The sequence below is a fragment of the Canis lupus genome, chromosome X (genome assembly GCF_011100685.1).
Source record: "Canis lupus familiaris isolate Mischka breed German Shepherd chromosome X, alternate assembly UU_Cfam_GSD_1.0, whole genome shotgun sequence".
Lineage (NCBI taxonomy): Eukaryota > Metazoa > Chordata > Mammalia > Carnivora > Canidae > Canis > Canis lupus.
In genome coordinates this window covers 77,591,969-77,736,147 of record NC_049260.1, presented here as the reverse complement: position 1 = coordinate 77,736,147, position 144,179 = coordinate 77,591,969, and the positions used below count along the sequence as shown (strand labels likewise).

General features: G+C 42.1%; 3 protein-coding genes across 10 annotated transcripts; 2 read left to right on the top strand and 1 right to left on the bottom strand.

The window, feature by feature from the left end:
- The first annotated feature begins 43,525 nt into the window (after positions 1–43,525).
- On the top strand, positions 43,526–69,805 carry GLRA4 (glycine receptor alpha 4). Its single transcript, XM_038587971.1, has 9 exons — positions 43,526–43,912; positions 46,727–46,857; positions 47,136–47,203; positions 47,832–48,055; positions 48,187–48,269; positions 52,259–52,399; positions 55,349–55,563; positions 60,508–60,657; positions 66,842–69,805. Exons 1-9 carry the CDS (start codon positions 43,842–43,844, stop codon positions 67,130–67,132), a joined length of 1,374 nt encoding a protein of 457 aa, XP_038443899.1. The 5' UTR covers positions 43,526–43,841; the 3' UTR covers positions 67,133–69,805.
- An 18,568-nt stretch (positions 69,806–88,373) lies between these two features.
- On the top strand, positions 88,374–101,263 carry MORF4L2 (mortality factor 4 like 2). 2 transcript variants are annotated; one of them, XM_038587970.1, is made up of 4 exons: positions 88,374–88,439; positions 91,205–91,293; positions 98,129–98,233; positions 99,721–101,263. In XM_038587970.1, exon 4 carries the CDS (start codon positions 99,745–99,747, stop codon positions 100,609–100,611), a length of 867 nt encoding a protein of 288 aa, XP_038443898.1. In that variant the 5' UTR covers positions 88,374–88,439; positions 91,205–91,293; positions 98,129–98,233; positions 99,721–99,744; the 3' UTR covers positions 100,612–101,263. The 2 variants fall into 2 exon arrangements, with proteins under 2 accessions (XP_038443898.1, XP_038443897.1); XM_038587969.1 differs by lacking the exon at positions 88,374–88,439 and adding an exon at positions 89,626–89,836.
- A 28,581-nt stretch (positions 101,264–129,844) lies between these two features.
- On the bottom strand, positions 129,845–131,888 carry TCEAL1 (transcription elongation factor A like 1). Of its 7 annotated transcripts, none has more exons than XM_038587965.1 (3): positions 131,748–131,888; positions 131,243–131,317; positions 129,845–130,871 (listed from the first exon to the last, which is right to left on the bottom strand). In XM_038587965.1, exon 3 carries the CDS (start codon positions 130,852–130,854, stop codon positions 130,375–130,377), a length of 480 nt encoding a protein of 159 aa, XP_038443893.1. In that variant the 5' UTR covers positions 130,855–130,871; positions 131,243–131,317; positions 131,748–131,888; the 3' UTR covers positions 129,845–130,374. The 7 variants fall into 7 exon arrangements, with proteins under 7 accessions (XP_038443893.1, XP_038443891.1, XP_038443894.1 ...); XM_038587963.1 differs by having other exon boundaries at positions 131,721–131,877; XM_038587966.1 differs by having other exon boundaries at positions 131,243–131,309; positions 131,721–131,867.
- Between the last annotated feature and the right edge of the window lie 12,291 nt (positions 131,889–144,179).

Below are 144,179 nucleotides of genomic sequence, written 5' to 3'. Positions count from 1 at the left end.
GACTGCCTTTTTAGAGATATGATTCTACCCCCTCCAAAAACAAATAACTATTATTTTATATACACACAATATTTTTAAGTGTGCTGTCCCTTTCAGAGAAATCAGGCCAAGCCCTTCAGCTGTGACTGCTTGTTCAGGTAAAAGTCACTCTGGGCTATAGATGACACTTCCTATGGAGCAGATTGTCTACCCTCTGGGGCTGGGGTGCCTTCCTTGGGAAACTGTGCCAGCAGCCAAGATGGAGAAGAAAGGGAGCCTCAGCTTTCAAGCTGTGAGTGGGGCACTCCAGGTAAACACATGTTGCTACAAATCATGGTGCCAGAAATTAAAACAAATGACCCACACAGGGAGATAGCCCTGCCCTAGTCTGTTAGGATCCTGAGACTTGCTTTCCCCCTCTTTTCCCCTAACCCTGGCCAAGCCCAGGAGGGCTGGGCAGCTACTCTCCCACTAGTATGAGCTCCTCTTGCCATCTAGTAGTATGGGGCAGGCACCCCTACCCTCCAGCTATTCCTCCCCTGAGAACTCCATTTCTGTGGGACTTTCTCTATAACATCCAGGAGGACACGAGGGACACTGAGCCCCGGATCTGAGACTGTGGGCAGACTCTATGGAGCTGTGCCCACCTCCAGCCCCTAAAGCAAGGAGAGGTTAATGCACTCCTCCATCCTTGCCTGCCTCTTCCTAGGCAATAGACACCCTGGTCCCAAAGGAAACCTTGGTGTCAACGGATGAACTGGTGTCATCTAGCTTTAGGTAAGATTGAGGCAAGGCAAGATGGGATGAGGCCTGAGGCAGGCTGCATAATGTAACGGTCAGGAGTTTGGGTTTTGTAGCAAGCCAAACTAAGTTCATGTCCCACCCCAGTCTAGGGCATAGCACAATAAGTGGCAGTTGTCAATACTTAGAGCCTGACCTTCTCCCTGTTTATTTTCTCTCTTCCTTCTTATCCTGTATCCAGTACTTTGCCAGGCTTTGAGGGTAATACAAAAAAATGGGAGCCTTTCTAGACACACTCCTAGCCTGAAGAAGCCTACAATCATGTCTGGAAAGCATATTAAAGACATTAACTAAATGAAGATTCAGACACAACTAGTATGGAGTACCTACCTGTGCCTGCCCAGCGTTAAGTAAGCCAGATCCAGTAAGCAGAGGGTCAGCCTATCCTTTCACAGTCAGGTGAAAGGTTTCTAAGAATTCTGAGGGAGCTCAGAATCCTATGGCCAATGTGGTTCTGATTTTAGGCTCCTAATGAGCTTCTGATTCATCCCCAGTTCATCTTCCATGGCCACTTTATTCTTTCTGCTTTTCATTATACCAAATTGGGAATGCTGCTTTTCTTCCTGGATTTCTTTGAAAATCTCTCACGTGAAGCATTTATGCAAGTAACAGAATTTATCAAAGTTTGAGTAGATGAAGGGGCATATGTTACAGCAATACAAACAATTAAAAATTGATTACTAAACATTCCTTCATTTAAAAATCCTTGGCTACAGGGATCCCTGGGTGACGCAGCGGTTTGGCACCTGTCTTTGGCCCAGGGCGCGATCCTGGAGACCCAGGATCAAATCCCATGTCGGGCTCCCGGTGCATGGAGCCTGCTTCTCCCTCTGCCTCTCTCTCTCTCTGTCTCTCTCTCTCTCTCTCTCTCTCTCTCTGTGACTATCATAAATAAATAAAAATTTTTTAAAAAATAAAAAATAAAAATCCTTGGTTACATTACTACTTGGGACTTCTCTGTGCAAACCATTCTTCTGCCATGGATTCGTTCTTGCATCTTTCTCCCTTCTCCTATTCCTTTTTTTTTCTTCTTTGTCCCATCACAAATTCATGTTTGTTTCTTATGAGGGGCAGTTTAGCTACATACATGTTATCTTCCAGTCCTTTCCATCAGAGTTTCTCCTTCTTCCTTGCAATTGGCATATTGGAGTATTTTCCTTAAAAAGGAGTGTCCTCTTCTTAACATAAACCTTGGTGTCAACTGATGAAAGAATAATTTTATCACCTCACTCCTCTTACACAAACACAATCTCTGCTAATTGTACAACACAAGAAGTAGGGTTTTTATACCCATTTTACCCACGAGTACACTGAGACTTCTGAAGCCCACAGCTAGCACTGGAAGAGTTAGGATTGAAACCCAGCTTTTCTCACTCTGAGTCTAGTCTTCTTCCCACTACCCAGTACACTACAATTAGAGGACAAATATGTCCAAGATAGGGTTGGAGAAATTTCTCTCAAATGAACGGTTCCCTAACTGGGGGAGTAGGGCATACTGCAAGATACAAGCCTCACTCTAAGGCCAACTCCAGAGCCAATAGAGCAGTACTCACTGCTCACTCAGCAGCAAAACACAGGCACCCAGATTCACTAGGCCACTAGGTTCCTGAGCTACTTAGTCTAGGCACCAATTGAGACCCAACCTATCACTTTTGTTTTGTTTTGTTGTTATTTTTTATTTTTAAAGACTTTATTCATTTATTTGAGAGAGAGAGAGCGTGTGAGCAGTGGGGAGGGGCAGAGTAAGAGAAAGAAAGAGAGAGAGAAGCAGACTCCCTGTTGAGCCTGATGCAGGGCTTAATCCCAGGACCAGGAGATCATGACACAAGCCAAAGGCAGATGCTTTGGCCACCCAGGCACCCTTTTTTTTGTTTCTGTTTTTTAAACAAATTTTACTTTTAGGTCTTAGAATAGCCAAAAGAAGTAGATACTGGTACTATGTTATAATTTACAAATAAGCAAACTGAGTATCAGAGAACTTGTGATTTGCTTAAGGTCATACAGTAAGTAAGTGGCAGAAGCTGAAATGTAGACTACCTGATTTCATGCACTGTCAATGCCCTTCAGCCAAAGACCACCAGGACATGCCTGGGGTTGATCAAATTGGAATTATTGTTCATTTCAACAAAGAGAGACACCTCAGCATCCCCACTATCTCCCTTGTGTTTGTCTTCATGGCACAAAGCAAGAAGCCTAATTTGTTCAAACCCAGGTGCACTCCTTGTGGTCTTTGGCTGGAGGGCATTGACAGAAACCGAGGGTCACTGAAATTCACTTGAAACAATGCCTTGGACCCAGCTCTTCCACTTAGTAATAGTGACCACATCTTAGACTCCTCATGTCTACCTGTTTGAGGTACCAACCTGCCCATATCTGGGATGTAAATTCATGCTGAATTGAGCTCTGATATTTCATTGAAGTTCTTCAGCTTTGGGTTTATTTTGATTTTTTAGAAATGAGATCCCTTGGGAGTATTTTTGGCTATCTAATCAGAATTGGTATTGTTCCTTGATGAAACTGTTTTCTAGCCTTTTTACACATGCTCCTATAGTCTGTCTGCTTGTGTAGTGTCTTTAATGTTGCTTATAAGAGGAAAGGTCTATAGGGAAAGAGTGACATAGATTCAATAAGCTTTTCCTTGCACTGGCCCCAGGAACTGAGACATTCAGAAAGTCTCCTCAGACCAGTGTCTTTTAGACAAACTTTATCTCAGTTTATCATTTCAAAACCTTATAAAGACTTCTCAATCTTGTCTTTGTGTCCCCGAGACCTGCTTTCTTTAGCTTCATTTACCCAGACTCAGAGGGTTTTGCTTAGCCTTGGATTGGTGATGTTTGCCTTTGACCAAACTCTGAAGGCAAAGTTCATTACCACCATCTTTACAAATTGTTGAGTTCTCACAGGATTTTCTCAGTCTAAAAATGCACCCCTTCCTGGCTAAACATCTGCTTCCTTCATGTTTGCTCCCCATTATGCTAAATTGTATGCTTATCCCTCCAACTAGTACAGTTTCACGAGGAATATTTTAAAATTGCAGTGTCCCCTTTGAGGAGCTTTGGACAAGAATAAGAGGCACTTTAGAACAAAAAGCAAAAGAAACCCTCATGATTATCTTGTTTGTCTAAAAGGGAGATCGGGTTTTTTTGTTGTTGTTAAGTTAGGAGATATCATCTCCTTGGTCTCCACATTTAGGAGATTAATAAATGTTGCCTTTTTAATTATACAGCTTGAAAAACTTGTCAAGGATCCATGTTATATCAAAACCAGTTACATGCCACTCTTTTTGTGTGTGCATACCTCAAAATCTGTATTTCTACAGATTAGCTTTCTTTCTTCACCTTGCAGAGGAAACTTAACCAGCCCTTTATAGTGATAATTACATATTTGACTGTAGTTGGCTCTCTCTTTCCTTTTTACTTTATTCTGTCCCACTTTCTTTATCCTCTCTTATGAAACTTTAAATATTAATTTTCCACAAAATAATTTAGTTGTCTTGTATGTACCCTAGGAATATCTAGTTCAAATAAAGTCAAATTTGTCTAAAAGAAAATTTTAAAAATTACTAAACCATGTTACTTTTTGTGTGCACTGAAAAGTATATTTACATAATAGCCTTGTTCTATAGCTGTAATAAAATAAGAAGAGGCTTTAGTTTCAGGATAAAGGAAGAATTTGAGGGGAACCTAGGTGGCTCAGTTGGTTGAATATCTGATTCTTGATCTCAGGGTCCTGAGCTCAAGTCTGTGTTGGGCTCCATGCTGGGCTTGGAGCCTACTTAAGAAAAAAAAAAAGAATTTTGATGTGATTCGTTATCTTTAGTTCACTATTTTGGTTTATTCAAGACTAGATTTAAATTTTTTGTAATTCAAACTTCCTAAATAACTTATCACTGATAAGGGAGTAATACTTTGCTAGATGGAAAAACAACCTCAGCTGGACAACAGCAAGGTCTCCAGTATCCTGAGGCCCTTCTTTAGTGTATGAAAGTCCTTTTGGACACTTCCCTTTTTCCTTACCTTCCCCAATTCAGCCATTCCTCACTACCATAGTGTATTTGCTCTTTCTGCCCATGAGTCTCGTCCCCATGCTTTAATAAAATCACATTTTTTGCACCAGAGATGTCTCAAGAATTCTTTTTTGGCCATTGGCTCCAGACTTAACCAACGCTCCCAAACCTACATCACTATTGTGCCCAAGATTGCGAATCCAAGAAACCACCAAGGAGCTGACACCGATGCCAGCACTCGAGGGTTTATTTGCAAGCTCGATCTTGGGTCCAAGTGCACCCGACACAGTGGAGCAGGGACTTGGACCCCGAAGTGGGTTACAGCTGGGTTTTTTATAGGCTGGTCTAGGGGATTTTCAGAAGGGGTGGAGGAATTTCTCAAGTTCTGTTTACATTCTGATATGGTGCTTAAGGGCATTGAGCTCTGTTCTCATTCTAATATGGGACTTTCTACTACGGGGCATGGGCTCTGTTGTCTTTCTGATATGGGATTCCCTGCCAAGGACATTGAGGACATTCTTCAGTTTTTCCTGTAAAGTTCAGCTCTTATTCACAGGGGTCTAAGATGGCTATACTTGTGCTAATACTAAACTTTAGGTGGGATGGCCTTAATTTTTCTCAGCCTCCACAATCACCACTGTTTCCAAATGTGTTTAATTTGAAATTAGGAGTAGAAAATTGTATTCAACTAAATAGAATAGTAATAATGGATATCTTTTCAAAAGTTTAATAGTATGAAATTCTTAAAATGCTATAAATCATAAGAATTCAGTATGTTAGCTAAATTATAATTTCTAGATTCTTAGATAATTTTAAGATATTAGACCTAAGTTAATTACAAATAATCTTTGGATATCTGGATACTTTCAAAAAGAAAAAAAGCAAACCAGATACAAACATATTTATTCCTGCTTTTTTATGGCAATCAACTAACAAAATATGCAAATACTTTTGAATATTTTATATATATTTGGCTTCCTAAAACTGTTAAAATAAGAAATAATTACTCATGGAGTAAAAATAGCTAAATAATTCTTTACTTTCTGTTCTGTAGTTGTCCCTTATGTTTAAAGAAAGAAAAGTTAGTTCTTTTGATTGAAGATAAGAATTAATATAAATGGTTAGTTGTACTTGGTACAACAATTATAGGGAAACAGAAATATGCATTTAAGATAATGGATATTATTTTCATTTTACTCATTAAAAAAGTTGTCATAAAAATAAAATAAAGTTGTCATAGGTATTTAATATAACGTATATTTTCTTTAATATACCGATAAGTTGATTATATTTAAAACTATAATTAAAAGCTTGAGATTATTGCCCATTTCATATTTATGTATCTGTGTATGCATAAGTAAAGATACATGAATAAATCCTTTACTACAAATTATTACACGAATAACGTCGCAAAGGAGTAAAATTAGAATGTGGGTCTTTTTTATGTAGGATGACTAAGTCTATGATCAGATTAATAGAGGTTCCTTTTTGTCACCAAATTATTCTGTTAACCGTCAAAGCTTCGGGCCATATTCTAAAATTGTGTTTTAAACAATCCCTTACTTTTTGGGGGCACCTGAGTGGCTCAGTCTTTAAGCGTCTGCCTTTGGCTCAGGCCAAGATCACAGGATCCTGGGATCCAGCCATGTGTCAAGCTCCCTGCTCAAGCTCAAGTGGGGAGTCTGCTTCTCCCTCTCTTTCTGACCCTCCCCCCCAACTTGTGTGCTCTCTCTCTCTCTCTCAAATAAATATGTGTTTATTCCTGAGAGACAGAGGCAGAGACACAGGCAGAGGGAGAAGCAGGCTCCACGCAGTGAGCAACAATGTGGGACTTGATCCTGGGTCTCCAGGATCAGGCCCTGGGCTGAAGGCGGTGCTAAACCACTGAGCCACCAGGGCTGCTAAAATATTTTTTTAAAGCAATTCTTTTTTTTTTTTTTTAAAGATTTTATTTGAGAGAAAGCACATGAGCAGGGGGAGGAGCAGAGAGAGGGAGATATGCTGACTCCCCGTCAAGACCTGAGCCAAAGGCAGATGCTTAGCAGACAGAGCCACACAGGCGTCCCCTAGCCACACTTTAAATACTTCATTGTCAAGGGCCATTTCTATCACTGCAGAAAGTTCTATCAGACAGTGCTATGTGAGATCTGACAGGAGGGGGAATTCAGTACTTCACAAATCAGGACACAACAGCAGCTCAGCTGAAAGGTCTCACATTTATTACTGAACCAACCTACTGGTATAGAGGCATAGTAACAGAGAAAATCATTCCCTTGATAAGACATGTCTATTGGCCAGGTAGGAAGGATGTTTCCATATTGATAGGATAGGAACATGTGATCTTCATGCACCTTAAATATGTGTGCCAATTATGTTTGCTATTTCATGATGTGCGATGCTTCCTCATAGACACAACTTGGTTCTTCTCCAGTGTCTCCTCTTGGAGTTGTACCTGATTTTATTATCAGTTTTCATCCAAATCCACTGGGGAATAGGACGATTCTGCTTTTGTTTCTTGACCAGGAATCGCTTGATTCTGAAGGACTTGTGAGAAGACATGGCGATCACAGTAAACCACACGCAACCAGGATGGCGGCAGAAAGGCTAAAAAAGCAATTCTTAAACCACATCTTCTTTATCCATTCATCTTTCGATGGACACCAAGACTCCTTCCACAGTTTGGCTATTGTGGACATTGCTGCTGTAAACACAGGGGTGCAGGTTTATGTATACAATGGGATATTACTCAGCCATTAGAAATGACAAATACCCACCATTTGCTTCGACATGGATGGAACTGGAGGGTATTATGCTGAGTGAAATAAATCAATTGAAAAAAAAAATAAAAATAAAAATAAAAGAAGTCAATCGGAGAAGGACAAACATTATATGGTCTCATTCATTTGGGGAATATAAAAAATAGTGAAAGGGAATAAAGGGGAAAGGAGAAAAAATGAGTGGGAAATATCTGAAAGGGGGACAGAACATGAGAGACCCCTAACTGGGAAATGAACTAGGGGAGGTGGACAGGGGGTGGGCACTGAGGGGGGCATTTTATTGGATGAGCACTGGCTGTTATTCTATATGTTGGCAAATTGAACACCAATAAAAATAAATTTATTAAAAAAATAAAAAAGAAGTAAAAAAATGAAAAATAAAAAAGCAATTCTTGGGATGCCTGAGTGGCTCAGAGGTTGAGCATCTGCCTTTGGCTCAGCCCCGGAATTGAGTCCCACATCAGGCTCCCTGCATGGAGCCTGCCTCTCCTTTTTTTTTTTAATAATAAATTTATTTTTTATTGTTCTATTTGCCTACATACAGAATAACACTCAGGGCTCATCCCGTCAAGTGCCCCACTCAGTGCCCTTCACCCCTTCACCCCCCGCCCGCCCTCCTCCCCTTCCACCACCCCTAGTTCGTTTCCCAGAGTTAGGAGTCTTCATGTTCTGTCTCCCTTTCTGATATTTCCTACCCATTTCTTCTCCCTTCCCCTCTATTTCCTTTCACTATTATTTATATTCCCCAAATGAACGAGACCATATAATGTTTGTCCTTCTCCAATTATTTCACTCCGCATAATACCCTCCAGTTCCATCCACATTGAAGCAAATGGTGGGTATTTGTCGTTTCTAATGGCTGAGGAATATTCCATTGTATACATAAACCACATCTTCTTTATCCATTCATCTTCTTTATCCACCGAGGCTCCTTCCACAGTTTGGCTATTGTGGACATTGCTGCTAGAAACATCAGGGTGCAGGTGTCCCGGAGTTTCATTGCATCTGTATCTTTGGGGTAAATCCCCAACAGTGCAATTGCTGGGTCATAGGGCAGGTCTATTTTTAACTCTTTGAGGAACCTCCACACAGTTTTCCAGAGTGGCTGCACCATTTCATATTCCCACCAACAGTGCAGGAGGGTTCCCTTTTCTCCGCATCCTCTCCAACATTTGTGGTTTCCTGCTTTGTTAATTTTCCCCATTCTCACTGGTGTCAGGTAGTATCTCATTGTGGTTTTGATTTGTATTTCCCTGATGGCAAGTGATGCGGAGCATTTTCTCATGTGCATGTTGGCCACGTCTATGTCTTCCTCTGTGAGATGTCTGTTCATGTCTTTTGCCCATTTCATGATTGGATTGTTTGTTTCTTTGCTGTTGAGTTGAATAAGTTCTTTATAGATCTTGGAAACTAGCCCTTTATCAGATAGGTCATTTGCAAATATCTTCTCCCATTCTGTAGGTTGTCTTTTAGTTTTGTGGACTGTATCCTTTGCTGTGCAAAAGCTTTTTATCTTGATGAAGTCCCAAAAGTTCATTTTTGCTTTTGTTTCTTTTGCCTTCGTTGGATGTATCTTGCAAGAAGTTACTGTGGCCGAGTTCAAAAAGGGTGTTGCCTGTGTTCTTCTCTAGGATTTTGATGGAATCCTGTCTCACATTAGATCTTTCATCCATTTTGAGTTTATCTCTGTGTATGGTGAAAGAGAGTGGTCTAGTTTCATTCTTCTGCATGTGGATGTCCAATTTTCCCAGCACCATTTATTGAAGAGACTGTCTTTCTTCCAGTGGATAATCTTTCTTCCTTTATCGAATATTAGTTGACCATAAATTTGAGGCTCCTGCCTCTCCTTCTGCCTGTGTCTCTGCCTTTCTCTCTGTATCTCTCATGAATAAATAAATAAAATCTTTTTTTTAAAAAAAAAAAGCAATTCTTTACTTTAAAAAAAAAGTTAATTTCCTGATAGACGTTGTTTATTACTAGGTAATTTTATAATGTTAACAATAAATATTTCTTCCTTTAGTTATGATTTACATTGTCCTACTAACAACTATTCTCTATTTTTAAGATTCTTTATGTTTTTGAGAGAGAGTGCACATGCACGTGCTTGTGTGCCTGCGAGCACTAGTGGGCAGAGTAGAGGGAGAGCATCTTGAAGCCAAGTCCCTGACAAGCAAGAAACCTGACATGGGGCTCTATCCCAGGACCCATGAGATCATGACCTGAGCCAAAACCAAAAGTCAGATGCCCAACCAACTGAGCCACCCAGGTGCCTTTAACTATTCTTAATTTTGCCTTTCCCAAATGCAGAATAACAAAACTATTAAGATGACTTTTATGCCTAAACCATATTTGAATTTTCTAAAATGGACACTAAGTAACAAAAAGATATGCCTATTCACCTCATAAATGAAAGGACAATAAGAACAATTAAGTTTCTCTAAATTTCCCTAACTTTTGAGTCACACTATTATAAGAACTTTATCGGGCAGCCCAGGTGGCTCAGCGGTTTAGCGCTGCCTTCAGCCCAGGGTATGGTCCTGGAGACTGGGGATTGAGTCCCATGTCAGGCTCCTTGTATGGAATGGAGCCTGCTTGTGTCTCTGTCTCTGTCTCTCTCTCTCTCTCTCCTCTCTCTCTCCCCCTCATGAATAAATAAATTAATTTTTTTAAAAAAAGATCTTTATCTACCAAACTTAGTATTAAAGTAATCTGTATGAAAAATGGAGTTTATCTTTCAGATATAAGCAACTACTGATATCTTTCTGTGTTGAAAATTTTTCAAGTTAAATATATTTAAGCACAAAGACTGATAACAATACATCTCTACCAAAAGATTTTTCCAGGATTTTAGATTCACAACCTTGCTTTTTCTTTTTGTTATAAACTTTCTGGGTAGGCACAGAGGTACTAACTTAATTACATGGGAATGGTCAAAGGTATATTTCTTATTTCAGTCCTTCATTAGATCCAGTAGCTAAGACAAAACACCTTGTCTAAGAGCTATAACAAGCAAGAGCAAAACATAAAAACTTCAATTAGCTTAGTTCTAGATCTCCACTAAACCCAGTGGTTCCTTGTGCTGTACAAATTTTTATGGACAAAAAACATTCACCAATTTTCAGCTAGTGGCCTAACCCCCTAGGAAATATTGCTTTCCCCTTCACACTGTCAGTTGCTACAGCACTCAAAACCCAATTAGGTTTCTTCATTTACTTGAAGAAGGAACAACTTTCTGCTTATTTCTCTTAGGGAATTCTCTACATCCTACGCAGACCTTCAGAGATCCTTCAGCCTGCTCTACAAGAACCGTTCAACTTTACTCAAAAAACCCTGTTAATTTAGGGGATCCCTGGGTGGCGCAGCGGTTTGGCGCCTGCCTTTGGCCCAGGGCGCGATCCTGGAGATCCGGGATCGAATCCCACATCAGGCTCCCGGTACATGGAGCCTGCTTCTCCCTCTGCCTGTGTCTCTGCCTCTCTCTCTCTCTCTCTCTGTGACTATCGTGAGTAAATAAAAATTAAAAAAAAAAACCCTGTTAATTTAGAAGGACATAAAAACAAGCTCATTGCTATTGTCATAAATGATACTTTTGCTCCCGATATAGTCTATACCCCACTAGGGTACAGCTTCATTTGTGGATATCAGACATCACACTAATACTGTGTATTCAGGGTAATTCTTAGAGACTTTCAGATATTTAAATTACCACTCCTTCAGAGGATCATGTTTCTCTAGAAATCATTTTAAAATTACTCTCAAATTACCCAATTACCTCCCAAATGGGGCATACACAGCTACCCTGGAGAATTCCCCAGAAGGAATAACTGACTGCTTCTTCATGGATACTATTCAAGCTATGGTTCCCACATTAGAGATAACACAACTGAAAAAGATGGTTCAACATTTATTCTGACTCTAGAAAAAGTCATAAATAACATAGCCTCGGGACACCTGAGTGGCTCAGTAACCTTCGGCTCAAGGCATGATCCTGGCATCCTGGGATTGAGTCCCACATCAGGCTCCCCACAGGGAGCCTGCTTCTCCCTCTGCCTATGTCTCTGCCTCTGTGTGTGTGTGTCTCTCATGAATAAATAAGTAAAATCTTTAAAAATAAATAAGTAACATAACCTCTACTCAGAAAGCCCAAGAAACTAATCTAAATTCACTAGCCAGGGCTGTTATGGATATATAAATACATATATCAATATATCCCATTACCTTTTATTCCCTTTTAACTAGTCAAGGGGAATTTTACCCTATAGCACGTACTTCTTGCTATGCCTCTTTACATAAGATAAACAAAACAATCAGGGAGCAGGGGAAAGCCACTTGTTTCCTTGACTAATTATCATCTTGTTTCTGATAATTGTTAGTATTACAGTTGGTAGATTCAAATGCTACTGCAACCAGTATCACATTGCAGGACTAAACAACTCATCCTGCAGCATAAGGAGCAGAACAGATTAACACTAGGCTTACTACAGACTAGGTTCTCTAAACAACCTCCAGGTCAGCAAAATCTTGGCAATGGTGAAAATCTGGATATCACTGATTAGTGTCTTACAGCCAGATTTCATCTGCCCTTGGCTATAAAGGAGGCACTAAGAAAGAAACAAGCAGCCCCTGACAAGGACCTGGCTTAGTAGTATCATATGGGCCTTATTTTTCTCCTGCCAAACAATGTCATAGAACATTAATATCAAACAGGCCATTCTGTGACCATGATGGATCCAGACCAAAAAGGACCACTATGGGGGCTGAAACAGCTCAATTGGGAGAGGATTAAAGTGGAAAAAAACACTGTGTAATCAAATCTGAACACAGACAAAATATGAACAGTATTAAAGCCATAGATATGACCAAACTTCTCCCAATTCTGGCTAATCCAAGTGACTCCTACTTCTTAAATTACATCTTTATCTTAGCTCTAATCTTCCCTCTTTTTAGATAAGGTTTTTTGAGATATCCAATTATAGACATACTTCTGCTTCCTGACAGTATCTAATTCAGAGTGAAACCCTACTTCTTTAAACCCTCTCCCAAACCCCTTACATCCAAATCCTGAAACACCCCATGATTCCCTACCATGTGCATTCTCCCTTGATACAGAGTAATACACATATTATTTTACAAAGAAGAAATTATTAACATCACCATTTTTGTAGATAATGAAACTGAGACTCTGAGAATTTAAATAACTTTCCCAAGACTACCCAGTTAGTAAGCAGAGAAACCCACATAAGAACCCAGGGCTTGTTCCCTGCATTATGTCATGCTGCTTTTTTTAAAAAATATTTTTATTTATTTATTTGAGAGAGAGATTTGAGAGAGAGTGAGTGAGTGAGCGTGAGTGGGGGAGGAACAGAAGGAGAAGCAGACTCCCTGCTTAGCAGGGAGCCTGATTTTGGGGGGTGAGGGGCTTGATCCCAGGACAACCAGAATCATGACTTAAGCAGAAGGCAGACACTTAAATGACTGAGCCACCCAAGTGTCCCTGTCATGCTGCTTTTAAAAGAGTGTTTTAAGGGAGATTCTAGGTTCCTAGCAATCGTTCTTAAAAAAAAAAAATCCATTTTCGGGTAAGTTGCATCTTACTCTTTGTTGACATATTGATATATCATTCCCTCTAGGATTGTTCCCAGCCACTTCAAATACTTTCATTAAGCTTGCACACAGTGGTTGCTCATCAAATCGTGCATGTGTGAGTATGTGTGTGTTGTGGGTAGGTGGGTGATGATGTATTTTGATGTGTCCTGTGATACGTCCAAGCTCTGCACCTGATTACTTGAATCACCCAACCACATTTGCACAGAACAAAACCAGGCAAACCTCCTTCTTCAGGCCCCTTCCAGGCTGAGCACTGGGGAGCTGAGGAGCTCATGGGCCAGCAGAGCCAGTCTGGTGAGGCTGCTAGGTCAGCACTAGGGTTGTAAGGGAGCATGAAGGGAGGAGCCAGAGCTGCCACTGTGGAACTTCTATTTAGTGCTGACAGCAGAAAATTGGCTGTCAGTAACCCAGCAAGGATGAAGTGAATTCTTACTGCTGTCAGCCTCCTGCCCACCTTGTGTTGAAGTAGTGGTGGAGGAGGGGGTTCAGAAAGGGTATAAGATATGTCCTTCATACCAAAGAGCTTACTTTAGCCTCCCTGAAATGACATTACCTACTGCCTCCCCTTCTCTCCCTCCCATCTGGTACCATGTGTTGAGATGCTAAAGGAAACACTCTTAAGAGGAGGGGGCAGATGTGCTGGCTGATGTGGGCATGAGTCACAGCTGTGAGAGCCCTCAGATGAAGAAGTGTGAGTATTCACTGACCTAGGCTTGTCTGCTTTAGGATAATTACCAGTCAAGAAAGTCTCAAGGGTGGTGAAGAGATAAAAAAAAGGAGGCAGGCAAAGAAGAAAGTTCTAGCCATTTTTATGTAGCTGCGGTTTAAGGACAGCGATCTTCAAGTGTGTGTTAAGAGAACAGGGCAGTTTACCTGGAGACCGTCTCTGACTAATGGTACTTTATTTGGATTATACTTTCATTTAGTGTGGCTTGGTGAGCAGGTGGCAGCCTATAGCAGTAAGAGTAGAGCTAAAGCTGCTATCAGTCATCCCTGGTTTCAGGTGTGATAAGAAGGGCTCCTTTTCTGGGCCAGCAGGAAAGGAGGAAGCCAGAGAGACAGGACCAAGGAGGAGGGTCTAGAGTCTTCAGAAAGGGACAGTAGGGGCAAACTATTTCAAATACAGTGGATCCTTCCTGAGAATCGGCTAGTACAGTGGCTGCTTCTGAGCTGCCTAAGCTCATGTTCAGGGCCTTCCCACAGGGCACTGTGGCTAGCAAAGGCAGAGGGTATGCTACATATAGCCCATGTGTAAGAGTTCTAGGGACCAGCTCCAGCTATCCTCTCTCCACAAAGCCCTGGCCTAGTATGGTGCCTTATTCATGGATGGTCTTTATTAAATAATCAGAGAACATTTCCCCATCTCCACTCATAGATTTAAGAGGGGAATAGAATCATTGGAATAATCCATGATATTCTTGAGATGGGTATTCATGGAAGGGTAGAATGGAGAGCTGACTTTGTCCATCTGGACTTCCATTCTCTTGTTTATCCCACAGCCACCAGAGCCACTAGCTGAATTTCCACTCTTCCCCTTAGAAAGCCCCAGCCTCAACAAAGACACAATGCCTCTTTCCCTGTTTCCAGCAGCATAGCTGATACAGGCAGGCATTTTTTAAAAAAGAGCCTCCAACTATCCCCTCTCCAAAGAGGAGATAATGAATAGGAACGAAAGTATCAATAACATCAAATGGAAGCATCTCCAAAGCTCCAAAATATTTTATTGGAGTCTCAGCTGGAAGGAGAGTGGAGTTTCCCAAAGCAGGTTCCAGAGGATGTCAGTTAGTTCCACTGGATATTGAAAGGTATAATGTTAAAAAGAAGGTTCTGCAGGGCTCTGTTGAGAAAAGGCTGGCTTAACCAAAGTTGAAAATAATAAGTGTTTCTACTTCAAGACTTCTCAGAATCTCCAATATGGTTATGTGGATATAAGGTCTCTAAAAGATGAAAAGAATAAAGTTTCCAGCTAGAAGCCATTTATCAAGCATTTGTTATGCACTAGGCTCTGAGAGAAGTGCTTCACATGTATTAATCCTTATGCAATCTTCATTATATAATAGATACTACTATTCTCTGCATTCTGTGATTAAGGAAATTGAGATACAGAGAGGTTAAGTAACCCATCCAAAGTCACAAGCTAGTAATCAGCACAGCTGATACTTCAGGGGATTATACTAGAGTATCGGATCAGTGTGACAGAGACTGTACAGATCCCACCGAACCCATTTTCTCATCGTACAGCCCACCAGCAAGTTACATTTCCAGGATTCCTTGCAATGAGGTGGTCATCCTTATTTTGGAATGTGAGCAGAAGTGATGTGTGTCTCCTCCAGGCTGTGGCAATTAAGAATGGGTATGCCTCCTCTACCTTCTCTCTTTCCCCTCACTTGTTAGCACAATGCAGAGAATCCAGTAAAGGGCTTCAGGGACATAAAGGTGGCCAAGCCATACTATGAAATGAGCATGGGTCCCTGAATGACTATGTAGATCAGTGCTCACCAGTCCAACCCATCATTACTCTCTCCAAGCAGCATTGGACTGTGACATGGATAAAAAATATTTGGTGGTTGCATTAAACCATTGAGATTTGGAAGATATTCATTTATAATATTTATCCTATTCAGGCAGCCCAGGTAGCTCAGCAGTTTAGTGGTGCCTTCAGCCCAGGGCGTGATCCTGGAGACCTGAGATCGAGTCCTGCGTCAGGCTCCCTACATGGAGCCTGCTTCTCCCTCTGCCTGTGTCTCTGCCTCTCTCTCTTTCTCTGTGTCTCTCATGAATAAATAAATAAAATCTTTAAAAATATTTATCCTAACCTATCTTGACTAATACAATCAAGAAATTCTTTTTTCCTAGAGAATTTCCTAGGACAAAGATTCTGAGGGTTTTACACTGAGGAATGCCTAAGTAGTATGAGCACCAGCTTCAAAGTCAGTCAGAAGTAGAATCAATTCTCAGTTCTGTACAAGGCATGCAATTTTGGGCAAGTCACTTAATTTTTCTGAGCTTCTGATGCCTAACTGAAAAGTGGAGATAATAATGCCAAACTCAGAGAGTAGTTGTAAAGATTAAGTAAAATCATGTACAAGAAGTACGTGACACATAGTAGGTGCTCAATAAAAGTTAACTATTATCATTATAGGAAAGCCATGGCACTCTGCCTGACACATAATCATGGAGGCCTAATACATCGTAGTTCTCTTTCTTTAATTCCTTCCTACATCCCCATAGACTAAGGGCTGACTTGACTTGGCAAGCACCTTGTCTAGATTCTACACTCCCAACTTCCTCCTAGCCAGTGTCTTCTTGGCAGCACATTCTTACCTAACCCTCAGGAGTAGGACCATACTGCAGCCCTCATCCTATCCCAAACACCAAAGCCCCAAGTGAGATGACCCTCTACTAAGGATCGGCCTCTTTAAAGGACTTTGTGGTATGAATACTGTTTTTCTTCCAGACTCAAGCCTTCAGCTCCAACCTCCTCTGGAGTCCTCTAAGCTGACTTCATTGGCTGGGGGCAAGGGTCAGGGCTATGCTGCCACCCTCACTCACAATGTCCAATCTAAAGCTACCTTTAGTACATATGGAACAAATTTAAATCCAAGTGTCAGCCAACATCGTGCCACCGAATCCTGCAAAGGGGTATGCCCAGACCCTGGGAAAGCCAGAAGTAGCAGCAACTGTGTGCAGAGGGCTGGTAGGGAGGGTGGGAGGCCAAGGTGTTCCTGCTGCAAAGAGAATTGTAGCGCCAAGGGGATCCTTAATCTATAGTGATATGTGATCACTCCAGACATCGATGCAGAAAATTGAATTCACAAGCACTCATCTCTTCCAATAGCAAGCAGAACAAATGTTTCTTGCATCCTGTCCAGATTCAGCACCCTCCTAATTCCCCTGACCAAAAGAAAAAAATGAAAAGCTCAGCTATTTATAATTCTCTGCTTCTTCAAAGTTGGCCTGGATCTCTAAACTATTTTTCCTCTTCCCTCTGTGCTAGAATTTTCATTGATTTTGTTGTGCCCAAGATTGCGAATCTGAGAAACCACCAAAGGAGCTGACACCGATGCAAGCGCACGAAGGTTTATTTGCAAGCTCGAGCTTGGGTCCAAGTGCACCCGACACAGCGGAACAGGGACTTGGACCACGAAGTGGGTTACAGCTGGGTATTTTATAGGCTGGCCTAGGGGATTTTCAGAAGGGGTGGAGGAATTTCTCAAGTTCTGTTTACATTCTGATATGGGGCTTTCAAGGGCATTGAGCTCTGTTCTCATTATAATATGGGACTTTCTACTACGGGGCAGGCGTGGGCTCTCTTGTCTTTCTGATATGGGATTCCCTGCCAAGGACATTGAGGACATTCTGCAGTTTTTCCTGTAAAGTTCAGCACTTATTCACAGGGACCTAAGATGGCTGTACTTGTGCTAATGCTAAACTTTAGGTGGGATGGCCTTAATTTTTCTCAGCCTCCACAGATTTGAGACTCTCTTATACCCTTAGGCTGATCAAGTTCCTGAGGTAACTTCTTTGAGGGTTGTATTGGGTGGGTGTCAGTGAGGAGCATGCTCTTGCTAGGGGTATGGATGGCCTTCCCTTGGCTTCTGTAGGCCATGACCTGCTCCCCAGCTCCCTCTGGCATTTCCAGCTGTTCTTGATTAAGGAGGCTTGGGGCACCTATTGCCAATCCCAATCTAGACCATTCTGTTCTCGGTGTGAGGTAGATCCTTACACCCTCAAGGAATGAGACTGTTGGAACTCACATAGGCAGCACTTTAGAGGTCTTCAAGGCTTGAAAGCTGATTACACTGGGCTGAGGCTGAGCCAAGGATCCTTAGAAAGAAACCTTGAGAAGGTGCCATGGCACCTCATCAGTGCAATTATCTAATATGAATCCCTGGCAGCCTGGGAGTTGGGAACAAATCCTCCTGAGCCTATTCCCTACAAGGCAAACTAAAACAACATCAATAGCAATTGTATTGGAGTGGGGGGGATAACACGTTCTCAAAGGTCAGACAAGCTCCAGCCTTGGAAGAGCAAGACTGATCAAGGAAGAGTCCATGATCTACCTCATCCTGCCTTGACTATTGATGGAAGGTAGAGAAGGGAAAACAATTACAGTTAATAGTTACTGAGTGTTTAGTATGTGCCTAGCACTGTTCTAATTGCTTTATAGACCATAATGCATTGAACCCATAAAACATCCCTATAAGGAGGGTATTATTATTATTATTATTATTATTATTAATCCCCCTTTTAGAGGCCAGGAAACTGAGATACAGAGCTGTTACACAGCTGGTGGGATAAAAACCAAGGTTTGAATGTAAACAACGTACCTCCATATCCCATGCTCCTAACCCCTATGCACACTGCCTCGCTAGTGTGCTTATGTGTAGATGAGCCTGCTCCCGGACCCTCTACTCCCTGATTCAGTCCTTCTCCATTCAGAATCTGGTTCCCCGTGCCTGGGGGCAAAGAAAAAATCCTATGGTATTGCTTTAGTAAGGCCCTGGGTCAGTGTGGCCTTAGGGCACAGAGCAGGGAGCCCCTCCTAGGAATCTGAGAAGGGTCAAAAAAAAGAGAGGAGGAAGCTTAGCTCAATCAGATGTCTGGAGAAGGAGGTAGCTAGTAAAGTAACTGGAAAGTGGGAGAGAATCCCCTCTTCAGGCAATGCAGCTGTTCTGCCAGCTACCCTTACACACATACACACACACACACACACACACTCATATACACATACTTCTGTGCTCAATTATTCTAGCAGAAGGGCTAAGCAGGGCTGCCAGAGAAGAGATTGCTTGTTAGTTAAGGTACTTGGCAAATGTGCCCTCCAGCTCTGCCTTTGAAAGAAGCCATAGTACTGGGGGCTGGGGTACATGCAGAGCTCCTGGGGTTCAGAGAGCATTCCTAGTTAGGGCAGATGCTAAGACACTGGGCTGTCCTACAGTACTGGCTTATTAAAAGCTCCATGAACCAAATGTTGTGGATACCATCTTGGACTAAGGCTCCTATAAAAATCCTAAGGCTCCATTCTGGAACCTCCCTAAGGCAGATTCAACAGAAGATATCCAGACAAAGCTTTAGTCCCTTCTCTCTGCTTATCCTGCAGTACCCCTCCATCTTCTCAACCCGTGGAAGACCTAAGAACAGGGCTCAGGCCCCATGAATTCCCTAAGCTTTGACTCCTCTGTATAAAAAACAGTCCTGGTAACTGGCCCCCTCAATTCTCTGAGAATAAGCTTGCTAAACATAAAACAAGGCCTTCGCACAATGCTTCTCTCCCAGTGGCTCGCCACCTTGTGTCATCAGAATGTGTCCACCTTACATCATTGAACATCTCCGCAATTGCCACCTATTTTTCTATTCCTACTCTTCAAAGTTTACAGGCATCTGGTCTCACATGTGCTTGAATGACTCAGTTTGCTCATCTGTAAAATGAATATGATACTGACCTGCATATCTCCTGGAAGTTTTGAGAATCTAATGCAATTATATTCTGAGTGCTCTTGTAAATACACAAAGTGCTACATGTACTAGGAGACACATTTGGGAGTCCAAGTGGGAGGAGGCAGGCCGCTGATAACAAAATCCGAGAAAGTGAGCCTTGGAACACATGACCACCAGCCTATAAACTTCTCATATACCTGATTATTCCCTTCCTAGTGCTCAGCAGAGTATTTTGCACATAACAAATACCCAACAAATTGGTGCTTCGTGATATGACTGGAAGTGCAGCATTTTAGGACTTCAAATGACAGTCAAGCCTCTGTTATTGTGAGCCATTTCACAACTTAAGCCTGGGACTAGGTCTTCCCACATCTCCAATGGCAGCATCAGATGACACGAAGTGAAGCCAATGTCACTCATTTTTCTTCAGAGGGGTCCAGTGGGAGTAGGGCTGTGCTGGGCTATAAGAAGGTGGGGTCAAGGCACAGTCGTTTCTCCCATTAATGACAAAGAAGTAGCAGGGATGGTGACACCTGGGACCAACACCATTTGGTAGAGAGTGAAAGGGGGACAGCAGGAGACATAGACACTGTTTGGGTTCTCACTCTGTTTCCATTTCAAATCATTTCAGAGCCAGTCACTGTGAACACAGTGAAGGAAGAAGGCTGAATGGAACAATTTCACTCTAGCAGCAGGCAGACACTGGGCCTAAGACTTGAGAGAGAGGAAATGATCATAGCCATAGACCTGAATGGGGCCTTTGAGTTTACCTCCTTCATTTTACTGTTGAGACCCAAACCCAATGTAATTCACCCAAAGTCACAGTACCAGAGAGGGTCACAGCCATGACTGAAACCCCAGCAGCCCAACTCACAGACCAGCATTCATTTTGTTCCTCATTCTCCCACAAGGGGGTGTGGCTTTTTAATCTTTCATATCCCCTAGCCCATTTGATCTTCAGGGCAACCCCAGAGATTAGGCAGAACAAAGGCTGTCATTCTCATTTTTACCAAAGAAAATGGATGCCTAGGAAAGTTTTCACATTAACAGCCACAAATATTGGTGATACGGTCAGGAGCATAACCTAGGGCTCTTGACAGGGCAGCCATATGATTAAGGGCAATACAACTGGAGTCAAACACACCTGGCTTTGAGTCTCATCTCCACAGAGACCTTGGGGAAGTTATCTATCATCTCTGGGTCTCAGTTTTCTCGACTATAAACTGAGGAATGATAATAGTACTGACCTCGGAGGCACATGGTAAGTGTCCCATAACTCTTAGTAATTCTTCCTTTCTCTGCATCCTCCCCTCCAACCTCAGTGCCTATCTCTTTGAGAGTCCAAGTGGGAGGAGGCAGACCTTTTGCCGATAACAAAAGCCAAGAAAGTGAGCCTTGGAACACATGACCTGCAGTGTTCCCCAATCACCTGGCCCCAGCCCCTCCTCCCTCCCTCAATCTGCCAAAGATGCTCGACAAAGGAGTACTCCAAGTGGACTGGCACTCCCCATGCTGCTTGCATTCCTGGGCAGGAAGCCTGCAAAATCTTTAAATTCAAACTTATAAAAAAATAAATCAGCAAATCCCAATTGCCTGACCTTGAAAGCAAAGAGACAGAAAGATAGACAACAGATGTAGAGGAATGAGCCAGGAGGACTGAGGGCTCTACAGCTTGGAAGTGGAGGAGGAGGTGGAGGTAGAGATACAATGAAGGCAAGGATATAAGTGGGCATAAATATTGATGCTCAGCACATGGCCGAGTCCTTTTTTCCCCAGACAGACAGCAAAGCAGCTCTGTGGCCTGGTAGGACCAAGCCTCCTTCTTCCTTAGCAGAACCAAAGCTAAGGTCAATGTCAAGTCCTAACACTGGCCCAATAAGAATCCCAGCAAGCAGGAGCTTGGTTCAGAAGAGAAGGAGAGTAAATGATAAATAATTGCTCTTTCCAGAAGCCCTTCCTTTTTATGCCCCCATGTATACTTATCTATTCCTTTCTCACCTATACTGTAGGGGCCAATGTGTGGGGACTGCCTCAAAATGTGCCACTTTGGCATATTGGTTATTTTAAATAAAAGTTGCTTAAGAGACATCCTGTGCAAGAAGGATGCTCAGACTCTCCTCTATCCACCTGAAATCAGGAAATAAGTCTTCCATGTGAAAGGCCCCTTCCTTGTCCAAGGAGGTAAAGAGACATCCTTATCACCAGAGTTAGGATATTCAGGGCTGAGAAGGCTATAGAAACAACTCCTGTTATTTTTTTTACTAATTCACTACCCCAGCCCAAATTCTGTTTAGAATCCCTTACTAATATAAGCTCCCAAAGTTAAGTCCTCTTTGTACTATCAATTCCTCATACATTTATTGTCTCTTTGTCTAAAAAGTACAAAAGCCGCCGCCTTGTCATTTCTTTAGGTCTCGATTTCTTCATTGGGTTTCCATGTGCATGTAGACAAACTTTGTGGGTTTTTTTTTTTCTGTCAATCTGCCTCATGTTGATTTAATCCTTAATCAGCTGGGATATCTTGAAGGATAGAGGAAGAATTTTTCCTTTCCTACAATACCATTCTAGTGGTTCTTAGAACAATGGCCTGGTTCTGTCTTGGGACCTCTATGAGGGAATAATATCTCTCAGCTACAAACTAGTTCAAAGTCAGACTGGAGACTTGAGGCATTCCTGTCTGGTTGCTCCATTGTAACAACTCATGTCTCACAGATTGCTCTTCCTAAATCATGCCCTTGGAAGCAAAGCTTTTTCCACTTCCTTCCTTTACTTCTCTACTTTGGTGGTATGCTCCTGAAGGCTAGTATCTCCAGAACTGGCCCTATTCAGGCTGTGCCAGGCTGGGCTAACCTGATCACCCTCCAGCAGAGATGGAGGCTAAGGCAAATGAAAAGCAGGTTTTCTGAGCACCTTTCTGCTAGGGACTCTTTAGCTTAGTATGTGGGCTAAGCCTCTTTAACGGCATCACTTCTTTTAGTTTCACTTCCTGTGTCCCTATATGGGAAGGGCAGTTTCCTTGAACTAGCTGTCAGGTGTCTTGGCCATGGAGCCCATTTCTCAGAGCAGCCAGAAGTTCTCTGGGCAGGTGTAGTGTTGGCTCAGTCAGGAGAAAAGGAAAAGCTTCTCCCTACTATTGAGTGAACAGGATCCAGGACTGCTGGCCTGGCAACCCTACTGATTGGGGTCTTTGGATTAAGTTCTCAGTACAAAGATAGTAGGGCTGGGGACATAAGGGACAGAGATAGCTCACATCCCAATGAAAAACATTTAGGACGTGGAGGCCTCTTGTTGGTCTCTAACCACATGCCCTTGTTTCACATTTGGTGTCCTCCAGTAGGGACACCTCTTCCAGGTGGACCAATTGGCATCCATGGACAGATCCAAATGCCCAGGTGTTTGGCTCTTAGTACTCCCTACTCACCATCGCCTCCCTCTCAAAAGAAAAAAAAAAAAGATGAATCAGGAAAAAGGAAACTCACATTTGCTGAGCAAGTATTGGTTGCTAGACATGGCTTTGAGCACTTTCTTATACCTTCTCTTATTTCTTTCTATTTTATTTTCCTTTTTGGTGGGCAGGGAGTTTTGACTCACGTACAAAGAATGGCATTTCATTAGAATTCTGTCAGAGTTCCACTATCATTAGTTCATGCATGACCCACTTTGTTTTATTTTATTTTTATTTTTATTCATCTCACTTTCTTTCTTTCCCTTTTTATTGCCTTTCCCAATCCCATCTCTTTTCCAGATGGACACCCACTCTTGTGTGTTTGTTTTACATAAATGATATTATTTTGTACATCTTTTTCTTCTTCTTTATTTCATGCAGTTTCATAATTATAGAGAGCTTATTAGGTTTTCATCTATGGATCTAGTGTGTTCACTTTGCTGCATAGTATTCCATGATTTGTATATTTTACATTTTATGTATCCATTCCCCTATTGATGGGCATTTAGGTTATTTCCAATTCCTCTCTATTGCAATATTGTGATGAACATTTTCATACAAGCTACTTTGTGTACCTGTGAGAGTAGTTACTGGAGGATAACTACTCTCTCATGGGGCATGTAAAAGAAGTGGAATTGCTCTCTCATGGGTCATGAAAAATTTAAATTTTCTAAGCACGTCCAAATTCCTCCCCAAAATGGTTATATTAATTCACATAATTCCTAGCAATGCATGAGGATCCCTGTTTCCCTACATTGTTACCAACACTTGCTATTATCTTACTCTTTTTAAATGTTTTGCCAGTCTGATGGGTACAAAAGGGTATCTCCCTGCTCTTTTAATTTGCCTTTCCCAAATTATGAGGTTGGCCATTTCTTCAGATAATCATGATCCACTTATTTGAGCCTCCCCTTCTGTAAGTTGCCTATTTGTATGTTTGCTGTTTTCTTTATCAGATTTTCCACCTCTTTCTTACCCTACGTATTCTGGATATTAACCTTTTTTGTTCATATACTTTACAAATATTTTCTCGAAATCTGTCACCTATGATTTGCCCATTGTGTCCTCTGTAGAAAAGAATACTTTTAATGGATGTTAATCAAATCCATCTACTTTTGTCTTTATGATGTATGTGCTCTCCACATGGTAAGAAAACCTTTCTACCCCAATGCTGCAAAGATTTCTTTCTACATTTTTTACTTTGCCTAGTTTTGCCTGTCATATTTAAATCTTCAATACCTCTAAAGTTTATTTTTATATGACATGAGATGAGTATTTAATCTTATTTTTTACATAATAAGCAGATTTTCCTGCTATTGCTACATTATTCTGGTTTTACATAGCATGGACCTTTTGTGTGACCCTTGGTTCTTGAGCAGTAAGCCAAGACCCATTTACCAAGCTCCTCTGTGTTCCAAAGTCCTGAAGAGGGACCATAGTGGAGTTTTTGACATAAAACTAGTCTGCATGAAACATGCCATCTAGCTGGGAGAACAAAGACTTGAGAGTATTCACACAACACCACCTAGGTGAAGATAAATAAAGACCTTGGTGCTAAGAAAAAAGTTTGGAGAGTTAAAAAGGGAGCAGGGTCCTTATTCTCAAGTTAGTATGGATGAAGAGTCTGGTCTAGGAGTAAAGGGATGCCATTTGATACCTTCACCCTGAGATGATTATCCAATCAAGCTAGCTTTATGCAGTTGCCACAGGATGAAAGAGGACATAGGAGCCACTGAGACATCACCATTTGCCATGATCTGGCCTTGCTGGTGCACTCAGGGTTTCCTTCCTAGCTCTCCCTTCATATAGCTTCTCAGCCCCGGGGTGCCAATTAAGAAGGAAGCAAGGTCACTTTTGACTAGAGTCCAGGCACCCAGACCACAAAATCTCTCTGAATCAGCTGTCTTCCTTCTCAGAGCAATTAACTGAATTGGAGGGAACTATTTCTAGAACAACAACAATATAATACCTTCAAAGCCCTTTTGAAATCCACATTTTCTCCACAAATATGCTCTACATTGTTCACCAGTGGGAAGGGAGGGAGATGTGGACTGGATGCTTGGACTCCAGATAAAAAGGATCTTGGGGGTGTGAGAAACACTGGATAAAAGCTCCCTAATGCCAGAACTGAGCTGCTTCCCTGTTTCCAGAAGCCTCCCTCCACTCAAACTCCTGGCTTTGAGTTTATCTATGCCTTTCCTATTCTGTGGCCAGAAAGGAAAAACTCTGGAGGTTTCAGAGAGCTCCAGCAAACCCTCCTACCTCACCAGTTTTCCCCTCTGCCTCAGAATGCTGCACCACGCTACAAATGTGAAATATCTTGGGATCCAAACTTGGCCCTCCCAGGAGTCCTCATTGCAAAATATGCACTGATTTTTCTTAGCAGAGCCTGCATCAGGCTCTGATTTTGCTCCTAGTAATATCCTTCTGCTTTAGAGATTTGAGAGTTTGGAGGGGTTGGGGGGAGGGGAATGAAGGGGAAGCAGGGTTGGGAAAGAAAAGCAAACAGAACTCATCAAAACCAACAAACAAAAAAGCTCAAACTCCCAGCTCCTTAATCCTCTCAGGGCCTGTTCCTCACCATAGCAACCAGTAAACCTCCAGGCCTCCTCAATCCTCAATCCAGTTGTTAGTAAAGAGCAGAGGCTGACAGTTTTGCCTGGGATGATTTCAATACTAGGCAAATTAAACTGGTCCTAGGGAAATGTGGAAGTTGAAGGAGGGGGAAGCAGCAGAGGGAAGAAAGGGAACACTGAGGTAAGGGATGGCAGGTTTTCATTAGGTAATATCTTTCCAGAACTCTCTCTCAGGAAGGTGGTAAAGAAAAAAAAAAAAAAAAAAAGGAAGGTGGTAAAGGCTTCCAGTGCCAACTTGGATTAACCCTCAAAGGTCCTGGTGAAGGCCAGCCCTCCCCACTCTTTTCTCTAATCCCCTCAGACAAGCCTCTATAGTATGAGGGATCCTTTTGATATGTGGGGGTAGCAGTCAGCCCTTTGCAATCCAAAGTGATTTGCTCCTTCTTTGGCCAAAAGCAGAAGGAGAAAAAAAGTAAAAGTCAGTAGGGTATCCACTTTCACCTTGCCCAGGTGGTGGTGGGAGGTTATTGTAGCTGGTCATTGGTGAGCATATAACTCTCCCCAGAAACATGGAGTACACTCCTTAGGAAAAGTTCCTGGCAACTCAGCTCCTCTGACATCCAACTCTGCCATGTCAGGCTTCCCAAAGGTAACATTGTACTGCCTTTGTTTGGTTCAGTCTTTCCACAAAAGGGCATTGATCCCTGTGGACAGATAGCCAACTGCCAAAGTGAGCAGTCCTTCAAGTCGTATCAGAGGCTCGATAACTCTCACTGGTGACTACTCTGGCAACTACCTTTCCTAGGAAACTGAGGCTGAAGCTGGGTATGGAGCTAGGGTAGATTTACTGACTCCCATGATAAGCTGAGCCTTGCCTCAGAAATCAGACCTGAGGCTAGTCCTTAGGTAGTTCATACTGGTCCTACACCGCAGGAGTGTAACTGAATTCTGAGATCCTTTCCTAAATGCATGTTTTGACAAGGAAAGGGGAAACAGTAAGCTGGGGAGGAACTGCCTCAGGAGTTTTATTCAGGTCCACAGCTAGTGTTGTGTTACTCGTTCAATTCGTTCTTAGTAGGTTTGGTTGCCCCTATTGCAAAGGGAACTGGACACTTTCCTCCTTAAAAACATTATCTTTCTTCCTCTGTATGTCCTCCTGTGCCTGAAACCATCTGCACATACTTCCCATTCCTTTAGTGAGCAGCTGAGTCCCAGATTTTGGAAAAATGATCATTTCTCCTTTGGCTTCAACATCTAAGACCTTAATAACTTTGAATTATTAATTTCTGAGTCAGGGTGGAATCTTGCTTTCACTCACTCACTCATTCACCAAACATTATTAAAAGTCACTAAAATCCATGAGGACAGGCAGGTGTCACATCTGATTTTATTCACCATCATGTCTTCAATCCCTGCTTTGCACATAGTAGGTATTCAGTGAAGATTTCTTTGAATGATGCCTACTACGTGTATGATCTCAGAGTTTGTTAATCATTTAAAATAATAGCAGCAGCATCTGAAGCTTACCTTATTGAATGATTACTATGTACCAAGGCCTATGTTAAGTATTTCCTAGGCACACACTAATTTAAATCTTATGACAACACTAAGGGGTAGACACTATTATTAAATTTCATTACATAGGTGAGAATAATGAGGTTCAAGGACGTTAATTAACTATTCCAAATTCACATGGTTAATAAGAGGTGAAGTCTGGTACCTAACCCACATCAATTAGAATTCAAAGACTGCTTCTCTATACCTCTAGTGTTGGGGAAGTGCTATTGAGATTAAGGTCACTATTTGGCTTCCCCAAATGTCAGCTTTTCAGAGAGATAGTTCTTGGGCCACATACTTTATTCCCAACATTTGCAAATCAGTTTGTCAGAAGAGGCCCAGGTGAGAATATGGGTTGCTAAGTGTGCCTTTCTACTAATCAATATCCCTTACACAGATACAAAAATGTTATAATTCACAAAACACTTAAATCTCTCCTATAGTCCTCAAAGCAATCAAAAGAGGGTGTTCTATTACTATTATTTACTTTACAGATAAGGACACTAAGATTCAAGGAGGTAATACAAATTGCCTAAGATCCCACAACCAAGTAGTAGAGCTGGGCCTAAAATTCCCTACTTTCTGATTCTTTTTTAAAAAAATATTTTATTTATTTTAGAAAGAGAGAGAGTTTATGGGGGGAGGGGCAAAGGGAGAGGGAAAGAGAATTTCAAGCAAACTCTACACTGAGTGCAAAGCCCAAAGTGGCGCTCTTTCTCACAACCCTGAGATCATGACCTGAGCAGAAATCAAGAGTTGGACACTTAACAGGCTGAGCTACCCAGGAGCCCCAACTCTAAAACCCCAGAGTGTAAGCCACTGGGTCTCCTTAAAGCATTGGAAACTTTGTTTTGTGTGATGTGCTAATTCTCACTAAAGGACTGCAGCCTTCTATTCAAACAAGAATGATCTAGGGCCCTAGTGCTACATCCCAATTTGCTAACTGGGAGGAAGCTTGGCATCTTTCATGCGCTGCCAGAAGCACATCACCATGCAGGAAAATCTTTTGATGCCTTCTCCTCAAAGGTGCTATCTAAGAATTAGCCTTCCCTCTCCATGCTGCCACCCCCACACTAGGGAGGGATATGTGCTCATATTCAGTGCAAGCTGGCAACGGCATCTTTGAGTTTGTTTCTATTCCCTGGCACCTAAATGAGGACCAGAAATGCATGTCACTCATTCTACCCATCTGTTCTCTTTCCTTTCTGAACACTCTTAATCATTTTTAAAGTCCAATAAATAAAGAAAATAGGCCATCGCCCCTAGAGATTACAACCCTGCTCTCTGGAAGTAGGCACTGGTCTTAAAGAGATCACTGTTTAATGGGGCAAAAGGCAACAGATTACTAGGGATTTGCACCAGCCTCAGTAGGCTTAAAGTCTAAGTGGCAAAGTAGGGCAGCCTGGGTGGCTCAGTGGTTTAGCACCACCTTCAGCCCAGGGCCTGATCCTGGAGACCCAGGATAGAGTCCCACATCGGGCTCCCAGCATGGAGCCTGCTTCTCCCTCTGCCTGTGTCTCTACTTCTCTCTCTCTCTCTCTCTCTCTCATGAATAAACAAATAATATCTTAAAACATAAATGGCAGAGTGGCTTGGGTAAAGATCTTTAGGAATTCTGTTAGGGACTCCTGTGTAGCCTTTCTCCTCCTCTTCTTCCTTAGTACCACTGTCACCCCACCTCCATTCCTCCCATAATAAGATGCAGTCCTTCTTTGCCTCTTCCACTGTCAGGGGAATCTTCTCTTAAAGAATAACATTTCCTGGGATCCTTCACTGAATTATTCATCTTTGCTGCCTGGGCATGACAAAACTTCTCATTAAAAGCCTTGGGTGGGAGTGACCTGCCTGGCCCCAGCTCCCACAGCTAGCTGGAGACAGAGCCAAGCAGAGGAAGAGGTGCTGTGACAGGCGTAGGAGCTTTCTTTAGAGGGCCTGTGGCAGGGAGTCCCTGAGACCCATGGAGGCAGGAGGGTGAAGGGACACATGAAAGCTCTACACTGTGGGGTGACCACTGTGCTGGTCTGCTTATCCTCCTCAGGAGCTTTGGACAAACACAGAAGCCTGATTCCACCATGATTTCCAGCCTTAGAACCTTGCACTGATGAGGAGTCAAAGAAAATCTGGTCAAGGGATTGAAGAGAACTCAGTCTCTGTCTAGGCTCTTGCACTCTGCTTGGCTGGGTAAAGTAGGTCAAGTTATCTCTGTTGTACCTAGAGGGATGGGGCCATGTGGGGAAGAGAACCAGAGTGGAAGAGAAGAGGCCTAATTTCCAGTTTCAGCTCTGGCATTATCTGGCTGTGTGACCCTAGGCACATGGCTTGACTTCTCTATGTCTGAATCTTCACCTGTACAAAGAAGGAAGCATATACAGTTTAGTGATTCAGGGAATGGGCTCGGGAGCCAGACTGCCCCAATTCACACTCCAACTCTGCCTGTTCTGAGGTACATGACCATTAAAACCTGTTTAGCCTGAAAAAGCCTCAGTCTCCTCATCTGTCAAATAGGGACAACAATAGTGCCTGCCTTAAAAGATTGCTGCAAATGCATGTACAGGAGTCAGCACACAGCCTTAAGAAGCATTCAATAAATGGTAGCTATGTGTCTTCATCAGAGATCCTCATTCTCCAGAGTCTGATCTATTGAATGGTGACCTTTCAAGTCTTTCATTTGTCCAAGTGTTCAAGTCACTGAGCCTGGCTTTTTAATCTAGAGGGAGCATGACATTCTGGTGATGAGATGTGGTTTGCAGACTACCTGAGCCACCCCTTCAGAAAGTATGCAGATTGATACAAATTGCATGTGATTTCATGCAAACCCATGTGTGACCCTCTTCATTTTCCAGGCATCCTTGGAAATATTGCTGTAGAGAATGTTCCTAGGCTTCACAGCCACCTGCCCATGACTCGGCAGGGTAAGGGCTGTGGGAGAGGGAAAAATAATTTTCCCTCTACCCTTCTAGGTTCTTGGCTAAGACACCCCCCCAATAAAAATAGATTAACAAGAGAAAAATAGGGGATACCTGGGTGGCTCAGTGGTTGAGCATCTGCCTTTGGCTCAGGTCATGATCCCGAGGTCCCGAGATCAAATCTCACATCTGCTTCTCCCTCTGCCTATGCCTCTGCGTCTCTGTGTGTGTCTCTCATGAATAAATGAATAAAATCTTTAAAAAGAGAGAAAAATAAACAGACATTTAGTGACATGTATACCTCCTGCATACATGGGACAAAACCAGGAAAACTGAATGACTCCCCCAAATGGCCCAAGCCACCACCTTAATACCATCTTCAGCTAAAGACCAAGGGAGATGGTTTTTTTTTTTGGGGGGGGGGTCAGTTATGGTAGCTATCAGGCAAAGCACAGTTACCAAGGGTAAGGTTGTTGTTATGCAGATTGAGGTTGTTGTCTTCCCCATTGATAAGTTTCTAGAGATGTAGTCATCTTTCTCTTCCTGGTACAAGAGAGGGAGACACCCCTACAAATGGAGATTTCTCTTGTAAATGTCAATGTCTCTTACAAAAGGGTAACTTCTATTCAGTTTCAGAGCTTCTCGCGTCTGTTGTTTCTTAAAAATAATCAGCTAAAATAGTTCTCATGCCAAAGGGACATCTTTTGGGGTGGCAGATTCTCCTCCCCTTCAATGTCCACCCTCAGGAAGCCGGAGGCTAGGTAGGCAAAGGCCAGGGCTTGTCCTCCCCTGGCCTCCAGGTACCCAGCCCAGTAGCTGGAAATGTGGCACTTCCCCTGGCTTCTTGCTCCAGACCTGGCTGCCTGGGCTTCTCTGCTTTACATTTGGAGAGTGACCTAGGATTCTGCTAAGAGACTGAAACCTAGGAGGAAAGGGCCCAGGCCCTGCTTTGTCACCTTTCAAACCCATTAATGGTATGACAAGCAACCTTGCCAAGAGAGCAGTTAAGTCTGGCCCCAGGGAGGATTGCCACTCAGCAATGTCCTCTATGGTGGGGCTGTCACCAGTTGCCTCCCCATCTATACCTTCATTTATTCATCCATGCATTGAATTCCAACATATGCAGCTGCCGCTTACCCTGTGCCTGGCTCTGCACTAGGTATTGTGGGTACTCAGCAATGAGAAGAATAAGCATGGACCTGGACCTCATGGAGCTTACAGTTTAGTGAGGGGCCTGGGGAGGGTTTATGAAGAACCATACACATGGATGTGAGATTACAACTTGTCATGAGCAGAAGAAAATAAAGAGCAGGATGTTGTGTATGCCTATATGATCAAGTAGCAGGCCAGGAAAGGACTCCAAGGAGGTGGTGTGTAGGCCTGACCCTGAGAGAGAGAAGGCACCAGCCAGGCAAAGAGTGCAGGGGAGATGGGTGCAGGATGGTCGAGGTGTGTCTCTGCCCCAGGCCCAGGGCATTTCCAAACCCTTTTGCCTTGGAGGAGTCAGGCTCTCTGAGATCTAGATGCTTATTGGCTTTCACATGTTGAACAGACTCTCTGACAGCTGCCATTGAGTCTTTCCAACACCAACCTTCAGACCATGTGCATCAAAGCTGGCTAGAGAACCCAGTAAAATGTAGAGGCCTGGGCTGTACTGCCCTGCCAGAGACATGGATTTAATGGGTCAGATTCAGCCTGGGAATTTATATTTTTAACAAGGTCTCCAGGTGGTTTTGATGTTATTGGAACTTGAAAAACCTTACATAATATAGCATGGGGAAGATGGCTTGGTGGCCAAATACAAGCTATTAAATTATTGTCCATATTATGAGCCTAAGTTAAATAGTGACTTTCTCTCAGGAGCCTTCTGTGGTCCCTGCATGTGATTGTTTAATGTCAGGCTCTGAAAAATGTGGGTTCTCTTCATCTTGGACTTTCTGAATGGGTCTTTTCTTATGGTTACCAACTGTCCCTGTTTGTCTGAGGTTCTCCTCATTGTATAAATGATAATTCCATTCCCAGGAAACCCCTCAATGTTAGTAAAGCAGGATGACTGGTCACTTTAGTTTCTTAGAGAAATGTCCACCTAGATTACCTTGTAAAAGGAGGAATCACTACAAGTGCTCCCTACCTGCTAAACTCGCCTTCTCATCTATTTGGAAAAAGCTGCACAAAGTGCTTCTCCTCATAGCTTGCCAGTATGTGCCCTCTCCCCCTCCCCTTTTTTTCTGGACAGGTATCATATCAAGAAGAAACCATGACAACAAGCCAGCAGGTCCCACAGTCTGAGCAAGGTTCTAGAAATGGAAACACAAAGGCTTCACTGAGGACTAAGCCCTGGACTTAGAAAGCAGAGCCAAAAGGAAGTATCAGCTGCCAGATTCACAGGGTAATAGAAAAGAAGACATATAGCATCACCATGACAACCAGCCTCCAAAGGCCCTCAGCACCTGCTTCTTTCTACACAAGATTTCCCCAAACAGGGACATTTCTTACTTCCTTGTTTTCTTTTCAATAAAGATGTTAATTTTATTTCCCATTTGTGCTTAATGTTCCAGAGGCAATTTAGCCTCTCCTTACTCTCCATCCCTTGCCCATCTCTCCCAAACCTTTTCCCCCCTGTCTCCCCATCCCTCCTTCCCTCTCTTTTGTTGATTCTGCCTGTCCCCACAACTTCCTGTCCCCCTCCTCTTGAGCAATTTTTCTAAGCATCATCTCTCCCGAAGCTAAGCCCTCCCCCAGGATGTTTTATTGGTTGCAGTTCTAACAACCTAGTAAGCTTTGATCTTTGCTCTCTGGATGAGCATTATATGATACTCCCTCCAAAGTCCACATTTTCTGTTCTGCTATCCCCAAGCTGGGGTGGGGGGGGACACAAAGCAGTAAAACCACTTCAGTCCAAAGAGCAGATGAAAGGAAAAAAGGGCTCCAGAGTCAAGAATACTCAAGAATATCAAATGTGATAAACAGTCAGCATGTTTATCACATGCTGACTGTGCCAGGTTCTATTACCACATTTAATCTTCATGACAACCCTGATGGCACAAGTCTTATCTATTATCTCACTTAACAGACGGAGAAACTGAGGCTTAGACTGGTTAAGTGTCTTGTAAGAGGTTACACAACTAGTGAATGATAGAGCAAGGATTTAAACCCAGATAGTCTAGCACTGAAGCCTATTCCTTTTATGACTACTTTCAGAAGAGGTTTAGGGAGGAATTTCCTATCCTGACTCATTGAATGGGAATAGGGTCCAGGAAAACCCTATAATCAGAATTTTTAGAAGGTGTCTGGTAAAAAAAAAAAAAAAAGAAAGAAAGAAAGAAAGAAGGTCCTAGACAACAAACACATGCCTTTCTGCTTAGGGGCATGGGAACAGTGGAGGAGAAAAAGGAGCAAGGGAATTGAGGACCCCTCATCGTGAACCTCTTTTCTCTTCAGACACTCAGCTCATGCATTTACTTTCCTTTCTTCATCCAACACACATTCAGCAAGTATGTCTGCTCCTCCTAGCCATGGACACCTTGTTGTAGAAAGACTAGCTCTCCACTTGCCATATCTGAGCTTGTTCCTAAGGATAAAAATACTTGAGAGCTGATTAAAATCATGGTTATAGAAGTACCTGACATGGTGCCTGACACAAGAAGGGCCAACTTTGTAGAGGCCAAATCGCTGCTACACGGGAAAGTTCCACCTGAAACAACAGGGCGGGCATGGAATTCTAGAGATGGAAGGGGTCTGGGACTTCTGAGCCCCGTACCAACTCTCGTAGGAGTGTTCTTTCTCAAAACAAGAGAGACAGTGGGCTTTCATGACCTGTATTACTTGCCTTTTGTAGGATGCAGCTTCCTCTTTCCAAATTGCTTACTTCTTGTGGTTGAAGAAGAGACCCAGCCATCTGTAGAACACAGCATTTGGTTCTGACACCAATCTTCTATGCTGATGAAGTCTCTGGATAAATAAAGACACTGCTGAGGCAACATCATTTTTTGTCATTATCATTATTATAAGGGGACAACATGTGCCCAAAGGAAGTTGGCCTCACATAACAAGGATTAAAGAAATTGAGTAAAGAGGGGTGGGTAGCAAGATATTCTAAGGAAGTGCATTCATTTCTATTTCTCTTTCTTGCTCTCTCCTCTCTTCTTCTCTCATTTCTCTCCTTGGCTCTTTTTTGGAGGATGGTGGAGGAGAATGAGTTACTGAGTAAACAGTGGAGGAAGCAGTTTGTATGTGCATAACTTAACTGACTTGTGGGTTAATATAAAGGGACTCCCTTGGCCCAACTGCTGAACCCTTACTGCAAAGTAGCAACTCAGGAAGGCCAGATCACTCAGGCCTGTGCTTTGCTGAGAATTCATGGCTACCAGGTGCAGTGCATAATGTAGGTGTGCACATACTTGCCTTGTGGAGAGAGACATAGGGGAAATGTCACACAGCACAACACAAAGGACTGGTTTGAGCTTATGGTAGAAGGCAGTGATGTTATGGGGAACAGCGGCCTTGAGAGCCAAAGTTTCTGAGATCTACTCTCAGCTCTGCACCAAATAGCTAGATTATTTAAGCCTATTGTTTCATTCTTTTTGTCCTTTCTTTGGCTTTCAAAAAGAGGGTATTGGATTTTATCTCTAGTATACTAGCCATTTCTTTTTCTCTTCTTTTCTTTTCTTTCTTTGTCTCTTCTTTTTAGAGAAAGAGAGCATGTGAGTGGGGGTGCAGTGGGAGGCAAAGGGAGAGGGACAGAGAATCCCAAGCAGTCCCCACACCCAGTGCTGAGCCCTATGTGGGACTTGATCTCATGACCCCGAGATCATGACCTAAGCCAAAATCAAGAGCATCTGCTCAACTGACTGAGCTCCTCAGGCACCTCTATCCTAGCTACTTCTAATATTCAATGACTTGGTGGTTGTGCATGAGATTTTGAGGAGAATTCCAGCTTTTCTTCTTCATTTGCCGCATGCAAATCTCTCTTGTTGGATTTTAGCCACCCTTCCCCATTCTTCACCACACTAATACATTTCAAGCACCAAATGGAAGCCACAAGCACTTCAAACCACCTGAGAAGGTGGTCAAGGCTCCTACCATCTCTACTCATGGCAGGCTGGGCCAAGCTTCTGCATGAAAACATTAGAAGGAACTTGGGTATCAACTACATTTTCCTTCTACTCAATTCAGGCACAGAGCACGGTTAAAGAAGATAGGTGGCAGGAGGCAGTGGAGCATAGCAGAATCAAGCCCTTTGAGAAAAAAAATAACTGCTGTATTAATTTCATCCATGATTCTTCTGGTAGCTGAAAAGATCCCTTTACCACTTGGAGACTACTTCATCACTAACCACAGCAAAGTTTGATTTGGAAGGAAGTACACTGATTGTGGATTGATTATCCACTGTCCATTAATGTTTTAAGGATCCAGTTTGTTCTCACTTAACTAGAGCAACCACTCGAGGGATAGGCCTGCTAGGCTTTATCTCCTGGCTTTGTGGCAAATTTGTTTGGCCTTTGGGAAAAAGAGCCTATCCCATGGCCAAGCTCTGTGAAAGGCAAGCTGGAAAAAGTGCAGATTTTTTTCCTACAAAGGCATCCAGAGTGTCCTTTGATTCCTGGGAAACCGAGATGCTTGTCCTTCTCTACTCATCTCTAGAGACCAGGGGGTACTGCATGGCAAAATCAAGTCCCATGATGAATTAATCACTGTACTTCCTATTTCCTCCTTTCCCAAATGAAGAGAACTACCTTGATCTTCAGTGAGTATCAGTAAACTTCAGTTCATTTCTGGAAGATAACACTCTGAACGTGCAGGTGGGTAGACGTTTGAATAGATGCAGAGCATTAGAGAGGCCAGAGACTAAATATAGGATTAGATGTAAGATAGGCATCTAAACATTTCCTGGCTACTAACTGCAAAAACAATCCCAGTGTTATCTCTGCTTCAGGCTGTCTTATTGGTTGGCTTGATTTTCACCAACTTGTAAACATAATATAGTTATGTTGGGAAAGTAGAGGCAGAATGAGAGTATGGGTGCAGGATGTCAGGCAGAGAAGACAGAAATGAACAGTATTGTGGGTCTTCATTTTCCAGTCTGTAAAATGGATCTAGGAAAGATCAATAATAGATTAGATTGAAACTAACAGTTAAAGAAACTGCAATGTGCCTAATTATAGTTATGAATCCCATCAACTTGGAACAAAGAATCTTCTCTACCTCTGACAAGTTGAAAGCACTTGAATGCCAGAAACTTTTCTCCCATAGTAATGAGAACTTTTTTTCCAGTCTCCATGGGGACAAAAAAAACTCTCTCATAGTAAGGAGATGAGGAGGGTCCTTTGTGTCATTAGAGTTTATGATAGATTCAGTTCTATCCTAGGATTCAGTTGATGCAATTAACTTGAGCTAAGATTCCCCAAGCACTGGCTTTTTTTTCTGCACTGATTAACAGTACCTTCTCCAAGGTATAGTTTCTGGTCTGAGGTATATCTCTTTAGTTCAGCTTTCTCTAAGAATCTTCTGACTGCTGCTAGTTACTATCTGATCTTGAATAGAATCTCAGCAAACTTTTTTTGCAGGATCTGAGCCACCAAAAAAGAACCACTTCAAATTCTCTCCCTCTAGTAGCTCAGATAAGCTGAGTTCCCCTGTCCATGCTTCCAGTTTCCTCCTGGATGCTTCTCTAAGGCACAAAAATGTTCATCCTTATTCAGTGAACCTTCTAAATGGTTCTCTTCTACTCCATTTTACCATTTCATAGACCTGGTTCTGAACACGGAAAGTAATTCGGTCTCTCAAGTGCCTTTGCTTACAGTGATGCAACAGAGTTGACTTCCCTGGCGCTGTGCCACTGTTTGCCTGAAAATGTCAAGACCTCAGCATCCTATTGGTCTCTCCTGAAACTGGGCCATAATTGATGCTGGTTGAACTGGGTTTGCAGCTGTGAAACAGCACCTGCCTTTGACTCAGCAGTGGGCATACTGCTGTGGAAAGTGAGGGGATTATAGAACACATGGGATAAAGGCAATGTGAAGGTTACAGAAAGAAACTGACAATGGGCAGGAAAGTGAAGTCAGAGTTCTCAAAGCACTGCTCTCTCAGAGTTGGACGATGATGTTGCTGACAGTGCAGGAGTGGGTGTCAGCAAAAGCTGGTGTATGTGACCTGCTGAGGCTTAGAGTAGACTTTTGTCTGATTAGCATCTCTGGTGACTCTTTGGGAGTGACTGCCATTGATTAGAATCTGTTGTTTTGGGCCATATGCAGCATAAATATTGCAAAATTAATTAACTCACTCTGTACAAAGACACGTAGTTCAATTTGGCACCTTACCTAGGGATTCCAATTATTCTGCAAAAATGATTGTGTCTAAACAGGCTTCATTAGTACAGTACACATAGAAGCCATGGCCACAAAGCAATGGACAAGATTCATCTGCACTCAGGATGAAAAGGACTACTTATCACATCCCAATTTCATCATACCCCACAGTCACACTTTTGGATAATAACTGCTGGTTGCAAGGGCATCATCTTCAGATTTTCAAGAAGAGCTCTGTATGTATGTGTGTTCATCTGCATGCACACATGTGTACATATTCAGATAGGAGTGCAAGATTAAGCTAGTGCATTTTTCTTTTTTTTAAGATTTTATTCATTTATTCATGAGAGACACAGAGAGAGAAAGGCAGAGACACAAACCAAGGAGAAGCAGGCTCCATTCAGGAAGCCTGATGTGGGACTCAATCCTGGGACTCTAGGATCACACCCTGGGCCGAAGGCAGGTGCCAAATCACTGAACCACCCAGGGATCCCCAAGCTAGTGCATTTTTCTAATGTTAAATTTCGAAGTCTTGCCATATAAAATTTTCTAGTTTAACTATAACTATATAATTGGTATCATTAATGCAAATTAAGCTTTTTGCCTAATTCTATGTAGTCACCAACTAAACTTTTCCTTACTTCAGTATCCAGGGTCCTATTGCAGCAGACATTGAATTTATTCATGGTAAAACCAAAAAAAGGAAAGACAAAAAAAAAAAAGACAGGAAGGTGGACACAATAACAGGCTAAGGGAAAGAAAGGAAAGACAAAGGCAAAAGAGAGGCAGGGAAGAAAGAGAGAATCCTAAATAACTGGAGGCTACTTGGAGAAGCACCACAACAAGAGTCCTAAATGTGCTGTTAATTCCCCTATCTCTCCTAGCAAGGAGTACACTTATTAGCTAGCAGTCACGAACAAATATGTATGCACCATCAAAGATACTCATGGGGCTTGGACATGTGTATTCTGTTTAGGGTTGGATTATGGGAGGATAAGCTTCTTGGTGGTGGTGGGGGTGTCAAGCAGGTGATGACCTATGTGATGTTACTAGAAGACTGATTCTAGGATGGATGGAAATGAAATTCATTCCTGTCTGCTGAAAAGTAGTCTCTCTTTTTCCCAGGACATGGAATAAATGCCGAACTCAAATGCTATGAGAGGTACTCAGGCCCTGAGGCACTGCTGATGACCCATGCAGAACCATCTTTGGGAAGTAATTATATTACTACCCCATTAGGATGGAATCTACATAAGGGCATAGACTTCATCTGCTTTGTTCACTGCCGTATGTCCAGTACCTAGGACATCTGGTGTATGATTTGCACTCAATAAATATTTGTTGAGCACATGTATGAATTGGTGGGAATGTAATCTATCCCAAACAGTAAATATTTATTCATCTTTCCAAGTTCTGTTGCTTTTATGTTATGTAAAGGCTTTACAGCTTAAATGGCATGGGTGGTCACAATTTCCGAATATGTGAAGTAAAATATTCATGAACTTGATCACAAGCAAAAACCAATTTACTCTTGAGGAGAGGCATGACATGGTCCTGTTGTCCCTAAAAAAGAATGTTTCAGAGTTATGAGAGCCAAGAGACAAGGAGAGTCAATGCAAACTCTATGGAAACTTTAATGAAAATCTCCTGTATGCCTAGTGAATTGCTCTCAAGTGGCTGGTTGGGTGAGAAATGATTCTGAGGGTCCAGCAGGGGATAAATGGTGCCTACTTGGGTACCAGTCAATATACCTTCCCTGGCTGGAGCCCCACATCTCTGTTATCCCCTGGACACTAAACAGAAAGCCTAGCACAGAGGTGGTACCATTGCTCACTGGTGCTATCTTGGTGTTGATACCTGGTTTGTCTTTGAGAACTAGGAGGAGCTCAGTAAACCTCTCTACAGGCTCCCTCCAAGGTCAGATACCTCAGGCTTTGTCTGTAAAACTCATGTCTAAAATATTCCATAAAAAGAAGAAAGGCTAATCTTTGAAACATCAGACTTACACCCTCCAAAAGCCTTAAGAGAGCACACAACATGTCTAACACATCTGTATTTTGTTCTTCCTTCCTCCAGCTGAGTCAAGGACTGTGAAACTCCCAGGGCTACTACTACCCACATACACTATGCAAGTCTCCTTGAGTCTGAGGGTGAAAGGGCTTCCAACCTCGCCGACAGCGCTCCCTTAGCACCAGAAGGTGAGCCTCCACTTTTGAGTAAGCTGTCACATACTTGGAGGTTGAAAATGACCCTGAAAAGAAAAACTCACACACAGCAAAAAGATGCAGGCTTGCTCCTTGGAGATCCAACTGAAACACCCTGGTCCTTGTCAGCAGATTTTTAAAAAGGCATGTTTACCTTTTATTTCACACACACACACACACACACACACACACACACACACACAGAGCACTACCACCACCACCAAAAAAACTTCTTCCTTCAATGCTTCTGAGAAGTACCTAATGCTCTCTGTGAGTTTCACCAGACTGGAGACAGATCTTGCCTTTTGAGGTACCCTTCAAACCAGTTTCTACTTCAGTAAGTAGGACAGGCATTGTGAGGGAGTTGGGTCCAGAAAGGTATGACAAATGACTCTCCAACTTTGTGTCCAAAAGTAAGCCCTAGAAATCACTGAATTAACCAAATAATACACATCCCAACAGATATGCTGCCACTCAGACTGAGGTTTCAGGAAGCCTGCTTGTCAGGAAGGCACAATTGCAATTTTCCTTGCATAGGGCTGAAATGTGACAGACCTTCCCTGGAATGAAACATTTATGAAAATGTGCTTAATCTGTTTTTAGGAGCTCAGTAGTTTTTTCATGATGAAATAATATTTTTCATCCTGAGAAGCATTTTGCCTATTGTAGCTTCTACACAACCTCAACATGACAGTACAGCCAGTTCTCTGGGCCAATGTGGCTGTCAGTTGCAAAACAGAAAAAGGATGTAATACAGTTTGGAATGTGGAGAATCATATCCATCATAGTTTGATGATGAGAAGAGAAAAGGATTATGGAGTAAGGCTGAACACAACTTTGTACCCTTCCAAGGCCAGGAAATGCTGAGGTCATCTTCAGAGAGCATGGCTTCCTGTTAGTGCAAGAACTCTTAAGTGGGCATCTCCCCTGCCTCTTATCAATTCCTAGGAGAAATTACCCAATTCTTTGCCACCTCTTCCTCTCTTCTTCTCCCAAAAAGTTTGTTTCCAGAATCCTAGGAAAGCTGTGCCCCTTCATCATGCCAGTCAGACATTTGATCATCACTGCAGCCTCTCTTAAGAAAGGATCTTTCCTCCCAGCAAGCTGATCCTGCTATGCTCTCACCATTCAGGGATCCCATGGGGCACACAAGAGGTGAGACTGAGACAATGCACCAGTCCCAAGGGGCCTATGACTTCCATTAGCCAAGAATTTCAGACTGAAATTCAGACTGAGTATGAGGCCACAGGCTAAGGGGCAAGGGAATAAAAACTGCTTCCTTATTTCTCATTATTACCATTATCTCATGCTGGCCCTCTCTCAGAGTGTCAAACTTATCATTCTAGTTTGACAAAGATGCAGAGGCACTGGCTCAAGGAAGCATCTCTGAGTGCCCAGGATGCATCTTGTAAGAAACATACACTAATTGCCTATAATGTGCCATGGTATGGGGTGAGCCCCAGGGAGTTGGTGGATAATATGCCTCTGCCCTCAGGGAGCTCATGGTACAACAGGGGAGGGAGGTAAGTAAGCAGGCAACTGTAACTAAGTGTGCCGGGTGCTGTGAAGGGGGAAGGCCAAGGTCCTGTGGGAACACACTGGAAGGTCTCCTAACCCAGACTTGGGGGAGGGTGGGGCACTTCAAGAAGTCTTTCTTGAGAAAATAACAATAAAGCTTAGTTTACAGGAATTGGTAGGAGCAGCAGAAAAGTGCTTTGGTAGAGGGAACATGTGAAACTACCTGGAAGCTGGAGAAACAGGTGACTCTAGACACATTAGGACAAGCAGAGTCACCAGATCATGCAGCACCTTGAACTTCAGCCTGAGAGCAGTAGGAAACAGGTGAGGCAGGGGAAATGACATGACTAGGTTTAGCACAAAGAATGAATTACACAGAGGAGACAAGTGCCTCCCCACACCCCACCTGCCCTTAGCTGCCTAATCAGGAGCTCTGCCAGGATAGGTTCCATAAGGCTTGCTTCTGGCCTGCAGCCCTCCATTGGGCATTGTGATGCTTATTAGAAACAAGGAGGGGGATCCCTGGGTGGCGCAGTGGTTTGGCGCCTGCCTTTGGCCCAGGGCGCGATCCTGGAGACCCGGGATCGAATACCACGTTGGGCTCCCGGTGCATGGAGCCTGCTTCTCCCTCTGCCTGTGTCTCTGCCTCCCTCTCTCTCTCTCTCTCTCTGTGACTATCATAAAAAAAAAGAAACAAGGAGGGAGGATGAACAGGTGAAAGGGCTGCTAAAAATGTTTTTAGGAAAATTAGTATTTTGGTTTTTGCACTCACTGTTCATATAAACATAAGTTGAGGTTTATAATATCCCTAGTCCCAATTCCAAAAGCCCAGCATCCCTGTCAACATTTCAGTGTGTATTGTTTAAAATAATCTTTCCCTGTCATTTGTAATTTCAAAATTCCTCCTCTTGAAAATAATAAACGCAGCCAAAAGGAGATGCAGTGCAAGTTCTGCCCATTGCTACCATGTCATCATTACTCCCTCAAGCAACACAACAGGCCTCTAGAAGAGCTTGTGACCCCCACAAAACCCTATCTGGTGATGCTGGGGGGGATCATTGCAGTCAGCTCTGGAACTGATCCCTGTAAAGTGTCACCAACTCTTCCCCTGTACACACTCAGAACTCAGCAGAGCTGGTGTGAGAGCTTCTGTTGAATTAAAAAATGAAACCCCTTAGCTTCTCACTGTTGTGATTTAGAAGAGAGTTAGAGAATGGAGCTAACAGGGAGGTTGAGAGATAAACTGGGAATGGAGAGAAAGTGAGGGCCAAAGAAGAGGAGGAAACAGACTCAGAAGGTGAGACACAGGGAAGAAACAAGGAGGGAGGTAGAGATGGAGAAAGGCTAGATGGAGGAAAGTAACAGGGAGAGTGAGGAATAGAGTGGAGAAAAAGTGAGAGAGAGAGAGAGAGAGAGAGAGAGATTAGGGGAGGTCCCAGAGCAGTTGATCTGCTGCCTGGGCAAGTTTGGGGAAGGGTCTAGCAAGAGACCTGTTGCTGCTAAAGCATCTAGATGCTATAAGAAAATGAGCAGAGGCCAGGGAGGAGATATACTTACCATCCTGGGCTCTTTCCTCCATCCAGGGCTTGGTCACCAGGTCATTGCTCTTGGACCCCTTGACTCCTCTGAAGCTTGCAAAGCTTGTTGTGTGCCAGTCCTGCTCTGGCCCTGCCAGGGACACCTATCCCTTCCCACAGCCAAGCTGGGCTGGGGAAAGGGTATCAGGGAAAGGAAGTTTCCAAGAGCTACAGAGGGCTGGCCAAGCTCACCAGAGACAACCTGAGAGAGGAAAGCAGGCAGGGAAAAGGATGTGCAACTACAAGGATGAAGGAGATGGGGCAGGCAGACAGATGGACAGACAGACTGACAGGCCGGCAGACCGCATATGAGGAAGATTCTGGAGTTCCTCTGTTTCATCCATGTCCTGCGCCTCCATCCAGAGGGTTGAGGAAAAGCTGCCCCAGCTCTTGGCCTCCCTCTTGCCTCCTCTCAAACCTGAAGCTGTGGGCTTGAGAAAACCCAGTGGCTCTGCCTAAATCCTCTCAGGTCTTTTTCTCCCTCACAAAAATTATTAGGACATTATAGCTCTGGCCCCAGCTTAGCTCCAGGCTAAAAGAGATGCTGCTGGGGAGCTGAGAACAGCGCAGCCTGCATGCACTCCTCCAACTGGAGAGTTAGAAGCTGGACAGAACACCTCCAGCCTGCTCCAAGTGGCAGCCCAAGCTCCTCCACAGCACACACAGATCCCAACACGCTCTGAACCCCACTCCAGCTGTCTGCGACTGTGCCTTTAAATTGCTGCTTTCCAAGGGTGCATCTGGGGGGGAGGTGGGAGGGAGGGAAACTTCTTCCTACAAGTCTCCCTCCTCCCCTCCAAGACTCTCCAGGGTTTGGAGAGTGCTGCCCAAAGAGAATCTCCTTCAGCTCCCTAGGAGGCAGGCTGAGGCCCTCCAGAACCCCAGGCGAGCTAGAGCAAGAGCCGGTAGGGTAGGGTTATCTGTGTCAGGATCATTTCCAGGGGAATAGTTCTGGCCCCTGACTGGTGAAAAGAGCAGAAGAGGAGAGAGAGCGCACAACTCTTAGCCCAGCCCCACGGGCTCCTTGTGAGCAGACCAAGTTGGAGGAAGGCTCTGTATTTTCTGCAGCGTTCCCCTTTGCTGAGATATCCCTCTCACCTTGGCAGCCAGGCTAAGAAACTGCTCCAGAGTCCCTGCGGAATGACAACTCTCGTTCCTGTAACCCTCTCCTTCCTTCTCCTCTGGACCCTGCCAGGGCAGGTCCTCTTCAGGTGAGCTGAGTTGGGGTGAGAAGGAGTGCATGCAAACACTGGCTGGGGGCAGCAGGGGCTTCTGGTACAGTTTCCTCTAAGTTTACAAAAAGCCCACAATCTGGAGGGCTCCAGGTCAGGCACACCCTCCCCCAGTCAGGACCCAGGGAGCCTTTCATGAGGAATGCCAAAGCCCCAGAGCTGGTGGGAAGCCTTCTGCATGGGTGAGAGCTTCCTGGGCCTGGGTAGGGGCTAGGTAGCTGAGCCCCAGAACGGACGCCATCTGTCTTGCCATCCTTTCCTGTCTTCCCACCAGCATGGCCACACACTGCTCAGATTCCTAAAAATGACACCAACATCTGTCAGCTGCCCACCAAAGAGGCTTCGGGTAGCAGGGGTTTGCCCTAAACTGTATCAGAATGAACCTGGGCTGAGGAAACCTTGTCTCCTGTGCAGTCACCCTGCCTGTGCACGCCTGGCTGCTTTCTGTCCTCAAAGGGGCACTGAGTAGAAGTCATATTCTGGGTTTTTGAGGGCAAGATATGCTTTGGGCTCCCTGTAAATGTCCCCCTACCCATTCCCACTTTCTCATGAGACCAGGAGCCAGTCTGGGTGGATGGGGTGAGTTGAAGAGGAAAGGTGACTGTGGTTTGGGCTGAACTGGTCTTAAGAAGAGTGCTTCCCAAGGTTGGGCTAGGTGCCACTGCAATATCCTCTTCCTCCTCTTAATTCAAAAAAGCACACCAGGACTACTTGTCTCCAAGGCACCTCCTGCCTCACAGCTTGCGAACACATTGGCTGGCAATATGTGTGGGGCAGCGAACTTCCTAAGAGTGAAAAGTAGCCCAAAGTAGAATGGCAGCTCAGCTGGAGTCAATAGGAGGATGCAGGCAGAGGGGGGAATGCAGCTGGGGCTCATTGGCCCTCCTGGAGGAGAGACTACCTCAAGGCCCTAGCTTTGGTGGTAGAATTCCCACCTGAGCAATTAGAGCAAAACAGGACTTTAGAAAGTCTGGAGTCAAGGTCCATCATTGTAAATATGGAAACTGAGTCCTAGAGATGGGTAGTGACCTGTCCAAGGTCTGCACCCACTAGCAGAATCAGAATTCTCCCCTACCTCACCCCAGGGCCTTGCATGAGCAAGATTTTCAGCTCCAGAACCTCCTGGGTCCTGCCAGTATTTGGGACTTTCCAGGAATGAAAGGGAGGAAAAAGGGGCTGCATCCAGTGACTCTCTTCTCAGGTCCACAGACAAGGTAGCCCCAGAAAAGCTCTGTGACAGGAATTGGGGCCCAAGACAGCTAAGCCCACAGCCTGTTACAGGGTCCTGGGGCTGGGACTACTGGGACAGGTGACCTGAGAATGGGGCTGAAGATGGTGGCAAGAAGAGTCTGGCTGCCCCATGTACAGCGCCATGTGGTCTCCCAGCAGGCAGGTGGCAGGCAGCCAGGAGAAGCACCTGGCCAGCAAGGACACCCTGTGGTGAAGTCACAGACTTCTGCTTGCTCTAGCACCACTGCCAGCCTCCTCGGATTTTCAGAGCCTGCTTAAGCCACCTGCTCTGGCAGCCCCTGCTTGGGGCCACAGTGGCCTTTGTTCCCAGGGTAAGGGCTTCTTCCTGTTCAGAGGATTCAAGGAGGCAGGATACTAGGAGGTCAGAATGTGGTTTCCACTAACCTTCCAGACTCTGGTTCCCTGGCAGCCCATGCTGGGCTGCTTGCATCATAGCATTGTGATAGATGGACTTAGTATTGAAGTTAATAGCTCTGGGTTAGAATCTTGGCTTTACCATTTACTAGCTATGTGATCACAAATGTCACTTTACTTGCTGACCCTCATCTATATAAGAGGGATCATAATAAGCCTTATCTGAGAGGACCAACATGAGGACTAAACTAGATAAGGTAAATAAAGTGTATAGCATGGTGCCTTAGCTATTTTTATTATTTTATTGCTCCTAGTGCATATGATCTATATGGCATGGTATATAGATGCATTGTTAATCAGGGGCCCATTGGCTCAAAGAGCGCTAGACCCAGAAGGACAGCATTAACCCTGCCTCCCAGCCCCAGAGTGTGGCAACAGTAGTGGCAGTGGGGGAGCTAGCTCTAGTGACTAGCATAAAGATGATGGCAGGATGGAGCAGGAGGAGTGGACCCAGCCAGGAGTCTAGCCTGAGCTTAGCCCTGAGCCCTATCCCACCATTCAAGGCTGAGCTCCTGATGCCTAATCTGGCTATTGGCTGGTAAGCAGATAAGCATGTGGAAGGGACTTTGCTGCTCTTAGAAGGAAAATTGTCAGGGAAAAAGGGCCAGCCTCTAGGTTAGGCCAAAGCACACTGGCCTCTTCCTCAAAATCAAGCTGTTGGGGGGAAAAGATGGAATTTGACCTTCTCAGCATAACCATCCTATTGGAGTCTTTCTCATACTCCTAGAGCCCTGCTTCCTCATCTATTTTGTTGCCAAAGTGAGTTTACAAGCCTGCTGCTGCCCCAACCATGAACTAAGGTCTAGGCCAAAACATAGCTTCCTGCTAGAGCAAACACCAGAAGCCAAGCTTCCCTCTCTAGAAGCTGGATCCCTATTTGCTAGCAGTTCAGTATGAAGGCCAAGCAACTGAAACCAACTCTCAGAGATGCAAATTGTCCTTGAGTCCTTCCCATCTTTGGTTAAGCCAAAATATTACAGCAGCCACATGGAACCCAGAGTCCCATTTTCTCCTATCTTCCTGCCTGATGGGGAGACCAGCCAGAGGTGTGTGGGGACAGGAAATGAGAGGGTCTGTGATAAATGTAGAATACAATTGTCCTCAGACTTCCTTATCTCTCCTGTCTAGGGTGGCCTTGGCAAAAGAGGAAATGAAATCTGGGACCAAGGGACCCCAGCCCATGTCCCCCTCTGATTTCCTGGACAAGCTTATGGGGCGAACATCTGGATATGATGCTAGGATTCGACCCAATTTTAAAGGTAAGAAGCAGTCCTCCTACAAAAACGCTTTCTTCTCCACTTCTTTTGGGAACACACTGCCATGCCAGGCCCTATTGGCTACCCCAAGGACAGGAGGCTGGACATACAGGGATAACGCTAACAGTTCAGGAGCTTCCCTTCCCTATTGCTTATGGGCCTATATAGCTGGCACTGTCTTCTAGCAGTGCCCTGGCCTCAAGCTCAGGGAGGGAGTCCTGGAAACTGCTTGCGGCCTTTTGGAGTGCCCTGCTGATATGGCTGTGTTCTGCGACCCTTAGGCCCACCTGTGAATGTGACTTGCAACATCTTCATCAACAGTTTTGGCTCTGTCACCGAGACTACTATGGTAAGAAGTCTCCCTATTCCCTGTTTCCATTCTTGTGTGAATGGAAGAAACCCACCAGATATCAAGACTTTCCTCCCTCTACTGTCCTCTCCCTGCTTTGTGGTCATGAGATGTCTGAAGTTGGTCACTGGGAGATATCTTTCCCCAGCCTGGGGTTTCAGTGGCTAAAGGCAGACTAGCCTAATGAACAGATGGTCAAGCATAGGAAGTGGCTTGGTACAGAACACAGACTTCAGAATCAGACAACCCTGTGTTCAAATTCTGACAACCATCTAATAGTTGTGTAACAGGTTGTTTAAATCTCCCCTTGTTTCAGTTTCCTCATCTGTAAAATAGGGACCATAACAGTACCCTCCTCACAGTGTTGGTGTAATATTTAAATGAAATGATGCCTATAAAGAAAGCCTTAGCAAAGAACCCAGCTCATAGTAAGTGGTTAATAAATGCTTTCCCCCTTCCCATCTTTGCCATATCAGCACAAAAGCAGGCTCCTTCTCCAGTGAAAAATGCCTACTGCCTCTGAGATGCACTCCCAGCATTTCTTCCTCATGGTCCTCCTTCCCATGTAGGCTTGCTGGGCTCCTGGAATAGTATTGCCTTTGATGGGCCCATCTGTACACCCTCCCAGGACTATCGGGTGAATGTCTTCTTGCGGCAACAGTGGAATGATCCGCGCCTAGCCTACCAAGAATATCCTGATGACTCTTTGGACCTCGATCCCTCTATGCTGGATTCTATCTGGAAGCCAGACCTGTTCTTTGCCAATGAGAAAGGGGCCAACTTCCATGAGGTGACCACAGACAACAAGTTACTGCGCATCTTCAAGAATGGGAATGTGCTCTACAGCATCAGGTGCACCTGATGAGGAGAGTTTGGGTCAAGGGGAAGCAGCCAGATAGAGGCTGAGGGGTGGGAAAAGGATCCCCTGTACCATACCAGGTCCCAGTAAGTTGATGTCATTTCTTTTTTGCTGTCCTTGCCAGGCTGACCCTCATTTTATCCTGCCCAATGGACCTCAAGAACTTCCCCATGGACATCCAGACATGCACCATGCAGCTGGAGAGCTGTAAGTGTCTCTAGAGAGTCACAGAGCAAGGTCTGGAATATCAGGTAGTTAACCCCATCCCATGATGTTCCAAATGAGAAAAGGGCAACCCAGAATCAGGACTTATCCAAGCACACACAGTCAACTGTTGGCATAGATGAGACTAGGAGCCAGGACTCACTAACACCCAACCCAATATGTTTTTCCATCCTCACACTATTTACTGGTTTGGCTATTCTGCGGGCCTGGGGAATGGGACAGCACCAGCTTTACATACAAATGTGCTTGTGCTGGTTGTTAGGGGAGGGGCATTTGAAGGACACCTCCTCTGCCTAAAGATATCCCCTCTCACAGTGCCTGAGATAATTCTACCTTTACTCTCTGTGAGTTAAGACATTCAAAACTACCTATAAAAATGCCAGAGTTGGCAGAGGGGGTACTCTTGAACTCTGGTTCCACATGAACACAGATAACTTTTGTAGAGAAGTGGGAGAAGACAGTTCTACGTATACAACAGTGCCCAGGGTAGCAAAGTCAGCAAAGGGCTACTCTGTGGCAGGGCTGCCAGCTTATGGGGGCTGCCCCAATTGCAGAGAAGTCAAAGGACAACAAGGCTGGACCATCACCTATGTGTACTCTTACCCCATCTCCTGAGTAAGGTGAGACTGTGAAATCAATACACATCCACTTAATCCTCAGAGATTTGTCAGGCTGTTTCCAACATATAATAATAGTGATGGGTAGAATGTGTCCCATGTTGTCAGCTCTTTCGAGTGCATAAGCCACTTTCACATTCAGGTTCTTTTTTTTTTTAATTTATTTTTTATTGGTGTTCAATTTACTAACATACAGAATAACCCCCAGTGCCCGTCACCCATTCACTCCCACCCCCCGCCCTCCTCCCCTTCCACCACCCCTAGTTCGTTTCCCAGAGTTAGCAGTCTTTACGTTCTGTCTCCCTTTCTGATATTTCCCACACATTTCTTCCCCCTTCCCTTATATTCCCTTTCACTATTATTTATATTCCCCAAATGAATGAGAACATATAATGTTTGTCCTTCTCCGACTGGCTTACTTCACTCAGCATAATACCCTCCAGTTCCATCCACGTTGAAGCAAATGGTGGGTATTTGTCATTTCTAATAGCTGAGTAATATTCCATTGTATACATAAACCACATCTTCTTTATCCATTCATCTTCTTTATCCACCGAGGCTCCTTCCACAGTTTGGCTATCGTGGCCATTGCTGCTATAAACATCGGGGTGCAGGTGTCCCGGCGTTTCATTGCATTTGTATCTTTGGGGTAAATCCCCAACAGTGCAATTGTTGGGTCGTAGGGCAAGTATATTTTTAACTGATTGAGGAACCTCCACACAGTTTTCCAGAGTGGCTGCACCAGTTCACATTCCCACCAACAGTGTATGAGGGTTCCCTTTTCTCCGCATCCTCTCCAACATTTGTTGTTTCCTGCCTTGTTAATTTTCCCCATTCTCACTGGTGTGAGGTGGTATCTCATTGTGGTTTTGATTTGTATTTCCCTGATGGCAAGTGATGCAGAGCATTTTCTCATGTGCATGTTGGCCATGTCTATGTCTTCCTCTGTGAGATGTCTGTTCATGTCTTTTGCCCATTTCATGATTGGACTGTTTGTTTCTTTGGTGTTGAGTTTAAGAAGTTCTTTATAGATCTTGGAAACTAGCCCTTTATCTGATATGTCATTTGCAAATATCTTCTCCCATTCTGTAGGTTGTCTTTGAGTTTTGTTGACTGTATCCTTTGCTGTGCAAAAGCTTCTTATCTTGATGAAGTCCCAATAGTTCATTTTTGCTTTTGTTTCTTTTGCCTTCGTGGATGTATCTTGCAAGAAGTTACTATGGCCGAGTTCAAAAAGGGTGTTGCCTGTGTTCTTCTCTAGGATTTTGATGGAATCTTGTCTCACATTTAGATCTTTCATCCATTTTGAGTTTATCTTTGTGTATGGTGAAAGAGAGTGGTCTAGTTTCATTCTTCTGCATGTGGATGTCCAATTTTCCCAGCACCATTTATTGAAGAGACTGTCTTTCTTCCAATGGATATTCTTTCCTCCTTTATCGAATATTAGTTGCCAATAGGATCCAACAGTACATTAAAAAAATTATTCACCATGACCAAGTAGGATTTATCCCTGGGACACAAGGCTGGTTCAACACCCGTAAAACAATCAATGTGATTCATCATATCAGCAAGAGAAAAACCAAGAACCATATGATCCTCTCATTGGATGCAGAGAAAGCATTTGACAAAATACAGCATCCATTCCTGATCAAAACTCTTCAGAGTGTAGGGATAGAGGGAACATTCCTCGACATCTTAAAAGCCATCTATGAAAAGCCCACAGCAAATATCATTCTCAATGGGGAAGCACTGGGAGCCTTTCCCCTAAGATCAGGAACAAGACAGGGATGTCCACTCTCACCACTGCTGTTCAACATAGTACTGGAAGTCCTAGCCTCAGCAATCAGACAACAAAAAGACATTAAAGGCATTCAAATTGGCAAAGAAGTCAAACTCTCCCTCTTCGCCGATGACATGATACTCTACATAGAAAACCCAAAAGTCTCCACCCCAAGATTGCTAGAACTCATACAGCAATTCGGTAGCGTGGCAGGATACAAAATCAATGCCCAGAAGTCAGTGGCATTTCTATACACTAACAATGAGACTGAAGAAAGAGAAATTAAGGAGTCAATCCCATTTACAATTGCACCCAAAAGCATAAGATACCTAGGAATAAACCTAACCAAAGATGTAAAGGATCTATACCCTCAAAACTATAGAACACTTCTGAAAGAAATTGAGGAAGACACAAAGAGATGGAAAAATATTCCATGCTCATGGATTGGCAGAATTAATATTGTGAAAATGTCAATGTTACCCAGGGCAATATACACGTTTAATACAGTCCCTATCAAAATACCATGGACTTTCTTCAGAGAGTTAGAACAAATTATTTTAAGATTTGTGTGGAATCAGAAAAGACCCCGAATAGCCAGGGGAATTTTAAAAAAGAAAACCATATCTGGGGGCATCACAATGCCAGATTTCAGGTTGTACTACAAAGCTGTGGTCATCAAGACAGTGTGGTACTGGCACAAAAACAGACACATAGATCAGTGGAACAGAATAGAGAATCCAGAAGTGGACCCTGAACTTTATGGGCAACTAATATTCGATAAAGGAGGAAAGACTATCCATTGGAAGAAACACATTCAGGTTCTTATGGCTGCCTCAAAACAACTCTGAAAAGTAGGTGGAGCATTTTTCAGAAGGAAGAATGAGTTGCCCCGAGTCACATAGCTACTTTGAGTCAAGGCCCTACACTGGACATCTGTGAGCCTCAGTGTTTCTTCTCCCATTTCTACTTGACATGTGTGAATATGGTCATAAAATGGTAGGAGCTTTGACAAACTGCTAGCTATCTGTGAGCAACTTGGCATGTTCAGATGTTAACTCTCAATCTGCCCCAGTTCAGGGCCCTGGCTAGGAGTCTGTGGTGTGCACATTGTCCCATGCGTGACTGGCAGGGTATAAATAGCTCTTTCCTCCCTGGGGTGAGGTTGCAGAAGCCCTGACTCTGAGGCTGGCTCAGCTCAAGACATGTGGCCAGTACACATGCTTACTCCCCTGGATTTGAGATATGGCAGGAGGTTCCCAGCTGGGTTCCTTGACATCATTCCAACTCTTTCGACCTGCTTTCCTAGGTCTGCCAGAATAATTTCTCTCTGTGCCTTTTTAAAGCTTGAGAACTAGGTAGAAGAGGAGTCTGGAGTCTTTCTGATTTACCTACTTAGGATGGGTCCACTTGACCAAGTACCCTCTTCAGAAAGATTTCCCCTTCCAAGATGGGCATGAAGTTCCTAAAACCTAGGCCTTACCTCCTCATCTGTTCTTTTCTGCTAGTTCTAACCCTTTCCCTACCCCCACCCAGCACCACATTCTGCAGCCCTCTGCCATCTCTGTCACTTTTAGTTGGCTACACCATGAATGACCTCGTGTTTGAGTGGCTGGAAGATGCTCCCGCTGTCCAAGTGGCTGAGGGGCTGACTCTGCCCCAGTTTATCTTGCGAGATGAGAAGGACCTAGGCTACTGTACCAAGCACTACAACACAGGTAAAAACCAGGATCTTTACTGACTGTGAGCCACAGAAGGGCCTCCAGATGGGAGGGAAGGGGGCAAGACAGCCAGTTTTTATTGAAAGTGCCAGATGTGCTAAGTGCTTTATATGCCTTATCTCATCATGGTAGGAATTATCAGCCCTATTTTAAATCAATTGCCCAAGTCACACACCTAGAAAACGGCTGACTTAGAATTCAAATCCAGATCTAATTCCAAAGCCTGTATTTTAGTCCCTTTCACATGCTGCAGAGGAAATGGGCCTATCCCAATAAGTGGCAGGAGTGTCTCACCTGTCCTGGGCCCAGCCTGTGGAAGGTGGGGAATCTACATCTGGGAGTAGCCAATGGCTGAGCTAAATCACGAAGCATTAGACTTTAGGGCACTGGCAGGTTTACTATCCACATCTCAAACCACAACCACCATTGCCCAATTCTTGAACTGGCTGTTTTCCCAGGTGTGAAATGTGGGCCAGGAAGTGGAGAAAGGTTGCTTTTCCAGCCTAAACATCTGCTCCCTGTAGCTTCCTGAAGAGCTACTTGTTCCTCAGTTCCCCTGGCAACTTGGAAACAAAGTGCTATGACCCTGAGATAGAAGCCAGAGGCTCAAGAGGGGAGATCCTGGATACCTACTTCCTATGGCATGCTGACATGCTTTGGGTGCCACCCTCTCAATATGTGTGTTGGTGTATATAGTGTGTGCAAAGTAGGGAGAGGAACAGGCCATGAATTTAGAAATGCTGGTGGGAGTGGAAATTGGTAGAACCTTTATTGGGGAGAAAAATGGCAATTTGTATATAGGTCAGTGGTGTTCAAACTCTGCTGTGCATTACATTTTCCTGGGGACCCTGTTAAAATGTTGATTACTGGGCTCTGCCTCTCAGAGATTCTGATTATATGCACTTGGAGTGATGCCCAGAAATCTGCATTTGAACAAGCATCCTTAGGATTCTGATGCAGATGGTCCAGGGGGGCATACTTTGAAAAACTGTAAAAGCTAAAAATTTTTCCCCTACATGTTGATCTAGGAATGTTCATCCAGGAATCCCACTCCTTGGAACTTATTATAAGGAAGTATTCCAAAATACTAGATCACTGCTTATACTAGCAAAAACTTGGCACTGTTCTAAATATCCACTAACAGGATGGAGGTTAAATAAATGACACAGTGTGCTTGGTGGAATATTATCCAGATGTTAAAAAGGATACTTGCAAAATGCTTATATCAACATGGAAAGTACAAGTGGAAAAGGCTAAGATTCACACTTGTATACACAGAATCATTATATTGTGGTAAAAGAAAAAAAAAACAAAAATATGTGTTTAAAATCCTGGGAGGAAATAGCACTAAATGTTGCTAACTTTGAGTGATACAATGGATAAAACCAAGAACTTTGGAATTAGATAAAGCTGAATTTGAATTATAGCTCCACTATCTATAAGTTGGGTACCCTTGAGAAACATAAGTTAATCTCTTTGAGCCTCAGTATCCTTATATGTAAAATGGGAAATAATGATTTCACCTGCTCCAAATAGTTGCTATGGAATTTCAATAAGATAAACTATATAAAGTCAGGGCACTTAGTAGGGCTTGATAAATGTGAGCTTATAAATATCATTGAACTTATAAGCATTATTTTTCTCTAATTCTCACTTTTTTCTTATACTAAATAAGTTTTAATTTTGTAATTAAAATAAAACCACCATAGGGTAACTGTGTGACAGGCATTAAGGATGGCACACAATAAGATGAGCACTGGGTGTTATACTTTATGTTGGCAAGTTGAATTTAAATAAAATTTAAAAGATAAATAAAATAAAACCACCACTACCAAAAATAGATAGGTAGATAGATAGATGATAGATAGGTAAAATGAGGGAAGGAAGAAAGGAAGGAAAGAAAATATGGATACCTAGCAAAGATATGTCATAACAAGAAGCCTGGAGTGAGGTGGACTCAGGGAAGAGTAGGAGATCACAGCATCACACAGTATGTAAAAGCCATAATCAACCATTGATGAAATTACTAGCCTTGAGGAATCAGATCTGATAAGAGTAAGCCTAGCCCAGAATAAAATAGCAATATACACATTCTCTGCTTTTGGCTTTGGTTATCCTATACCCCTGCCATGGGGAGAAGCTCTGAGCTAGGTTTTCTTAGCCTCAGGGCATAGGAATCTAGGTAAAATGAAGATGGCTGGCAGAGGAGGCAGAGCACTGGTACATGTGCTTTGGACCAATGCACTTTTTGGTGGTGGAATAGAATGCTGCTGTCTCACATTCTCTGGGCACCCTCTGCCCACTGTTGAGATCTGGTCTCTGTTAGACACTCCAGATATTTCCTATCCAGCTTTTATCGCTTGCTTGAGACACAGGCCGTGTTTATTTCAGTGAATCATTGTTGCTAGAGCTTCTGGGGTAGCAGCAAGCTCAAGCAAGGCTGCTGAGATTTAGGCAGAGTCTAAATTCATTGCTTTATTAATAATGATAGTATCAACTACCTAAATGTTCAACATCCCAGATACATTATTTAATTCCTACAATGATGGAGTTGATATTGTTGTTGTTCTGTTTTACAGACAAGGAAACTGCAGCTCATATAGCCTGGGTGTTTGTCTGTCACACAGCTAGTGAGTGGAAGGTTTCAGGATTCAAACCCAGGCAGTCTGGCTCTGGAGCCCTTCTGTTCTTAATCCTCTTGCTGTATGGTCAAGTGGAAGGCACACTGCTGGAAACTAGTGTTTAGAGCAAGAGGTCAAGTCTGAGAGCTTCCTCAGAACGTACATCTGATGCTCCCTGGGGCCATTTTGAAAGGCCCTTTTTTTGCCCAGTTGAGGTACCCAGAGGCTAGCCCACAGAGATAGGGATGCCCTAGTCAGTCCTGCCCCTCGTGCTCAGCTCCAGGCTGGGGACCTGAGGCCTGATATCTCACCTCTTTCCTTGCAGGGAAATTCACCTGCATCGAGGTAAAGTTTCACCTGGAACGGCAGATGGGCTACTATCTGATTCAGATGTACATCCCCAGCCTACTCATCGTCATCCTGTCCTGGGTCTCCTTCTGGATCAACATGGATGCTGCCCCTGCCCGTGTGAGCCTAGGCATCACTACTGTGCTCACCATGACAACTCAGAGCTCTGGCTCTCGGGCCTCTTTGCCTAAGGTGAAGAGACATGCAAGGAACTTGCTTGCTATAGAGCTTCCCATTACCCATTCATCCTTTGTTCTCTTCTGCTATTTGCCTTAGATTTAAGGTAGAGGAGAGCCACTGAGCAAGAGAAGGTGGCCAGAGTTTTCTCTTCCCCTACAGTATACTGCTAATGATATTGCTAATGTTGTGGAAGCTGGGGTTGTGGGTATTGTCTGGCTAGGGAATGACGGAGACAGTGTCTGACTTACTTTGACTTTCATCAGGAAATGCTAGCATGTCCAAATCAAAAGACTCTTAGCAAGTAGAAATTCCCATTCTCTCATGGTATTGATGAGGTGAATACAGCCCAAAGGGCATGACCCATAGGAAACAAAAAAAAAATACATAAGGATTTTATTTTATTTTATTTTATTTTATTTAAGAGTTTATTTTTGCAAGAGAGAGAAAATGAGCACAAGCCAGGGGAAGGGGTAGAAGAAGAAGCAGAGTCCCTGATGCAGGACTTGATCGCAAGACTCTGCAATCATGACCTAAACCAAAAGCAGATGCTTAACTGACTGAGCCACCCAGGCACCCCAAAATATAAGGATTTTATTTTTTTAAAGATCGTTTATTCATGAGAGACACACAGAGAGAGGCAGAGACATAGACAGAGGGAGAAGCAGGCTCCAACACAGGGAGCCTGATGTGGGACTTCATCCTGGGACTCTGAGATCATGCCCTGAGCCAAAGGTAGACACTCAACCACTGAGCCACTCAGCGGGACTTATAAAGGCCCAAATATAAGGATTTTAAACCAACATCTGTCTCTTATTATGTCAGAAGCTGGACACTATTATGCTCTCTAGAGATCTAGAGATAATGCCCATTCTTTTGGAGTGAGGAAATGGCAGTTAAAGTCAATGGATTCTAAATGTCTGTGGCCTGGCGATGCTTTGATTACACAGAGAGATTTGTGCTTATGAGACTGGGCCCAGATTCTCCCTGCCTTGTGTCTTCATGTAGGGAATTTAGAGGCCACCTCAATGTCCTTACAGTCAGCAAGGCTCTGAAAAATTAGGAGTAAGCTGATTCACTCATTTAATAAATACTTATTGAGCATATACTATGTACCAGACACTGTTCTAGGCCATGGAGAAATAATGGGAAGCAAATGCAACATAGTTACTTGTGGATCTTACTGTGAACATATGCCCTCTCATTTTGATTTGATGGGAACTAGGCCCTGTGATCTCCCATCTCCCAGTGTTTATGCCTAAGAAGATATTTACAGGGGACTTAAACAGGAGGTAATGGAGCATCCATAGTGAATTTACAAATTTGCCATGCTGGTGATGTAGTGGTTAAGAGTAGGAGATAGGAGTCAGGCAGATTTTGGTTTAAGTCCCAGCCTCATCATTTACTGATGGCAATCTTAGGTAATTCCTTAACCTTTCAGTCTCTTTACCTGTGACATGGGAATAAGAATATTATATCTTCCATAGGGTTATTGCAAGAAAAAAGATAATGTATTAACATAGACAATTATAATTGTTAGGTATCTGGGTGAAAAGAATGGAACGGTGGACCTAGGGCTAAAACAGCCAGTGATGTTCCCAATTGTTTTTGAGTTGCTAGAAACCTTTTGAGGTAATCCAAAGGCCTTTAGTGATAAACGATAACAAAACTCTGATTAGAATCAGGTGTCTCAGGGGAAGTTGTCAGAAAGTATTTCCTATAAATGTGTTTCCTAAATGGACAGGCGTATTGGAGAGGCTGTGTAAGACAAATGGAGCAAAGGACCAGGGGGGCTGTGATGGCCATGTTGTGGTAGTAGCCTTGTAGGAAGACCAGAGGCAGGAAAGTAGTTCAGACCTTAGAAACCTGCCCTAGTTTATTGCAGCTACCATGCAAGGAGATTCTTCTCTAACCCAGGGAGGTTGCAATTAGTGCCTTATTCTTGCCAAGAGAACTTCCTTTTCCAATCCCCTCCTGTGAGCAAGTACAATCTGTCTGCTCCTAGGACTCACTTAGTGTCCTGATTTGGAAAAAAATGGACTTTGTTGGAGGGTTGTTTGTTTGCAGTATTTGATGTCTTCTCATCAGATTTTGATGACTTTTTGTGGCCTCACTGGCTAGTAAGCAAAATATGTAGGCATTTACCCCAAACTAGACTCATTGGCCAGCCCACAAAGCAATGGACTGAGAAAGCTCCCTTGAGTTTGTGCAATGTTAGATTTAGTGGGAGCCCTAAGGAAAGAGATGGGACAAATTCAGGGGCTTCTAAAAGGCACAGCAATTTCACTCCCAATACAACTCTAGTGTCCAGGATGAGAGAAGCAGAAGCTCACTTGTAATGGAACTCAGCAGGGATGGTCAGTCCTCATGCTCCCAGGTAAACCACTCCTTCCTTGCCTTTATGGGGGCTCCCAAAGGTATTGATGACTATCTCTTTGGCAGCTCTTAGTCTACACAACTCTGGGTAGCTCAAAACAGGATGGAAGGGCTCAATGGAAGTTTCTGCCAGAGACTGACATATTAGACCTAAAGTTGCAGCAGGGAGGAGGGACACAATTTTCTTGAGAACCTATGCCCTAAATGGCCCACTGCTTCAGGGGCAGGTCATAGTGAGGAGGGCCAAAAGAGCAAACTGAAGCCCACAGAGACAAATACATTGCTAAAGCATCCACTCATCCATCCATCCATTCAAAAAATATTTGCTATGTGCCGGCCACTCAACTAGGCCTGGGGATAGAAGAGTGAACACAGTAGAAACAGTCCCTGCCATCAAACAGCTCACAATCTAGTTAGGGAAATGGCCAAGTGTATTTGATGGATGCTAAGAAGGTGTAGGTAACTTGGGCAACCAACATATAGCAAGGGCAACCAGTCCATACTGGTATGATTAGGGAAGGATTCCCACAGGATGTGGTATCTAAAGTGAACATTTAAAAGTTATCAAGTTAAAAGAGACACACAGAGAGATTGTTTCCTTGGGAAATTACGGAAATAATTTGTCATGGCAGCATACAGACTGCAAGAGGCAAGATGAGGCTGAAGAAGTAGGCAGGGGCTAGAGGTCATGCTAAGGGGAGCATAGACTATATCCTAAAAATAATGGAGAGCCATGAAGGGTTGTAAACAGAGGAATGATATAATCAGATTTACATTTTGAAAACAAAACTCTGACTGCTGTCTGGAGAACAGATTGGAGGTGGCAAACATGGATGCAGGGAGACCATTTGGGAAAGTGTTTGAGTCATTCAAATGAGCTAGGATAGTGAGTGGACAGATTCCACAGATATTTAAAGTGCATTATTGACTCATTCCACAGATATTTAAGGTGCATTATTGACTCATTATTAATAAGGTTTTATTCTTGCAGCTCAAGGTGTCCTTTTCTTTTGATGGTCCAAAGCCTTTATGGACCTCCCTTGTCATTACCTCATTATAGATTTTCATAGCACTTACTCGAAATCCCTGGGGACACAGTGGGACTGGGAGATGGTGAATGAAATAGGATGCCCTCTTAATAGGTGGCAAAGTGGAAACACTAAGGGATACTTAATCAGGGATTCCTAGAAACCCACCACTACCACCTAACTGGAATTGCCTTAAAAGAGATAGATAGGGCAGGTTTTCTCAACCTTAGCACTATTGCCATTTTAGACCTTATAATTGTTGTGTGTATGTATGTATATATGTGTGCCGGGGGAATTACTGTGCATTGTAGGATGTTTAGCAGCGGATCTGCCCTCCATCCACTAGATGCCAGTAATAACCCTTGCCAAAATTGTGCAACCAAAAAATGTTTCTAAAAATTGCCAAATGCCACTTAGGTGAGGAGGTGAGGTGGAAGGGGGCATCACAGGTTAAGAACCACTAAGGTTATCCAGTGAGACCTGCTCCTTACCTGGAAACTGTAGTACCCTCACTGTTCAACAAAACTGGTGAAAGAGGTTGTCTGTCATGAATCCTACTCCTACTGGGGAGCCCTATGAGGTGGGCTCAGCAGCTCAAAACTATGTAAGGAATCCATCTGGCTGAGGTGGTGATAGGACTTCATAAACCTAAGTTCTATACTCCTCCCAGCCCCATCCAGCCAAAACCCCACTCTAGGGGAGGTAAGTGTTCAATCTTTATGAAGGAAATGGGAGGGGAAAGTACTTAAAGGCTTCCAAGGCAAGTAGTGGGAGAGCCCTAAGAACTGGATAGGTAGAGGCCAACAGTACCTTGAAAATTAAAGAAGTATCCATAGCCAGGGGTTGGATTGTACTTCCTTGGGCCACTGAGTTCAATTCTTCAGCAAGGCCTCTCATAAAGATCAACAGGAAAAACCATAGCCAAGAGAATTATGGAGGTGGAGGAAAAGGAAGGAATTCCTAGTTGGATATTGAGACTGCAGCCTCGATGAATGGTAGTGCCACAGAATTGAAAGCCCAGAACCTCCAAATCCTACTGCCACATTCTTACTGGGTAATCTTGGTTATGACTTTTCTTCTTTAGGTTTCAAGTGTCCTCACATGTTTCATGTGGGAATAACCAACCCTACCCAGTTTCCATCAGAACTGTGAGGACCCTAGGAGATAACAGAGGGCAAACAAATACACTGTTCATGTTCATTACTGTTTATTGAAGAAGAAAATTAGAAGAAAATAAGAATGAAAAGAATAATAAGCAGAATCAGGAACAGAAGTATGAAAAGAATAAAGAAAGAAAGGAAAAGAAGTATAGGGAGGAAAGGCAGATAGGAGTGGAGGGTGGAGAGTACAGAGAAGTGAATGATGATGGGTAGCCCTATCTCCTTGATATGGGCCTTCAGGCAATGGAACATATTGTGGAAATCTTCTTTAACAACCAGAAGAAATTCAGGATAAAACTGAAAAATAGCAGGCAGTTGATATGGGCTGGCAAACCACTGGATAGGCCATAGAAGGACTCCAAAAAGATTGATTGTTCTGTTGGTGGATGTTGCAGGTGTCCTATGTGAAGGCAATTGACATCTGGATGGCTGTGTGTTTGCTCTTCGTGTTCTCTGCCCTCCTGGAGTACGCTGCTGTCAATTTTGTCTCTTGTCAGCATAAGGAATTCATACGACTTCGAAGAAGGCAGAGACGCCAACGCATGGTAATTATAACTAGGGAGGGGCCCATTTCCTTTCTCCTTTGGACTCCTTCCTCCCTACTACTCCTCCCATAAACCAAGACTCCATATAGGGCTACAAGGACTAAACAATGATTGTCTAGGATTGTCTAGGATTGCCTAGTCCAGGCAATCAGGAACCCTGGATTCTAGTCCTAAACTGAACACAGATAGGCTAAGTACTTTACCCTCTTTGATTCCATTTCTTTATATGTCCAATGGGACATTAATCCCTGTAGAGCATTCTAGTAGAGTGATTAAGAGCATGGATACACAGGGCCCTGGCTGGCTCAGTCAGAAGTGTATGTGACTCTTGATCTTGGGGTCATGAGGTTGAGCCCCATGTTTGCTATAGAGATCACTTAAAAATAAATAAATAAACTTTAAAAGAGAGAACATGGGCACAGTGCCTGATACATAGTAACCACTGAAAAAAAGGTTAGCTCATATTAGAATAATATCAATTTAGTTAATATGAGATTATTTTGAGAATTAGTAATGGCTGCTCCTGGCTCTCCCCTCACCCAGGAGGAAGATAACCCAGATTGCCATATTTTGATTGGTGGTTAAGAATTCAAGAGTCAGGCATGGGGGCCTTTCTAGGGGACCATTATAAAAGGGTTCCTATAGCTAAGCTGGAATTGAAAAAAAAAAAAACAACACTACTTGCCTCTTCTGGCTGTTGGATTTCTTCACCTTGCTCTTCTTCTTCTTTTTTTTTTTTTTTTAAAGCGGGCTCCATGCAGGGAGCCCGATGTGGGACTCGACCCCGGGTCTCCAGGATCACGCCCTGGGCCGAAGGCGGCGCTAAACCGCTGAGCCACCCAGCTGCCCCTTCACCTTGCTCTTCAATGGGTGCATCAGAGTTGTTGGATGTATCAGAGTTGTTGGGTATAAGCTGTTGTTCTCCCTCACTCTTGTTAACCCCATTTCTTCTACAGTAGAATGATCACCTGGGGGAAATAGAGAGCTTGCGGCCCTGCACAACAGGTCATTTGCCCCTCCCCATTACCCAGACAATGGGTGCTAGATACATGGTCATGACAACAGGGGTGCTTAGGCTACTCTCAAAGAAGCAAGTGCCTAATTATGAGCAAAGTCAAAAGCCTTTGCTGAGCCACATACTGGCCCCTTAATCATCAGACACAGTTCTGGTCTACCTTGAGCTCTGACTCCTTGTTTTCTGCCCAATCTGGGGGATCTAAAGCCAGAGGAGATACACTATGACCTCTGAGGGGAGAGAAAATGATGATCTGACCCCAGTGGCTCCAGCCTACCTAGCACTAAGTCTTTTCTCTCTTTGTAATAACTATCCCACACCCCCGCTGCTCCTGGGATGCCCCGACTATATGTCCACACTAAAAATATCTTTAAAACTACCTCCGGGATCTCATATCCCTGGGAAGATCCCTTTCTGCTAAGAGCAGGGCTCCTGCCTTATCTATTGGTTTGTCGGAATGTATCAGTTCTTGCCTGAACTTTAGTCGGGCTCTGGGAAACACGCCCTCTAGTGGATTGATCCACAACTGCATCTCTTTGAGTAGGATTCCTTCAAGAGACTTAAAGCCTTTCCTATCCCATTACTGAGGATTAGAAAAAATATACACACTTGGCAGAAGGGAAAGAAAAGGAAATGCTCCCTTGGGGACCTGAGTGGCTCAGTGGTTGAGCATCTATCTGCCTTTGCCTCAGGTCACGGTCCTGGGGTCCTGGGATTGAGTCCCACATCAGGCTCTGCAGGGAGCCTGCTTCTCCCTCTGTCTATGTCTCTGCCTCTCTCTCTCTCTGTGTCTCTCATGAATAAATGGATAAAATCTTTTTTTAAAAAAAGAAAGAAAATGCTCCCTTTTCTAAGCAAACTCTCCACCTCACCCCCTTTAGCTGTGTTAAATCTGCCCGCAAGTACCAAAATCTTATTTTTGTAGGGACTTTGATTTTGATGCCTTCTGAATTCCTACCTTGCAAAAATATTAAGAGCAGGCTGCCAACCAGTTCCAGTGTCCTTTTGCTAACTAAATTGCCTGTGTGGATGTTTCAGCAACAGAAGACTGCTGTGTTTACTGTAGAGCTATTCCAGGTTGACCCTAGTCCCGTCCGCTTCCCTGCACCTCTCCAGCCCCCAACTGCACAGCCCGTCTCCTCCTGGTCATATATAAGTTGATCCTGATGTCATAATGGAGTCTGTCATAACCAGTGCTCAATTATTACAACGTTGTAGCAGCAGCCTAGGCCCTGCTTAGGCTCCTGGATCCTGCCAGAAAGTGGGTTGGGCTTAATATTAATGTAAATAAAACCTGAAAATCAAAACCTGTGCCTAAATTAGCCCATGTCCCTTTTTGAGTTCCATAAAGCCATTTCTATCCCAGCAAAACTGGTGCAAGAATCCTGGAGGTCACTGAGCAAGCTGAAAAAGTTGATGCAGTTTATATATTTCCAGAACCTCTCTCTGCGCCCTGCCATTGCAGGTAGAAAAGCAAAGGCCTTTGGTCTAAGAGGAGTCCTCTTAGGGAAGGGGAGAGCATCCATGATTTTCCGCGAGCCCTTAGCCAGGAGCAAGTTAGGAGTATTTTAGGAGCCAGCCAGCTCCTGGTTTAATCGTGCTCTTCTCTAATCTCTCCTCAACCACCCATCTCTACTGCATGGTGGTTTCCTTCCATGTCACTGTCTAAAGTAGTTTAATTTCTTTTCCATATATTTCTACTTTGTCTTCCAAGCTAGGCTTATACTTCACAGAGAAGAGCCTTTCTTTTTTATAACCTCAACAGGACCTAGTACCAGGCTCTGGACATAGCAGCCACATTGCCCATTCCACCAACATTTGCAGGCTGATTGGAGAGGGCTCTTTTTCAAGCTAGACAGAGAGGAAGCCTTGCCATTATCCACAGAATAACTTGAGAAATTGAAGAAATTTCAAAATACTGCCAAGTCCTCTCAGGGGTTTGGTCCTAGAACCCTACTTGCCTCTCTCCATCTCCCAGCACCCCCATTCTTCAGTCTCTTCTTTTTATTCACTCAATTATATCACTGAATACCTATCACTTTTTTCCCATCTACACACCTTACCTCCCACACTGTGTATTCCTTCCCCAATTTGGTTTTGGAATATCTTTACTGTCTAGTTCCCCAGCCCTCCTCCCCTATAGATAGCTGCAACAAAAATATTCTATTTCAACAGCCATGGAAGCCACAAAGTGATGTTTAAGTCTCTATTATCTCTCCCAACACACACACACACACACACACACACACACACACCACACACACACATACACACTCCTCATAATTTGGTTTAAATAGATAATATTCATATTTGGGACCCCCACCCTTGGATTTTAGGCCACTTGTCTTTGCTCCCCCAACTGCAAGTGGTACAATATGTTAAAATCAAAAAGAGCTAAGGGCAGCTTACTCTAGTAGTCATATTTTTTATCCCATGTGAGATGACTTTTTTTTCCAGCCTGGGAAATATATCCAAATAATTCTCTTTAGATTTACTATGATTGGAGAAAAGAAAAGGTAATTAAATCTATAGAAACAGAAATAGCTGTTGGATTCAACTTTCTCTTTCAGAACCTTTTGCAAACAAATATATTCTACCCTTTATCATCTAGCTTAGGGGCTGAGGAGAACAGAATGAGTAGTAGAAAACTGGGGGTGTGAGGGATCCTGAAATGGAAAACAAAAGAGCAAATAATTTTATTTACTCCCTCATTTTTCAATTACTTGGAAGATGTTTTGTTTACCTCTGGTTCTTCATTTCTAACATGGGTCCAGCATACACTATGCAGGAAAAGCGTGAAAATGAACTAGAAAATACAAGTTAGGTGAGCCAAGGCCTTTGGTGACAGGTTATGGAGGTAACTTTGAGCAGAAAGCTAAAGCTGCCCCACTATAACTCAGGGTCAAAACACAGCCACAGAAGTGAATTGCCTCTGGCTTATACACCTATAACTCTCTCCACAGAGACTGCAAAATTAAAAATTGAGTAGCAAAGCTCTCTGGTTGGCTGATTTAGAGAGATTCTTTCCTATGCCAAAAGTGCCACTTTTTCTAGACGCTGACGGGCATCAGGCCATTGTGCAGGGGTGGGGCAAGGAGTGATCATTTTTCCTGCCAAGCACTTTGTAACTGAGTAAGACTCTCTTCTGAGTAGACTCTTCAGTTTGAGACCCTGAAAGGATGCTGGCTTCATGAGAACAAAGCTATTTCCTGTCCTATATTCTGAAGCATGTGGCTCATCTGACCATTCATTCATTCAACTGATATCTACTGGGTGCCTACTAGATGCCAGGCACTGTGCTGGGGACATGGCAGTAAATAAGACCAATGCCCTTTCCGAGGTTTGTCCTATGAGCCCACAGGAAGCAGAGAAATATGGGATCTGTTGGTGAATCTGTGGCCTGAGGTTGCCTGCCCCTGATGCCCAGTGACAGGCTCAACTTTCTAGTGATGTAATAATCAAGGGCTACTGGGACCCACCACACCAATATCTCACCTACAAAGTCACTTTTCAATGTGTTACCAAGTTGTAGAGATCCCATTATAAAGACCCTATGATGTCTTACTAACTGTACAATGTGTGTAAACCTACTTCATCCACATTTTATGTGTATTGATGGTATATCTATTCAATAAACATGTACACTATTCTGTTTTAGCCCTGAATGTCCTGAGTCTCAGGAAGACCTCAGTCCTGGGCAAATCAAGAAGGTAGTTGGTATCATCCCACAAGGGGACATTTCACTTCAGGTGATTTCTTAGATAGCAGAAGCTTTTACTCCTGTGAATATCAACACTTTCAAAAATTGTAACCATCTTTGATTACAGTATTTTTAGGTTCTGGTATATACTTACCTGTCTTCTAATTTCCAGGCTGCAAACCATCACTTCTGATGGCAATGTGTGCTTTAGAAGTAGACAAAATTAGGCATGTCTGGGTTGTATATACACTAAGAGTAAATAGGTTCTGAATGGGGGCCTAAAGGGTTCTCATATGAGTAAAGCTCTCTCTCTCTCTCTCTCTCTCTCTCTCTCTCTCTATTGATGACTTAGGGGCTTTGGTCATTTTTTTCCCTCTTTATTTCCTTCTATGTCTCCCTCTCATTCTCCCTCTATTTCTATTTCCAGCTCTCTCTTTCTGTCCTTACTTCCTGGCTCTTCAGCTGTTACAGCTACTTATGGTTCTCAGCTGACTATTGGATAAATGAACGTTGTGTAGTCTGCTACATTTCTTTTTTTTATAGTTTTTTTTTAATTTTTTAAAATTTATTTATGATAGTCACAGAGAGAGAGAGAGAGAGAGAGAGAGGCAGAAACACAGGCAGAGGGAGAAGCAGGCTCCATGCACCGGGAGCCCCACGTGGGATTCGATCCCGGGTCTCCAGGATCGCGCCCTGGGCCAAAGGCAGGCGCTAAACCACTGTGCCACCCAGGGATCCCGCTGCTACATTTCTTAATGCAGATATAAAATTTACTTCCCCAGTGGGAACATGTTCGTCATAATGCATATATTGTAAATAAATGGAATGTGCACTGGATAATAAATGTTATCCTAGATGTACTGACCCTTTGTCAAAATCTGCTGATTTGCAGAGAAGCACATATATTTATAATAATCAATTTTACCCTAATTTGGATGACCCACTAGGTTATTTAAAGCTTTTGTAATTTTCAGCTTTGAGTTGAGATAAACAATTTTTAAAGGTACTATATACAAGGAGAATTAATTTTGCAGCTTTTGAAAGTCATTAAAGTCAAGTTCACCAAGTCTAAATATCTTAGCTATCCATTCTAAAGGTTTTATTGTTCTATTTATTCTGTTGATTACCAGTCAGAGATAACTTGACATTGAGATATCCTTCTCACAGTGGGTTGGCACGTCACTGGGTTTTAAATGGCTCTAAATAATTCTATACATTTTAAAAAGGCAGCTTGGGGTTTGTCTGCAGCTTGGGGTTTGTCTATAATATATACCATATATACTGTGCATAGCTGCTTAGCATACATCTATCTCATGAATAGTATTGTGCCCATAAAAAAGCATGCAGTGGGCCTGTGTACCCATCCACCTGTCTGCATAGCATCACCTATGAGATATCTGTGTGTGGCCTAGTCTTTATTCCTCTGCCTTAGAGCTATAACCTCAAATTCTGTGTTTCATGTAATTCAGGAGGAAGATATCATCCGAGAGAATCGCTTCTATTTCCATGGCTATGGCCTGGGCCACTGCTTGCAGGCAAGGGATGGAGGCCTAATGGAAGGTTCTGGCATTTACACCCCCCAACCTCCAGCCCCTCTTCTAAGAGAAAAAAAAACCATGCGGAAACTCTATGTGGACCAAGCCAAGCAGATTGACACCATCTCCCGGGCTGTCTTCCCTTTCACTTTCCTCATCTTCAACACCTTCTACTGGGTTGTCTATAAAGTGCTATGGTCAGAAGATATTCACCAGGCACTGTGAATAGGGTGAAGGCTAGAGAGTGCAGCTGTTGGCTTCCTGCTTCCTCCTGAGTGGGCCTTCTCCCTCCATTAGATTCCATCAGGGGCTTGGGCAATTCATTTCTGATCTCCCACTCAAAACCTCAATGGCCAATCTCAAAGCTATGTGGGTCTACACTGCATGATGCCAATGGTGGCTGTACTTAGAAAGATGGCTTCTCTGCTCTAATCTGGTTCTTCTCCTTGTTATCCTATTTCTCACAAGAGTAAGATTTGGCCATGTTCCTGGGGCAGGGATGGTATTCTTCCCTTGCTGGAGCCTCTCTGTTTTCCAATTCTCCAATGGAGAATATTCAGACCATTGCTGCTATATTCTGGCATTTGTTATCTTAACTTGTATGATTCTTTGCTCTGCCACCTCCCACCCAGACTGACCTTTACTCTGCCTTCTGTCCCTCCCACCACAGACTCAAATAAGGAGTCTTTCCCATCCACAAGTGATGCCCTGTGTGACCCAGTTTTCCTTGACTGTGGGAGGAAAGCAAGGTGATAGGTTCCCTACCTCTCAGCAAGGTTGAAACAGTCATGGACTACTCTGAGGTAAGGCGTTGCTATATGACTCAACAGAGAGGTCTTCAATCTCACAGGATGCGCAACACTGTCAGAATTGGGGAAGGAATCTTGGACTCTCAAAAAAGCCACCATTCCAGATCCATCTGAGCTTCCAGTTCTCAGAAATATTTGTTTTATTCCCTAACTAGTATGGTGGCAAAGTGTGTTTGGCTTCTTGGGAGTGTAAAAAAAGAAAAATGCTTACTCTTTAAGAAACTTACTCAACAATGCTAGAAAACTTTCAAGAAAAGTGAGATTCAAGGTAGTAGGACCCAGTAGATGTAAAATATAGAAACTATTCTCAGAGAATCTTTTGTTGCCTGGGCTTTCATTTGTTTCTTCTTTTTCTCCAAAGTCTCTTTATTTCCCAGGACTCCTCATTTTCTGCTTGCTCCTTAATCTTCTTTCAGTGAGCAAATAATAGTGCCATCCAACCTTGCCTAGGATAAAGTAGGCTTCAAGCTTTCTGGAAAGAAACTAGGCATATAGAAGACCCCTATCCTGGACAAAACATTGGCTCTGCCAACCTCACGGTAGTAGTCGTAAAAGTTAAAGAGTTACAAGTTGTAGTTATTTCTTAACCCTTCTCTTATTCCCTTCTCATTCCACAGTGAAGAAGGGTAGCAGTCAGAGCTACCAGAAATGTCAGAATAGAGAAGGTGTGGAAGAGCCCATTTCAGGCCTAAAATACCACTGGGACATGGGGAAGCATGGGTCTGGTATTCTGAATCCTTTCAAGTGACATGAATATGAAGAATAAAAAGGGAATATTAAAGTACAGAGCTAACAGCTGGAAGACAGGTGATCAAATGACCTCTTAAATATCTTGTCCTTTTCTCTGGACCTAGAATAATTAACTATGTAAGTCCAATCTTTCTCCCTCCCTCTCCCTCCCTGTTTCCTTTCTCCATACCCTTTCTTCCCTCCCTCAATTTGTCAAAATGGTGTTCCAAATTGAAAGTCAATAAATCTAATGACCAAAGTAAATCCTATACTCAAAGCGAGAGCTCATCTTTCTTTCCCCCTTTTTCCTATTGAGCTTGTCTGCTCTTTCCTGTTCCCTGAGATACTCTTCTTGTCTGTCTCTTGGCTTTGAGGAGAGCATTCTGAGCTGACCAGGGCAGCTGGACCAGGAGTTAATCTTGCTGATGGTATTAATGATAACTCTGGTGCTAATGAGATTCAAAACTAAAGGACTGGCTTAAGGCAGGAGATTAAATTAAGAGGGCAGAGAGTTCCTGTTTTCCCATTTCTGTCCAGGTAGTGCCCATCAATGAGAGGCTACAAGCAATACCCCTTTGAAAGGAGCAGAGAGTATCTCTTTGATACTCTCCATGGCAGGGCTGGAGTGTCAGGCTACTGCAGCCCGAAGGCGGGGGTAGCGGGGGTGGACTATGGAGATGAGCTTACTGCACAGAGCTCTACTTGTTAAAGATCTTGTCCAGATGGGCCAAACTGCACAAATCTGCCCTGTTGGAAGTCTCAAGAACAATGCCCTGGAGACAGCCACAGCACTGAGCAATAGAGCCTGCCCAACTGGGACTCAGATCAGGCATCAGCTGGTGCTGGGAGCCAAAGAAGCCAAAGTACCAACCAACATAATAGCCCAAAGGAGTCCACAAAGCTACTCAGAGGCAATGCCAGGTGGAAGGTACTGTCCTTCTCTATCAGAGCCCCCAAGTGGAGAAGGGAGACACATGGTGTCAGCAACAAGTGCAAGTGGCTTTCATTTTCCTCACCCCTTCCCACACATATACAGAGGAAGGAAGATGGGAAAATCGGGTCCCACTGGAAACATCTGACACCTAGCAATCCATTTAATCATGACATTCTTGAACTTGGACTCTTTTCACCACAGTGAATTGGCAAGAGGTGATAGAAGAGACTCACCTGAAGGTCACTTCCTTTTACCCTCATAGTACTTACTCCTCCAGAGATCTGGAGGAACTACTGGATCCTACTTTCTGACTAAACCACATATGAAAGTGATTTTAAGTTTTAAAACAGCATATTTTTTCCTTTTTTTAAAAAGTAAGCTTCACACCCAACATGGGGCCTGAACTGATGACCCTGAGATCAAGAGTCATGCTCCACCGACTAAGCCAGCCAGGTGTCCCAAAACAGCATATTTTCTAAAGGAGAAAAAACTTCCTACATAAATAAAGTGCTTTGGTGTTTCATTAATTCATTGTTAATCTTTAATGTCAGTTAAATATTTTATACATATATTTTTCCAGAGAAAAGGCTTTATTCAGTTGTGGTGGCTATCTGCACCTCCATTTACCCTTCAGTTTGCCCTGCTCTTTGGAAAACCAGTGTTCTGTCTTCCTCTTTTCCCTCAATCCACTAACAGGGTCTCTTGCTCTCCCAGAATTCACAATCAAATCAAAAAGAGCTTTTCACATGGAAAAAAAGTAGTGAATACAATTTATTTATTTTACTTTTTCCTATAAGCCTTTTCCACCACCTATCACCAAAGATCTGACACTCTTTTAATTGAAATAATGACTCTTGAAATTATATTCTCTTTTCACTGAGCCATGCAAATATCACAACTTTGTCCAGAACCTTATCTCCTGGGAATCTTTATATGTATCCCCACTTGCCTCTCTCTATTCTCAATTTACTATTATCAACATTATTATTATTATTATTAATCTTATTTCTGGCTGTCAAAATCTTAAATTCAATCCACTGTGCTGATATTAAAGATCTTCATAGGCTCCACTGCTGATGAAAGACAAATAAGCCAAGCATGCGAACTATCAAGGGATTAGGAACCCAGGTAGTATTATCACTTGCTGGATGGAAGAAATGTAGAATAAGCTCTCTGACGGCAGGGACTGCATTTTACACAGCTTTTTAGTTCACACAGCTCCTGATATATAGCAATACTCAATATGTATATATATAATTGAAAGCATGACTTCTCACATGGTTTGTTATAGGCTACATTTTTTAAAAGATTTTATTTATTTATTAATGAGACACACACACACAGAGAGAGAGAGAGAGAGGCAGAGACACAGGCAGAGGGAGAAGCAGGTTCCACGCAAGGAGCCGCACATGGGACTGGATCCCAGGTCTCCAGGATCAGGCCCCAGGCCAAAGGCGGTGCTAAACCTCCCAGCCACCTCAGGAGCCTATAGGCTACATTTCTATTCATTCCCTTTCCATTAACCTATTGAATGCAGAAAAGTAGACCTGGAAGGGGACTTATCAAATCACATAGAGTTCACACACACATGGGCACACACACACATACACACACACCCAAGCTGGTCTTTGGGTATAACGGAACCAAAGTTAAAAAAAATAAATAAAAATAAAAACAATGCAACAAATTGCATTGTTGAATAAAGAATGATAATGATCTGATTAAACTATTCCAAATATGAAGACTAGTATCAAGCTATATTTCAAAAACCAATCATCAGATGAAAACTGTCAATGACAAGTGAGTACAGAAGTGGGGATTTGGGCAGTACAATAATATGCCTCTCCCAATCCACATGCTGTTCCCACCAGAAAGCCAGTTATCCCTGAAGGGATAGCAATTAGGCTGTTCTTCCTAGCCCTACACTGCTTGCTCCATTATACTTGATATCTAGGATAACATTTACAACCTACAGACTTGGGCTAGTGGCATCAGAACAGCTTGTTAGTGAATCTCACGCCAAGAGGAAGAAGGATACCTGAACCAGGAGCTTTCTCATTCAGAGTATTCTCTGCATGGAGGGACAAAGTATGCCTGCTGAAAAAGTCACATGGAAACTCAGCTGTTGCCATTCTGCCTGAGTAGTTGTGTTGTTGTTGTTGTTTTTCCCAGTCTCTGCTTTCACCATGAGGCTTTCTATAAATGCCCAGGCTACATTATACTGTGTGATGCATTATTAAAAAGTACTTACTCTCATCATCAATTCCCTGGAATAAGGGCAATTCTTAGTACTACTTAAATTCGGGGAACATTTTTGCATCACAGAGCTGGATCTAGAAATATTCTCTGTTTAATAGCTTCCATTCATAACAGCATAGTGATTAAAAGCATGGTTTGGTACCAGACAGAGCCTGGGTTTGCATTACAGGTCCAGTTATCAGTAGATACGGGCTCTTGGGCAAGTGACTTCACCTCTCTCAGCCTCAGTTTCCTCCTCTAAAGGGTCATATGAAGGCTCTGAAAGATCCAGGACACAATAACTATGTGGCCTTGAACAAATCATTGAACTGATGATTTGTGATTCAATGTCCATGCCTGTTAAATGGAGGTGATAATAGTATCTACCTCATAGGGTTGTTGTGGGAATAAAAATGAGATAACTCAGGCAAAGTGCTTAACTTAGTGCTTGGCACATAGTATAAGTGCTTAATAAAGATTAGCTATTACATGATCAGACCACATCATCACATTTTGTCTTTATACCTGTTAAATTCCTAGCATACGAACCAGATTGAAACTTCAGATTTCCATTTTGTGTGTCTCATTTTACTGAGTCCACACTCACAAAAAGGGCCAAGTAAAATCACCTCTCTTTTATATTTTCAATCACTCCACTGTCACTGGGTTCTTCCTGCATACAACACGCTTACAAATTATGTATCATGACCAAATGCTTAACCTCTTTCTGAGCCTTAGCTTTTTCAGAGAGAGAGAAGAAGGAAGAGGAGGTGGAGTAGAAGGAGGAAGAACAAAGGGAGGAGAAAAGTAGGGATGAGAGGGAAAGAGAGGGCTGGGGAGTGAGGGAAGAGAAAGAGGGAAAATCTCTCCCATTTACAATGAAAAACAAGGGGGCACCTGGCTAGCTCAGTTGGTTAAGCACCCGATTCAAGATTTCATGGTCCTGGTCTCAGGGTCATGGGTTTCAGCCCTGCATTGGGCTCCCCACTCAACAAGGAGTCTGCTTGAGATTCTCTCTCTCCCTCTCCCACTGGCCTTCCCCCTGCTCTTTCTCTCTAAAAATAAGATAAAATAATCTTTTTTAAAAAATAAAATAAAATGAAAAACAGGGGCACCTGGGTGGCTCAATCCGTAAAGCATCTGGCTTTTTTTCATTTATTTATTTTTTTAATTTTTATTTATTTATGATAGTCACAGAGAGAGAGAGAGAGAGAGAGAGAGAGGCAGAGACACAGGCAGAGGGAGAAGCAGGCTCCATGCACCGAGAGCCCGATGTGGGATTCGATCCTGGGTCTCCAGGATCACACCCTGGGCCAGAAGCAGGCGCTAACCTGCAGCGCCACCCAGGGATCCCTCATTTATTTATTTGAGAGAGAGAGAGAGAGAGAGAAAGTAGAGGCCAGGGCGGGGGGGGGGGGGGGAGCGGTGGTGGCAGCAGGACAGAGGCAGAGAGAATCCCATTGAGCCTGACACAGGGCTCAATCTCACAACACTGAGATCACGACCTGAGCCAAAACCAAGAGTTGGAAGCTCAACTGATTATGTCCCCCAGGTGCCCCATGCATCCAACTCTTGACCTCAGGTCAGGTCTTGATTGCAGGATTGTGAATTGAAGCCCCATGCTGGGCTCCACATGGGGCATGGAGGCTACTTAAAAAAATATAAGGGCACTTGGCTGCCTCAGTCAGTGGAGCATCTGACTCTTGATCTCAGGGTTGTGGGTTTGAGCCCCACGTTGGGTATAGAGATTACTTAAAGATAAAATCATTTAAAAAATGAAAAATTTGGGTGCCTGGGTGGCTCAATAAGTTAAGTGTCTGCCTTCAGCTCAAGTCATGATCCCAGGGTCCTGGGATGGAGCCCCATATCTGACTTTCTGCTCAGTGGAGAGTCTGCTTCTCCCCTCACTCTATGCACATGCTCTCTCTCTCAAATAAATAAATAAAATCTCTTTAAAAGTGAAAACTAAAATCAAAACCACCTTCATTTGACCCTGAATTTCCCTATAACCATCGATCTATTCCTCCATTTCTATTCATCACCAAGTTTCTTAAAAGGGGTATCCTTATTAGATGTTTCCACATGCTCATGACTATCATTTACACTTTAACACACTGTAATTTATCCTCTACTTCCTTCCCTTAACTCCCTCCTAAAAGTACTTTTCCCATGTTCTTCACTCTGTCTCCTTAATTGCTATATCAAGTCAATACTTTTCTGTCATAATCTTTCATGATTTCCTGTAAGGTATGTCAGAGTTCTCACAGCTTCTTTGAAATTCTTCTTCTGGCTTTCATTCTCCAGTTTCTTCTCTTCCTTCTCTGGTGACTGCTTCTTGCTGTTCCTTATTCTCCAGGATTTCAACTTTGGCTTTCACCTCTCCTTGTTGCCCACTTACCACGTGGCTGTTCTCAACTATTTCCTTGGCTGTGATAACCTGTATGCAAATGATTCTTGAATTTCTGCCTTCAGTTCAGACTCTCCACCAATCTAGTCCTATTTTCCAATTCTCTGTTGAATCTTTCCACTGGATATCCCACAAATACCTCAAATTCACATGCCTACAGCCAAACAATTCAAAATCTCTTTCAAATTTCTTCCTCCACTCACTCTGCCAATCTTACCAGTCTTGATCAGTGGGACTTCCACCTACCCAGTCCCTAAGCCAGAAACCTGGAAGTTGTCCTTGACAATCCCTTCTTCCATAGCCCTCAGATAAAATCAATCACCAAGTCCTGTTGAGTCCAACTTTCAAATATTTTGAAGTCTGTCCCTCCTGTATTCTCCTTGACTTCATCTTGGTTCAGTTTTTGATTCCAGTATGACTTTGTATCTTTCACACTATTGTCAACTTGACCTTTCTAAAACACAAATTTATTTATTCCTTGCTTTGAATCCATCAATAGTTCCTACTATCTTCAGAAAAAGCCCACATTCCTTAAATTGATGTCCAAGATATTTTCTGCTCTGGCCCCTGCCAGTTCCTCCAGCCTCTTCTCTCATCAATCCTCTTGCTCCCTAAATGTACCCTGCATTGGGCCATGCCGACTTACCCAAAGATCCCTGAACCCAATAATTCATTCTGTTTTATGTTCTGTGCCTTTACTGTTCCCTAGGCTTTTAAATGCCCTCCTATGACCTCTTCAACCTGAGCTCCTTACTCATATGTCAATACTAACCAGATAATCACATTCTCTGTGTAGCCATCTCAAACCCCTGTTACTCCAACATCCAGACAAATTTGGGTTCTCCAATAACACTCTGTATATATTTACAGTAAGATCATATATAGTATTTATATATACTTTATTTATATTATTTATTTATAGTAAGATTATATAGGGTTTTTTTTTTGTCTGTTTCCCTCATATATAAGTTTGAGGTCAAGGATTATCATGTATTTATCTTACAACTTTCAGAAGTAATTCGTTTAACAGGTCAAGGCGTGTTACAACAGTATTATTTGGATATTAGTATATAAGAAGACCTTGTTTTTTGAAAATAGTCCAATATGAAGGGCAGTCATGACAAAGAAATTGAGCAATTGCGTATCTTTCTGACTCTATGCTTGCCTTCAAATTATCAACCCACAGAAGTCCTGAATCTCTATTGACCTCCCTCCCCTTTCACTTACTGACAAGGCTTTGTTGACTGATCAGCCTTCAATTGCAGTTTTATCAGTCCTCAATATAACACTAATCCCTAACTACTTCAGGCAGTGAGAATCATTGTTATAAAGACAGCCTTGAACATCAGAAGGGCATGAATGCTTGGGAACTTTGGTCACAGTACACATTTGCTATTTTGACTGCGTTCACTGCTATTCCCACACAGAGAAACAAACAATTGGCTCTTTTAGAAAACTAATCTCTCATGAGATTACCCATAAGGCAACTGGGTCAATGGATCACAATGTCTTAGAATCCTAGAACCTGCACAACAGACCTGGAAGGGCCTTCCTAGATCATTTAGTCTGATCTGCTCATCAGACAACATGGGGACACTGAGGGCCCCCAGGCCCTAGGTGTAATTCCCTTTTATCCCCAACTTAGTTGAAGCTAAGAAAGGAAATAATGGAATAGAAAGGGAAGGACCAAAGTGTGTCATAATGTATCAGCTTCAGAGGCTCATTTCTGAGACTGCTGTGACACATAGACTACAGAAGATATAAAGGCCAAAGGTAATCTGTAGTTGAGGAAACTGTCTTTGTGATGGCCATTCAGTCCCCAATCTCTGCCATGTTAATCATTGGCTCATACCCATAGTACATATCCACAGTCCCCATAGAAAGAGGATAGCACAAATCTTGGCACAGTCAGAATATTACAGGTATAAAATGGCCATGCCAATGGGCACCTGACTGACTCAGTTGGTAGAGCATGCAACTCTTGATCTTGGGGTTGTAAGTTTGAGCCCCACAGTGGGTGTGGAGATTACTTAAAAATAAAATAATTTTAAAAAACGGTCATGCTGGGACACCTGAGTGGCTCAGTGGTTGAGTGTCTGCCTTTGGTTCAGGGTGTGATCCCAGGGTTCCGGGATAGAGTCCCTCATTGGGCTACCCATGGGGAGTCTGCTTCTCCTTCTGCCTGTGTCTCTGCCTCCCTCTGTGTGTCTCTCATGAATAAATAAATAAAATCTTTTTTTTTAATGGTCATGCCAAGCTCCAAATTCTATAAACTCATTGTCCTCTACGGTTCCCTTGTGAATTTATTAGTGAATCCCTTAGGCTTATACTTGTTTTAGCTTTTCCCTAGAAGAAACATAACTTGTTATCACCATTTGAATTGCCTAAGCTTCAGGTTGGTCTTTTAAAGAAGGATACAATATGGTTTCAGAATACATTGTTGTCCTTCTGTGAAATATACTCAGTTGATTTCTTCCTGCTCATCTCTTAGGATTTCAATTCCAGGTTTATGAACCATCTTCACTCAAGGCCACCTAACAGAGTAGAGCAATGAATTATGGACATTTACATCATTCATGTCTATCTGCTACTTATATATTCTCTCTCTTTGATATCCTGGTAGTGGATTCATGTTCATGGGAAAGGATTTAAGGGAGAAAGAGAGGGTCAAAACTAATGAATGGGGGATCCCTGGGTGGCTCAGAGGTTTAGGGCCCGCCTTCGGCCCAGGGGTGATCCTGAAGTCCCAGGATCAGGTCCCACGTCGGGCTCCCTGCATGGAGCCTGCTTCTCCCTCTGCCTGTGTCTCTGCCTCTCTCTCTCTCTCTCTCTCTCTCTCTCTCGAATAAATAAGTAAAATCTTTTAAAAAACAACTAACGAATGTATCTTCAAAATGTCACTGATACCATGCTTGATGTTATTCCTCAATCAAGAGATAACAAGTTAGGACTATAGCTACAAAACAGTATCCATTTCTTCCCTTTACTCTTCCTTGGAGCAAAGCAGAGGCACACAAGGATATCCTTTCTGATGTCCCCATTTGCTATCTTCCTAACCACTTAGGAGATGAATCTAAGGTGAAAAGAAACCACCCCCTGGCATTAATGTCTACCCTAAGGTGAGGTAGACATTTCTGATTATCTTTGGAAGGTTTCTTGGAGCCACATTTTTGTTTCAGCTTCTCTCAGGGGACAGGACAACTCTTCGATTTTTATTGAAAAATCTAATTCTTGGACTGCCTGGGTGGCTCAGTGGTTGAGTGTCTGCCTTTGGCTCAAGGCATTATCCCAAGTTCTGGGATCTGCATCAGGTTCCCTGCAGGGAGCCTACTTCTACCTCTGCCTATGTCTCTGCCTCTCTCTGTGTGTTTCTTATGAATAAATAAATAAAATATTTTTTTAAAAAATAAAAATCTAATTCTTTTTATTGTCATTCCTTGAGTTCCTCCACTTTGGTTTGCTCTAGGGGTACACCCTGAAGATCTGTTTGCCTTTTTAGGCCCAGTGTCATAAGGTTAAGGAATGGCTATTCCCTGAATGCCCTTCCAGACATACTCCGCCTTGCCATTTAACCTCCTTATGGAACGATAAAAGTCTACTGTGAGTCAGCATAAGGAATCCATTCTGAGGGATCCCTGGGTGGCGCAGTGGTTTGGCGCCTGCCTTTGGCCCAGGGTGCGATCCTGGAGCCCTGGGATCAAATCCCACGTCAGGCTCCCGGTGCATGGAGCCTGCTTCTCCCTCTGCCTATGTCTCTGCCTCTCTCTCTCTCTCTCTCTGTGTGTGTGTGTGTGTGACTATCGTAAATAAATAAATAATTTTTTTAAAAAAGGAATCCATTCTGAGTCCGACTCCCAGTTTTACAAAGGACCTAACCCTGAGATTCAGGCTCCTAGTGCCCTGAAAAAATCTCCCTAGTTGAGTGAAGGTAAAGCAAAATCCCTCAGTAGAAATTTGTAGGTATCAAGTGAGTGATCAGTATGGAGTTCAGTTGTGAACTCCATTAAGGTAGGAATACCTTCTTCATCTGTAACTAAGAGCACAGTGCTTGAAACAATGGAGGTGGGCAATAAATACTAGCTGAATGAATAAATGAAAGTGCTAAAGTAAGTGCTTTTGGCTCTAGTGCCAAATCTCTCTGGTTGGAGTAGTCAATGTGTAAGTTTTCTTGTGTTTTTGGAGGAGTAAGTAGTAGTGGGAACAGGTATGAGAAGAAGATGAGTCCACAAGATAATTGGGAGGCTAGAGCTTGTGGGAAGCTGAGGTTGGAGCTCTTTGGGTTTTGTTTGAATAGTTTTTTGGTTGTTTTTTAAAAGTCAGTGTTATGTAATTCTTTCCTCATTCCAAAGCAAAAACTTTTAAAACTTTCTCTTTGCTCCGAGATGTAAGAACAATCTCTTTGGGCTGGCTTTCACCTACCAATATTGCCTCATCTCCCTTGGATTCATTCATAAATGTTTGTGGGGCACCTGCCACAATATCCCAGGCATTGTGCTAAATATATGTGCAACACAGTGAAGAAGAAACATAGCCCCTGCCTCAGAGGGCTTATATTCTGGTGGAGGAGACAAATGTGGACTAAGTTATTAGAGAATAATAAAATGGAGAAAATGTGGAAGCATTATGGAAATATTTAAGAGAGGGACTTGATCTAGTTGTGGTCAAAATTTGGGGAAGGGATGTCCTAGAAGGCTTCCCTGAGACAGGGACATTTAAGATATGACTTAAAAGAGAAGTAAGAGAGATGGAAGGAGGAAGGACCTAAAGAGAGGCAAAAGAGAAGAAAGGGTCTGGGAGGAGAGTTTTAAAGAAGGAAGTGATATAACAGATTTGCATTTTGCAAAGAATATTCTGAGTGCAATGTGGGGATAAAATTGTAGGGAGACAGGAGTAGGTCATTAGTTGAAAATAATCATGGCGTAAAAAGTGGAAAATAGTGGGTGCTAGAGGAACATAAAGCAAAGATACTTAACCTGGAGATCAAGAAAGTCTTCCTGGGATCCCTGGGTGGCGCAGCGGTTTAGCGCCTGCCTTTGGCCCAGGGCGCGATCCTGGAGACCCAGGATCGAGTCCCACGTCGGGCTCCCGGTGCATGGAGCCTGCTTCTCCCTCTGCCTAGGTCTCTGCCTCTCTCTCTCTCTCTCTCTCTCTCTCTCTATCATAAATAAATAAAAATTAAAAAAAAAAAAAAAGAAAGTCTTCCTGAAGACATAACATTTCAAGTGAGACCCAAAGTCTGGGTTAGCTATGGTGAGGAGTTTGGGGGTGAGGAGTTGAAGAAAGTCTCTGACACAATGACCTTCTGCTTTAGCCAAAGAAGCTATCATTTTTGTAATACTTTGGTCCCAACTTGGAATGCCAACTGCCTTTTTCTTCTAGGCAAATCATGTCTATCTTTCTAAGGCCACCTTTCAAACCCACCTTCTCTGATCATGCCCAGATATGGCTTCTCTTGCTTCTAAACTCCTATTCCATGTTTGTCACTTAGCATTTTAAAATACACTATTTAGTATTTTTACTTTACACATATCCCCAAGCTCCCTGTAAGATCCTTGAATTTACAAACTGTCTTCTATTCTGGCATCATCCTGGATACCTAGCCCTTAAGTTACTCTCATTAAATGAATAAATGGCTGGCTCAGTTGGTGGAGCATGCAACTCTTGATCTCAGGGTCATGAGTTCAAGCCCCATGATAGGTGTGGAGCCTGCTTTAAAAAAAGGATGATGCATGAATGAATGAATGAGTGAATGAGTGAGTGAATGAGGCACTATAGTCCCACAGGCCTCCTTTAGTAACTATTACCTGTGAAGCTGACAAGGAAAGGAGTCTGCTTTCTCTAAATGATTTCTGTTAACTTGCATCCAAAGACCTAAAATTTGAAATCGACAGCTCCTTCCCACTGGTCACTGCTTCTCACCCCCTTCCAATCCTGCACCCCTCTCACCACCACCACCACCTTCTATTGTTTCTTCTGTCTTCTGGTTCTCAGCCAGGATGAGAAAATGGTCTAGCTGTCCTCAGAGACTTACGCCAGCCTGGACGGCTCTGCAGTGCCATGAAGGGCCAGGACTTTTGTTTACAGCTGGGACCATGGTGAGGTGGTGAGCACAGCTGACAGCCCCACTCTGGAGTAAACATCAATCTTCCTCTGTCCTCCCAGCCAAGTTTCACAGACCAGCTCTATTGAAAGCTGGCAGCACCCGCCTGGGTCTCACTGACATCCCACCCACAACTCTGGCCTAGGAGCAGCTGAGTGAATCTCGGCTTTGTACCTTTTTAGGAACTTCCCTTGCTCTCTTCTCTGTCCCCAGTTTCTAATCATGTTACCTCCACCTTCAGGGCCTTGAAAGAACATGTCCTCCTCGGTCCCCACACCCTAACAATGCTCCACCTCTCCGACCATATCTCACTTCCAGCAGTGTACTAACACCCTTCTTTGCTCAGTGACACAGTAAAAACACAAGAACCCAATCACATAGCTTTCAATATGCACCTTATGGAGCCTACCTTTCCAAGCTCAGCAGACAGGCTTCCAGGTTCTTGGACAAGAGTGCATGTATGTGTGCGTGTATGTATGTGCCTGTATGTTTATATACTCTTTGCCTTCAGTTGGCTTTCCCAAATGTTTTAAAACCTGCAAATCAGATAGGGCCTAGAGTCTTCAAAGAATACTTTTTGAGATTCCAAGTGAGGTCCTCTTCACCACATATTCTGCTGCCTGGCTCCCTCCTTCCATAGTAGCTTTGGCCTCTCCAGTACTCACCTGGGATATGAAGACTTTTTACACTACTAGCTGCCTCTTGCCCCCAAGTTCCCTTTGCCCGTGATTCTCTGCTGCCTAACAGAGCTTTAATCAATTACCTGATACCAATTTCCATGGTTTTCAAACTCCCCTACTCCCAAATGCCCAAGAGATATGATATACCTCTTTCACTAATAGTGGCTCATTACAACAGCTTCTTCAGGGGTCTGGTAGAGGGGGACTGCAGTCCCTAGGAGATTCTCCTTCTAGGAGACCTTATCAGAACTTCTGATGCACAGGCGTTTTCAATTTAAAATCTCCCCTCTCCATATTTTTACATGGCACATCACAACTAAAGGGATGTACATCCCTAGGTTAATTAGTACTCTTCTAAAGAGAAACCTATGTGTGTTCTCCTCCCCATGACTAATGAAACACTTTTTGTTGTTGTTGTTTTTAACTGTTTTATTATGGAAGACTTCAAAAAATACACAAAATTAGAAAGAATGGTATAATGAACCCCCATGTACCCATCATAAAGCTTCAACAATCTGAAGATGTACCACTCTAAGTACTGCTGGTTTGTCCTCTAATATGTCAGCTGAAGTTTCAAAAGACATAGCTTTTGTCATTCCTAATAAAATGGGGACTGTGGGTGCAGGTTATAAGCATAAACAAGTTATCTTTGGGAAACTGGCTCAAGGCATTTTGTTGAGGCAATGATCAGATTATAGGAGTCAACCCACACTGGTGAAAATCAGTCCCCATTTCTGTTGGTTGCTGTGTAACAAGGATTACTTAACATGATGATTGCAAGTAAAGCCTGTGGTTCACAAAACCGCAAATTTCAGGATATTGCATGCTAAGCTACTGACTCAGGAAGGGGAAACCAAGGCTTTATGTGCAAGCTTGGCATTCCAGGGTCACCCAAGGACTGCATTGATTAGATTTAGGGTCTCAGTCATCTGAAGCAAACTCTTTCTACTTAAATGGATGGATCAGTTGAAGTAGGGGAGGCTTGATTATAGGAGGAGAGAGGATCTAGAAGAGAACAAATACCTTAAAAGGATAAAACATTCCCATGACTATTTCCATCCTTTGCCTTGTCATTGGCTAGCAAACTAGACTAATACAGACTAATCTGCTGAATGGTTTGTGAAATCCCTATATAATGAGGCAGGTATAAATGGATAGGAAAACATTATTTTTTTAAAGATTTTATTTATTCATTCATGAGAGAGAGAGAGAGAGAGAGAGAGAGGAAGAGACAGGCAGAGGGAGAAGCAGGCTCCACATGCAGGGAGCCCGATGCGGAACTGGATCCCAGAACCCCAGGATCACGCCCTGGGCTGAAGGCAGGCGCCAAACTACTGAGCCACCCAGGGAGCCCCGAAAAACATTATTATTAAAGAAATACCATTTTTCTTAGCCTTAAACTATTCAGGTTTTTTAACTTTTAAATTAACCAATGTCTTTTAAAAATCACCTAATAAGCTAGTCAGAACCAAATGAAAAAATATCAAAATAACCTAAAAAGGCAACAATTTAATCTATTATCCAGAAGCCATGAGAGGACACTATATACTCTCCAGAACAGACTGACACTATCTTCCAGATCTAGCAAGGCTCTTATCCACCAGGCAAGAGCAACAGATACTGTTAGGCAGGGCAGGTTGCCTCTGTACAAGGGTCCCCAACAAGAGGCAAAACGTGGAAGCTGAAATTCATTCTTTCACTGTCTTGGTGGAGCTCCAACAACTCTGAGAAAGAAAAGTATTATTCTCATTGTTTCACTGGAGTGGACACTTCTTTACAATTTGTTTGCCCCCAGGTGGCTCATGTTTCTAATTAACACAAAGGCATTGTATGAGCAAATGGTGGCCTTGAAAATTAATGTAGCCATTTAGTGTTCCCTCTGAAGGCTGGGACCATAAACAGACTCTATCTGGACTTGGGTCTTGAAGCCAAACAAAAAGTATCCTAGGAAACCCTTGAAACAGATTGCGAAGACAATGATTCAACTATAAATGCAAAAGGAAGAAGAGTAACTTGCATTTTCTGAGGACCCACTAAGAGTCAGGAATCTGTTGAAGCTTTATCCTACTTAGTAAGTAAAAGGAGCAGGAGAGTCTTCACATTGGAGAGGGTAGGACTGCATAAAGAAAAAAAAAAACATGGGCTTTGGAGTCAGAAAGACGTTTGAATGTTTGCTCTGCCATTTACTAGTTGGCAACCTGAAGTGAGTATTTAACTTCTCTGGGCTTCAGTGAAGATTCAGTAAGATAACAAATGTAAAGAACTGAGCACACTGCTGTGATACACAGAAGGCATTCAGTTCCTATGTCTTTTTCTGCTACTACCCTGACTCCAAAGTTAATTCACACTATTCACATCCTTTGCCTTGAGATCTTATTCAACAGAGTAGAACATAATGATGGGTCCACTAGAGAGAATATTGGAGTGAGAGTCAGGAGATGTAGGTTCCAATGCCAGACATATCCTCTGTTATAGTACGTAAGGTAGGTTACTCTCCTATCCTGACTGTCAATAAAGCAGGAGAACATACATAACTCTAACTGTCAAAAGGAAAAAGTAAAGGAAATCACTTTTCTTGGCCACCTACCATGAATTATACACTATGCTAAGTCCTTTTACATACTTTATATACTCTATTTTTTATTTTATTTATTTATTCACAAGACACACACACAGAGAGAGGCAAAGACACAGGCAGAGGGAGAAGCAGACTCCCTGTGGGGAGCCTGATGCAGGACTCGATCCCAGGACCCCAAGATCATGACCTGAACCCAAGGCAGATGCTCAACCACTGAACCACCCAGGGATCCCCATACTTTATATACTCTAAATCAGCACTGTACCATAGAGCTTTCTAGGATGGTGGGAATGTTCTCTATCTGTTGATGTCCCAGATGATACTAATACTAGCCATAAGTAGCTATTGGGCCCTTGAAATGTGGTTAGGACAACTGAAAAACTGAATTTTTCATTTTACTTAACTTTCATTCGAATTTAAATATCCACGTGTCTAGTGGCTACTGTTTTAGATACTGCAGCTGTAACATGATGAAGCAGGAATATTTGTTCCCACCTAACATACGGTAAAACTGAGGCTCAGAAAAGTTAAAGAACATGATAAAAGTTACATAAACAGCAAGAAACTAAACAAGATTCAAAACGGAGCAATAGAAAGTTTAGCAGGATCCCAGGATCCGGGATAGAGTCCCACATCGGGCTCCTTGAGGGGAGCCTGCTTCTCCCTCTGCCTGTGTGTGTGTGTGTGTCTCTCTCTCTCTCATGAATAAACAAATGAAATCTTTTTTTAAAAAAAGAAAGTTTAGCAGGGTAGTACTGTCAGATATAAAAGGAATTACCCAGACTCTACCACTTACAAGTTGTGTGACCAAAGGAAAATAATTATAGTCTCTAGAACTCATTTTCATTATCTATAAAATGATAATCATCACCTAATTTACAGGCCTATTGTTGGGATTAATATATATAGAGCTATATAGTGTGTCCCATAATAGGCTTTCAACAACTGTTTCTTCACCACCCCGATTTCTCTCCTACACATAGAAGAGCTTCAGACATAAACTAAAAAAGAGAAGTGTAGGGTAGAGAGAGCATTTGGGAAATATAAAAGCAAGAAGGGAAACACTTATGAGCTTTATGTGATATCTTATTATAGAATAGATATGAGAGGGTATGAAATCAAGATATTTCCACTTATTTGGTTTGCTTTCCTGCCGTCTTCTTGGTACTCTAGTCAATGTTATTCAAAGTAGCAAACAAAGAATCTGTAACGTATTTTGAGGCCCAGAAAGACAAGATATTATAGCTGATCAACAAGAACTGACAAGGGCCTGGGCTGGAGAAGCAGGCAAAGTTCAAATCCTGACTTCCATACTTGTGCACACTGAGAAAACAATCGAACATCCCTATATGTTAGTTTTAAATCTTAAAATGTGTCTGATAATATGCAGGGTGTTGTATGTCTGAAACTAATATACTATACTTCAATAAAAAAGGACAAAAATTTTTGAAAAAATATACAGGGTGTCTCAATAGCTATCATTACCTCGCTCTACATTCTGCAGCACCCTCTAGTGGAGTGTACAAAAATCAACATCGCATTTCTCCCTTCCAAAGCAGTGGTTTTAACTTCAGGATACATTGGAATCACAAGAACAGTGTAACAGAGATTACCAAACTCTACCCCTAGGATTTCTGATTCATTAGGTTTGAGGTGGGGCCTGAACATCTGAATTTCTGACAACTTCCCCAAAAGTGATTATAATGCTACCAGTGTGTCTAAGAACCACAGCTCTAAATCTCGACCCTCTTGAAAGCCATCTAGGAAAAGCCCACAGCAAATATCATTCTTAATGGGGAAACACTGGGAGCCTTTCCCCTAAGATCAGGAACAAGACAGGGATGTCAAATCTCACCACTGCTATTCAACATAGTACTAGAAGTCCTAGCCTCAGCAATCAGACAACAAAAAGAAATAAAAGGCATTCGAATTGGCAAAGAAGAAGTCAAATCTCCCTCTTCGCAGATGACATGATACTACACATAGAAGACCCAAAAGACTCCATCCCAAGATTGCTAGAACTCATACAGCAATTTGGCAGTGTGGCAGGATACAAAATCAATGCCCAGAAGTCAGTGTCATTTTTATACACTAACAATGAGATGGAAGAAAGAGAAATTAAGGAGTCAATCCCATTTACAATTTCACCCAAAAGCGTAAGATACCTAGGAATAAACCTAACCAAAGAGGTGAAGGATCTATACCCTAAAAACTACAGAACACTTCTGAAAGAAATTGAGGAAGACACAAAGAGATGGAAAAATATTCCATGCTCATGGATTGGAAGAATTAATATTGTGAAAATGTCAATGCTATCTAGGGCAATTTACACATTTAATGCAATCCCTATCAAAATACCATGGACTTTCTTCAGAGAGTTGGAACAAATCATCTTAAGATTTGTGTGGAATCAGAAAAGACCCCGAATAGCCAGGGGAATATTTAAAAAGAAAACCATAGCTGATGGCATCACAATGCCAGATTTCAGGTTGTACTACAAAGCTGTGGTCACCAAGACAGTATGGTACTGGCACAAAAACAGACACCTAGATCAATGGAACAGAATAGAGAACCCAGAAGTGGAACCTGAACTTTATGGTCAACTAATATTCGACAAAGCAGGAAAGACTATCCACTGGAAAAAAGACAGTCTCTTCAATAAATGGTGCTGGGAAAATTGGACATCCACATGCAGAAGAATGAAACTAGACCATTCTGTTACACCATACACAAAGATAAACTCAAAATGGATGAAAGATCTAAATGTGAGACAAGATTCCATCAAAATCCTAGAGGAGAACACAGGCAACACCCTTTTTGAACTTGGCCACAGCAATTTCTTGCAAGATACATCCATGAAGGCAAGAGAAACAAAAGCAAAAATGAACTATTGGGACTTCATCAAGATAAGAAGCTTTTGCACAGCAAAAGAACAGTCCACAAAACTAAAAGACAACCTACAGAATGGGAGAAGATATTTGCAAATGACATATCAGATAAAGGGCTAGTTTCCAAGATCTATAAAGAACTTATTCAACTCAACACCAAAGAAACAAACAATCCAATCATGAAATGGGCAAAAGACATGAAGAGAAATCTCACAGAGGAAGACATAGACATGGCCAACAAGCACCTGAGAAAATGCTCCGCATCACTTGCCATCAGAGAAATACAAATCAAAACCACAATGAGATACCACCTCACACCAGTGAAAATGGGGAAAATTAACAAGGCAGGAAACAACAAATGTAGAGGATGTGAAGAAAGGGGAACGCTCTTGCACTGTTGGTGGGAATGTGAACTGGTACAGCCACTCTGCAAAACTGTGTGGAGGTTCCTCAAAGAGTTAAAAATAGATCTGCCCTACAAGCCAGCAATTGCACTGCTGGGGATTTACCCCCGAAGATACAGATGCAGTGAAACGCCGGGACACCTGCACCTCGATGTTTCTAGCAGCAATGTCCACAATAGCCAAATGGTGGAAGGAGCCTCAGTGTCCATCGAAAGATGAATGGATAAAGAAGATATGGTCTATGTATACAATGGAATATTACTCAGCCATTAGAAACGACAAATACCCACCATTTGCTTATACACGGTTGGAACTCAAGGGTATTATGCTGAGTGAAATAAGTCAATCGGAGAAGGACAAACATTATATGGTCTCATTCATTTGGGGAATATAAAAAATAGTGAAAGGGTATAAAGGGGAAAGGAGAAGAAATGAGTGGGAAATATCAGAAAGGGAGACAGAACATGAGAGACTCCTAACTCTGGGAAACGAACTAGGGCTGGTAGAAAGGGAGGTGGGCGGGGGCTGGGGGTGACTGGGTGACGGGCACTGAGGGGGGCACTTGATGAGATGAGCACTGGGTGTTGTGCTATATGTTGGCAAATTGAACTCCAATAAAAAAAATAGATAAATAAATAAATAAATATAAAAACAAATCTCGGCCCTCACCCCTCTGTGTGTGCGTGTGCACATGCATGCATGCACACAAGTGTATATGATTGATAATTTAAAAATATTAATTTTTGTTTTTTTGAAGTTTATTTATTCACCCATCTAATAAGGAATTTGTGAGGAATAAAAGAATATCCATGTATAGGATATGACACAGGATCTAAAATATAGAAAGCATGCAAAAACCTAAGTATCAGTGAACATAAATCGTCTACTCAAGGTCTCACAGCTAGTAAGCCGGGAATTAAAATTAAGTCTCTAACTCCAAAGACATAACAAAGTGTAGCAGTACCACTACAAAAAATAGGGTGCAAACACACTTATTTAATAAAAATTTGAAGAGAAAAAGATCAGTTTTCAATATCAGGGTCCAAGTTCTTATCTGTCTTTATTGACTAAATATCCACCTACATTTTCCACTGGGGAGTGTTGTTAGCATTGGAAAAGATGCACAGAAAAGATTCAGATCTTCATGGGCATCAGTGCCTGGGGTCATTGATCAATTCTGACCCCACAAAAAGGCAAGGAAGAAAGGAAAGAGGGCTGGAGGGGAGAATTTTTTTAAAGAAGAAATAAGGAAAAACATATGAATCTAGAGCTATAGTTCTCTGTCTGGTTGGGCTAATTACAAATGTTAATTTGATTTTTCCTTAGCAATGAAAGATATACATGACCTCTATACATTGTGGAATTCAACAAATCAGAAAGGGGGGTAAAGGGATCCCTGGGTGGCGCAGCGGTTTAGCGCCTGCCTTTGGCCCAGGGCGCGATCCTGGAGACCCGGGATCGAATCCCACATCGGGCTCCTGGTGCATGGAGCGGGCTTCTCCCTCTGCCTGTGTCTCTGCCTCTCTCTCTCTCTCTCTCTCTGTGACTATCATAAATAAATAAAAATTTTTTAAAAAAATCTAAAAAAAAGAAAGGGGGGGAAAAATCCCAGGATTCCAGGGACTAACAGCCAATCCTTTGCTGGGATTTGGTGGCATCTAGTGGCAGATTCAGGAGGTATAAACCTCACCCAGAGAACTTTCTGGAAAACTAGCTGAGTGCTACTTGCCTGAAGGGCACTGTGCTTGGAGATCAAAACAAAAAGGTAAGAGAGCCTCAGCTTCTACAGAAATTGAGAGTCTCTATGTGTGTGTGTGTATGTGTATATATATATATATACATATATATATATATAGAGAGAGAGAGAGAGAGAGAGAGAGAAACTGAAGGGGAAGGTTATCACATACAGATATTTGAGGCAGAAAATTGTGTTTGTGCCAACAGAATGGCAGGCAACGTTGGAGGGGGGAGAGAGGATACTAGGGAACCGAAAAAAAAAGCTGCTCTTTGGAATTGCTAAGATGGGAACGTTTGACTCTTACCTTTTGGACGGCTATGGTTTAAAACAGGATTTTGGCAAGAGAAAAAACGTGGGAAGCAAGTGTATTTTTACGGTCTGAAATTAAATCGCTAGGAGAGGTAAAAATATTCCTGGCAAATGCTCTTTATTGGTTATGGTCGCCTTGACTTATTTTATTTTTCATTAGAACAATTTTCAAACTTCTAGAAAAGTAGAGAATATTCTGTACACAGCGCGCGTGCACGCGCACATGCACATACGCATGTGCGCGCGCATACACGCACGCCCGGATTCCAGGACACACGCCGACCCCAACGCTGTCTCTCAACGCTAGGGGCGCACGCCTGCGCACAGACACCACCTCCAACGCCACGAGGGCTGCCGCGCGCACATCCCAATCTCAAGGCCACGGGAGCTCGCCCGCGCACACAGAGGCCCCAACACCACGCCCACACACACCCACCACCCCAGCTTGTACACACATTAAAACACCCGCTCTGTTTTCTTTTTCACTCCGATAGTTGCGCAAGAGGTTGGGGGCGTGGCCCCAAATTTGACCTCGCGCTTCCCCACTCGCGGGAACCTTAGCTCATTTCCGCCCATCCTGTTTCCGCAGGCCACGTAGGCACTTCCTTTCCCAGTGGAAAAAAAAAACCCATAATGCCTCCCTGCAGGGGAAAAAAAAAAAAAAAAAAACTCTGGCCAGGGGAACTCTGGGTCGTGAAAATAGGCCACGTGAACACCCTGCCCTATAGACTTATGACCCAACGGCTGTCGCGCTTTTGAAGGGCGGGCTAAGAACCTAAGAGGGCAAGCGTCATTGGCCAGAGCCTTCTCTAAAGCAGAAAGATGATTGGTTTGCTTCAAGCCTTAACCGTGAAGAAGCAGGTTGCTAGCACCCGCCTTTACTGCGGCGAAGAGTCATCGCTGACGTGTTAGGCTTCGTCCAATCATTTGGTTATGGAACATTCTAAAACTTAGACAAGACGATTATCATTGGCTGGAGACCATAAGCCCGCCTCCAGGGTGACGTGTCTGCCTATGGATATCAGTTGCCAGAGAAACCTGGCTTTACTATGGCGGTTGGAGGGACGGCAGTGATCACACGTCGGCTGCTGGAAAGAACTGGATTCTCGTTTCAGGTTTCGGGGTGGGGGTGGGGTGAAAGGGTTTATGGTTTATTTCTATCGTCGCATATATTGACAATATTAAGTAGTGCCTTCACAGTTGGGCAGAGCTGCTTTCAAATTCCTACTCGCCAACGCCCAGCTTGGGCTGGCTCCTGTTCTTTCAGTGTCTCGGTTTCCATGTTTGTAAAATGGTGATAGTGATAGTATCTACCTCAGAGACGTGTACCTCAGAGGCTTGTACTGTGTATTAGTGCGTATAAGACGCTTAATACCAATCCTGGTTCCGAAAGATATTCGCTATTATTGTGGAGTGAAAAACCCGCGTAATAGAATGAGAAAAAAAACAAATTGTGTAAATTTGTTCATTACAGTGCTTTTTCTGCTCATCAGATTCTTCTTATAAGAAATTTGAGCTTTAAAAGAGACATATCAATCTTTGCCGATGAAATAATTTACTATTTGAGAATTAGCTCAAAATAGCGGGGATTGGAATTTTCCATATTGAAAAGTTTAAAAGGCGGGGGGTGGGGGAGATGGAGAACGAGAGCGATGAGGAGATGAACCACATGCGATGAGTAGGCCTTGTTTGGATCCTGATTTGAACACACCAACTTAAAAACACTTTAAGATGCATCGGGAAAATTTGAAAATGGATTTGATGTGTTTTTTTTTTTAAGGAATTGAAGTCAATTTTTTAGACGTTATAATGGCATTAATGGTTGTGTTTTCAAATTATCTTTATTTTGTAGAGGTATATAGGAAAATATTTGTGGATTAAGTAATAAAATGTCGGAGAATGACTTCAAATACGTTGATGACTGGGATTTGCTTCAAGATAATCTCAGCGGTAGAGGGAAGTGGGGAAGGGTATAGATGAAACAAAACTGGCCCTAAGTTAATAATTGTTTGAGCTAAGTGATGGGGCATATGAGGTTCCTTTTATTATTCCGTCATCCTTGGTATGTGTTTGACATTTTCTGTAATAAAATACATAAAATCAGCTATTCAGTGAGCTTAAAAAAAATCGGAGTGGGGGGAGCAGTGGGTGGGGTTATAGATAAAGCAAGATGGCCTTCAGTTGGTAATTGTTGAAGCTGGGTGATTGGTATAGGTTTATAATACTCTTCCTTCTACATTTTTATTCATTTGAAATTATCCTTATTAAAAAGTATAAAAATACAGTTACTTTATCAAAAATAAGGATAAATGTACAATAAATTTGAAAATATAACCACAAAAAAGGAAAAAGACACATTTGTACATTATTTATCAGCAGTGGTGTCCTTTGTGTGTGATAAAATGCATTGGTTGATGGAGAAAAAAAGGATCTCATATCTTTTTACTTTATGTCCTTTTCTGTCCCCTTCTTTGACCTTCCAGGCCAACATCAGAAAAGCTAAGTTTGCTGTATAATAAGGATCAGAAGATCTGATCCTGATTGCAGAACCATCCCTGATTACAGAATCTGAGTAAGTGCCTCCCTTCTCCTGGTCTCAATTTTCAAATAAGATAATTCCGCATAACCTTCCTAACTGTCCAGGAATATTTTGAAGATTAATAAGCCCCTATCTGGGAAAGCACTCTAAATTCTAAGAAGGGAAAGATGAAGCTAAGTCCACTGGTGATTCCAGTATAGCAAGGACCCAAACAACAGAGGACTGTATGATCTTACATTCTTTGATAAAAGATATTATACTTGATACCCTATAGTTAGTTTCATATATATATATATATTTGAAATTTTTATGGCATCTCATGTACAACATAATTTAATGGTTGAGAGCAAATACTGACTTCTTAATTTGGATTCTATCTCTACCACTTATGTGATCCTGGGCAAGATACTTAACTCCCTTTGTTGCTAAATTACCTAATGTGTAAAATAGAAATGATAATAGTTCTAGTTTGTAGGATTTTTGAAGAGATTTTGTGTAAAGTACCAGGACAGTGCTTGGCATATATAAGTGTTTGCTTTAATAATAATTATGGTTCTGTTAGTCATTCTGGTACATCCTGGTTTACACACACATAAACTCTAAACTTCTAAAAGCAGTGGATTCTTCTGTTTGGAAATGTAAAAAAATTAATACTGTTGGTTTCTTCCCTGATTTTTCCAGAAGCAGCAGTTACCATAGAACTGAATTCTGAAATTACGACTTCTGGTTTGTCTTAACAATCTAGAAAGATTTTGAGTTTATTGATCATATTTATTATAAGAGAATTTCCAGGAGCTATAATTTTAACTAGGAAATAATAACTATATTCAGTGTGTTAACAGCTTTTGTGTCATTCCTCCTTCGTCTCAGACTCAAAAAATATGTTAAACAGAAAGGAAGTGTTCCAAGATTCAGAGGAGAATGGATAATAAATGTAACTGGCATGGTATATGTGTATTAGAAGGTTTATTCCAACAAACCATAGGAGATGTTGTTCACATTCATTGTGATACACCCATACCAAAATGTTAGCCTTAGGAGTCTGCATTCCTAAATGGCCCATCACTTGCATGAGATGAAGGAAGGTTTTTTTCAGTTACTTGAGAGCTTCATTTTCCCATGGAGTCACTATATTTTCCTTGTAACTTTTTTTTTGCCCCTTCTGAAAACTGGGTTGCAGAGGAGGGCGCTGCCATGGTGGAAAAGATGGAGTAGATGGGTAGGCACAAAACCCCTTTACAGGAGGCCATTTGGAGAATGATTAAGGGCAAAAGGCAGGGAGGTGGGCTGTTAAGCTGGTATGAGCTTAGAGAAGGCAAGGTCCAGGGTATCCTGAAATGGAAAAAGCCTCAGAGAGGAAAAGGACCTTGACCTGTGCCTCCCAAGAATGGGGGCAGAACCTAGAAGGGGAGGGGGGAACAGTCTGAATGGTATGCCTACAAAATGTATGATACACAGTGATACTTTACTGAAAAGTCCAGCTGTGTGGGATCTAAGGATAAAAATCAAAATCACTGAATTTTAAATATATATATTTTTATACAGGTTTTTAGTCATGTAATATGTGAATATATTATCTTCATAATGAAAAAGTTTTAAGTAATACAGAATAGGCTCGGGTTTCCATTTCTTCACTTCCAATTCTCTTACTCTCCAGAGTTAACTGCTATTAGTTTTATTCCCTTTGAGATCTCTAAATTATGTACCCTGTTTAAAAACATACATATATATATAAAATACTGTTTTGTGTTTTCTTTTACATAAATATGGTATCACACTATAAGTATTATTTTGCAACTTGCTATTTTTATTCAGTAGATTATCTTGGATGTCTTCATGGCCATTCATGGAGTTCTATTTGATTCCTTTCAACAGTGGTATTCTTTTAACTAGCATGATAATCCATTTAAGGAAAAAAATACCTTTTATCTTTCTAAATCACTAGTGATAGTCCTCCAGGTTTACTCCAGTGTTTTGCTATTACAAATAACTCCTCAAACATCCTTGGAAACCATTTACAAGTATTAGAATATTCTAGGGCAACATCTGTGTCTTTATGATAATTAAACCAATGTAATACTGGTGTGAGAACAGACATCACTGTGACAGAACAGGTGACCTAAAAATGGTAATAACCTTTAAAAATTGAATAATCAGAAATCATTGGGAAGAGTACCTTAAAAGATGCATGTACATCTAGGAATTTAAAATGTCCTATGATAGAATTTCAAATCAGTGAGGAAAGGATGACCTCTTCAATAATTAATAATAGGAAAAGTTATGTATTTGGAATAATCTAGGCATACCAAGAAATATAGGAAATCATGCTTATTGATTTGAGAACGTTTTCCCTAGATGTGACCTAAATGCCAAAGGTCACAAAGGAGAAGGTTGACATATTTGTCTGTGTGATACGTACATGCACACACAGACAGACCCAGAGAAGGAAAAGGAGTTTGGAAAAAATATTTCCAACATACCCAAGAAAACTTAGGATTTGATTGTTAGAAATCAATAAAGGAAGCAAACAACCTAACTGAAAGAGAACAAAAACATTCACATAAGAAAAAGATACACATGAAAATATGAAAGATACTCCAAGATATTACTACATACTATAAGCAAAAAAAAAGTTTCCAAAAGATGTTTATCCTATGTTGTTGAAGGTATAGGTGAATGAACTTTAATGTTTTTGCTGGGAGTACAAATTAGAGGGGTTCTTTGCAAATTAAATTTGCCTTTATCTCCTCAAAGTTTAAACAGTTCTTCTGAGAATAATTCTGAAATTCCTAATGCTCTAATATATCTGTACACTTAGGTCTATTATAGCATTTCTATAATAATGAAGTATTGGAAACTTAATGTTGATTAATAAGGGACTGGTTAAATTCTGGCACATCAAGATAGAGTGATGTGGATATTAAAAAGAATGAGCTAGGTGTGTGTGGACAAAATGATGCCCACAGTGATAAAAGGTATGGGGCAATATGTCTCATCTTTGCCAAATCAAATATAAAATACACATTTAGTTTTAAAGATACGTATTCGTGTGAGTATGTACATAAGATCTGAAAGCCTACACACTCATTCTGGGATGGGGGTGGGTAAAGGGAGAATTCCTCCATCTTTATGTATTTTGGAATTTATATATACATATGTAAAAGAAAGATTACCTACAAAATTAACTACTTGGGCAAAATACAGATTTTCAGTTCATAATTTACAAAATAAATTCTGGATAATTAAATTAAAATCTAAAACCTCCATTAGTATGACATCATTTAACACTGGAAGGAAAAACTAATATTTCATTATATAAAACTTTAAAATCTTAACATCAAGCTTTGTAAAAGAAGATTAGGGGAAATAATTGTCCCAGACTGACAACTCTTGATATATAAAAAGATCCTATAGATGTTACAGTCACTAAAACCCAATTGAATGGGCACAGGACAAAAGCCTATATACCCAATAGATGCTTTTTAAATGTTAAAGCATCTCTAGTAAATGGAAACAGTAAACATTTTATCAAATTTTGTAAATGAGCCTAGCCATTGCTCACCAGAGTATAAGTGATAGTTTTACACACTACTTGTAAGGTTAGAAATTAGTACAGCATGGGGGAAGTAATTTGGCAACATGTTATTACCTCTTGACCCACTAAATCTGCATCTGTAAATATTAAATAATAGGAAATAGGACAGAAATGTAGTAGTTATTACAGGGTAAATTGAAGGGGAATCACTTTCCACAAAGGTTAGATTAAGGTATGACCATTTGATGATAAACAGCTCTCCAGATTTACATATATTATGTTACATGGGGAAAATAACCAGTGGTGATATCGATTTTTTTTAGGGAGGATTAGATGTGATGTCCAATATAAGCTCACCTCTGTTTAAATGAGAATTTACACAGAAAATAAAAAGAACTAGGCCAAACCCACAAATGTGTTTTCTCAATGTCTGGCTTATCTTAGAGCTGACTTATAGAAAACAAGTGGAAAAATACTTGATGACCTGTCCCTAATTTGTGCCTCCATTTTCTTGATGTGTTGAATTTCTTCCTCGCTTGGATTCACCTAAGTGTTGCTCTGAAATATATACAGTACAAATAACAAGACCTGTGGCAAGTAGATTAATGGTGTAGTTCTGTAACCAAAACTAACACAAGATGTTTAATAAACTTTGGAGTACTAATGTTAGCTTCATACGGTATTGGAGATGGAAGAGAAATGTGGACTAGTGTTGGAGAGTTAGGAAGGAAATAGGACTTGTGTGGTATTTAGATGGAGACAAGGGAGAGCATGATGGGAGCAAAGAGTAGGTATACTAAGCCAGTAAACAACATTAGTAAAACCTGAAACTCAAGACAATCTAGCAAACTCAAAGTTTAAAGTGGCCCCAAATTAATCTATAGTGTAAACTTTTTAAATGAATGTGCACAGCACATCTGTCATTGACCATGGAAGCAGTGTTAATCTGGGAAGGGAGGTACAAAGTGCAAAGCTGTCCAGAAACTTGTATTAAAAGTGGAGCCAGACATCAAAAAGGCAGGTATTCCCTTCTTTTGATGTCTGATTTCTGACTTTCAGGTAGGAATAGTTGCTTGTTTGGTCTGTAGGATACTTAATAAAAATAAAAGTACTGGGATGCCTGGGTGGCTCAAGTGGTTGAGCGTCTGCCTTTGGCTCGGCGTGATCCCAGGATTCTGAGATTGAGTCCCGCATTGGGCTCCCTGAGTGGAGCCTGCTTCTCTCTGCCTGCCCCTCCCTCCCTCTCTCTCTCTCTCTCTCATGAGTAAATAAATCTTAAAAAAGTACTGAGAATTTCTGTAAAGGCTATTTTTGTGGCGTTTTTAAAGATTTTATTTATTTACTCATGAGTGACAGAGGCAGAGACACAGGCAGAGGGAGAAGCAGGCTCCATGCAGGGAGCCCAATGCGAGATTCAATCCCAGGACTCCAGGATCATGCCGTGGGCCAAAGGCAGGCGTTAAACCACTTAGCCACCCAGGGATCCCCTATTTTTGTGGCTTTATTCACTGTCGCAAACGTTGACTTGTGGTACAGGTACTTCTCTATATAATGTCAGACATTTCATTGAGACTTCATGAGTGATAGAAGAATTTGTAGAGAGTAACAGAATTCACCCAGTTAATTAGAACCGGGTAGAATTTGTTTTTCATAGTTTTCCTATGAATGAATATATGTAATTAGTGCCAACGATGTACAGTAGAGTCAGCTATCATTTTCAAGTTCCTCAGTAAGGAATTGCTGATGACCGTGAGACTTCCAAAAATCTTCCTGTCCAACCTGGCCTTACTTCTGTTTTACACTGGCTGGCACTGAGCCATCTTGCTTTCTTTAGTTGATATTTTAATTATTCCCTTTGTTTTGTGGAAACTTTGCACTATATTAGCTCTGAGGTAGGTTTTCTGTATTTAACTAAAAACTCTGATACACTCAGATACTTTGTCCCCTGTCCTGGTCACAATGAATGTTTGTTTAGAAATATTTTTGTATGCTTGATAGCTTATAGTGTAATGCCATGACACACTGGTCACTGACCGTTCACAGGATGTGTCTGTATATCCCTCTCAGGCAGGTTTCTGATTCCCACAGGTTCTGTATCCGTATTCACAGATTTTGATGCTCTCTGAGGACCACCTTTGCCCTTTATTTTCTACTCTTTGGGTACTTTTACTTAGAGGATATCGTTTGCTTCATGAAAGCCCTAGCACTCGGGCCTCTTTCTAATAACTGGTTTCCCTGATTCTAGGTTCTAGTTGACTAGCATTTTTTACCTCTATTTCCCCCAACAGGGCTTTCCTGACACCTGCTCACATCATTTTAAGGGTAGGGATTGGCTGAGGGGCTTTTTCTGTGGGTGAAAGTCCACAGTTAACCAAAGAAACCTGGTTTAAGGCTGATCCACCATCATCCCTCATTTCTTACCAGAGGTTACACCGATTTTAACAGTCTGGTATTTATTCACCTAGGTACTTATGCATTTGTACATAACAGTTTAAAACAGGAATTTGATCACACACTACATAAGAATTATATGAGACTGATTGTTACTTCCCGACCTGTGCTGTCTTTTTGGGATCCTATTGTACATATTATGCAATATGCCTATTTACCCAATAATGTAGAATTGAGCATCTTTCCATGTTCATACGTGGTTCTCTGCTTAATTCATTTGAATGTTCTTCCATAGTTTGCATACATAATTTATATTACCACTTTCCTATTGAATATTTGTGTTTCCAGTTCTTCAGTATTAAAAACACCACTGCAGTGAACATCTTTATATCCATATTCACATGTATTCCTATAAGATACTTTGCTAGCGGGATCCCTGGGTGGCTCAGCGGTTGAGCACCTGCCTTCGGCCCAGGGCATGATCCTGGAGTTCCGGGATCAAGTCCCACGTCGGGCTCCCTGCATTGAGCCTGCTTCTCCCTCTGCCTGTGTCTCTCTGCCTCTCTCTCTCTCTGTGTCTCTCATGAATAAATAAAATCTTAAAAAAATAAAACGTTGAAAGATAGTAAACTTAAAAAAAAAGATATTTCGCTAGCTATTTAGCCAAATCATATTTATGAAGTTCTTAAGAACCTGTGAAATCTGAGGGTAGTTTCCCTCATTCCATAGATGAAAAAAAGAGACTAAGAGAGCATACATATTTTGCCCAAGTCCTCACAACTTTTAAAAGGCAGAGCCTAAATGAAGTAGGTCTAACAGTGGAACTTACATATTTTCTCTGATATTACAGTTGCAAACCACATGGTCAAAAAATTAGATTTTTAAAAATTTTTTTCTGAATTAAAGTTTATCTTCATTGCAGATACCTGTTTTCCTTTCTAGGTTGTGTCTTCCACCTCATCCTTCCAGACCATCCCAGGAGATTTGGGAGGTTCCATCTGGGAAAACACTAGGAGTACTTGGAAGGGAAAGAAGGAAGAGGATTATGTAAGTCAAAAAAATTGCTTCCTGTGTCACACTATAAGAATCATAGCCCCCTATTTTTCATCTTTATCTTACTAGTTCCCTCTGCTGCATTTTATACTGTACATTATCCCTTTCCTTTCTTAAAACTCTTTTGACTTATTTGGCTTCCAAAATAACATTCTCCTAATTCTTCTATGGCTGCTCTGACCATTTTTGTGTTGTTTTTGGTCTCTGCTAATCCCTTAAATACCATTCTTTTAGGTTTTTCCAGAATTTCATACTTTGGTTCAGTTTTTCTTCCTCTTCTGTCCATGAATGACTTTGATGGCTTTCCTAGCTTCCAGTAGTAGCTGTGTGATGATTACCCTCAGATCTCCATTTCAGGCTCTGACCTTCACCTGAGCTTTAAAGTTAAATATCTAACTTTACATCTCACACGTAGTAGATCCAGTACTGAAGTTCTTTCCTCTCTAATCCACTTCCTCCTCCTCTAGATGCAGTCTTATTTGGTGATAGTACTAATGACCTAATCACCCATTCTCAAAACCTGGAGTCATCACTGACTTCTCTCTGATTTATCACCTTCTCCAACAAGCTAATACTGACAGTGGTGTCATGTACCATTTCTTGTTTGCTCCAAAATACTCTGTGCCTATAACCGTCATTGTACTAACCTCGTTTTTTTTTTTTTTTTTAAGATTTTATTTATTTATTCATGATAGTCACACAGAGAGAGAGAGAGAGGCAGAGACACAGGCAGAGGGAGAAGCAGGCTCCATGCAGGGAGCCCGATGTGGGATTCGATCCCGGGTCTCCAGGATCGCGCCCTGGGCCAAGGGCAGGCGCCAAACCGCTGCGCCACCCAGGGATCCCTAACCTCGTTTTTTTAATTGTCACCTTAGATTTAAACCCTAGGACCTAGCATAGTATCTGTCCCAAAGCAGATAGGCAATAATGTATGATAACTAATTGAATAGATGCATTTGTACAAAGCCACCTTTGACTGCTCCCTCTTCTTCATTTACCAATTTCTGTATTCAGTTTCCCTTGACTCTGTCATCACCCTAGTTCAGGATTACTTGGACTCCTACAAAAACATTTACTGCTACTCATTTTGCCTCCAGTCAACTAATCTTTCTTTGTTCTTTTATCTTGTCATTTATCCTGTTCAGACAGTTTTAATTTCAATTCCACTGCCTTTTGTAGTTTCTTTTCCATTTAATTTATTTTTTTTCTAAAATTATATTTCTGTCTTTGGAGTGGCACCAAAAAACTAACTTATGGGCAAGTCTGATGAGCGATTGGATGGGGTGAGTAGTGGTTGGTAGTGAAAATCAAAAAGAGGGTGGAAGTAGTAAGTCAGTCACTTACAAATGATCCTGAACTAGGATTTGAAATCTAAATTCCAAGAAAATAGCTTGTGTTTTACTGTGGTAGGCCTTTATGAAGTAATATGTGTTAAAGGTCACGATAGAAAACAACGAAGTAAAATATTTTATATATTACAGTGGTTGGAATAAAAACAGGGTTGAATGAGTTCCAGAAAGCAGGGTTCTCAAACTCGTGGACAACAATCTGCAGAAGAAGACAACTTCAAAAAACCAACTAGAAGTAATATGCAGAGAAGTAAGATGAGAGGGGCCTCCTCAGGAAAGAAGACTGCTGGTCCACAGCAGAAGAATCTGGAACCAGCTCTCCCAGGCAGATGGGGGGGTCGCTCTGCAGAGAACCCCCCTTCAGGATCAGTGAGGAAGACCAGAAAGAACAAACAGAAGACACCTGGAAACGGTGATGGTGGCAGTACCAGTGAAGCACCCCAGCCACCTCGGAAGAAAAGGGCCCGGGCAGACCCCACTGTTGAAAGTGAGGAGGCATTTAAGAATAGAATGGAAGTTAAAGTGAAGATTCCTGAAGAATTAAAACCATGGCTTGTTGAGGACTGGGACTTAGTTACCAGGCAGAAGCAGCTGTTTCAACTCCCTGCTAAGAAAAATGTAGATGCTATTCTGGAAGAGTATGCAAATTGTAAGAAGTCGCAGGGAAATGTTGATAATAAGGAGTATGCAGTTAATGAAGTTGTGGCAGGAATAAAAGAATATTTCAATGTGATGTTGGGCACTCAGCTGCTCTACAAATTTGAGAGGCCCCAGTATGCTGAAATTCTCTTGGCTCACCCTGATGCACCAATGTCCCAGGTTTATGGAGCCCCACACCTACTGAGATTATTTGTAAGAATTGGAGCAATGTTGGCGTATACGCCCCTTGATGAGAAGAGCCTTGCATTATTGTTGGGCTATTTGCATGATTTCCTAAAATATCTGGCAAAGAATGCTACATCTCTGTTTACTGCCAGTGATTACAAAGTGGCTTCGGCTGAGTACCACCGCAAAGCCCTGTGAGGGTCTACTGACCACTCACTGTTATGTCTGGTATCTGTAAACACTCTTTTCGTTCTTAGTCTTTTTCTTGTATAATTGATGTTCTTTAAAATTGTTAATGTATAACAGGGCTTATGTTTCAGTTTGTTTTCTGTTGTGTTTTTAAACAGAAAATGAAAGGAGTACAAGCTCCTTTTCTCATTTCAAAGTTGCTACCAGTGTACGCAGTAATTAGACGAAGAAGAAACATTCAGTAGAACATTTTATTGCCTAGTTGACAACATTGCTTGAATGCTGGTGGTTCTATCCCTTTGACACTACACAATTTTCTAATATGTGTTAATGCTATGTGACAAAATGCCCTGATTCCTAGTGCCAAAGGTTCAACTTAATGTATATACCTGAAAACCCATGCATTTGTGCTCTTTTTTTTATGGTGCTTGAAGTAAAACAGCCCATCCTCTGCAAGTCCATCTATGTTGTTCCTTAGGCATTCTATCTTTGCTCAAATTGTTGAAGGATGGTGATTTGTTTCATGGTTTTTGTATTTGAGTCTAATGCACGTTCTAACATGATAGAGGCAATGCATTATTGTGTAGCCACGGTTTTCTGGAGAAGTTGATATTTTAGGAATTGTATTTCAGATCTTAAATAAAATTTGTTTCTAAATTTCAAAGCAAGTATTTTGCAGCATGCCTTTAATATTATTGAGGCTGACTAGTCCGCGGGCTCGGGAAAGATCTAGGTGGTATCAGAGAGTTCTGACTCCCAGTAAAAGAATTCCTTTTTCTGTTGGGTGTGGCAGCCAGGAGTATGCTGTCATTGCCAGTTCCCCTCCTCTTCCCTCATTGTGGCTTCTCAGAGTGACTGCTTTCTAGTGCTGCTTATAAGAACTCCTTGCCCCTGTGAATTGGGCTGGCATAACAGAATATTTAGTGGATACTATAATAGTTCCTTACACTTACGCAGAGCTTTGCTCTTGACCACAAAAGAAAATATGGGCAGCCACCTTCAGAAATACTTAACAGATTTTGGACCAAGGATGGCCGCTTTCCCTAGTTCCAACATTGAGTTCATGTTCTGTTTTTATAATCCCTTAGACATAATAGTGGGAATCTAGAGTAGGGGATTTGTGGAGGAGGGTTGATGGATGTCTATGATTATAAATCCATTCTATAAGGAAATTTACCAAACCAAGTTTTGTTTCATGACAGTGTTTTTTTACTTCTATAGTAAAAACATAAATTATCATGGTTACTGGAGAGATTTTAGAAAATACAGTAAGAACAAATCTGGAAATGAGTCCTGTATGATCCTCCTAGATCAGTCAGGGTCCCAGCAGGAAATAAATTTTATTCAAATCGATGATTTGAGAAGTTTAATAGAGAATTTTTTCCCAAGTTGTCAACAGAGGAGTAAAGTCATGGTGTGTATTAGTTTGCTAGGGCTGCCACATCAAAGTATCATAAACTAGGTGGCTTAAACAACAGAAATTTATTTTCTCATAGTTACAGAGTCTAGAAGTCCAAAATCAAGATGCTGGCAGGGTTGGTTTCTTCTGAGGCCTCTCCTTGGCTTGTAGATGGCTGCCTTCCTGTGACTTCACATGGTCCTTAACCTGTGTACCTGTCTGTCCCAATCTCTTCTAAGGAGGCCTAATGACCCCATTTTAACTTAACTGCCTGTAAAGATTCCAACTCCAAACACAGTCCCATTCTAAGGTACTGGGGGGTTAAGATTTCACAATATGAATTTAGAGGTCACACAATTCAGCCTGCAATATGGTGTTACCTATAAGCTAAGAGTAGAGTAGGAGGGGAGGAGGGAGTGATTACTCGTTGGTAGTTGTATAGAAAGGGCCACCTGACAGTAGCTGTGATCTGGACGATGCACTTAGTTCACAGAGACCTCAAAGAATCCAGGATGGCATATAAAATACCTGAATTCACTCTTCTTGGTATTACCCTTTAACCAAAATGGAAGCCAAAGGAAGTAAAGTCTTTGATGTGATCTATATTGGTAAGCTTGGTGGACACAACACAGAGGAAAAATGGATCAGAGGGGACAACTAAAAGATTTCTAGCACACGCATACCTGAAATAACCATAGTTCATATTTTGCCATAGTCTTAGAACTATTATGTCCTCTGAGGGACCTAGGGCCTAGCCAACTAGAAGATTTCTTAAGGACTCGTAACATTTAGAGGACAGTTGTGTAATAGTTTATAACACTCACAAAACACTGTGTTTCCTTCGTTCCTGAAACTTTGAATAGGAGGCATAGCAAACAGATGGATCTTAGCTCACACACTTGAACATGTTAGAAATACCACATTTTAAAATTGCCTTTAGGGGTGCCTGGGTGGCTCAGTTGGTTAAGTGTCCAACTCTTGGTTTTGACCCATCATGATCTTATGGGTTGTGGGATCGAGCCCTACATTATACTCTGCACTCAGAGTCTGAAGATTCTCATCCTCTGACCCTCCCCTGTGCACATGCATGTGCATGCATTCACATTCTCTCAAGTCTTTTAAAGATACTATTCAGGGATCCCTGGGTGGCGCAGCGGTTTAGCGCCTGCCTTTGGCCCAGGGCGCGATCCTGGAGACCCAGGATCGAATCCCACGTCGGGCTCCCGGTGCATGGAGCCTGCTTCTCCCTCTGCCTGTGTCTCTGCCTCTCTCTCTCTCTCTATCTCTGTGTGACTATCATAAATAAATAAAAATTTTAAAAAAAAAGATACTATTCACCAATTCATGAGACACAGACATAGGCAGAGAGAGAAGCAGGCTCCGGTGGAGAGCCCAATGTGGGACTCGATCCCAGGACCCAGGGATCATGCCCTGAGCTGAAGGCAGACACTCAACCACTGAGCCACCCAGGTGTCCCCAAATAAATCTTTTAAAAAATGAATTGCCTTCAAATGAACATAAATAAAATCCTGACATTCAACTGTAGCATGTTGATGAGATGTCTGCTTCAGTTGTTATTAGGGATTCCCTATCTCCATTAGTTGTATAGACATCCGTACAACTAACCAACTAACAACTAGCACCAAAGCTTTCGATTCCCAGAAGCTTTAGATTCCCACTGTCAGATGTCTGTTTGTACTGGTGAGGGATCAGATGTTTATTTACTGAATTAGCATGATTTCTTCAGATCCCCTGCTTCTATCCAACCCTCTGGATTAGGGGAAGACTAGGTGCCCAGCTTTCCTGAGCCCACCATAGTCTTCCTTGGATCCTGATCTGGAAAAATACTCATGTCTCCACTACTGGAAGGACCCACAAACCCTGACCTCTTCTCTTGTTGCCTTCAGATGCCCTCCATTCCCATTCAGGGACATCTGGCTTGATTTTATCAAGTAATATAATCCTTTTCAAGACATAAAGGCCACCAGCTTCAAGCAGCTTCTACTTCCAGCTCTGCCACAAATCTCCCTCTCCTTCTCTGTAGGAAATGGGGTGAGAGAAAAACTTAAGATCACAATACATATGTTAATATCCCAATGACTGAAAATTCAGTAATTTCCAGTGAAGTTCATATGTGATTTTTTTTACCTTAGCTGATTTCTAATTAACTGCTTTATTTTTAAAGGCAACACCTTAGGCATATTCAGGAGAGGCTTAAAGTACTTGATTAGGACCTAAACCAGGCCATCTCGTTTTACTGATAAAAGAGGGCAATTATAATAAATGTAAGCAAACTATTATCAGAATCTGTTGATTTAGTGTTTCTATTTTGAAACTACACTGGTGATATAGTTTCATCTAGCCATCTTTTTTTTTAAGATTTTATTTATTCATGAGAGAGGCAGAGGCATAGGCAGAGGGAGAAGCAAACTCCCTATGGGCAGCCTGATGCAAGACTCGATCCCAGGACCCCAGGATCACGACCTGAGCCAAAGGCAGACTCTCAACTACTGAGTGACCCGGGTGCCCCTCATCTAGCTATCTTGATGACTAAATGGCCTCCCTTCTAAAACTGAAGGGTGGATCTGAGAGTTTATTTATCCCATGAGATTCAGCACTTAGCTAACATAGTGGTTCCATAATAGTTCTAATTGTTACTTATTTTCATCAGTATTATTATCAACATAAATAAGCCCATTTTCCATCCAGGAGAATGTATGTGGATTGGTATAGAAGCATGTTGTGAAATAACTCTCATGACACCCATAAAACACTTAGAAAGCATTGAAGGTAGCCATTATATAGAAGGCTTGTTTTGCCTAAGTCAAATTTCTGGCACAGAATAATTGTCTTTCCTTTCTCCCTTCCCAAAAGAAAAGGGTGAAGACTATATTCCTAAGATCTGTGGTTCTTAACCTGAGGTCTCTAGATATTTAAGGGACTTTAAGGATACCATTAAGAATTGAAGAGCTGGGATCCCTGGGTGGCGCAGCGGTTTAGCGCCTGCCTTTGGCCCAGGGCGCGATCCTGGAGACCCGGGATCGAATCCCACATCGGGCTCCCGGTGCATGGAGCCTGCTTCTCCCTCTGCCTTTGTCTCTGGCGCGCTCTCTCTGTCTCTCAGTCTTTCATGAATAAATAAATAAATAAAATCTTAAAAAAAAAAAAAGAATTGAAGAGCTCATGGGCTGCCTAGGTGGTTCAGTCCACTAAGCATCTGACTCTTGATTTTAGCTCAGGTCATGGTCTTAGCATGGAGTCTGCATAAGACTCTCTCCCTCTCTGCCCTTCCCCCTGCTCTTTCAAAAAAAAAAAAAAAAGGAATTGGAGAGCTGTTTTCTTGACTTTCTTCTTTTTTTCTTAATTTGTTAATTCATTATGAAGGTAACACTTAGCTGAGCTTTTTCTAGAATCAAATGAAATAATATATTTAAATATGCATCATGAGCTATGAACAATAATAATGGTTAACAGTTTGTGTATAGAAATTCCAGTTATCAGAATTTGTGCCTATGTTTTTTTGAACAAAAAAATTCAAAATATAAAAGTGTAGGGATCCCTGGGTGGCGCAGCGGTTTGGCGCCTGCCTTTGGCCCAGGGCGTGATCCTGAAGACCTGGGATCGAATCCCACATCAGGCTCCCGGTGCATGGAGCCTGCTTCTCCCTCTGCCTGTGTCTCTGCCTCTCTCTCTCTCTCTCTCTGTGACTATCATAAATAAATAAATAAAATATTTTTTAAAAAAAATAAAAGTGTATAAGGAAGAGGATAGAAGTTGGAGATAGTCTATATTTTGCTTAAAAATATAGTTAATTTAGAAAAAATGTTAGGATACACACTAAAAAATAGAATGTGCTTATCAAATAAGAAAAAAACAAAAATAGAATGTGTAAATTCCAAATTTCCAGAGAAAACTCCCTTGGTCCAACACAAGGCAGGAAAAGAGAGGAAGGGGGAAATGCAAAGAAAAAACATGATAAACAGAAAACACAAAATAGGAAGGCAGAAATATAACTATATCAATAATAATAATGTAAAAATAATAAATGTAGATAGATTAAACTCATAGTAAAAGAAAATCTCAGATTGGATTTTTTTCAAGGCACAGAATGTAGTTTCATGCTATTTCTCAAAGATGCCCTTAAAATTATCCATAAAAGTTCAAAATAAAAGGATGAAAGAATATATATTAGGTAAATGCTAAGCAAAAGAAAGCTAGTGTAGCAAAATTAATGCAAAAACACAGTAGCATGACACATCACAAACATCATACCAAGCAGTGGTAGTCAATCTACTGAGCAAGAACAACTGGTGAGATACAACCAAAATGCAACTTTACTTCTGTCTAGTACTTTTAAGTTTTACCCAGGCCCCGTGGTTTTGCTGCTCACTCCAAAGAGCCCTACAGTCACTTTAAATAACAAATCAAGCTTCATTTCAGTGACTATAACCCCCAGCCTCTAATAAAAAAGAATCCTCTGAACTCAATTTAGGGTTAAACCTCTCTTCCCTCAGCTGGCACCAAATTCAGATGGACCTCCCACCTTGGGGTAAGGTATGTGCTCATTTTCTTTTCTTTCCCCATCCTCCCCAGCTTGTTAATTTTGACTTCAGACCTGTCTAGAGTTGAAGGGAGGGAGTAGACAGCTCTTTACAGTTGTGTAGTAAGTTTGGCTTTGTGCTTTCTGGGTCTAGCTGACATTTAAAGCAGACTCACCTGAGGATCCTCCATTGCAACTCTTGTCTCAAAAGCTAAACATTCTATTGCTCTTTTCTCTTCAACTCTGGGTTTTCCAGCTGTCCATTCCATATAGTTTCTCTGGTAGAATCCATATCATCCCCAAATAATTCTCTTCAGCTGGTCCCCTAATACCAAACAGATTGTTCTGCAAGACCCACTTTTGGTATATGAGAAACACTCATATATCTTTTGCCCCCAATAAATTGGGAATATAGACATCCCAATACAGTCACCTCTCCTTTGCTCCCACCATCACAGTTGCATTATCTAGCACATAAGATTTCTCATGCTGCTAGGAGCCTGGGTGGCCCAGTGGGTTAAGCGTCTGCCTTTTGCTCAGGTCATGATCTCGGGGTCCTGAGATCAAGCCCCCCATTGGGCTCTCTGCTCTGCGTGGAGCCTGCTTCTTCCTGTGCTGCTCCCCCTGCTTGTGCTCTCTCTCAAAAATAATTTTAAAAAAATAAAAATACATAAAAATAAAATCTTTAGAAAAAAAAGATTTTTCATGCTGGATTCAGATCCCATTTCACAATGCCTCCAAACTCCACAAGATACATATCAAGTTTCTTGGGGTCCAGCTGAAGGCTGGGGTGAAGGAGAAAGCACCCCAGCTCTCCCTCCTTGGATGCCCACTCCAAAGAAATCCTCCTCACAAAAACTCTTTATCTCTTCTCTCTTGACCCTTTTAGTCCTCCTTGTAAGTTTTAGAGCTGCTTAGTTATTTCCTCTGAAAATCTGGCTTTAGAATTTCATATCTGTTAATTCTTGGTACAAAAGAGGAAACTTAAAATTTAACATCCTTCATGCATATTTAAACCAACCAATCTCCCAGTCCTGGAAGGTTAAAGGTTTAAAAAAACATAAGTGGTATGAATATGGGTTTGGGAGCATGACAAACCTAGGTTAGAGTACAGACTTAACTAGATTTAGGGCATTGGAAAATATACTCCTTAAGTTGTTTCTCCTTCATGTGAGGAATGCTACCTGCCTTACAGGGTTCTTATGGTTGTTTTTTTTTAAAGATTTTTTGTATTTATTTATTTATTTTTTTATTTTTTATTTTATTTGAGAGAGAACACAAGCTGGGGTGGGGGACAAAGAGAGAGAGAGAAGGAAACTCCCTACTGAGCAGGGAGTCACAACACGGGGCTTGATCCCAGGACCCTGAGATCATGACCCGAGCCAAAGGCAGACATTCAACTGACTGAGCCACCCAGGTGCCCCCCTTAGTGGGTTTTAAGAGACTCAACCCAAAATACCAAACACTGCATCTGGCCCTTAGTGGGCACTCAAGCAAATGTTAGGTTTCTTCCCATCTTGCCTTTTCCCTTCCTTGAAAAACATGCCTTTGACACTCTCTACCATAAAGAACATTTGTAAATGTAACAAGGGGAGATACAGATATGCTCTTCAGTGCCATCTCTGTAGTCCAAAATAAGTTGTCTAATGTATACAGTATAGGAAAAGGGATGATATTATCATACCACTTTCATTTTGGGAGTTATCTATCTAATGGAGTTGAAGGTAGGGGACACAATCATCATGCTATTGAACTGGATCATATGTTTTCCCGAACCTGAATTTTAACTTCTAGGTTAAAAATCAATAAAACATTCATACTCAGAGCTCCAGAACTTCACATTGAGAGTTGCCAAACTCATCAACAGCTACAGGACCTGGTAATATACTTCCCCTCTTCTGACTTCATCTATCAAAGATGGAAAAAACTACTGATGTTATTTAATGTGTGAGACACTAAGTGGTCTGTATAATAGTTGACATAAACCCCACAACAACCCTAAGGAAAAGTAATGTGATTATACACTTTTAAGAAAAGGGACACAGAAGCTACAGACACAGAGCTAAAAGTGGTAGACCTGGGACTTGAACACAGTTAGTTAAACTCTTTATTATACTAGCCTGCCTCTTGGGAAAAAAAGGTAACTATTAAGAAATGTGAAACTTGGCAGCTCATCTATGAAAGTACCCTGACACTATTATCAGTTCAGGCCCTCCTAAAGCAAATGCCAAGACAAGAGTAGACATACAAGAGATTTATTGGGGAAACATTATGAAAGATAAAAGAGGAGGGAGCAGGAGATGGGGAGAGCCTTTAGATTGTGATCCATGTCTCACACTGGTGAAAAGAGAGGTAAGGAGGGAGGATTAGTCAGGAAGAGTACCAGACTGCAGTGCAATCATGAGAAAGTCTGTACCAGGCCAATAGAGAGTACAAGCAAAGATTAAGGAGTCCACCAATGAGCAGCAATGATCCAGCTCTAGATGCACAACTGTGCTCAGTTATAGTGTGGGAGCAATCTGCAGAAAGTGTGGCCTTAGCATAAATGTCAGGGGAGCTCCAAAGGTTCTTTTGAGGAAATAGCTGTATGACTCTATGGCTATCACAGACCTGGTGAGTTTTTCCTGGTGGTCATCCACATACCTCCTACTGATTGGAGCCTGAATTTTTGCAAGGTGCCTGAAGCTGATCTCTTCTACATTAAGCCACCAGAGGGGCTGCCACTCTCAAGCACTGTCACCTAAAAGCCTGGGTATCCTGGTTAGCAGAAGGCTCTATCCAGGGTCTGGGACCCTCAATGCTTTCCTTTCTGGAGGTGGCTAGGCAAGCTGCATCTTGGACATGTGATGGGAATACCAGCCTTCTGTGTGAGCAGGAAGTGGTAAGAACCCCAGAGAACCAGGCTGTGGAGGCTGCTGGCCATCCACCACCAAGGCCCCTGGCCCCAAATCATGGACAGAGCCTGCAATGCATAGGGATGTTCACACAGGAGGTGAAACCCCTTTTCTCCTAAGTTGTTGGACCACGTGTCTTTGCAAGTTCCCTTTACCTGGAGTCTCCTCTGACTCTGGGTCTGGGCTGACACATACATCAGAGGCACTGCATGCACAGAGCAATGTTCATTGCAGAATCACCAAAACAGGCTGGGGCACATCTGAGCCCTTTGGGGTGTCTACACAAGGTGGGTAGTAGAGGGATGGGTGAGGTCTTGTCTGAGCTGAGGTCTAACTCCATTTGTGGAAAAGCTAATTCATTAAACTCAGAAAAGAGCCAGCTCCTGCTTCAGCCCCAAGCTACCTGGTCAGACCCAGGTCAGACATCAGCCTACTCAAAGACTATCCCAACCAATGTTTCCAGTTAGGAATCCTTGAGACTTTTTTCTCCTCCCTACAGAAAAGGAGGGAAAGGCAAGTGCTCTGACCTGCAATGTTGCCTCCAGGTAAGTGTGTCCAGGATAATCTGGCCATCAGTCTCAGAAGGTTTGGTGCCTGCTGCAGGCTGGAGCAGAAACCAAAATCAGAACCCCCCCCCCCCCCCCCCCCCCCCGCAGAGGAGTGTGACTTGGGTGAGCCTTTCCACATCCTACCTGAGCACCACCACTCTGAGCACCAGGGGAGTGGATTCTTCCTATCTTGTCAAACTGGCACAGTGAGCCTCTGGAAACTTATCTCACTCCAGCTGGAAGCTAGCCTGACCAGCAGACATCAGGCTGCCATGACCTTGAAGAACGGTCTGGAGACATGAAGGTCCCCCCAGATGGCATCACAGTGAACATCAAAAGCCAAGGGCACATTCATTTTTCTTACTTTGCTTCACAGATAATTTTCTTATATTACACGTGTCACTTTTTCTTTACAACTTGTTATTTTTTTGTTTCAGTGCTTTAGAAAAGCATTCCCCCTTGAATTCTTATGAGTATTTTCTTTTAGTTTCTTTTCCTCACTTTATAGTTTACATCCTCTCTAGGCACACAGAAAACCATACTTCATATTCCCATAGCACCCCCAGCCTCTTGCTGTTGAATAAGGCCACACGACCAGTCTCAGCCAATTAGCTCTGCACAGCAGTGATTTATATTACTTCTAGACCACTATTTTAAAGGAGTGAGAGATATCCATGACACTCTCCACTTGCCAATGACCAGCGATGTTCCAGATAGTGGAGCCTCTGTCACCTGGGATCCCTGACAGACTGGGAAGCAGAACCCTCTCTCGACCTTCACCAACATATGTTGGGCATTTATTGTGTGCTTGAAATAAACCTTTGCTGTGTTAAGCCACAGGGGTTTGGCATTGTTACCCCAGGATAAGTTTAGCTTAATCTGACAAACACAGCAATGGCTCTCAAAATTTAGAGTGCAATGGTCACTTGTGAAACTTGTTAAAATGCCTATTATGTCACAAAAAATATACTGGGGGACAGACTTACGGCTTAGTGATGATTACTCATTTAGCTGATTTAATAGATCCTTTAAAATTGTATACATTTTCATTTTAATCTTATAGTATTTGTTACCCAGGTAGTAGAGATTCTCTTCAGAAAAACAGAAGACACAAGCAAAAAGGAAAATTAACATAAGTATCCAGAATTCTAACACACAGAGACATTGCTAACCTTCCGATGTTAACATGTCAGGAATTTTCCTGTGAAAATAGACTATCTTAGGAATGAAAAAAGAATCCATAGTACTCCTTTCAAGAGAGCTCTATCCACTCTCCTAAACAACCCCCACCCCTAAGGCGCGCGCACGCGCACACACACACACACACACCCACACACACACACACGGGGCAGAACACAAACACACGCACGCGCAGAAGTGTACACTTCAGGGCAAGAGTGTAGGGAATGCAGTCCCAGAAAGGATTGTCCGCCCGCCCCCACCCCTGGGGGCTACATGTACCAGCCATGCTCGCGCCCATCTGCTGAGATCTGGGGTGCTTACCTCACTTTCTCCATCTTTCGCTGGACAAGTCCACATCCTCCGCACTAGGAAGGTGGCACCCATGCAGGGTTCCCGCCCACCTCCCCAGCATTCCCCATTGGCCACCATTTTCTGAATTTAAATGGGTAGAGGGCGTGGCTGCGGTGTGAGAAGTGCAGAACTGGACCTGCGGGGGGGGCAGGAGGGATTGGTCCCCTGACCTTCCTTTTACCTTTCCAGTGACTTGCAGGTGGCTCCCACCTTCACACTGACTTGCGGGGAACCTAGGCATCCAGCTTGCTTTCAATGCAACAGGGAGTTGGTACCTAAACCTGACCGCCCATTTCCTCCCCGGAAGCCTCCCCTAAGCCCCTTATACTAGCTTTTTTTTTTTTTTTAAGATTTATTTATTTATTTATTTATGAGAGATCGGGAGAAGCAGGCTCCATATTTATTTATTTATTTATTTATTTATGAGAGATCGGGAGAAGCAGGCTCCATGTCGGGAGCCCGACGCGGGACTCGATCCTGGAGTTCCGGGATCGCGCCCTGGGCCAAAGGCAGGCGCCAAACCGCTGAGCCACTCAGGGATCCCCCCCTTATACTAGTTTTTAAAAATTATGTATCAGGGGATGCCTGGGTGGCTTAGCTGTTGAGCGTCTAAACTTCGGCTGGGGGCATGATCCTGGAATCTGTATTGAGTCCTGCATCCGGCTCCCTCTGGGGAGCCTCCTTCGCCCACCGCCTGTGTCTCTGCCTCTCTCTCTGTGTCTCTCATGAATAAACAAATAAAATCCTTTTAAAAATTGTCAGTTTTGTCCTATACGATTATTATTATTACTGATAGTAATATCCACCTACATCCAGTTTGTCATTAGAAAATAGAAAAGAGCTATCTGTTGTCGTTTGGGAAACAGCCAGTAGATTGGACTGTGTGTGGGGGTAAACAATCCAGCCACCTGTTTTCCTTGTTCAGTAATAACACAAATATAGATCCTTTAGGCACCCACTTATTTGGAAGTTTGAAATGTACAGAGCAGCTGGAGGCTCCTCTTGTGGGGGAGAGGAGGTTGGTTTTCCATGAAGTCAGGCTCTAAGGTCATATAATCTCATAATACCAAGGACACCTTGGAATTTCAGATTTTAAAAGCTGGTCACAATGTTCTGGTCTTCAAAATTATTATTATTCAACCTCCACAGTTGATCTATCTCCCATTTCTCCACCACAATTCACATCCTTATTAACCCTTTCCAATTACAACCCAAAATGTCCTACTACTTACCACCCCAGAGATAGATGTAGGTTGTGGAGTTTGAAACTTACAATTTGGAGGACCGTCTTTAAGAAAAGAAGCATTAGGGATCCCTGGGTGGCGCAGCGGTTTGGCGCCTGCTTTTGGCCCAGGGCGCGATCCTGGAGACCCGGGATCAAATCCCACGTCGGGCTCCCGGTGCATGGAGCCTGCTTCTCCCTCTGCCTATGTCTCTGCCTCTCTCTCTGTGTGTGACTATCATAAATAAATAAAAATTTAAAAAAATAAAAAAAAAGAAAAGAAGCATTAAAAAGTCATGTGTGATGCAGGCAATTAGGTACCAAAATTAATACTTATTTGTAATGAACAAAGAAATTATAAAATTTGGGCAGCTGACATATATGAAACATCCCAATTTCTATAGAATTGACACAAAATGAACAAACGTTTTACAATTTTTAAAAGTAAAAAGTGTTTTATTCAAGCCCAAGTTAGGACAGCTGCCTGGGAAACATGCTCTTCATAGGAAAGAAAGCATTCAGGAGAATGAATAGTTTTTACAGGGTTATATACTTTTTACATCTTAGAAAAACTCAAAAGACTATATCATATCAGCAGGAAATCACAAGTTTTATTGTAAAGGAATGCAGGGAGTAGGAACAATGATCAATATCTCAAGGACAAGATGGTTTTCCTTTAGGCCACTCATTCACAAAGTAGATATACAATGCATGCATGGTGGGCCATAAATCAGACTTTTGGTTTGAACAAAGTTTATATACAGTCATGTTGACTTAGAAAGAAATCTAAAATGACTTCCCTTGTTTATCAGGCCTTTAGAGTTTTTCTCTCATCCCAAATAATATTTTTATTAACTGCCTGGTACACCTCTGATTTTTCCCCCCACAATTTTTTGGCTATAAACCCTTTGATCCTCTCTTCATATGACATCTTCATAATATCATTTTTCCTAGTGAAAATGTTAAGATAATTCAACCTTTCCTTTGCATGATTAATCAATTTATTATGATTATTGATAAAAGTTTGAACTTTACTACTTATTATTGTTGATAGGCAAATTTTTAGTATTGTCAAATTTCAGTAAACTGCTGTCAACTTCTATCAAGTTTCTTATGTGGGCTTAAGATTTATTTTAGATTTTATTGTGAAAATTTTTATCTTAAATATTCTTAATAATGACACAGTGCCACGTCAATGTCCTAAAGGGAGCAGAATTTGCCACCCCAAAATATGTCTCTTTGGCATATTTGGCAAGAGTTTATTTTAGGCTGATCCTCCTTTAAAAAAAAAAACAACATCCACAGGAAAAGTTCTGAAAGCTGAATACAAGTTACCCTTTTGAAAGAGGAATTTGTGTTTATAAGGGAAATCTGAATTCGTAAGGGATCTCCCTCCATTTGCCAGGGGGAAAAAAAGGATGACTAATTCTCTAGAAATTCTTGGGGTATGTCTCTGGCTAAGTTGGTGGAGCATGATCCTATAGCGTGCAGAGACTACTAAAACACACACACACTCTCTCTCTCTCTCTCTCTAGACTCTTAACAACGGCAAAGGCAAAGACCTAAATCTGCATAACAACCTTAAGATAGTTTACTGTGCTTTGCCTTGTAATCTCCCTTAACTGACTCCCAACATCTTCCTTTGTCTTTATCTGGAGTTGGTATATAAGATGGTGACTTGGGCCATTTTGGGGAGTTACTCAGTTTTCCTGGGTTTCTCCCATGTTATTAAACTTATTTCATTTTCTCTTGTTAATCATTTATTACAGGGGGTAGCGGAGGTCTCAGCCAAGAACCCAGAAGAGTGAAGGGAAAATTATTTTTCTTCCCCTACCCTTCAAGTTCATCCAGCTGAACTAAGAATTAGATTTACTTGAGACAGGTTAGCAGGGGTGGGGGAAGCTTTATTATGTGCATACAGAGGCCCAGTAATGAAATTGAGACCTAAAGAAATGAACAAAGCTGCTACTTTTTAGACAAAAAGACGGAATAAATCTGTGAGGAATTGATAAGACAATGAAAAGTTAGCATTGGGCTTCAAATCAGCAAAGAATTCTAAACAGAATTTGGTCTGGGATAGTAAATTAGTAAAAAAAAAAAAACAAGAATTGTTTCTACAGCTTTCTCAACCATGCATTCCCTATCTCTGGTGATAAGAATGTTTCTTTTTACCTCCTGGAACAGGGAGGGTATATTTCACCTAGGAGATTTATTTTCTGATTTTAGGAGGACATAGGAGGATCTGAACATTCTTCCTGCACAGGCTGTCTCTTAAGTAACTTTTACTTAAAATAATCATATGCCAAAGATGCCTGGCTGGCTCAGTTGGTAGAGCATGTGACTCTTGATCTTAAGGTATTGAGTTCCAGCACCATGTTGGGAGTAGAAAAATGAAAAAGATAAATAAATAATAATATGCCAAAGTGGCACATTTTGGGGCAGCCTGCCCTTGGCCCCTACAATGGTATCTTGTCAATGTCAGTGTTTCATGCTGAATAACCAAGAAATTAATATTAACCTGTGTAGATATGATTGGGCAAAACCACAAGCATGGTTGGTATAACAAAGGCAGGAATCCATTTTTGATCAATCATATTGTACATATAGGACAGCATAGAAGTCAAGACTAAAAAAAATTCTTGGAATCAGGAAATGAAGTAGGAAATAGTGTCAAATGCTAGCAAGTGGCTAGTGTTAAACAATCATGCTTTTAATTTGAGCTATAAGATTTGTTCATGGTTCACTAAGCATACGAAATGCATTAAGAATGCAGCATTAGGCTCATTAGCCTTCAACTCGCACAACCCTAGTTTGAATCCTAGAGTTTCTACTCACCACCTTATGAAGCTTACTAGTATTTACTTAATTATACCTAGAAGGCTGAGAAGCACATGGATAAATTATCCAAGTAAACCTAAACTAAATGTAAGTCCAAATCAACTTCCTCTTAGCTGATCCAAAACATGTCCACATTCATCTCACCAGTAAAAATGTGACAGGAAGTAGGAGTGGAAGAAGACAATAGTCTTAAGTTGTAGTCAATATTCTTGTTTAACCTAACTTTACAAAAATATGTGGCATCTAGCATGGCCTCTATATTAATTTTCTATTGCCATGTAACAAAATACCAAACTTAGCTGTTTAAATTAACACCTATTTATTTGGCTCACAGATTGGTAAATCGGAAGTCTAGATGTGTTATGACTGTGTTCCCTGCTCAGGATCTCTTAAGGCTGAAATCAAGGTGTCAGCCAGGCTGCATTCTCATATGGAGCTTAGAGCCCTTTTGCAAGCTTACATGATTGTGGCAGAATTCAGTTTCTTGTGGTTGTAGGATTGAGATCATACTTTGCTCTTAGTAGCTGGAGCCATTCTCAGTTTTTTTTTTTTTTTTTAATTTTTATTTATTTATGATAGTTACAGAGAGAAAGAGAGGCAGAGACACAGGCAGAGGGAGAAGCAGGCTCCATGCACCGGGAGCCTGATGTGGGATTCGATCCTGGGTCTCCAGGATCGCGCCCTGGGCCAAAGGCAGGCGCCAAACCGCTGCGCCACTCAGGGATCCCCCATTCTCAGTTTAGATGTTACCCACATTCCTTGCCACATGGCCCCTCTATCTTCAAAGCCAAAAGTGGAAAAGTCCCCTGATGTTGAATTCCTTTCATGCTTCAAATCTCTCTGATATGAGGAAGGGTAATCTCTTTAAGCGTTCATCCAATTAGGTTATGTCCACTTAGTAACTGCCATTTTGATTAACTCAATGATTTGAGACTCTGATAACATCTGTAAAATCTCTTCTGCCATGTAATATAACATAATCACAGGTGTGATACCTCATATTCACAGATTCCATCTAAAACCAAGAGGAGGAAAAAAAAAAAAAAAAAAAAATAAAACCAAGAGGAGGGAATTTGGAAATCATATAAGTGTTAAGGTCACTGAGGGGACCATCTTAGAATTTTGCCAACTATAACCCTTCCCAGAGGCTTATATGGTGCCCATATGAATCCAAGGGCCATGAAACGTAAGCTTCATTAGCTTCAAGGTGAATTCACCTCTGCATTACCTCCACACATTCTGAGTTTTTCAGTTCACCTATACAATTTTATTCTGCTGATGGGACCCCTCAACCTCACAACCATACACAATTGTGAATTAGATACTGCTTACAGTTCTAATGGAAGTTATAAACTAAATTGGCCAACAATGATTTTGCATTTACCTAGATTGGGGATAATAGCCTTACATCTTGGGCATGCAGTGAAAGGCAATCATGATTTCTTATATATCCACCAGAGTATGTCAGATTGAGGCTAGATAGGTTGGAAGAGACACAAAGAAATGGTACTTGTTCTTTAGAGACCTTTGGGAACCTCATTACTTTGCCTGCTATGTACCCCACATGAGAATGGTTGCTTTGCATAGGATAGTGGGCTATTCCACACATGCCCTCTCAGCAGTCTGTGAGGTAGGGATTATTAGCAAGTCTTCAAATAAGAATTTGGGGAGAACAATGTCCAGTGTGGATCAGAGTTATTAGAGAAAAATTTAAAAAGTAAGTGACCAAATTAATCTGCCTTATTTTCTGATTTCATGTTGTCATTCTCCTCAAGTACTCTAGATGGTAATCCCACAATCCATTGAATAATCTTACATTCTATATCTTGACATTCAAGGCTCTTCAGGATACAACCTGAGTCACATATTCTCAGCTTTCCCAACTATTTTTCCCCTGCTACAGCCAAAAGAAACCCCAAATCAGTGTGACCCAAACATGCTTTATACTTCTCCACTTTGTGCTCTTGCTGTGTCATTATCCTAAAACAAGAAATTCCCTTATACCTGACAGTATAAAGGAATAGGAATGGCACCCAGTGCTCATCCCATCAAGTGCTGGAGAGGATGTGGAGAAAAGGGAGCCCTCTTGCACTGTTGGTGGGAATGTGAACTGGTGCAGCCACTCTGGAAAACTGTGTGGAGGTTCCTCAGAGTTAAAAATAGATCTGCCCTACGACCCAGCAATTGCACTGCTGGGGATTTACCCTAAAGATACAGATGCAGTGAAATGGCAGGATACCTGCACCCCAATGTTTATAGCAGCAATGTCCACCATAGCCAAACTATGGAAGGAGCCTCAGTGTCCATCAACAGATGAATGGATAAAAAGGATGTGGTCAAAAAAAAAAAAAAAGAAGATGTGGTCTATGTATACAATGGAATATTACCCAGCCATTAGAAACGACAAATACCCACCATTTGCTTCTACGTGGATGGAACTGGAGGGTATTATGCTGAGTGAAATAAGTCAATCGGAGAAGGACAAACATTACATGATCTCATTCATTTGGGGAATATAAAAAATAGTGAAAGGGAATAAAGGGGAAAGGAGAGAAAATGAGTGGGAAATATCAGTGAGGGTGACAGAACATGAGAGACTCCTAGCTCTGGGAAACGAACAAGGGGTAGTGGAAAGGGAGGTGCGTGGGGGGATGGGGTGACTGCGTGACGGGCTGAGGGGGGCACTTGATGGGATGAGCACTGGGTGTTATACTATATGTTGGCAAATCAAACTCCAATCAAATAAATATACAAAAGAAAAAAAAGGAATAGGAATGGCAATATAAAGGAAAGTGTATCTCATGAAGGAATTGTTTCTTGTTATGTTTCAGGAACACACAATAGAGTACAGGTGCTGAGAGCCATGAGAATCCAGCCCTATGACAGCAAAGCTTTCATGCCACCATTACTTCTAGAGAAAACCATTGCTTGGTTTGTAGTCTTATGTCTGGTTTCATCACTTATGGTACATACATGATTTCCTTCACTTTGAACACTTTTGATCCCTTCCTCCATCCTTTCTCATGCCTCCCCTTTTGCTATAAGTACCTCAATTTGTTTCCATGCACTCTTTGAATAAATATTATAGAACTTTCCCTCTACCAAACTGAATGTAGTTGGAAATATTCTCCTCCCAGTGAAGTAGATGTTTAACAGCCTTGCTCTCTCTCTCTCTCTCTCTCTTTCTCTCTCTCTCTCTCACACACCCACACCAAAAAGCCCTTAAGTGGACTGCATTGAAAACTCCTCTCAAGAGCAAACACAGAAGAGAGGCATTCTGAGTGCAATCATAGAGAAAATGTCAAAGCTTACAGCCTGGGGCACCAAGGTGGCGCAGTCAGTTAAGCATTTGACTCTTGGTTTCGGGTTCAGGGCTATAAGATCAAGCTCTGTGTCAGGTATGCTTAAGACTCTCTCCTTTCTTTCTTCCTCTGCCCCTCTGCACGGTGCACTCGCATACTGTCTCTCTCTCTCTCTCTCAAATAACTAAATCTTAAAAAAAAAAAAAGCTTACAGCTTGGACATTAGGTCTTGGTGAAGTGGTTCACTGAGTAACAGATGTGTTGCCCTGTAGGTTAGTCCAAAATTCTCTCTGAAAGCTGACAGGATTGGGAGATTAAAAAGCAATGTACCCACAGTTCTTTGCTCCTTTGACTTGGTGAGCATTTCATATTACCGATGAACACCACCAAGCTTTGGCCATACCACCATGATATACAAGGCACAGAATGGGTTGCTTCATTCACTCACATGCACTATCATCCCTTTTATATCCTTTGCATGGTATATTTGCTATCTTAGTAGTACCCAATCTCACACTACTTAAACCAAACCCAAATCTTCCTTCTTGCACATCTCTGAATTTAGACTAGACTAAAAATTTAGAAATAAAAATTTGTAAATGCTGGGCAGCCTGGGTGGCTCAGCGGTTTGGCGCTTGCCTTTGGCCCAGGGTGTGATCCTGAAGACCAGGGATTGAGTCCCACATCGGGCTCCCTGCATGGAGCCTGCTCCTCCCTCTGCCTGTGTTTCTGCCTCTCTCTCTCTCTCTCTCTCTGTGTCTCTCATGAAAAAATAAATAAATAATCTTTTTAAAAAATTTGTAAATGCTATATGGATAAAATTTTATAAATCTGTTTTTGACCTCATTTGCAGATGAGAAAATAGAAACAGAAGAAGATTAAATATATGGCTAAATTCATCTAGCAAGCCAAGAAAGAGATTGGCCCTGGAACCATGTCTGTGGTATCCCAACTATTCTTACTAGATTCCTTGACTAGCCTATATAATTCAGGAGAGACTTGTTCCCCACATCTCACCTTCCAGAGTTTTTCAGAATACATTATAGGAATCTTCCCCTGGTGAAACCTGCTAACAGAAAAGTGGGCTCCAGGCGCATTTACAGGCAGCCAGGGTGGACAGTACAGGCCTTTTCGCATGGCAGGAGCTGAAGGTATCAGAAAGCAGGTAGGGCAGCCATGCAGGCAAGGGGGAGGGCAGTCAGCCCCTGGCAGCTGCTGCCATGACAGGAGTCTCCAGGGGCATGGCCTTTCTCTGGGGAATCTGAGGAAGCCAAGGGTGGGTTTCTGGGATTCCTGTTCTCTGGTGAGGCTGCACTTCTGTGGCAGAAACACAGCCTCCCTCCCTCAGAGCCTCTCTACAGCACAGATTCCATGGAGGTCTGGTTTCACTTTGCAGGGCCTGTCTGCATGGAGTTGAGGAGTAATGCCCTCTCCAGCTCAGAGGTTCCCCCTCGCCTCTGCATTCTTTCCTAATGACACCCACAGCAGTATTTTGGTCTCAAGACTAGCTGCTGTGGATTGCAGCAGGCCCCTTCTAGCCTGTAGCTCTCAGGCTCTCCCCTACTCTTGCCCCAGGGGAAATAACCAAGTGGGAAGTGCAATGACAAGAGCCTTCTCTTTTCTGCTTCTGGCCTCATCCTAACTGGGGCTTCTCTCTCTCTCTCTCTCTCTCTCTCTCTCTCTATCTCTATATCTCCGTCCCTTCCCCTCCCCCCCCTTCTCTGCTTATACTCAGAGAAACAAGGAAGGGGCTCTGAGGAAAGGTAGGGTAGCAACCCAAGATGCTGGGAAACACTCAGGGACTGGGAAAGCAGATCCAACTTGGGCCAGAGGGAGGCAGTACCAGGCCCTGGGCTGGGCAGGACCCAGGCTGTCACTTGCTGGAGGGCTCTGGAGGCCTAGGAGACTTCTACCCCTCTTCAGGCCTCTGTTCATGTCCTTCTTCTCCTTAAAAGGTGGAGGAAGGAGTTATGGTACAACAATGCAGGATGTCCCTTCCAGCTCCAGGATGCTAGGAGTTCAATGCTGCCTACCATGGTGAGGAGGAGCAGTGGGGACTTCTTCAGATTGTGGGTGCACTGCTGCTTTTCCTGGAAGCCAGACAAGGTCAGAGCCCAGAACTTGTCCTATGCTGGCCTTCCCTGCTGGGCCCCAACATGCACTCACAGCCTTACTCTTGGCCTCCAGGACTCTCAGAAGGGCCCAGGATAACCCAAGTCTGAGATATGGATGACAGGGGTTGGAATAGAGCAGATAGATTCATAATATTGGATATTTGGTCCAAAGAAATGTATATTTAATTATTGTTTTTCTGTCTTCTGTCCTGTATATGCTGATTAATAAGACACAAATGTCCCTGAGGAGTTTATTGACTTATAGGGTACATAGATGTCTAAATGTGGTTTTAACTCATGATGATAATAAAGTCTGAGTCACCTGGTGATTTAGGAGCACTAGGAAAGGACACCTAACTCAGCTTGCTCTGGTAACTGTCAGGGAAGTCCTCTAGGAGCAAGTGATACTTTAGTTGAGTTTTAATGATTGAATAGGATTTTGCTTAACAGAGAAGGAAAGGTCAGTCTAAATAGAAGTGGCAGGAAAAGGTTTGAGGCAAAGGCATGGAGGCTTGGCCACAGAGGTCTAACTGGACCCGACTAGTCAATGTCTGACGAGAATTCAGATGACAAATGTCCATTACAGAGGCCAGTTTGGCAGTGTACCCTAAATGTACCATATAACCACACAGTCTCCCTTCTCGACACTGAGAAATACTCGTGCATATGCACAGGGAGGAATGCAGAAAAAAGATAGCATATTTCTTTTCTTTTTTTTTAACCTTTTCTTTTTATTTATTTATTTATTTATTTATTTATTTAGAGTTCAATTTGCTAACATATAGCATAACACCCAGTGCTCATCTCATCAAGTGCCCCCCTCAGTGCCCCATCCCCCCGCCCACTTGCCTTTCCACCACCCCTTGTTCGTTTCCCAGAGTTAGGAGTCTCTCATGTTCTGTCTCCCTTTCTGATATTTCCCACTCATTTTTCTCCTTTCCCCTTTATTCTCTTTCACTATATTTTATATTCCCCAAATGAATGAGACCATATAATGTTTGTCCTTCTCCGATTGACTTATTTCACTCAGCATAATACCCTCCAGTTCTATCCACGTCGAAGCAAATGGTGGGTATTTGTCATTTCTAATGGCTGGGTAATATTCCATTGTATACATAAACCACATCTTCTTTATCCATTCATCTGTTGATGGACACTGAGGCTCCTTCCATAGTTTGGCTATTGTGGATATTGCTGCTAGAAACATCGGGGTGCAGGTGTCCTGGCATTTCACCGTATCTGTAAAAGATAGCATATTTCTAATAGCAAAGCACTGGAAACCATCTCAATCTCTATCACTAAGGAATAAACTACAGTATGTTCGTTCATACTATGCAATATATGCAGGAGTTACATATGACCTAAATCTATAGATCTAGCATTTTTTTTTGAGCACAGGACATAATGAACTCAGTTCTGACACTGAAGGAGTGTCAGATCCCACAGGTTAAGGGCTCAGTCCCACAAGACTGCACCCCACTCCCTTCAGATGCCAACCTTAAGTCCAGGTTATCATTAGTGCTTCTGACCTACTAGATCAGAGGTTCCTACGACTCCACTCCATCCTGGGATTCAATTAACTTGCTAGATTGATTCATATTTACTTATGTTTTATAGTTTATTACAAAGGATATTATAAAGGATACAGATGAATAACTGGATGTAAAGGTATAAAGGGTGAGGTCCAAAAGGGTCCCAAATGGAGGAGCTTCTGTCCTCATAGACCTGGGGTGTGCCACCATCCCAGGATGTGGAAGCATTCACCAACATGGAAGCTCATCAAATCTTGTTGTTCAAAACCTTTCATATAGCTTAGTCTGCAGCCTTCCCCACCTTCCCCTTCCCAGAAGTTGGTGAGAGGGACTGAAAGTTCAAGTTGGTCTTTCTAGTAACCAGTGCAATCTTGAGGCTACCAAAGGGCCCAATCCTAGATCAATTTATGAGAATAAACTCAAAAGGAGGTCTTCATGAATGACAAAAGACATTCTTTTTTTTAAGACATTCTTATCACTCCGGAAATTATAAGGGTTTGAGGAGTTTTATGCCAGGAACTGGGGACAAAAACCAAATGTATTTCTTATTATATATATCACAATAGGTAACAACATGGATAGATTTCCAAGACACAGTTGAGAAAAAAAAAAGAAAAGAAAAGAAAAGAAAGAAAAGAAAAGAAAAAAAAGAAAAGAAAAGAAAAGAAAAGAAAAGAAAAGAAAAGAAAAGAAAAGAAAAGAAATGAAAAAAGAACACTTGATTGACGTTTGGGGACACCGGGGTGGCTCAGCGGTTGAGAAGGTCTGCCTTCAACTCAGGGCGTGATCCCGGGAGTCTGGAATCTCCCTGTGAGGAGCCTGCTTTTCCCTCTGCCTGTCTCTGCCTCTTTCTGTGTGTCTCTCATGAATAAATAAAATCTTTTTTTAAAAAAGAACATTTGGTGAATGAAATGTAAGGTACAAGGCCATTTATATAATGTCATTTAGATTCTATGAACATATATATATGTGTGTACATCTGTGTACAAGCATGTGTGTATGTGATTTGTGTCCTCTCATGTGAATTACCTCTTCACGTACTTTGCTCATCTTCCATTGGGTGAGTAGAGATTTGTAGTTTTCAAAGATATCTCTAAATCTGTAATATGTTTTAAATATTTCATCCCAATTTCTTTTGTGCCATTTAATATTATTTGAGATTTTTCTTAAAAGATTTTGAAAGACATAATTCCTTATTATTATTTTTTAGTTGCAAAAGCATGCTTGTAGGGGCAGCTGGCTGGCTCAGTTGGAAGAGCATGCAACTCTGGATTTTGGGGTCGTGAGTTCCAGCCCCACATGTGTGTAGAGATTACTAAAAACAAAACAAAACAAAACAAAAAACCTCAATTTTTTTTTAAAAAGCATGCTTGTAGCAAAAAATTCAAGCTCAACAAGAGTGGGGCGTGAGGGTGGGAGAGTGTTCCCAACTTCTCTGAACTCCAAAGATGAATATCCTTATACTCAACAATAAGAAAGAAGGTATGAAATTTTAGAAATAATACATAATGGTTAAGAGTTCTGACTTAGGAGTCAGACAAATTTGAGTTCAAATCCAGATTCCTCCACTTACTGGCTGTGTGATACTGTACAAGAAACCCAGATTTTTTTTTAGCTTCAGTTTCCTCATATATACTAAGGATATATACTAAAGTAATAATGCCTTCCTCAATGAGTTGTAATGATTAAAGAAGATCCCAAATATAAAGTACTCGGCCCAAAGTAGTTTCTTGATCATTTTGAATTTCTTTCCCCAACTCCAAACAAAGCTGGTGTTCTTTCCTCAATCTTATGTTCTTTGGGGGATCTGTCCATTCATGTGGCCTTCAGACATAGGCTTCTGAGGGATCCCTGGGTGGCGCAGCGGTTTGGCGCCTGCCTTTGGCCCAGGGCGCGATCCTGGAGACCCGGAATCGAATCCCACGTCGGGCTTCCGGTGCATGGAGCCTGCTTCTCCCTCTGCCTGTGTCTCTGCCTCTCTCTCTCTCTCTCTCACTGTGTGCCTATCATAAATAAATAAAAAATTAAAAAAAAAAAGACAGGCTTCTGAGATCAAAGAGAACAAGTTTATCTTCACTATAGACATCACCATCAAGGGGTATGGTTGATGGAATACCCATATAGATGAATGTCATGGCATATGTGCTAAGAAAAATAAATAATAAATAAGAATAAATAAAATATATGCTATAAGATATAACTACAAATATATAAATAACACACAAAAGTATTTGAATATATACTTTATTAACATAAAAGGAGATATACACACAATGCTAAGCACATACATGTCAATATTAACAATTATCTTCTCTAGGTAGAGGAACTATAGGTAATTTAAATGTTTTATACCTTCATACATATGCTGATTTTTCTGGTAGAAACATAACTTCCACAATCAGAAAAAATTCAAAATAGTATAAGACCTTTCAGTTTAAACATACACACATGGGCACACACATACTTATCTTGACTTTAGACAGGGAAAAATCCTCTAAGTATACTTCGCTTCTTGTGCTGTCTCAACCCCCAAGAAGAGATTGATACTGTGTCAGTCCAGTGTGAGTCAGGGTTGAGGTATTCTCCCCAGTATCAAGTCGTCTTCTTCCCCCACCCTCCCGTAGTTTCACTACTTTCCTTTGTTAGCTGTGTTCAAATCATAGTTCTGGCTCTGGTCACCAGATGGCGTGCTTACTTCTAGTTTCTAAATACTATTTATGTATTTATTTATGTATTTATGTATTTTTATTTTCTTTTTTTTAAGTTACTAGCTTTTTATTTTCAGCAGCTGAAACAACTTCTTTGTACTCCAGTTTCCTCATCTTGTTAGAAGCAAAAACTCCTCTCTGTAGCATTCCAGCTGTTCTCTCTTTAAATCTCAGTCAAATTCATAGGTTTTCAGGATGATTTGAAAGTTATCTAGGTAAGTTGATGGGGACGGATGACTTGGGGACTCCTCTGCCGTATTGCCCTGTCTCCAATATTTTTTATTTTCTAAACACTATTTAAAAACCACTATTGTCTTGGTAAACAAGTTTAAAGAAAAACTTATTTTTTTACACATAGGTTATGAATCAGTACATTTAGTACAGTCCCACTTTTGTTTGAAAAATACATATTCATAGAAAAGGGTAGAAGGGTATACAATTGGATTCTTCATTCATTTAATTCAATAAGTATTCAAAGGGTCCTTCCCACATGTCAGATACCACCAGCCACAATACACATTTTCATGCCAATCTCTTTTCCCAACTCTAGATGCTTAAATTGAACTGCCTATCAGACATCTCTGTCTGGAGAAAAATATGTAAAAACTCACTCAAATGCACAAACCAACAAGGACATAATACTTCATGAGTCTAAATCAATTATTCCCTAAGACCCAAAAATCTACAATCTAAATTGGAGGCAATGTGGGATGCCTAGCTGGCTCAGTTTGGGAGCATATGATTCTTGACCCCAGAATTGTGAGGTTGAGCCCCAGGTTGGGTATAGAGCTTACTTTTAATTAATTAGTTAAATAAATAAATTGGAGTGTGTAGAGTGGGGAGAACCCAAAATCTGATTCAGACAAATCTGAATTAGAACACATGATGTGTCTCTTATTTATCTGTATAATTTTATTATTTATTCATGAAAATAATTGAGTTTGGGTTAGTATTTCTGAATGGGAGAGGACGGAATCTCAGGGTATTTTATAAGGAGCCAGAACCTGATCTCTCAGGTATGCTACCTCATACTGAGTGGCTCTCACTCTCAAGCACTGTCACCTAAAAGCCAGATCATTCTGGTTAAAAGAGGGCTTTCTTCAGGGTCTGGGACCCCAAATGCTTTTTGCTCTGGCATTGACGAGGCAAGCTGCTTCTTAGACATGTGATGGGAATACCAGCCTTCTGTGTGAGCAGGAAGTGGTAAGAACCCCAGAGAACCAGGCTGTGGAGGCTGCTGGCCATATACCACCAAGGCCCCTGGCCCCCAAATCATGGACAGAGCCTACAATGCATAGAGATGTTCACACAGGAGGTGAAACCCCTTTTCTCCTAAGTTGTTGGACCACATGTCTTTGCAAGTTCCCTTTACCTGGAGTCTCCTCTGACTCTGGGTCTGGGCTGACACATACATCAGAGGCACTGCATGCACAGAGCAATGTTCATTGCAGAATCACCAAAACAGGCTGGGGCACATCTGAGCCCTTTGGGGTGTCTACACAAGGTGGGTAGTAGAGGGATGGGTGAGGTCTTGTCTGAGCTGAGGTCTAACTCCATTTGTGGAAAAGCTAATTCATTAAACTCAGAAAAGAGCCAGCTCCTGCTTCAGCCCCAAGCTACCTGGTCAGACCCAGGTCAGACATCAGCCTACTCAAAGACTATCCCAACCAATGTTTCCAGTTAGGAATCCTTGAGACTTTTTTCTCCTCCCTACAGAAAAGGAGGGAAAGGCAAGTGCTCTGACCTGCAATGGGGACAGTTGTTGCCTCCAGGTAAGTGTGTCCAGGATAATCTGGCCATCAGTCTCAGAGGGTTTGGTGCCTGCTGCAGGCTGGAGCAGAAACCAAAATCAGGCCCCCCCCCCCCCCCCGGAGAGGAGTGTGACTTGGGTGAGCCTTTCCATATCTTACCTGAGCACCACCACTCTGAGCACCAGGGGAGTGGATTCTTCCTATCTTGTCAAACTGGCACAGTGAGCCTCTGGAAATTTATCTCACTCCAGCTGGAAGCTAGCCTGACCAGCAGACATCAGGCTGCCATGACTTTGAAGAATGGTCTGGAGACATGGAGATCCCCCAAAATGGCATCATACAGTGGAAATTAAAAAAATTATAGGTCAAGAGCACAGGACTGGCTTACAATTTTGTGAGATGATTACTAAAAGACTTTAAATTTATTTCTGATCCATTTTACTAACTGGAAGGAAGGAATGAAAAGCAGTACATAATATTAGTCGTGGAAAATGTATCTTGCTTTTTTTATTATCCTCTTAGCTTTTTATTCTGTGTACGGTCTTGCTTCACTGCAAGAAATCTAAATTTTATGTAGTAAAATGGATGACATTGTTTTTAGTTTCTTATAAATGTGCTTGGAGGGATCCCTGGGTGGCGCAGCGGTTTAGCGCCTGCCTTTGGCCTAGGGCGTGATCCTGGAGACCCGGGATCGAATCCCACGTTGGGCTCCCGGTGCATGGAGCCTGCTTCTCCCTCTGCCTATGTCTCTGCCTCTCTCTCTCTCTCTGTGTGACTATCATAAATAAATAAAAATTTAAAAAAAAATGTGCTTGGACAAGACTTTCACTTTTTAAAAAAGATTTTATTTATTTATTCATGAGAGACACAGAGAGAGAGGCAGAGACATAGGCAGAGGGAGAAGCAGGCTCCCTGTGGGGAGCCCGATGTGGAACTCAATTCCAGGACCCCAGGATCACTACCTGAGGCAAAGGCAGACGCTCAATCACTGAACCACCCAGGCACCCCAGACTTTCACTTTTTTAAAAAAAGTTAATTCTACACCCAGTGTAGAGGTTGAACTCAGAATGCCCAGGATCAAGAGTTGCATGCTCTACGGACTGAGCCAGCCAGGTGACCCAAGCCTTTCACTCTTTTAAATTCTGATACAGTCATCTGCATCTTCTTCGATCTATGTCACAATTTATTTTTACTAAAACCAGAAGTATATTTCATATAGCAGTGGATGTCTAACTTGTGTGCTAATTGACAGAAAAGGAAATTTAATGGGTTTGGGGTAGAGCCCAGGTCTTTGCATTTTTTATAAGACAAATGCTGATATAGAGAATTTGTAAATAATTTTAATGTTGAATTTGGGGAAACAATTCCTCCCCCCAGTAATCCTTCTGAAATCGCAAATCATACATTCTAGAGAGGTAAACACACTGAAGCTACATAGTCAATCAAACAAACTCACAGTTCATGACTGGGTCGTAATTTCCAAAATCATTAATCACTATCCATGTTCCTAGAATTAATAGGATAAGTAAAACAAAATCTTAGGTGTTATAGGTGTATTTTTAGAAACCATAATATCTGATACACACATACATATGTATGTATGTGTATATACATATATAGTAGTTTCATGATTTATAAAGTACTTTTGAATGTTTCTTGGTGATGAGGGGCAGGGTAAAGAGAAATGTCCTAGCTTGATCTAAGTCTGACTTTCCTCTTTAATTTATACAAGGTGAGCAAATATGCCAGAAAACCCTTGGGAGAGAATTCACCCTAAGGCAAATATTAGGCACCTAAAACCATAGCCATTTTTTGAAATTGGTTGGGAGGTTCCAATCCTGAATATACATCATTATAGCTGGCCACAGATCTGTCTTGTAGCCCAGGTCTCAGTGAATTCATGTTTGAATCCAGTGGGGGAAAGATGAGGCCTTCAGGAAAAAGGGGACTATTTTGCCAAGAATTCTTTAAGACATTGAGGTTTAAGCAGCACTGGGATGATATGCACCTGGGTAAGTATAATATTAAAACTGACGGAGAGGCATTCTCCACTTATCTGTAGGAGACACAGTTCAGCTTTGGTCCAGAAGGGACTCCAGAGCAATCAGTGAAGCTTTGCAACTGGAGGACCCAGGCACCTTGGCTGTGGGGAGTGGGCATGGTAAGAACAGGACCCAGAAGAAGGGGCTGCTGTGCCCAGCAGATGTGCCAGTATCCAAGAGAAGAGAATAGCAGGATAGAAATAGAATGTGGCAGTCACCTGGAATCTCACAGCAATTATTTGTGAGTTTAAGTGAAACCTCCTTTGGGTTCTAACCCCTGTATTTGAAAGGTATCTATAGGGGTTGTGAGTCCTATGTGTACAAGTGGGGGAAACAAGGCAGCTCTAGGATCTTCACTTTATTAGGCTCCACAGCAGCTTTTTTTTTTTTTAAGATTTATTCATTTATTTATGATAGACATAGAGAGAGAGAGAGGCAGAGACACAGGAGAAGGGAAAAGCAGGCTCCACTCCGGGAGCCCGACATGGGACTCGATCCCGGGACTCCAGGATCACGCCCTGGGCCAAAGGCAGGCGCCAAACCGCTGAGCCACCCAGGGATCCCCTCCACAGCAGCTTTTAAGTCAAACATTATTCCTCTTTAAATGGGAAAATAGTGACTATTAAATAGAAGTACCAAGTTTGTTTCTCTGCGTGATATTTAAAAGAATCATGGAATTAGGGCATCTGGGTGGCTCAGTCCATTAAGCATGTAGCTCTTGATCTTAGCTTAGATCTTGATTTCAGGGTCTTGAGTTCAAGCTCCCATTGGGTTCCATCCTGGGCATGGAGCCTACTTAAAAACAAACATGAGATTTACTTTTCTTTAAAGTTCTGACAAGTATTTATTAAGTGCCACATTGTCTTTATAAGCTGATTGACAGGTTTTTATGTTTTTCCCATTATATTTTTTGCAATGAAAGTAACATGTTTGTCTTTAAAAATTAGTTCTGATGAAGCAAAAATGAAAAAACAAACCAAAACACCTATTACCGCACAGATAGCCACTGTTAAGCCATTTAAGTATATACTTTTTTCTTTGCATATTAATATATAAATATACATTTTTTACAAAAATGAGATGCAACATATACTTTTTGAAAATTGTTTTTTTCACTTCACAATATATAATGTACATCTTTTCATGCAAATGGGTGAGACTCATGATTGAAAAAGGGAGACTTGCAGCTTGTGGGTGGGGAAAACCCAATTTTATGCCAGTTACAAGTGAAATACCTAAACTAAAGCCACACGAAAAGTTAAAAATGAGATGGGGAAAGGTATACGAGAAAATGCAACGTTCAGGTGGCAATACTTGTATCAGGCAAAACAGAATTAAAGCCGAATACATTAAATAGGATAAGGACGGTTCCGTCTTGCCTTCCAATGCATGACCATCAGTTTGTTCCGTACTCTTTTCATTTCTTCCATCTCCTCTGCTACCTTTATCATCTCCTCATTGCTTAAATTTCTGCCATGTATGTCCCCTCTAAATTGCGGGCGAGAGCGAGCCAGCCTCTCTTTAAAGCTTCCTTCTTCTAGCTTATGTTTTCCCACTCCACAAGGAGGCTGCTCCATGGGAGGGCGCTCCTCAAAAAGGTCCCTTCTAGAAAGGCGCTCCTGAGGAGGGCGCTCTTCGGACACGAGCATCTCGGGAAGGAGCTCGGGAAGGAGCTCCTCGGGAAAGAACTCCTCCTCCGACGACTGCTCCTCGGAAGACGGTTCCTCCGGAGACTGCTTTTCAGGAGAGTGCTCCACAGGAGGCCGCTCCTCATCAGTCTTGGGTGCGCTCTGTGGCTGTTCTTCATTTTCTTTGCAGGATTTTTCCATGTTGAGGGGGTCTTTATCTACAGTTATTCATAGAAGACAAGGAAGGCAGAGTCGAGTCAACACACTTGGCGGCTGCATCAAAACCCCAGCCCCGGGTTCTCATACCTGCCTTTTCCCGAGTCGAGGCCCAGGTTCCCCCACCCTACGCTGGTCGAGGGGCTCTCCGGCCCTGGAGACCCCGCTGCGTCCCACCCTGCCCTCAGCCTCCCTAGCCCCCAGCCTCCCTCGCCCCCTCCTTTCCGAAAGCCCACCATTTTCCCAGCAGGCCTTGCCACAGGCCTCTCCCGCAGTGGCAGGGGCGGGGCGCGCCGGCGGTGCTGCCGACTCGGTTCCCATCAGCGTCCTCCCACGTATCCCATCCCAGGTCACTGCCCAGCCCTTCCCCGACCTGGACCTCTCCTGGCGGTTTTTTCTAGGCGCCCTCTTCTCCAGGCGCGCCCCTGTGACCTGCAGACCTGCAGACCTGCAGACAGACGCCAAGACAGGGTAGGGGGCGGGGAGTGGGGAGGAGGGAAGGACTGACTGACATACCGTCCCTTTCTGGACACTAGCCGCCGCTCCCACGCCAGCCCCCTCTGTTTCCCCTCCCCCATACTCCACCTTAAGCTTCGTCCTCCGTGCCCCACCACCCCGCAGTGCTCGTCATTTCTTTTCCAAGCGGCAAGTGGAAGCCAAAGATTACTTAGAAACTGTTTCTAGGTATCTATGTCTCCCAGGCCCCCCCCCCTCATCTCTCCACCTCACCCCAAGACCACCATTTTCTGCACCGAAATGTGGGCGCGGCGGGGCGGGGCTGGATATAGGGAAAGGCCTGGTACTCTCTGCCATCCCGATCCCAGAGGTTACTGGGCAGCACCGACACATACCGATTTCAGAAGACCGAGGGGACTTACTTCCTTCTGCTTTTCCCCTCGACCAAAGGGCAGTAGGCAGACGGTGTCTGGACAGGCAAAAAGGACCAGGAGAGAGGGACTTGGGCAGACATAGGCTCCTGGTCACGTGAGGGCCCCGCGTCACCGCCGAGCTCAGATCCCCAGTTACCACTTTGACCGCCGGCGGCCGTGCTGCAGCCTTGCCAGTATTTTCCTAGCTCATAACACATCAGGCATCGTCACTCACCTCTTTGTTTATATTTGCTTTTTCCTGGTTACCAGAGACAGCATCCAGTCTTGGGAGTTACTGCCTTTTCTTCTCTGCCGCTTACTCTGATATCACCTCTCTCCCTTATTCCATATTCTCCCGTTGTCAGTCACCAAGGTCCAATATTTCCCCTGTAGTCCAGATCCTGCACTGAAATTTGACTATTTTCCCCTAATGAATTCCACCTTTCCCAGCTTTAATCCACATCCCTAACTCCATCGTGTCCATGTAGGCTCTATGAACATGATTTACATCTCTTGTCACTTTTATGGATGATATGCTTTCACTTTTCCATGACTTTAAGGATTTTTTTAAAAGATTTTATTTATTTCACTCAGCATAATACCCTCCAGTTTATTAATGAGATAGGCAGAGACACAGGTAGAGGGAGAAGTAGGCTCCATGCAAGGACTCTGACGTGGGACTCCAGGATCAGGCCCTGGGCTGGAGGCGGAGCTAAACTGCTGAGCCGCCGGGGCTGCCCAACTTTAAGGATTTTTTTGAGCCCCCCCAAACTTGCATCACAGATAGAGGCTCCAGTCTAAATTAGTATTCAGTTCTAGAACTTTGCTTGTGAAGTATGTAAATTAAAAACATGATTTTCGTAAGTCAAATTATACATTTGTCCATCTAAGTACAAATAATTTAAAAACTTATCTGTAATGGAAGCATTTTTTTGTGGAGAGTGTGGCGTTATTATATATGTGTGTATATATATACACACTATTTTTCTAAAAAATTAAGTAAACTCTGCACCACATATGAGGCTTGAACTCATGATCTCAAGGTCAAGTGTCACATGCTCCACTGACTGAGGCAGCCAGGCACCTCTATATACATTATTATGTGTGTGTGTGTATACACACATGCACACATATATAGCATATATATGTATACATATGTGTATTCTGTGTATATATATATGCTCTTCAGTAGTTATTCATAATAAAGAGATTTTTCTGGTACTCTAAATTCTTACTTAACCAGCCACCTCTTGGTGTTGCTGGTTAAGGAAGTGTATATTAATTCATTAAATCAGCAAATACCTGGATCCTGGGACGGCTGTACCCAAAAGATTCAGTACAGAAGATATTCATATCCAACTATGCATTAATTCTGTTGACCACACACTGAGTAACAGGATTAAAATCATATTAATATACTCAATTGTCATTACAAGTATGTATGTTTGGATCTAATGGTGTTTTATTATCTTCAACCTCATGCCTGCATCTTCTCTACTCATATCAGCCTGGATGCTACTTTCTCATGCAGGTGTCTTTTCTTCCAGAGAGCAGACTATAACTGTCCTCTCTGTATTTTATACTTTTAGGGTTAGTGGCTATCAGATCTGTAAGGATTATGGGATTTTTTTTTTCAAACCCAGGCTGTCTAGTAAGTTTCCAAACAGAAATTCATATGGGAATTTTCCTATTTTAAGAGCTTTCTATCACTTTTCTCCAACATCTAATTTACTTTGTGTTGAGATAGCAGCAAGACAAATATTAGTTCACTTTTGTGTCTTTTCCTTAACTGTTTTACTTTTCAGTTTTTCAGTGTGCCTTTTAAAATCCAAATTTCACTATACCATCTTTATTCTTTTTACCAAAGGTTGGCTTCATCACTTGTATAGTTTCTTTCCAAGAGAGGACCCCATTTTATTTGTTTCTTCATTTCTATCCTTTTCCCCCCCTTACATCCTGTGATAGAGAACTCACTACCTTAAAAGACAACATTGAAATTTCATTCAGTTTTAATCATTCAGAGTAGTTTTTTCTTTTTAAAAATTTCATGTATTTTTTAGGAACGCCTGGGTAGCTCAGTGGTTGAGCATCTGCCTTCAGTTCACAGCGTGATCATGTGATCATGAGAGGCAAAGAGAGGCAGAGACATACACAGAGGGAGAAGCAGGCTCCCCGTGAGGAGCTTGATGGGGCACTTGATCCCAGGACCCCAGGCTCACAACCTGAGCCAAAGGCATATGCTCAACCACTGAGCCACCCAGGTGTTCCCAAAGTAGTTTTTTTCTTTTATTGAGCGGGTAACTGCCTCCCAGTAGTTTGCATATATTGGTATTGGTTCTGCCCTCTGGAGTAGTATGAAACAAAAATAAAGTAACAAAAGTGCCCTTTATCCTTGATAGTCTGACACTGCCGGAGTTAATATTCTAGTTCTTTCCCCTTCCCAGCTGCGAGACACACTGGGCAATCTACTAGAACTTTCTGTGGATTAATTTCCTCATCTGCAAAATTGGATACATGATAGTACCTACCTCATGGGATTGGTAAAATGAGTAAATGAGTCTATATTAAAAGGACTTGGAAAGGTGCCAGTACATAAAAAGCACTCTATAAGCGTTAACTATAATAATAGAAATAGTAATAATAATAATAATAATAATAGTATGACCTAATGCTAATAATACTAATTTTTGTTTTTTAATTTTTAAAAAAATTAACAATTGAGCACTTATGCCAGCTATTGTGCTAAGCATTTTCAATATGCTGTCTCATTTAATCCTTAAGCAATTATATTCTCACCAAGATTTTCTTATTTAGGCTTAACCTCCCCAGTTATTTCAGTTCTTTCTGATATGGTATACTTTATCACAGTCTCTCACCATCCTACACGTTCCTGAATTTGTAAATGCCTCTGAAAATACTGACTGTTCTGCCTAGTGTAGAATGGAGTGGTCTTATCACACCTTAATTCTAGGATAGCCATTATACATCTGTAGATGCATCCTAAGATCATAGATTTTGTGGATGCCATATCACATGGTTGAATCCACTTTAATTGCAATCACCTGACACCCCCAAATCTGTTCCACACATCCCTGTTAATAAACTTACATAAATCATTTTAATTTAAAAGACTTTAATTTAAAAAAGACTAATTTAGTAAACATTCAGTGTAAAATTACTTTCAGCTGTACAACATAGTGATTCAACAATTCTATTACTCAGTGCTCATCAAGATAAATATACTCTTAATCTCTTTCACCTATTTCAACCATCCCTTCACCCACTTCCCCTTGTTTATTCTCTATAGTTAAGAGTGTGTTTTTTGGCTCATGTTTTTTTCTTTGTTCATTTGTTTCTTAAGTTCTACATATGAATTAAATCATGTGATATTTGTCTTTCTCTGACTGGCTTGTTTCACTTAGCATAATACTCTCTAGTTCCATACATGTTGCAAATGGCAAGAACTAATTTTTTTTATGGCTGAATAATACACACACACACACACCATGTCTTCTTTATCCATTAATCTATTGATGGACACTTGGGCTGCTTCCATAGTTTGGCTATTGTAAATGATGCTGCAAAAATACATAAGGGTGTATATATGTAAATGATTTTAATTTTATCCCAAATATAGAAACTTCTGTTTTTCTGAGTTAAATGTTGTCTATTAGATTCACTCTCTAATTCTTTGAATCCAAATTTTATCATTCAGTACATTAGCTACAAAATATTAATTTAAAGTATGCCATTAGTACTGAATAGGATGATAAATTCAGCAAGGAGATCTAACTACAAATGAAAAAATTACTTTCCTCTGTTGGGTTTGGCAGCCAGGAGTGTCCCTGCCAGGCCAGTACCCCATCTTTCCTCTCTCAGTGTGACTTTGTAGGGTGGGATTACTTTCTAGTGCTGCTGATAGAAGACACAGTTGCCCCTGAAAGCTCCCCAACTGGTATAAATTAAACCTTGTTGAGGATTTGGTAAACATGGGGGTCAGACAAGGGAGGTATAGAGAACTAGAATGAGGAACGGAAGGAAGAATGAAAACAGTGTCTGCATTGGCTCTAAGTCTCTGTCTGACAGTAACTGATTTTGGTTTCCTTGAGAGGAAGGGCACTCAATAGGAAATAGAGTGAAGGTGGTTCTGCCATGGTGGCAACCATTTGTTCCAAAGGAATGTGGTCTGCTCTTTGTGTGTGGTTGGGGTGGGTGCTATGAAATAACCCTTCTTATGGATTTGATTTGATACTGCTGACATAGGGTCCTATGAGGACATGTTGCTTGGCTCACAACTGCTAGAAAGGAGTTAAGTCCAAGAAATGCCATTTTAAAGGTGAGATAATAAATACTCTGGGAGATTACAAATTGTTCCGATGGAAACGCAGATGGTAGTTGCCAAGATAGGATTGAAATCCTGGCAGTATGATGTAAGAGATGGAACCTTTAAAAACCTTATAAAACTGCGCCTGGTCAGTGGGCTTCAGGCGCATTTACATGTAGCCAGGGTGGACAGTACAGGCCTTTTTGCGTAGCAGGAGCTGAAGGTATCAGAAAGCAGGTAGGGCAGCCATGCAGGCAAGGGGGAGGGCAGTCAGCACCTGGCAGCTGCTGCCATGACAGGAGTCACCAGGGGCATGGCCTTTCTCTGGGGAATCTGAGGAAGCCAAGGGTGAGTTTCTGGGATTCCTGTTCTCTGGTGAGGCTGCACTTCTGTGGCAGAAACACAGCCTCCCTCCCTCAGAGCCTCTCTACAGCACAGATTCCATGGAGGTCTGGTTTCACTTTGCAGGGCCTGTCTGCATGGAGTTGAGGAGTAATGCCCTCTCCAGCTCAGAGGTTCCCCCTCGCCTCTGCATTCTTTCCTAATGACACCCACAGCAGTATTTTGGTCTCAAGACTAGCTGCTGTGGATTGCAGCAGGCCCCTTCTAGCCTGTAGCTCTCAGGCTCTCCCCTACTCTTGCCCCAGGGGAAATAACCAAGTGGGAAGTGCAATGACAAGAGCCTTCTCTTTTCTGCTTCTGGCCTCATCCTAACTGGGGCTTCTCTCTCTCTCTCTCTCTCTCTCTCTATCTCTATCTCTATCTCTATATCTCCGTCCCTTCCCCTCCCCCCCTTCTCTGCTTATGCTCAGAGAAACAAGGAAGGGGCTCTGAGGAAAGGTAGGGTAGCAACCCAAGATGCTGGGAAACACTCAGGGACTGGGAAAGCAGATCCAACTTGGGCCAGAGGGAGGCAGTACCAGGCCCTGGGCTGGGCAGGACCCAGGCTGTCACTTGCTGGAGGGCTCTGGAGGCCTAGGAGACTTCTACCCCTCTTCAGGCCTCTGTTCATGTCCTTCTTCTCCTTAAAAGGTGGAGGAAGGAGTTATGGTACAACAATGCAGGATGTCCCTTCCAGCTCCAGGATGCTAGGAGTTCAATGCTGCCTACCATGGTGAGGAGGAGCAGTGGGGACTTCTTCAGATTGTGGGTGTGCTGCTGCTTTTCCCGGAAGCCAGACAAGGTCAGAGCTCAGAACTTGTCCTATGCTGGCCTTCCCTGCTGGGCCCCAACATATACACTCACAGCCTTACTCTTGGCCTCCAGGACTCTCAGAAGGGCCCAGAACAACCCCAGTCTGAGGTCTGGATGACAGAGATTGGGGTGGAGGCACAGTAGGCTACATAATTTGTGAGGCCCTTATTCAAAGAGCAAGGGAAAAATACCTTTAAAGGGACTAAAATATAAAGCTTTTCTTTCTCCTGTGGTCTCTCTTTTGACTTTTCCTTTATTTTAAATAGATTTCACTTTTTAGAACAATTTTAGATTCGCAGAGAAATTAAGAAGATATAGAAAATTCCAATATATTCACACCCAATAGCACCTTACATTAATACGGTACATTTGTTATAACTAATGAACCAATATTGACATATTATCATTAGTTGAAGTTTATACTTTATTAAAATTTCCTTTGTTTTTTACCTAATGCCCTTTTTCTACTTCTGGGCCCCATCCAGAATGCCACATTACTTTTAGCTGTCATATCTCCTTGGGCTCCCCTTGGCTATAACAGTTTCTCAGACTTTCTCTGATTTTGATGCTATTTACAATATCTAATGGGATTTGGCTAATGGTTTTCTCTTGGTTACACTGGAATTATGGGTTTGGGGGAGGAACATCACAGAGAGAAAGTACGATTTCATCACATCATATCAAGGCTACATGCTGTCAATAGGATTTATGACCATGGATATTGACCTTGACATGGTGCTTTGTATTTATTATATACAATTTTGGGGATGCCTACGTGGCTTAGTGGTTGAGTGTCTGCCTTTGGCTCAGGGCATGATCCCGGAGTCCTGGGATTGACTCCTGCATCAGGCTCCCTGCATGGAGCCTGCTTCTCCCTCTGCCTGTGTCTCTGCCTCTCTGTGTGTGTCTCTCATGAATATATAAATGAAGTCTTTTTTTTTTTTTAAGAATTCTATAGTTCATCATTGTATTCTTTAATGTCAGTTTTTTTAAAAATTTTATTTATTCATGAGAGGAGAGAGAGAGAGAGAGACAGGCACAGAGACACAGGCAGAGAGAGAAGCAGGCTCCATGCAGGGAGCCTGACGCGGGGCTCGATCCCAGGTCTCCAGGATCACGCTCTGGGCCAAAGGCAGCGCTAAACCACTGAGCCACTTGGGCTGCCCTAATGCCGGTTTTAAATGCAAGCACAAGAGCATTTGACTCATATACAGAATCACCAAAATTGCACAATTCATCTTTTATAGTTTGTACATGCATATGTATTTGCTTCTTACCAGAGTAATGGAAATGCACGAAACTAAACTTTTTATTTCTTTTCTTGATGCATGCATGTATGCACATTCTCTGAAAGGACTGAAGGGAGAAGGAGCTCTGGGTTGCTTTTCTGTTTTAAAGATTTTTTAAAATTTATGTACTCTGTACAACCAACATGGGGCTTGAACTCAGAACCGTGAGATCAAGAGTTGCAGGCTCTTCTGACTGAACAAAACAGATGCCCCTCCCTTTCCTTCTTTGTTATCATTTTCAATATAAGTGGTTGGCAGATACAGAGAAGTTACAAAAATGAATGTGATTGGGTTTCTTAGTCATCTGTGTTTCTTAGAATGTATTCTGTGTTGGAAGTAAGTTCTGAATGGAACCAAAAGGATAGCCTCTCTTGGCAATTAGCAATCATAGAATTGACGTGCTCACCATTTACTTGTTCCAATGCATCACGGAATATCTTTGTATGGTTTTGGTAACAGGATAATAGTGGCCTCATAAAATAAGTGGGGAGGTATTCACTTCTATTTTTTTGGAAAAGTTTGTGAAGCAGTGGTACTCATTTTTGTCTTTATACATTTGTTAGAATTCACCAGTGAATTCTGGAACTAGTCTTTTCCATATCAGTAGCTTTTTGTTTACTAATTAATTCTCTTATTATAGGTGTGTTCATATTTGCTATTTCATTTGGAGTGCGTTTTGGTAGTTTGTGTCTTTCTAAGAATTTGTCCATGTCATCTAAATTAATGTATTGGCATTCATAGTATTCCTTCATAGTCCTTTTATTTCTATAAAGTCAATAGTGATGTCCTCTCTTTCATTTCTGACTCTAGTAATTTGAGTTTTCTTTCTTTCTTTTTTCCCCTGAGTAATTAATCTAAAGGTTTGTCGATTTTGTTGATATTTATAGAGAATCAGTTTTTGGTTCTATTGATTTTCTCTATTGTTTTTTTTTCTATTCTTTGTTTCATTAGTATCTGTCTAGTCTTTTTTAATGTCCTCCTTCTATTCACTATAGTTTTAATGCTTGCCTTCTATTTGCTTTAGGTTTAGTTTGCTCTTTTTCAGAGTGTTTAAGGTAGAAGGTTAGGTTATTGATTTATGATGGTTCTCTTAATTTTTTATTTAAAAGATTTTATTTATTTATTCATGAGAGACACACAGAGAAAGAGGCAGAAACACAGGAAGAGGAAGAAGCAGGCTCCATGCAAGGAGCCCGATGTGTGACTTGAACCCAGGAATCCGAAATCACACCCTGAGCCAAAGGCAGGCACTCAACTGCTGAGCCACCTAGGTGTCCTGGTTCTCTTCTTTTAAAATATTTTATTTATTTGACGGAGAGAGAGCACAAGTGGGAGGAGTGGCAGGCACAGGGAGAGGGAGAAGCAGGCTCCCAACAGAGCAGGAAGCCCAATGCAAGACTTGATCTCAGGAACCTTGGATTATGACCTGCACCAAAGGCAGACACTTAAAGATCAGGTGCCCAAGATATTTCTTTTTCTTTTTTTTTACTATTTTATTTATTTATTCATGAGAGACCCAGAGAGAGAGAGAGAGGGAGAGAGAGAGAGAGAGAGAGAGAGGCAGGCAGAGACACACACAGGCAGAGGAAGAAGCAAGCTCCATGCAGGGAGCCCGACGTGGGACTGGATCCTGGGTCTCCAGGATTACACCCTGGGCTGAAGGCGGCACTAAACCGCTGAGCCACCCGGGCTGCCCGATATTTCTTTTTCTTTAAGATTTTATTTATTTATTTGAGAAAGAGAGAGTGAGTGAGTGAGAGAGAGAGAGAGTGCATGCACATGAGTGGGTGAGGGACAGAGGGACAAGCAGACTTTCCACTGAGCATGGATCCTGATGTGGCGCTTGATCCTAGGACTCTGAGATTGTGACCTGAGCTGAAGTCAGATGCTTAACTAACTGAGCCACCCAGACACCGTTTTCTTTTTTTAATAGGTATTTACAGCAATAAATGTTCATCTAAGCATGCTTTGGAGGCATCCCATAAGTTTTGGCATATTGTATCTTCAGTTGCATTCATCTCAATATATTTTGTAATTTCCCTTTTGATTTCTTCTTTGACACATTAGTTATTTAGGAGTAGTTGTTTAATTTCCACATATTTGTGATTTTCCTAAATTTCATTCTGTTTTTGTTTCTACTTTTATTCTGTATTAGCAGAAAACATACTTAGTATTATTTCTAATCTTTCAAATTTATGGTGGTTTGTTTTGTTGCCTAGCATATGGTCTATTCTGGAGTATGTTGTTCCATGTGCACTTGAGAAGAATATATATCCTCTTACTAGTGGGTGGGGTATTCTATAGATGGTGATTAGTTCTAGTTGGTTTATAATGTTGTTCAAGTCTTCTATTTTCAGGGCAGCTGGGTGGCTCAGTCAGTTGAGCAACTGCCTTTGGCTCAGGTCATGATCCCAGGCCCTGCATCAGGCTCCCTGATCAGTGGGTAGCTCCCCCTGCTTGTGCACTCATTGTGTGTGTCTCTCTCTGTCAAATAAATAAAGTCTTTTTTTAAGTCTTCTATTTTCTTTTTTAAAAAGTAATCTCTGCCCTCAATGTGACTTTGACCTCATGACCCTGAGATCAAGAGTCTTTTTTTTTTTTTTAATTTTTATTTATTTATGATAGTCACAGAGAGAGAGAGAGAGAGAGAGAGAGAGAGAGAGAGAGAGAGGCAGAGACATAGTCAGAGAGAGAAGCAGGCTCCGTGCACCGGGAGCCCGATGTGGGATTTGATCCCGGGTCTCCAGGATCGCGCCCTGGGCCAAAGGCAGGCGCTAAACTGCTGTGCCACCCAGGGATCCCGAGATCAAGAGTCTTATGCTCTATCACCTTAGCCAGCCATGAGCCCCAAGTCTTCTATTTTCTTGTTGATCTTCTGCCTAATTGTTTTATCCATTATTAAAAGTTGAAAGTCAGGTGAATGGGTGGCTCAATGGGTTAAGCATCTGCCTTCTGCTCAGGTCATGTTTCTGGGGTCCTGGGATGGTGTCCTGCATCAAGCTCCCAGCTCCATGGGGAGGCTGCTTCTCCCCCTCCCTACCATTCCCCCTGCTTGTACTCTCTCTCTTTCTCTGTCAAATAAATAAATAAATAAAATCTTTAAAAAAATAAAATAAAATAAAATAAAATAAAATAAAATAAAAAAATAAAAAAATAAAATAAAAATTGAAAGTTTCCAATTTTTATCATTGAATTGTCTATTTCTCCCTTCATTTTTGTCAGTTTTTCTTCATGTATTTTGATGGTCTCTATTAAGTGCATATATATTTATAGCTATTATAGCTTTCTAATATATTGATCCTTTTATTATTATTATACATCTCATTTATTATTATTATACATCTCTATAAAAATTTTTTGTTCTAAAGTCTATTTTGGGGGGATCCTTGGGTGGCGCAGCGGTTTAGCGCCTGCCTTTGGCCCAGGGCGCGATCCTGGAGACCCGGGATCGAGTCCCACATCGGGCTCTCGGTGCATGAAGCCTGCTTCTCCCTCTGCCTATGTCTCTGCCTCTCTCTCTCTCTCTCTGTGACTATCATAAATAAATAAAGATAAAAAAAATAAAAAAATAAAAAAAATAAAGTCTATTTTGTCTGATTATTACTATAGCTACTCTAGCTTACTTGTGGTTGCTGTTTGTATATCATTTTTATCCTTTTACTTTCAATCTATTTATATTTTTTAATTTAAAATGTGCCTCCTGTAAATAGCATATTACTAGGTTTCGGGTTTTTTATATTCAATCTGACAACGCTGCCTTTTTTTTTTGATAGTTCAATCATACTTCATTATCAGTTAAATAGTTGAATTTACATCTGCAATTTTACTTTTTGTTATCTATATGTCACATACCTTTTTGTCCCTTTATTCTTCTTTTGCATTAAGTGAATGCTTTCTAATGTTGCATTTTAGTTTTATTAATGATTTATATATATATATATATATGTTGTCTTTAGTGTTTGCTGTTGTGCTTACCATATACATATCAAATTATCAAAATCAGCTTCAGATTTATACTAATTTAATTCTAGTGAGATCTGGAAATATTACTTCCATGTAACTGTATTCCACTGATTTTATTGTTATGTATAATACACCTATACATCTTGTAAACCCAACAATACACTGTTATAATTATTACTTTGTGTAATTTTATATATTTTAAAGACTCACAAAGAAGAAAAGAAAGCAAGTATATATTGATAACTTTTTTTGTGTTAACCTTATATATAATTTCTGGATCTCTTCACTTGGTTCCTAGGGATTTGAGTTACCATTGGGAGTCATTTTCTTAGCCAATATAGCACTTAATTGTATGTCACATTTCTCTGAGGCTTTGTACATTTTTCTTCAGCCCTTTTCTGTCTGTTGTTCAGATTGCTTAATCTCTATCAGTCTATCTTCAAAGTCACTATTTACTCTTCCAGTTCAAATATACTGTTGAATTTTTCACTTCAGTCATTGTATGTTTTAATTCCTGAATTTCCACTTGTACTTATTTAAAAAATAATTTTATTGATATTCTATATTTGATTACACATTGTCATCATATCTTCCTTTCTTCTTCAATCTGGAATCACATTTATAGTGGCTACTTTATTTTTTAAATATTTTATTTATTTATTTATTCATTTATTTATTTATTTATTTATTCAGACAGAGAGAGAGAGGCAAAGACAGAGGAAGAAGCAGGCTCCTGACGGGGAGCCCAATGCGAGACTCATCCCAGGACCCTGGGATCACACCTGAGCCAAAGGCAGATACCCCACCACTGAGCCAACCAGGCACCCCTTAGTGGCTACTTTAAAGTCTTTTAAAATATGTTATCTGGTCACTCTTACAGGCAGTTTCTGTTGCCTACTTTTTTTCTGATATATGGGTCATACTTTCCTGTTTCTTTGTAGATCTCATAATATTTTGTTGGAAACTGGACATTTTAGATAATATGTTGTAGCAACTCTGGATATCGGCTCCTCCTTCTCCCCATTTGGGGCTTTTTTTTTTTTGGTTATTTTTTATGTTTGTTTAGTGGCTAGCTGGATTATTTGATAACTTATCTTAGATAATTCAGCAAGTAGCTAAACAAATAATGCCTGTGTCCACACAGTGTGAAATCTCTAACATTGTTCCTTAGTGGGCATAGTTTAAGGTATGCTCACAGTCACCGTGGGATGACAGTGGTTTTCACAGGGCTCTCTTTGTCTATTTCCCTGACCACACAAACCTGTCAAGCACCACTAATTGTGTGCTGATTGCACTATTGTTTTCAACAATGCCCTGAGGCATAAATTGTTCTACAGACTGAGATTAGTTCTGCTTCCAGGTCTTCTCTTAGCTCTCTCTTTCACAGGTTTTCTCTGGTAAATGAGCTGACCTACAGTTTAGTCTCTATCTCCAATGAATCTACCATGTCCTCTCAATTGCTTTTCACCATGTGTGGTGTTGGCACTACTTCTGACACCAAAGGCAATGTGTTTTTCAACACTAACGGATTCTCTGATTCTTCAACACCAACTGACTTTCCTACAATTCAATCCAGTTCTGGCACGAAGTCACCATTAAGCGCAGACCTCATAGGTTAGGGGCTCAATTTTGTAAGAATGCCCCCACTTTAGACACTAGCCATAAATGGGG

Excerpts from the sequence above, each read along its gene's own strand:
- GLRA4 (XM_038587971.1), top strand. The coding sequence starts at position 43,842 with ATGACAACTCTCGTTCCTGTAACCCTCTCCTTCCTTCTCCTCTGGACC. Across the intron at positions 48,056-48,186 it reads AATGTGCTCTACAGCATCAG|GCTGACCCTCATTTTATCCT; the intron begins GTGCACCTGATG and ends TGTCCTTGCCAG. Across the intron at positions 52,400-55,348 it reads TACCAAGCACTACAACACAG|GGAAATTCACCTGCATCGAG; the intron begins GTAAAAACCAGG and ends CTTTCCTTGCAG.
- MORF4L2 (XM_038587970.1), top strand. The coding sequence starts at position 99,745 with ATGAGTTCCAGAAAGCAGGGTTCTCAAACTCGTGGACAACAATCTGCA.
- TCEAL1 (XM_038587962.1), bottom strand. The coding sequence starts at position 131,190 with ATGGGAACCGAGTCGGCAGCACCGCCGGCGCGCCCCGCCCCTGCCACT. Across the intron at positions 130,872-131,105 it reads CAAGGCCTGCTGGGAAAATG|ATAAAGACCCCCTCAACATG; the intron begins GTGGGCTTTCGG and ends GAATAACTGTAG.